The 125,595-nt window shown below is 37.6% G+C and overlaps 2 protein-coding genes across 6 annotated transcripts; both read left to right on the plus strand.

Moving 5' to 3' along the window:
* Positions 1-511: 511 nt before the first annotated feature.
* On the plus strand, positions 512-80,054 carry SOS2 (SOS Ras/Rho guanine nucleotide exchange factor 2). 2 transcript variants are annotated; one of them, XM_041758810.1, is made up of 23 exons: positions 512-725; positions 19,444-19,569; positions 22,641-22,772; positions 23,679-23,843; positions 27,476-27,679; positions 30,398-30,541; positions 33,603-33,713; positions 37,418-37,516; positions 46,400-46,527; positions 46,995-47,650; positions 48,043-48,124; positions 49,269-49,391; positions 55,003-55,106; positions 57,456-57,678; positions 58,884-59,003; positions 59,154-59,316; positions 62,694-62,811; positions 63,825-63,997; positions 66,661-66,777; positions 68,229-68,490; positions 69,025-69,066; positions 77,335-77,444; positions 78,329-80,054. In XM_041758810.1, the coding sequence occupies exons 1-23, from the start codon at positions 639-641 to the stop codon at positions 78,836-78,838; spliced, it is 3,999 nt and encodes a 1,332-aa protein (XP_041614744.1). In that variant the 5' UTR covers positions 512-638; the 3' UTR covers positions 78,839-80,054. The 2 variants fall into 2 exon arrangements, with proteins under 2 accessions (XP_041614744.1, XP_041614746.1); XM_041758812.1 differs by lacking the exon at positions 77,335-77,444 and having other exon boundaries at positions 78,329-78,480.
* Positions 80,055-80,198: 144 nt separating this feature from the next.
* VCPKMT (valosin containing protein lysine methyltransferase) lies at positions 80,199-86,967 on the plus strand. Of its 4 annotated transcripts, XM_041758813.1 has the most exons (6): positions 80,199-80,966; positions 81,064-81,174; positions 81,337-81,409; positions 82,229-82,348; positions 83,551-83,655; positions 85,856-86,967. In XM_041758813.1, the coding sequence occupies exons 1-6, from the start codon at positions 80,590-80,592 to the stop codon at positions 85,868-85,870; spliced, it is 801 nt and encodes a 266-aa protein (XP_041614747.1). In that variant the 5' UTR covers positions 80,199-80,589; the 3' UTR covers positions 85,871-86,967. The 4 variants fall into 4 exon arrangements, with proteins under 4 accessions (XP_041614747.1, XP_041614749.1, XP_041614750.1 ...); XM_041758815.1 differs by lacking the exon at positions 83,551-83,655; XM_041758816.1 differs by lacking the exon at positions 82,229-82,348.
* Positions 86,968-125,595: the final 38,628 nt, after the last annotated feature.

Below are 125,595 nucleotides of genomic sequence, written 5' to 3' on the forward strand. Positions count from 1 at the left end.
GCGGCGGCTGCCCCCGGGCGCTGTGCGCGGCTGCCGCAGGGCCGACGGCGGCCGCCAGCGCTGTGCGCGGGAGTGGGGCTCGCCCGCCCGAAGCGCACGCCCGCTCGGTCCCCAGGGCCCTCTGGAGGTGACTCGGGCGGGCCGGGCGGCGCTGCCTGTTGGGAGGGCGGGGATGAGGCGGTGAGGAGACGAGCTGCCGCCGCCGCCGCCGCCGCCGCCGGCCGCAGCCGTAGCGGGAGTCGGGGCGGGGGCGAGGTCAGCAGTGCCCCGCGCCGGGTGGCGAACCCAGACAAAGGAGGAGGAGCCGCCCGAGGAGCGGGCCAGCGCCGCCGGGAAAGGAGGCCACCGTCTCGGTCGCAGCTGGGGGTCGCCCGGGCCCTCGGGCCGCCGCGCTTCCTCCGCGGACGCCGCGCGAGGCGAGGCCGCCGGGGCCGAGGAAACCGCCCCCGGAGCGCCCGCCCGCCGGCGCCGCCCCCGAGCCGCCTCGGCCGGAGCTGCGGCCCGGGCGGGAGGCGGCGGCGGCCGGCGAGGCGAGGCGAGGCGAGGCGAGGCGGCCCGCTCCCTGCCTGTCAGGCCGCCCGCCCGGCCCAGCTCGGTCCGCGGGCCGCCCCCGATGCGGAGGCGCTGCAGCCGGGGCCATGCAGCAGGCGCCGCAGCTGTACGAGTTCTTCAGCGAAGAGAACAGTCCGAAATGGCGGGGACTGCTGGTCTCGGCCCTGCGGAAGGTCAGTGCTGGCGTCCGGGCGGCCGCGGGGGCTGCGTCGGCTGAGCCGGGCGGCGGCGGGGGGTGGGGGGTGGGGGGTGGGGGTGCCGGGCCCGGGCCCCCGCGGGCTTCTAACGGGGAGCTGCGCGTTCTCCCAGTGCTCGGGTCCCGCGGGCCGAGCCATTGCTCAGGGGCTGGCTCTGGGGGGCTCCGAATTGCCTGTTGCATCCAAAAGGACGTTTTCCCAAGTTTTTGCCTGGCCCCGGAAGGAAGGTTTTGTTATGATCGTAAAAATGGATTTCATGTTGCAGTCGTTTCGTCAGGCAACTTCCGCCGTTGGCCAATTTGTTGTCCTCAGGCTGGATTAGGGCAAGAGAAAGTCTCGCTGGTGTTTACACAGTTTCTGAAACAAAAGTTCATATCCAGGCCCGGTAATTACTTTTAATCAGGCACTTTGGGGGTGTTCCTTTAGGCACTTGGCTTGTCAAGAGCGTCCACTGACGAGGCAGTACTTTTTCGTACGCTCCATGTGTTTCACGTGTGAAATGTCAGGGAGCCCTAATACACACACTCGTTTTACAATTCTTGAGGGAAATTTAAAGTGCTTCCTCACTTCCTGCGAAAGGTGTCCTACTTGTTTACAAGAGATTTAAAAAATTTGGTGTTTCTTCAGTGGGTGCACTTTAGAACTTGAAATATCTTAAGGAGGCAAAAACGCACCCCATTTTAAAAAATCAACCTTTCGAGTTTGGGTGTATCCCCTGGGTGCATCTCTCCTGGAGATGAGTCTTCATTTGTGAATTTAGATAATAACCATACTATTATTTTTATAATAAACCTTATTATGAGGTCAAGACAAATTTAGAGACTGAAGGATTAGACATCAATCCTGCTTAACATGGGCTTCCATTGCCATTGATGCAAAGGGGTTAGTATGTCTGCATTCTGTGCAGAATATCCAAGAATAAATTTTAAAGTAATAAAAAATAAACATTAATTTAAAAGACTGAACTTGAAAATAAATCTTCGTATAATTTCTATAAGTGAAAGGAAGAAGTATATTTTAAAGGTAAGAACATTTTCCTCATTCAGAGTTTCAGATTTTCCATTGTTTTCATAATTCTCGCAAGGAGATACTGCCTCCCTTGGGCCAAACACCAAGTCATACCTTTTCTTTCTTTCTTTTTTTAAAAGATTTTATTTACTTATTAATGAGAGACAGAGAGAGGCAGAGACACAAGGCAGAGGGAGAAGCAGGCTCCATGCAGGGAGCCTGAGGTGGGACTCGATCCTGGGTCTCCAGGATCAGGCCCTGGGCCAAAGGTGGCGCTAAACCGCTGGGCCACCCGGGCCTCCCAAAGTCGTGCCTTTTCATACCTTGGTGGAGGTAACTAGGGGCAGTTTTCATTTCACTGGCATACTAGGTGTTGAAGTTAATTGACTTTACTTCCATGGGCAGCCTGATTCTACAAGGAGAGGGAAAGAAATGGAAGCGTGCTGAGTAGTGATAATGAACACCAGCCTGAGCTGAAAAGTAAAAGGGGATATGCTTAGATAGTAATGGACTCTGATGTGAGTAATTGCACTCAGCAGAAGGTGGTAGGCATGTATTGTTGGCAGTGTGATGCAGGTATCTACCTATTGGTACTTTCTGGTAGCAAATAGTATTTGAATGTGTGTTGCATAATTTATTCATTGGGTAGCTTTGACCCTAATAATCCCCCCATGAACAGAGACAGATTTACTTCTTCAGATTAGGCTGACAACAAAGCCAGAACAAACATCCTAGTCCATTGCTTTGAGACTGTTAATTTGCATTTTATGCTGTGCTCCTTTATCTGGAGCTCAGGTGTCTTACAGATCTGTATTGTCTTGTACCACAGTTCTCGTAGATCCTTTGCTTATGGAATACATCTAAGAAAATTTGGTCCTTTGTGATGAAATGAATTCAGAAAACAACTTCTATTCATTAATTTACTGTTATAGAATTGAGATATATTGCTATGGAAGACATTTTTCATATTTTTGGAAAATTTTTGGTGTTAGTAATTTGGATTATGTCCACTTTTGTAGCATTTGGGTATTTGTGGTATTGCAACACGTAGGTTTATGGTGCCTGCTAAGAGTTATTGCTCATAAGGAGCTCAAGGTTCACTCTTCCTTTGTAGGATGTGTTACATTCTGGAATGTACCTGCCAGCCATACCTTAGTACAATGAAAAATCCCGCCATTTGTAGAAAGGCTCTGTCTTTACATTCAAAGCATGTAGAACTTGGCTTGCTTCCTTCTTCCAGCTAACAATTTCAAAGACTACTGAGATTAGTAGTAGTAGAGTAGACTGCATTGGACTCTATTGGACTACTAGGGTTTTTTCTCCTCCAGTTGGCTCTTTCCTCCATTGAACATGTGGGACACTTCATTTAGCTTTTTTTTTTTCTTTTTTCTTGAACTTTACTTTTATCCTTGTATTTTTTAATTGAAGTATAATTGACATTAACATTTGTTGAACACATCTTAAGCAGTAGGCACCATGCTGGAACTAAGATTACAAAGATACATAAAAGCAGGGGACCTGCTCTAAAGGTGTTTACCATCTACACTGAAGATTTTAAACTTTTTGGTTTTGGTTTTATAAATGAGATAGATAGCAATTAGGAGCTCAGAGTTACATAATGAATATATGTGTGTGTGAAAAGAGCAATATAGTTTAATTGGTTCTATCCGATTCTACTTGGGCATCTTGGTGAAACCTCTAAAACTTAAAGTATAATTTTCTGAAAGCTAAAATCATGACTCACACAAATAGAAATGAACGTGTGTCCATGATTTTGATTCAACTTATTACTTAATAAGGGCACTATATGAAAATTGTAGGAGGTAAGTATTTATAGGCAATTTAATAAAGTAATATTAAGATAGGATTGCTGGGTTAGATACAAAATTAGTTAATATCCTGTAGGAATATAAACAGTAAGTTTTGGATTGTCTTTTCCACCGATTTGAAATTATTTGTATCTGTACCAGACAAAAATCTCAATGTTAATCTTACAGATTTGCAAAATAGTCCAGTCCGTAGAGTGTATTCAGAGGTTTGAGCACAGCATTGTACTGAAAAACACCTGTAATCTCCTTTGCTTATTTTCAAGTTTTGGCTAATTTTTATGAAAATCAGGTTATATGGTGAAATCACTGTTGTTGACCCCGAAAATACGGGGAATTTTTTTAAACCAACATTAAATATTTATTTCACTACATAGAAACACAAACATAATAGATTTATGGAAAAATAATTTTGGAAATAGAAATGTGTTCCTTAACTTTTTGTTTTGTTTTTATTTAACTTTTTTTTTTAACTTTTAAAACAACTTTAGGTAGAGCATTTAAATACATAAACTACAAAGGGTAAAGCAGAGGGAAATGACATTACTAATAGATAATACATGGATTGTTAACATTACTGCTAAATTATGTATCTTCCTTAAAAGAGCCAGAAACATAAATGCCTTTACCACTACTCCCCAAGAACATTGAAATTATTGTATTACTTGGGAGGAAAAAAAGCGTGGGGATATACTTGTAAATGCAGCTTATTATCTGTGTCTTTGAAATGCCTTTGGTACTTTGTGTATGTATATTGATTATATGCTGAAAAAAATCAGTGTAAGCGTTCTACATATGGGAAGCATGCCTTAAAGTTTTTTTTAGTTCCTGATACTTCCTTGTAGATGCCTTTTCTGTCAGGTGTTCTTCACCAGGCTAATTGTGGAAAAGAAAATGTCTTTTGTTTTTCTATCTGTAGTTACAAATGTCATGAGACTTAGAAAGGATTGATTGAATTACTTTGTTCCTGACTCTAATTCAGGTTAAATATGAACTCCCAGTCCCAAACATTACAGTTTGCCTTTACATATCTGTCTAAAATGTAAGAGGTATGAGACAATGTCTGAGTTAATTAAATAGCAGTCTATGGGAAGGAAGAAGAGGATAGGAGGTTTTGGTTTAGAAACGTTTTTGTGTGGGGATCCCTGGGTGGCTCAGTGGTTTAGTGCCTGCCTTCAGCCCAGGGCTTGATCCTGGAGTCCCGGGATCAAGTCCCACATCAAGGCTCCCTGCGTGGAGCCTGCTTCTCCCTCTGCCTGTGTCTCTACCTCTCTCTCTCTCTCTCTCTCTCTCTCATGAATAAATAAAATCTTTAAAAAAATGTTTTTGTGAACTCTGAAAGATTTTAGTGTTTCTGCCTTTGTACTACGGTGTCTTGGAACCATTTTAAAAGACTACTCTGGATCTTTGTGGACCCAGAGGAAAAGGATAGGTTGCTTTGAGAAAATAAAATTGGTGTCACTGACATCAGAGGTTCAAGGAAGACTTCTCTAGGGAAGTAACACTTGTGCCGAGTTCTGGAGGATATGTTTAAGTATTTATTGAATGCCTCCTGGGTGTCCTGCACTACTCTTGATACTGAGATTGTAGTGAGACCCCTGCTCTCATAAAGCTTCCATTCTAAATGTCTCTGTGGGATAGGCCTGGGAAGGACAGACAATAAAGGACTATTATCTGAAAGATCAATAGGAATTAACAAGACAAAGGGGAGGTAAGAAAGGATTTGAGGCTGAGAGAAATTTTGATTGGTTTTAAAAAACTAAGACAAAGTGAAAAGAAGAGGCTAGTTGGTAGACCAGGTTAAGGTTTCTACCTGAGAATAAGAACCTTGTAGTATTATTTATGTAACAAAATAACTAGATTAACTTGATCAAAATTGCTTTTTTAAAAGATCACTCCAACCAAAAGCTAGAAATGACTAGGATATCCTATGATTTTTGTGTATGTGACGTCAGGCCTGTCCTGGATTTCCTAAAGCCACTGAATATAACAGTAGAACTCCAGCGAGTCATTTGGAATTGTTCCAAACTAATAATGACCCAAACTGACCCAAGGGGTTCAGCCAGAACTGGATGAGCATTAGGAACGCATTTTAACTTGCTGCATTTAGCTCCCTGTCAGCCATGATTTAGTAGTCGCCCTCTATTTTCAGTTTAATTTTGGTATGGTATATTTGGAGCAATAATATTCCATTAAAGTGTTTTATGCTGACTACCCAAAGCATTACCTGTGTTACCACTTGACATAAATCAAGTATATGTCTTTTATATTAACCATGGCCTCTCTTTCAAGGGAACAGTAGTTTGATTATATCCTCTGTTAGCCTGCATATTTGAATCAGGAAGGAATTTTAATGGAACTAATGGATTTAGCATTATCTCATGTAGTCACGTTAAAAATTAACAACCTAAAACTCTTTTCTTCTTTCACATAAGAACATATGATAGTAGAAAGCCTTTGAAATATGTAATGTGTTATACACTTCACATTTTAATGTGTGGAGATGAAGCAAAACAATGAAAATAGCATCTAGATCTAGATATGAATACTAGTATTCTCTTTTTTTCCCTAGTATTCTCTTCTAAGTAAAGTTTTCATTCTTCCTGTTTTCTTCACTAAATCAGTTTGTAAACTAAAACATTACCTCTTCTATAGCACTTTATAATTCTTTTTAAAATAACCCATTAGAAGCATTTGGCAGTTGAACTATTCTTTCTTGAAACCCTTTCCTTGTTTGGCTTCCAGGATACCAGCCTCTGCAGGCTTTCTCTCTCTGGCTATTCCTTTTAGGTCCTCCTCCTCATCTACCCAAACTACATCATCCTGACTTCCCCAGAGGGGCGGTTTTTGGACTTTAATTTCTACTTACGGTCACTCATAGATCCCATCCAGCCTCGTGGCTTCACATGTCATCTGTATCTGATGATTTCCATATTTTTATTTTTGGCTCAGTCCTCTTTCCTGTGTTTGGATAACCAACTTCTTTCTGGATGACTTCCACATAGGTGTGTGATAGGAATCTCAACCAATTCTGAGCTCCTTCTCTTCCCCACAAAACCTGCTCCTTATGTAGTGTTTCCTGTATCAGTAAATGGCTAACTACTTTGTCCTTCTCATTACTCCAAATAAAAATCTGGAGCTATTCTTGAATCTTGTCTTCCTAATCTGTCTAAATCTGTTTAGCTTTACTTCAGAAACTGTAGGTGTATACTCAACCATTGTTTCTTACTCTTCCACTTTTACCACCTGGGACCAAACCATCATTAATCTCTTCGAGTGTTAAAATAACCTGTACATGGTCTTGGCTCTTCTGCCCTTGCCCCCATTCAGTCTTTTCTCAACACAGCAGAAATAAGTGAGATCTTTTCATTTCTTTGTTCACAACTCTCATTGCTTCTCAGAATAAAAGTCTAAGTCCTCTCAATAGGTTACTGCACTCCACTGCTGCCCCTTACTTTTCCGTCTCTGACTTCATTTACTTCTGTCCCTTTTTTGTTGTGTTCCTTCCCCACAGTGGCTTCCTTGTATCTGCAGACACATTTTAATGTGTAGATGTATTCTAATCTCAGGGTTTTTGTACTTGCTGTTTCTTCTGCCTAGAACAACCACCCCAGAGATTATGTCCCTGTACCTCCTTCATTTTCAGACAAACATCATTTATTATTATTTTTTAAATATTTTAATTATAAGAGACACAGAGAGAGACAGAGACATAGGCAGAGGGAGAAGCAGGCTCCATGTAGGGAGCCTGATGTGGGACTCAATCCCAGGACTCCTGGATCATGCCCTGGGCCAAAGGCAGGCGCTAAACTGCTGAGCCACCCAGGGATCCCCAAGACAAACATCATTTAAAGAGGACTCTTCTTGGAGCCTATTTAAAACTACTGCATCCCTTGCTTCCTGGACATTCCTATATAGATGTTTACCATAAAACCCAATCCAAGCTTATTATCACTTTCTAAAACCTCCAGTATAAATGATATACTCAGTTTTGAACCCAGAAATCTGGTCATCATCCTGTCTTCCATCTCACATGAGGCTCAAATCTAATCAACATTGAGTCTTGATTTTTTTCTCCTAAATTAGAGAGTTTTTTTTTCTTTAGTTTATTGTTATGTATCTCCCAAAGAATTTTTTAATTGCACGTTTTTATGTTGACATCTAAAAATTTTCATCTTCAAATTCAGATAGTGGCAGTATAATTTTATATGTGTTCCTAATACTGATATTTTAAAATAAAAGTTCTTTATTTATTTATTTATTTATTTATTTAATCATGAGAGACACAGAGAGAGGCAGAGAGATAGGCAGAGGGAGAAGCAGGCTCCCTGCGGGGAGCTGGATGTGGGACTGGATCCCAGGACCCCGAGATCACGCCCTGAGCTAAAGGCAGTCAGACAGACGCTCAACCGCTAAGCTACCCAGGTGCCCCTCCATCAGCCTTTTAAATATATCCAGTGAAATCTAAGTACCATAACATGTTGATATCCACCATTGATCCTTTATACATGACAAAGTGCTTTTGAAAAATTTTTTTAAATTTTAATTCCAGTTAACATACAGTGTTATATTAGTGTCAGGTATTCAATATAGTGATTCAACAATTCCATACATCATCTGGTGCTCATGACAAGTGCCCTCCTTAATCCTCATCTATTTTACTCAAACCTCCATCTTCCTCCCCTCTGGTAACCGTCACTTTGTTCTCTGTTATTCTTAATTATGTGTTTCTTGGTGTTTCTCTCTCTCCAAATTTTTCCCCTCTGCTCATTTGTTTTATGTTAAATTCCACATGTGAGTGAAATCATATATTTGTCTTTCTCTGACTTGTTTCACTTTGCATTATACTTGCTAGCTTCCTTCACGTCGTTGCAAATGGGACAAAGTGCTTTTTTTTTTAACAGTTGGAAATTTTACATTATACTTTATTCTCTGTGACCTTTTCATTCTATTTCCTCTGCATAATTCTAAAACAGTATGTTTATACTTAAGAGTCTTTGATCCTTCCATTATACTTACACTTTCCTCAACAACAAAAATGTCTGCTTTTTGAATTTTTAAAAATCTCTTCAGTGACTATGAAGCATTGAAATTTTTCTACTGCAGTGCCTAGGTGGCTCCATTGGTTAAGCATCTGCCTTCTGCTTGGGCTGTGATCCTGGGGTCTTGAGACCAAACCCCTGCTGAGCAGGGAGCCCACTTGTCCCTCTCCCTCTACTCTTCCCTCCCCTACCCCCACTCCTGCTCTCTCTCTTCTCACTCTCAAATACATGAATACAATCTTAAAAATATATATATTTCTTTTAGGCTGAATTGCTATTAGGACATAGTTGGTCAAAAAACCTTGCTTCTTCAAGGCCAGGAGGAATGCATCTGCTGCTGTTTCTTAGCTCATTCTTTTAGATCATCTTTTAAAGGACTCATTTGGGTCAGGCCTAACTAGGGTGGCAATCTTGATTAATTCAAAGTCATGGATTTTGGAAAATTAGTACTTAGAAAGCTTTATTGAATATGGATTGTTCAATGACATCTATGTGGTTGTTTGCGTTGGTTTTAAATTAGTTCATGTTTCATGGGTGACTATTATTGCTAGAATGAGATAGGGTCTTGCAGGAGTGAATCACAGTTCAGCATCAGTTCTATTCTTGTTTCCCATTTCTTTAGATATAAGCCCTGAGAACAATCGTTAACATAAATAGAAGAAAAATTTAAAGCACTCAAGGTTATTTTTAATTTTTTTATTTTTAAAAATTTTATTTATTTATTCATGAGAGACACAGGGAAAGAGGCAGAGACACAGGCAGAGACAGAAGCAGGCTCGATGCAGGGAGCCTGATGTGGGACTTGATCCTGGGACTCCAGGATCACACCCTGGGCAGAAGGCAGGCACTCAGTCGCTGAGCCACTGGGCATCCCTCAAGCTCATTTTTAAAACTTCTTTAAAATTATATGCCTCTCTCTATATATATATTTAAAGATTTTTTTTCATGAGAGGCACAGAGCGAGGCAAAGACATAGGCAGAGGGAGAAGCAGGCTGCCTGAGGGGAGCCTGATGTGGGTGGGATTCAATCCCGGACCCCGGGATCATGCGCTGAGCCAAAGGCAGACAGATGCTCAATCACTGAGCCACCCAGGTGTCCCCCCAAAATCATATTGTTGTCTATCAAAAAGTTAGTCTTAATGATATGTAAGCCAGTAGCTCATTTAAGTTCTTCTGCAATTTTGTTTAAGGTAAAAAATTGGAAACCACCTGACTTGCAGAATGATTTGTTGCCTGTCTTTAAAGCTATTAATTTTTTCATTTTCTAGCTTTTCCAGGACATGCCCAAAGATTAGTAATTATAACTGTTACTTTTTTTTTGCCTAAAGATGCGTTGTTTAGTCCAACATATCAAAGAAAGTTTGGGAAAATGAAAATAGTGTTAGCTTTAGTATACTTCACTATGATGATATTTATTAATAACATGTATTTTACCTTATCATGTTCTTTAGACATATTTTCATTGAATCCTTGGAGCCATATCTCTAGTTCATTGTATTTGTTTTCTGTTGCTGCTTAACAAATTATTACAAACTTTAGCGGCTTATTACAACACGAATTTGGCTCAGTTTCTGTAAGTTAAAAGTCTAGGTACAGTTTAGCTAGGTTCTCTGTTGGGGTCTCCATCAAAGTTTTGGCTGGTGCTGCCATCTTCTCTGAGGCATGGGGTCCTCTTCCAAGCTCATGGAGTTATTGGCAGAATTCATTTCCTTGCGGTTGTATGTCTGAGGCCTTCAGCTCCTAGAGGCTGCTGTAACATGTCAGTTTGCTTCTTCAAGGCCAGGAGGAATGCATCTGCTGCTGTTTCTTAGCTCATTCTTTTAGATCATCTTTTAAAGGACTCATTTGGGTCAGGCCTAACTAGGGTGACAATCTTGATTAATTCAAAGTCAACCGATTAGGGACCTTAGTCACTTTCACCTTCTATGGTAACTTGATCATAGGAATGATATCCCATCATATTCACAGATCCTGTCCACACTCCAGAGGAGTACACAGAGCATGTATATCAAGGGGTGGGAATCCTAGGGGCAACTTAGGATTCTGCCTACTCTGCTTATCCATTTAATGTAAAGTATCCACCACATAACCAAATTGGTAAGTTTTGTTGTCAAGCCAGCCACCCTCATCATCATTTATCTTCTTTGAGACAAGGTCTGACTTAATTTTTCAGTTCAAATGAATGTGTTAATACATGTTACATGCCAAACATCCCACTTCTGAATTCTAATTGTAAGATAGAAAAATAGTTAAGGTGTGAAAACTTGCTTTTAATTTTTTCTCTTGAGTGAAAGAAGGTAATGTTACTTTTTACTATTTCTTAAAGATGCTTTCTTTTGTTTCCATAAGTTTTTCTCCTTAGTAAGGCTGTGGTGGGTTTTTTCTTGTTGTTGTTGTTGTTTTGTTGTTGTTTGATAGGCTACGGGATTGAAGAAGCAAGGTACTTAAATGAAAAATATTTGTAGTTGTCTCTTTGTTCAGTGTCCTAGAATTTATTACGTATTTTTTTTTTAATTTTTTTTTATTACGTATTTTTTATTGCACCCCAGGGCAGCATACCCTAGTGAGATCAGAGTAAGTAATAGATCTGCCCTTCTTCAGTAAGGTAGGAGGAGGGCAGTTGGGAAGAAGAGATAAGAAAGAGCCTGTTTTCTCCTTGAGTGCAGGTACCTTGTCGGGCAGATTATCTTTTTCTTTAAACCATTTCTTTATTTGAGAAAGAGAACAGGGGTGGTGGGAAGGGCAGAGGGAGAGAGAGAAAGAATCTTAAGCAGACTCCCCACTAGGTGGGGAGCTAGACATGGGGCTCAGGCCCATGACCCTGAGATCATGACCTGAGCTGATAATCAAGAGTCAGACACTTAATTGAGCTACCCAGGTGCCCCTGTGGTAGATCTTCTTTAAGAGAAAGTAGATATGGTAGTTTTGGTGGTATAATGAAGGAAGTGGGTATTTGGCCCAGGGAGTCTTAAACTTTGAATAAAGTATATTTAGAATAGTGATCTTTTCCTAGTTCATAGGGGGAAAAAGCCAATATTAATGTTTTTCAATTTCAATTTTATTTTTTTACTCATAAGTTTTTCTTGTCTGTGGTGTGGTTCCTGGTGCTGTTTACTTGCTAGTGAGTAATGGAAGATTGTAAAACTAATGAGATATAGAGTTTTTTTTTTTTTTTTTTTTTTTTTTTTTTATGATAGTCACAGAGAGAGAGAGAGAGGCAGAGACACAGGCGGAGGGAGAAGCAGGCTCCATGCACTGGGAGCCCGATGTGGGATTTGATCCTGGGTCTCCAGGATCGCGCCCTGGGCCAAAGGCAGGCGCCAAACCGCTGCGCCACCCAGGGATCCCCTTTTAAATTTGTTTTTTTTTTATTTTAAATTTATTTATTTATTTATTTATTTTATTATTTTTTTAAAGAAAACTTTCCACCAGTCGGTAACTAGTTTATTTATTTATTTTTTTTAAAAGACTTTATTTATTCGTGAGAGACACACAGAGAGAGAGAGGCGCAGAGACACAGGCAGAGGGAGAAGCAGGCTCCATGCAAGGAGCCCGATGCGGGACTCGATCCCTGGTCCCCAGGATCACACCCTGGGCTACAGGCGGCGCCAAACCGCTACACCACCGGGGCTGCCCGAGATATAGAGGTTTTATAGGAAAAACAGTTTATGATACTTTTTGTTTTTTCTTGCAAACAAGTGCCTATAGTTTTCAGGGTTTTTTTTTTTTTTTTTTTAGTTTTTAGTTTTTAGTTTTTTTAGTTTTTTTTTTAGTTTTCAGTTTTATACAGTCATTTTACTAATATTACTCGTACTCTCTATGATGATATATGTATTGTAATATTTTCATATTCTGCGAAGAGCTCTGTGACTTCCAAATGCTTTGCCACAGAAACTAGTCAGGAACCATTGCTCTAGCCTGCACTTTCTTGGCTTTATAGGTTAATGGCCTGTCTCTATGAGAATACTTACAGGTCATGTGCCATTTCATTTCATTCAAGGAAAACTTTAATGACAAAAATTTTAGCTTTCATTAATAATCTTGTCTACAGGTTGTGATTACTTTTTTTAAAGATTTTATTTATTTATTTGACAGAGATAAAGAGCACAAGCAGAGGGAACAGCAGAGGGAGAGGGAGAAGCAGACTCCCTGCTGAGCAAGGAGTTTGCTGATGTGGGGCTTTGATCCCAGGACTCTGGGATCATGACCTGAGCCCAAGGCAGACACTTAACCAATTGAGCCGTCCAAGCACCCCTGTTGTGATTATTTTATGATAAACTGTCACCTAATATTAAGCTACATAGAGTAAGATTCTTGGCCTATACTTATTAAGCTACATAGAGTAAGATTCTTGGCCTATACTTATCTCCTTTTTAAATAAACTTACATTGAAAACCCCTCAAGAAAGCCCCTAATTAAGAGTGCCGAATCTATGTGAAAAAGTGGATAATAAAAAACAGTGGGAATAGAGGAGCATAGAGTGTGAATCTCCTCATGTTTAATGTTACATGGGAAAACTGAGTCTCTCGGTACATGTCGTGAAATAAAAGCAAATTTTATGGAGGTCTCGATTTTTCCCAGTCCCCAAATTTAAATGAGGCCAAGAAATCTGTTTGCTACCATGAATATATTTATTTAACAAGTATTTGCTGAGTGCTTTCTTTATGCAAAGCATGGTACTAGGTTACCTGTATATTAGAAATAAAAGGGTGGGGAAATAGGAGGAAGCCAAAAGCATAAGAAATATTTCTGAAGAGTTGATAGTTATACAGCTGTGGTTTCAATTTTTTGTTATTCACCCTACTCAAAAAATTGCTACCTACAATATTATATTTTTATATTATTTTTGTAAACTTTATTGGGAGTATAACTGATGTAATAAACTGAAAATATTTATACAATTTGGTAAGTTTTTATGTATATAAATGTATCAGTGAAGCCATCACAATAAAAATATTGAAATTATCCTTCAGCCCTGTAATTTCCTCTTGACTCTCTTTAATTCTCCCTCTCATTCCTTCCCATTTCTTATACCCAAGCAATTACTGATCTGCTTTTTCTAGAGTTTCGTAGTAATGGAATCATACAATATATACTCTTTAATATATATAATATATACTATTTTTTTGTCTCACTTCTTTCACTCAGCATTATTTTTGAGATTTATTTTGTTTCACATAATAGTTCATGCCTTTTAATTGCTCAGCAGTATTCCATTGTACGGATATATACCACTTTTTATCTCTTCACCTATTTATGTACATTTGGTTTTCAGATCTTGACTATTACAAATAAAAATGCTGTGAATATTTGTGTACAAGTCTTTGTATGGATATATATTTCCTTTTTTCTTGGGTAATCAAAGAGTGGCTGGATCAGGATGTCAATTACTACACAAAAACCTGCTGGAATTTTTATTGGGATTGTGTTGAATCTATAGATCATTTGAAAGGAATTGACATCTTGATGGTATTATATAATTATTATGAGTCTTCAGCTCATAAAGTTTATCTTTTTATTTACTTAGGTCTTTTATTTATTTTTTTAAAAGACTTTATTTATTCATGAGAGACGCAGAGAGAGAGAGAGAGGGAGGGAGGGGGAGAGAGAGAAAGAGAGAAGCAGAGACACAGGCAGAGGGAGAAGCAGGCTCCATGCAGGAGCCTGACTTGGGACTTGATCCTGGGTCTCCAGGATCAGGCCCTGGGCTGAAGGCAGCGATAAGCCACTGAGCCACCCGGGCTGCCCTTACTCAAGTCTTTTGAAGTTTCTGTCAGCAATATTTTGTAGTTGTTTGTGTATATTTTTAGAATGAAATTTGTTGCTTTTTCTTTTTAAATGGAATTTTAATTCTTTTATGACAACAAAAACTTCCAGTATTCTTAATTGATGTTTAAGATATTTGAATCCTTGCAAAAATCTTGGCAATGGAATGAATAATTTGGCATAAATAAATGTCATACTATGTAGCCAAAGAGATTTATTTCTACATTGTACCAAAAGCTCAAATGTTAATTGATTAAACAAATGCACTAGCAAGAGTTTTATTTGATTGTGAATATGGAGAACTGAAAAATATAAATTAGGAAATAACATTTCTGAAACATGTCAAATCTAGTGTTTATCTGGATAGAAAATATAAAGTTTAATGTTTTTATATGTGTTTATGCATGGATCTACATATAGTATGACTATTCTTCTTACAGTGTGTATAAGGAAATACCTTCTGGCAATTTGAAAATATGTTGTAACTAAAATACAGGTCTGACTTGTTAATCTACTGTTAAAGACTGAAAATTATTTTAATTGCTCTTTTTCTGACTAGTCTTTCAGAAATAGGTGAGTTTGTTCTGATGTGGTAATTTTATGTTTACTGTCTCTTAGGGCGTAAGATAGTAAATACTGTGCAAGTGTAAAGTATGGTTGGTTACCTTTCATTGTCAACTTGATGTCCTATTAGTGTTTATGTGTGGGATTTTAACATTATATATTTGTTTTTATGACTTTTCATATTTGCAATTACTTCAAGAGGTTTGGTTTAAGAAATTTTGATGCTAAAAAAAAAAAAAAAGAAATTTTGATGCTCAATGTTAAAGTTACTTTGTAGGCTATTTACTTAAAATCATAATCACAGGAAAAAAAAAACCATCCCAGTTAGACATTATCTTAATTCTCATGCACAGTAGTTTCACTGAGTGGCGCACTTGGCTTTTATGGAAGGTTGTTATAAGAAACAGCCTTGTGAATGCCGCTGCTAAACTTCCAACATAAATGCTTTTTTTTTTAATTAAAAAAGTCTTAATTCTATTAATCTAATAGAAATCTGTGGTAAGATGTAATTAAGTTTCCTTGTCATGTTAAAGAAGTGCAGGATGTAAGAGAAAATATTTGTTTCCCTACAACCTGTTTTGAGTTTATAAAGAAATATAAAACCTGGCTTTCTGGATATTGGTCCTTTATAAATCTCTAACTGCTTTCCTTTAAACTCTTCTTTTCCAAAGTTCTTTAAAAAGTAGTATTTGATATTTCTAGTTTTATATATCCTTCTTTTCCCTACTTCCCCAGTTCAAATTATGTTTCTTTGTAAGTTTGTATTTTATCAAAATTATTCCCACAAATAAAAATATAAGTAACTTTATAAGGCTTATAAAAAAAATAGCAGTACCTTCTCCCATTCACAAAATTTTCTGCTTTCCAGAGACAATTCCTTTTAACTTCCAAAGTGATTCATTTCAGTATTCTGTATCTCTAAGGGAAAAAATTGCTATTTTTACTTTTTTTTTTTTTTTTTTCTGTTTTGACCATTATCTGTTAACTTCCTACCATGGAAGATAAGGATTTAGTATTCTTTTTTTTTTTTTTTTTAAGATTTTATCTATTTTAAAGCAAGAGTGTGCACAAGTAGGGGGAGGGACAGAGGGAGAGGGAAAGAACCTCAAGCCGACTCCATGCTGAGCTGAAGCACAGCTAGATCTCACAACCCCGACAACATAACCTGAGCTGAAATCAACAGTCAATGCTTAACTGATTGAGCAACCCAAGAGCCCCTAATATTCTTTAATATAAATATACATTTCCTCCCTCCAGCCAAACACAACTTATCATATATGCATACTTCCTGCCTCACACCCCAAGCCATGGTTATATCATAGTTTTGTTTGGATCAATATTCAAAGTTTACGTTGTTATGACTGTTAATGCTGTTGGAGATAAACCACTTTTTTTTTCTACCTAGCCTTTTACTGGAGTTAATAATTGTCTTGTTTTCTTGTTTGTGTAGTTTTCTATGTACCTTCTAATTCAAGCTTAAGCTCTCTCTACCAGTTGTCTAAATATCCTAAGATTTTTAGATCCATCACATGCTCTATCAATTTCATCTCTTTTTTTAAATTTATTTATTTATTTATTTTAGTAATCTGTACATTCAATGTGGGGCTTGAAGTTGTGACCCTGATAAGATCAAGAGTTGCATGCCTAGGGTGCCTGGGTAGCATGGTCGGTTTAACAGCATCTGATTGTTGGTTTCAGCTCCGGTGGTAATCTGAGGCTTGTGAGATCAAGCCTCACATGGGACTCCATGCTCAGCACAGTCAGCTCTAGAATTCCTTCTCCTTATGCCCCTCCTGCTCATGCACTCCCTCTCTCTCTAAAATACATAAATCTTTTTTTTTTTTTAAGATTTTATTTATTTATTCATGAGAAACACAGAGAGGGGAGAGAGAGAGGCAGAGACACAGGCAGAGGGAGAAGCAGGCTCATGCAGGGAGCCCGACGTGGGACTTGATCCCAGGTCTCCAGGATCACGCCCTGAGCTGAAGGCGGCACTAAACCGCTGAGCCACCTGGGCTGCCCTAAAATACATAAATCTTAAAAAAAAAAAAAAAAAAAAAAAAGTTGCATGCTCTTCAACTGAGCCAGCCAGGCACCCTTCAATTTCATCTTGAGACAGTTTCTCTAGTCTGAACTGGTGACCTTATGCCTATTGTACAGCTCTCATAATTCCCCTTCACTTTATTCTGGGTACACCTTCGGCCTTTTTTCTGTATTGCTTCCTTCATTTCTTATATGCTATATTTTTCTCTTGATTTACGCAATTTTACTGTGGTATGAACTATAAAAGCTTAATGAGAAAGGGTGCATGGGAGTTAAAAGTTTTGACCTGTTATGTTTAAACATGACTTCATTTTACTATGACATTTGATTGATAGTTCGTTAGGATCTGATTCTAGGTTGGAAATCTCTGCCTTTTAGCTTCTAGTGTTACAGTTGAAGTTTGGAACTAATCTAATGTCACTTTATTTTTGACCTACTTCTTCACTTCACCCTAAGCTTGTAGGATATTCTTTTGTCTCTAGGGTTCTGACATTTTAATTTCATTTATTAGCTAGGGACTAGGAGGGCCCTTTTGACTTATTTTATTGTAATTTTATCCTTTGATTTTCTGTTTGCTGGATGATTCTCCAGCTTTTAAAAACCTTATTTAGGGCAGCCTGGGTGGCTCAGCGGTTTAGCGCTGCCTTCAGCCCAGAGCATGATCCTGGAGACCCAGGATCAAGTCCCACATCGGGTTCCCTGCATGGAGCCTGCTTCTCCCTCTGCCTCTGTCTCTGCCTCTCTCTATCTCTCTCTGTGTGTATTTCATGAATAAATAAATAAAATATTAAAAAAATAAAAAATAAAAACCTTATTTATGGTGAAGTGATAAGCAATAAAAAATGCATAAAATATAAACATACAACCTAAGAAACACTTATTCAGCATTTTTCTCAACAGAAATCTCCAGAAGGAAACCACTTTTATGGTAATCACTGCTTTGCTTTTTCTTTTGTAGTTTTACCATTTAAACAGGCATCCCTAAAACGTTGCTGCTTAATTTTGTCAGATCTTGAAATGGATTTATTTCATTGTATATATTCCTTAATATATTATAGAAATATATTTCTGCCAACATTATTTCCAACATATAGCCACATTTTATGTAGCTATAGTTACTCATTTTCTTCCTGTATTCCATTGTATGAATACACTACAATTTTTTCCATTTTAGATAGATATTTGAGTTTCTAGTTTGGAGAGATCACTAATAATGTTACTTATGAGCCGCCTTATACATGTCTTCTAATAAACCTCCATGCATATTTCTCTAGAATAGTGCTGTCCAATAGAAATATAATGTAAGTCACATATATAATTTTAAAGTTTCTTAAAGCCACATTAAAAAAGTAAGAAACTCATGAATTTGATTTTAATAATTTAGCCTAATCTAACCATTTTAGTGTATAATCAATATAAACAATGAGCTATTTGACATTCTTTTTTATACTAAATCTTTGATATCTGGCATGTATTTTACATGTAAAGCCCATTTTATTTCAGTGGAGCTACATTTTAGCTGCTCTATTGCCACACGTGACTAGTGTCTGCTATGTTGGACTGCATAGCTCTAAACATACATGTATGTCTCCAGCAGTGGAATTGCTAGGTCATAGGGTATGCATGTCTTTTTTAAATTTTTGATTTTTTTTTAAAGTAAAAGGCGAAAGATTTATTTGATCTGAAGAGAACCCAGAGTACAAATTTTTGATTTTTTTGAAGCGAAGTATAATTGACATATAGTATTTTCTTAGTTTCAGGTGTATGTACTTTATGAAGTGATCTCCACAATAGGTTAATTCCCATCTGTTAACATACAAAGTTTTTACAATATTATCAATTTTATTTATTACATTTATTTATATTTATTATTTATTTATAAATTTTATAATTTTATAATTTTAAAAATTTTATAAATTTATATTTATTAAAGATTTTATTTATTCATTCATGAGAGAGACAGAGAGAGGCAGAGATATAGGCAGAAGGAGAAGTGGGCTCCCTGCAGGGAGCAGCAGTAGTGTGGTTTTTCAGAGATCTCTCCATTGCTGAGGGTCATGACCTAGTGTTCAGACACTTGTAGTAGACCTTTAAGTAACTTAAGGATATGGTATTCATGATTCCTCTGAAATGGTACAGAATATTTTATTTGTATATAGGGGTTTTTTTGGTGGTAAGCAGGAGAAAGGGGCCAGTAGCTTTCAATAGATTTTCATAGAATACAAAAAAGTTTAAGAAACACTGCTCTGTGGGTTAAGAAAAGTTTACAAAAAAAAAAAAAAAGTTTACAAAGACCAATTAGAGCTGGGTTTTCCCCAGTTTTTGTGTTTTATGTCTGTATTTGAATTACCAGCCTAGTAAAATATTAGTAATTATAAATAAGACTGACCGTTGTCATAAATGTTTTTGCCTATACTTTAACTGAGAACTTTTTTTATTTTAAAGGTTCAGGAGCAAGTACATCCCAATCTCTCAGCTAATGAAGAGTCTCTCTATTATATTGAAGAGCTGATTTTTCAGCTGCTTAATAAATTATGCATGGCTCAACCAAGGACTGTTCAAGATGTGGAGGTAAAAACTATTTTGATATTTCAAAAAGTCACTGAATCATTGTACAAATTAACATTTTAATCTAAATCTATATCATTCTAAATTATTATGGAAACTAAAACCATTGAAGTCATGTGTGGGATATGTGCTAAGTTAATTTTCAACAAAGATACAAGGCAAATCAATGGGGAAAGTAAAGTTTTTCAGAAAAAAAAAGTGCTAGAATAATTGGATAAATTTATAGGAGAAAAACCTTTGAAATTTATTACACATAAAAATTAATTCAAGACAGATCATAGTCTCAAGCATAAAAGCTAAAACTATAAAGTTTTAGGAGAGAATGCAGGAGAATATCTACTTAACCTGGGGTTAACCAAATATTTTTTTTTTTTACAGAGGACTCAAAACACAGTAAGTATTAAAGAGTAAAATTAATGAGAAAGTGAAAAAGGTGTAAGTCACAAACCAGGAGAACGTGTATCTATACATAATGTTAACTCCTACAAATCAGTAATGAAATGACAGCTTCCTCCCCCAAACAGGCGAAAAGTCTTGAACAGACACTTCATAAAAAGAAGATACAGCATTGACCAATAAGCACATGAAAAGTGCTCAAGCTTTTTTTTTTTTTTTTTTTCATTTTATTTTAAGTAGTCTCTGAACCCATCATGGGGCTCAAACTCACAACCTCGAGATCAAGAGTTGCACGCTCCACTAACTGACCCAGCCAGGTGCCCTTTAAGCTTTTAAGTCACAGGGAAATAGAAATTAAAACGTATATTGAGATACCATTTCACACCCATTTTAAGGGACGAAAATTAAGACTAATAACACCAAATGTGTTGTAGCTTAACTACAACTCTTACACATTGCTAGTGGGAGTGTAAAATACTATAACCATTTTGGAAAATTGTTTGGTAGTTTCTTGTAAAGTTAAATATACAGTATATCTGCCTATGACCCAACATATCTAGCCTATGACCCAACAGTTTTACTCCTAAGTATTTAACCTTAGCGAAATGGAAATATATGTTCACAAAGAGACTTATTAGCACATCCAAGTAGTTTTATTCATAATAGCCAAAAATTAGAAACAACTCAAATTTCTATCAACAAGAATGTGAATAAACAGATTGTGGTTAATTTATAAAATGGAATACTACTCAATAATAAAATGAGAGAATGAACTATTGCTATGTGCAATAACATAGCTATAATTCACAGACATTATATAGAACAAAAGAAGCCAGACTTCAGAGAGTACATTTGGTGTGATACATTTATATGAAGTTCAGAAACGGCTAAAATTAATGGTGATAGAAATCAGTGTGGTGGCTGCCTGTGAGGGGTGGAAAGTGAGATGATGGAAATGTTCTGTATCTTTATTAAGGTGATGGTTACACAAGTGTAAAGCATTTTTTAACATTAAATTGTATACTTAAGATCTGTGCATTTTACTGCATATAAATACTACTTCAATAAAGGACTACAAATCTTAAGGATATCTACTGTTTGATTAATACACACACAGACACAGCTCTAAATAGTTGTGTGAATTGGTGCTAAAATATTTGTTTTGGCTCAGTTATGTGGGAGTATTTTTAGATTTTTAGAAATACCTCTTAGTACAGCTTTCAAAAATTACTTTTGTACTATACTGTTTATATCACCTTTCTTTTGAAAATTGTTTCTATAATAAGGCAGCAACTTCCAGTATGAAGGAAAATCTTAATTTGGAGTAATTGAGCTATTAAGATTTTCAGGGACTCCTGGGATTAAAGTATTTGTTTCCCTACTCTCAGCTGTAAGACATTAAGTATTAAAAAAGCATACTTCTTGAGGCACCTGGATGGCTCAGTGGCTGAGCATCTACTTTTGGCTCAGGTAATGGTCCTGAGGTCCTGGGATGGAGTCCCCCATCAGGCATCCCACAAGGACTCTTCTTCTCCCTCTGCTTATGTCTCTGCCTCTCTGTATATCTCTCATGAATAAATAAATAAAATCTTCAAAAAAAGGCATACTTCTCAGTAGCTAAATATGCTAAGAGTAATTTTAAAAAACAGGAAGTCCCACTAAAAATTGGAGTTTAATTCACTTTAGTTCTCATTATTCGTGCCAACCACTGATTGAATTTAGATTAGATGAGCCATAATAGTAATCTAAAAGGCCTAGATTGTTGGTTCTTTTTTTAAGATTTTATTTATTTATTCATGAGAGACAGAGAGAGGCATAGACATAGGAAGAAAGAGAAGCGGGCTCCTCGCAGGGAGCCTGATGTGGGACTTGATCCCAGGACTCTGGGATCACGACCCAAGCCAAAGGCAGACACTCCACCACTGAGCCACCCAGGCGTCCCAGGCTTAGATTGTTTTTGCCAAGAGATGTGTTTCCTTAAGCCATTCTGAGCTTTGTCACCTACTTGATCCTTTAAGAAGTACGTAACATCTCTTCTTTTAAAAAAATTATTTTCTGGGATCCCTGGGTGGCGCAGCGGTTTGGCGCCTGCCTTTGGCCCAGGGCGCGATCCTGGAGACCCGGGATCGAATCCCACGTCGGGCTCCCGGTGCATGGAGCCTGCTTCTCCCTCTGCCTGTGTCTCTGCCTCTCTCTCTCAATCTGTGACTATCATAAATAAATAAAAAAATTTAAAAAAGTTTAAAAAAAATATTATTTTCTATATTTGAAACTAAGGTTAGCAAAAGGAGAGTGACTGCATAATAATTATTAATAATGAGTTAACAATTTCTGCTATGTAAATAATTTTAACTCTAGGAACCTTACTGTAAAATTACTGGGGAGTATTTCATGCTGGTTTTAATCTCTCCTAATGTTACTACTGTTTCCTAGTTCTAATTCCATCTAAATTATGCTTATGCTTAAAACTTTCTGTTTAAAGTTCATCTTTTTCTTTACGCATGGGAATTATGTGGAAAAATATTGAGAGTCCTATTAAAAAAATTAGTAATTACAGGAATTGGAACATGTTACATCACTATTACCTGCTAGCATTAAAGATGATAAAGTTTAGTTTTGTATGAATTTTTTAGTTATAAACACTTCTATTAACAGTAGTACTGCTGTGATCTGAACAGGAACGTGTTCAAAAGACCTTTCCTCATCCAATTGATAAATGGGCTATTGCTGATGCACAATCTGCCATAGAAAAACGAAAACGAAGAAATCCTCTCTTACTGCCTGTGGACAAAATCCATCCTTCATTGAAGGTAGTAAAAAAAAAAATAAAACATTGGGGAAGTTCTTTATAATGAATAACACTTCATAAGGTATTGGTGTATTTATATAGTATTTACATAGTATTTATATAGCACATGTGCATGTGCACATGTGTGTACATATACATATATATTTATGTACAAATGAAAATAAATGTACTCTGAAAAAATCAGATTTCCTTTCAAATAATATTAAAAGTTATTGATAAGCAATAATACATCTTTGTGGTATATTCTGTTGAGTACTACCCCTGACTGATTCTCACCCTCTCATTAAGATACTATATATTGTCAAAAGCTATGGTGAGTTCAGAACAGTTTTTAAAGTAATATGTATTTATCACACATGTCTTTATATACATTGGGGAAAAAAAGGCTAGGGAATATTATTTTGTCTATAGAAAATATTTGGTGTACATAGATTTGAATGCCCCCTTGGTAGCAATTTCATGACATCCCCTGATTTTCCCCTCATATGCACACATCCTCCCCTTGACAAAAACCACTGTCATTTGGGGATATTGGTTATAAATCATTATTTGTAGATATTGCCAAATGGGTTTTGGGTAATATATTAAGAGGTTTTCAGTGAAGTCCTGGCCAAGATGTCTATGTTAAAATCAATAATTTTACTCTTGATACTAAAGGCTGATTTGTTAGAGGTCTCATTAAAAAGCCCCTGATAAAATAAATAAATAAATAAATAAATAAATAAATAAATAGCAAGCCCCTGATAGTGGGACCAATGGCTCTTTCTATATCCTGTGATACCTGTAAATTTAGGACTTTGGCTTATAAAAAGTTCTATGTAAGCAAGAATGTTGGATAAACTTTTTTTTAAGTGTTTAACCAATACTTGACAGTGCCATTCTTTAGAATTTCTTATTTTTTCCACAGGAAGTTTTAGGGTACAAAGTGGACTATCACGTATCCCTGTATATTGTGGCTGTACTAGAGTATATCTCAGCTGATATTTTGAAGTTGGCTGGTAATTATGTTTTTAATATCCGACATTATGAAATATCTCAGCAGGACATTAAAGTATCAATGTGTGCAGATAAGGTAAGTGTTAAAAGGTTTTTAAACTTAACTTGAATAATAGTGATTATATGTCACTTCTACCTCTTTTTTATACATATTTATATTAGTAATTTTATAATTCCTGGTATTGGAAGACAGAAAAATACTGACTTATTAGACAAGCCATGATATTTTCAGGATTTTTAGCATATGACATGGTAGGAATCCCCCCCCCCATTAAGAATCTTTTACCTACAAGAGAAACATCTAAAGCCTCAGACCAATTTAAGAAAAATAATTTGAATTTTATCTTTTTAGACAGAAAATATAAAGAAAATATATACAGAGCATTCAAATACTTTTAAGTATAAGTAATTTTGAAAAATTTACATTGGTTTCAGAGGTAGACAGCAAAAGACTGCAATGCCAGTGTTTCTTCCTTCTGATACTTTTTTTGTTGATTACTTTGCTTTGCTTCCTGGCTGTAAGCCACTGGGGAAGAAACTGAGTCTCTCCTTTTTTTCCTCTCTCTTCCTTTTCTTTCCTTTCTACTACTTTTTTTTTTTTTTTTTTACCTTTTCAAGTCAACATTTTTGGGTATCTGTCAATGTGCCAGTCACTGTCCTAAGCATTAATGATACAACATTAAACAAGATAGTATTAGAATAATAAATTCCTTTGTTAGAAGGAATCTATCTTAGAAATAAAAATATTGTAAAAAAAAATAATTGCATCACAGTGTGATTAAAAACTATTATAAGTCAAAGGTGCAATGGAGAAAGTAGTTACCTCTGGCATGGGACAAGCCAGGAACACTTCATAGAGAGGTTGCCTAAGCTAGACAACTAAGGGTGAATGACCCCAGAACCACATGCCAGTGATTCTTCACTTCAACTGTAAATCAGAATTACCAGAAAGAGTACTGATGCTTGCTTGCATCTTCCTCCTAGAAGTTCTGATATACTTGACCTGGGTTAAGACTCTAAGCCTCAGTATATCTTGAAAGCATCCCAGGTGATTCTGATACGCAGTTATGGTTGAGATCTGCTCTACTCTGCCGTGGTCTCAAATATGATTTTTCACTTGAATTTCGTAGTAGAAATTCCTTGATACTTCCATTTTGACTTCTAAAATTATGATTGCATGCTTTTAAAAATTTTTCTATCTCAGACTTTTAGAAAAGTTGCAAATACAATAAAAGGTACTCCCCTGTGCCCTGAATCACTTGAGAGTAATTTGCCAACATAGTTTACAAACAGAAACATTCTTCTGCATACTCACAATATGACAATCAAAATCCAAAAAGTTAACTTTGATACATTATACTATCTAACTTTCAGACCCCATTCAAGTTTTGCCAGTCATCCCAGTTGATGTCCTTTATAGCAAAATGATCTAGTGTAGAATTAGTCATGTATCATTAAGTCTGGAATTGTTCTTCATTCTTCTTTAACTTTTATGGTCTTGATACTTTTGAGGATTACATTAGTTATTATTTAAAATGTCCCTTACTGGGACACTTGGGTGGCTCGGTCGATTAAATTGACTCAAGACTCATGATTTTGGCTCAGGTCTTGATCTCAGGGTCATGAGTTCAAGCCCTGCATTGAGCTTAAAAAAAAATGTCCATTACTTTAGTTTTTTCTGATATTTTCTTTTTCATTATGCATCTTTGGCCAGGAATATCATAGAAGTAATGCTGTACTCTTTTCATTGTATTTCTCATATGGCACACAATTTTGATATGTCCCATTACTGGTGATGTTCTTTTTAATCACTTTGTTTAAGGGGTTGTCTTCTAGGCTTCTCTGCCTTAAAGTACTATGTAATTAATAAATATTTTGTGGAATATTTTGGGATTGTGAGTATCTTGTTTCTCATTGCACTTGAAATTTATTTGTTTATTTTAATATAGATTCATGGATTCTTATTTAATATGCTATCCATTATTTCACTATTTATTTTGGTATTCAAATTGTCCCAGATTTGGCCAATGGAAGCTTCTTTAAGTTGGCTTCTCTGTCTGTATCATTCTTTGGACACTTTCTTTTGACAGAAAATGTTCTAGGTTAAACTTTTGTTTACATGCTGCTCAAGCCTGGGATTAGTCATTTTCTAAAAACTCTGGGTTTCTTTTAGTGGAGAATAGTATTTAGAAACCAAGAGCTGGATGCTAGATAAGCTCACTGCTATTAGAGTGTACATGTTCTGGTCTCTAGAGGCCAGAATTGGGGTGTGTGTGTGTGTGTGTGTTTATACGTTATATGTACATATACACATCTATATTTCTTATCTATCTTTTTGTTATGGAAGCCCAAGAAAACTAATACAGGTGTGTACTTTCACAAGTTATTTTCCAACATAGGTGATAAGTTAGCACCAACCTACATTTAGGTGGAGGTGGATCTATAAGGCAGATGGTAATCCAGTTTGCTTAGAAGATAGTATTTTATTTACCTATTTCTGACTTAGTAGAACAATTTTGTGAAACCTGTTGCTTTACCGTTCTCTCAGGCTTATGCTTCTAACTCAAGGACTACCCTGTGTCTACCAAAAAAAAAAAAATTATAGATCTTTATATGAATTCACAGATCTCTCCAATCCAAAACTAATACCATAGAGTTCATTTTAGCCTCCCCTTTTCATATTTGTAATTACCTTGTTTGACAGAAATCTGGCTCCAATTTTTGTTACTATATTTTCTTATTTGAACAGTTCTTCTGTATGTAACTAATCTTTTTTTTTTTAATGGGTATCATATGCTAGGTTAAAGATACCTCTCTCTTTTTTTTTTTTTTAATATTTTATTTATTTACTCATGAGAGACACAGAGAGAGAGGCAGAGATATTAGCAGAGGGAGAAGCAGGCTCCCTGCGGGGGGGGCCGATGTGGGAATCGATCCCAGGACCCTGGGATCACAACCTGAGCCAAAAGCAGACACTTACCTGCTGAGCCACCCAGGCGTCCCTGTAGCCAATCTCCTAATAGTCCTCTCTTCCTGCAATGTTCTAAGCGCCTTCTTTAACTGCTTAACAGCACTTGCTGGTATAGTAAATATGCAGTAGAAAAACATCACACTATGCTCTATCATGTGCTTTTACAATAGTGTCCTTATATTTTTCTCCCAAGTGCATACACCTTTCCTTACACTAGGACAAGGGACTAATACCATTTTGAATGCCTACTATTTGCCAGACATAGTAGTATGCATTTTATGTACATTACCTCATTGAATTTTTTCATCAGTTACATTTTACATAGAAGGAATCTGCTTTCAAAAGAATAAATAACTTGTCTGTAATCACAGGTGAGTAATGGTTGAACCGGGATTTTGGCTCAGATTGTTGTCCTTCAAAGGTATGCTCTTTTTTGCTATTATATATGTGTGTTTATGTGTGTGTGTATGTATATACACACATATATATGTATACACACACATATATTTCACTATTAGGTTTATTTTATTTCCATATTTATTTATGTTTGCATATCTAGTTTTATTTGAACATTTTTTTCCTCCAACCTTTCATATTTCTCTTATTTCAATTATATAAATTAGCTTATAATGCACACAACTCTCATTGTTTAATAATGTTTTAATTCTAAGTACCTTGAGACCATTTTATAAAAGTTCAGAAAATAAATTTCTACATTATCGATTTATATTTCTCAGGTTTTGATGGACATGTTTGATCAGGATGACATAGGTTTGGTTTGTCTTTGTGAAGATGAACCTAGTTCTTCAGGTGAATTAAACTACTATGACCTTGTTAGAACTGAAATTGCAGAAGAAAGGCAATATCTACGCGAACTAAATATGATCATAAAAGTGTTTCGAGAAGCCTTTCTTTCGGACAGAAATCTGTTTAAACCTTCTGTAAGTACCTTTTTGGTTTGAAATTCTGTACCCCAAAAGTTAAATAGGAGTTTAAAATCATAAATAGTAACTTTTTATGCTTTAAGAGTATGTAAAACAAAATATTCTATTATGTAATATTTATAATTTTTAAAATATGTGAATTGTTATACTATGTTAAGGGTAGTGACGTTTGAACATAGTGAAAAAGAAAAAGATGTATGGTCTAGAAAATAAAGACTTAATGCACTCATTAAGTACTTTTGGTAAGTACTTTAAGGCACTAGTTTAAAGTTTTAACATGGAACTTTTTGAGAAAAAAATTCATGCAGAGTGCCATGTAAACAAAGGCGGAGCTGCTCTATTGGAAAATGGATTTAGGAGTGGTGGGAATAGGATGGGAGCCTTGTCCTTCTTTTTCTTAACCTCTGCAGCTTCTAAAGTCAACTTAAGGAGTCCAGCTATACAAATATTGTCTTTTAAAAAGTTTTTCTTTCCTTCTTTATCCCATGATTTATTTTTCCTTAGATGTCTCTGTGTCTGCCCTTCACTTTAAATACTCAGCCATTTTTCTACCTCCTGACTTCCTCCCTCAAATAACTATTACATGAGTGAATGTGCAGACACAGCTGGCTGAGTGTTTAAGATTAGGAAGTGATTTAGCCTCTTTGATTCTTTTCCAAAAGCATGAATTTCGGTGATAATGTAAGGTTTTTTAGTAGGCTTCTATCCTTTTTTTTTTTTTTTTTTTTGTATATATGGCTAGCTTAATGTTTTATAGCAACTCCCACTAGACACACTGCTTTAAGTAATCAGCATTTTGTCATTTTCAAAGTACTGCCTATTTTATGTCACCCTTATAACACTCCTCTGAGATAGGTAAGGCAGATATTATCATCTCTACCTTAACTGGTGAGGAAATTGACACAAAATGGTTATGACTTGGTAAGTTAGTTATAGAGGTTGAACTTCAACTTGAGTTCTTTTATACCACAGTCTAATAGAATTCTAAGAATAAAAACCTAACAGATGCTGGTAGCTGATTTTGTCTTCTTTGCCTTTTCTTTGTCCCATTAGTTTTCATTCCTCAGGAATTAATTTTTATGGGATCTCTTTTCATTGAATTAGTGCTGATTTGATAGAAAATTTCTATTATGATACTAATGGTCAAGAGAAAGAGAGAATTCCTTTTTTTTTTCTTTCTTTGTATCTATTGTACCTTTTTTTTTTTTTTAAGATTTTGTTTATTTATTCATAGAGACACACAGAGAGAGGCAGAGACACAGGCAGAGGGAGAAGCAGGCTCCCTACAGGAAGCCCGACGTGGGACTTGATCCTGGGTCCCCAGGATCACACCCCAGGCTGCAGGTGGCGCCAAACTGCTGCACCACCGGGGCTGCCCCTCTGTTGTACCTTTTTAAACTTTTTTTAGCATTTAGATATGGATTCGCTATATTTAGTGTATTTTTAGTCTCAAAAGACTATGAATTTTGAGATAGAGACCATCTAAGATCAGAGCATAGTACTCAGCAAATATTTGATAAAGGAATGAGTCATTTAAAACTAATCTTCATTTATTCTTTTAGACTCTACCCCTTTGTCTTCAAAAAGCTCACATTTGTGGAGGGCCTAATATATGCCAGGAGCAGTTCGTAGAAGTCACCTCATTTAATCCTGCTAAGAACCTTATGAAGGTAGATATTGGTGTACCAGCTGTGTGACCTTGAGCAAATTACTTAACTGCTCTGAGCTAGTTTCCTCATTTGTAAAAATGAGGATGATGACAGTATATAATAAGGCTATTATGAAATTACGTTATAATAGTGTCTAAGACCTAATAAGTGACTTAATCCAGAGTCATTTATCTAACAGGTGAGGGGCCAAGGTACATGCTTATATCTACCAGGTTCCACAGCCTGTGATGTTTCTATTATGAAGATGGAAAAATGAATGAAAGTTGGCCATAACCAGCATCATCAGTCATATGGTCTATCTGTGTCCAGAGGATTTAACATTTCTTAATCCAGATTTAATTCACACATGGAAGCTTGAATGAAGTCTTAATTCCTCCTCAAATTCAGGAGAAAGGCCACAAATTGTGAAACTGGATTGTATCTGGAGGAGTCAGATTTTGAACCCAGCTTTTGTTATTAACCAACTCTATAAGACCTTGATCAAGATTTGTAGCTTCTTAGCTAATTTTAAAATACTCAAATGCCAGGATTCTTTATGTAAGGAGTTGCTTAGATTTATCCACAATATGAGATTTTAGAATTGCTGAACAAAACTATCTACAATCTTATTTCTGAGTAAATTTACTGTTTGTAATCCAAGAGGTTTTTTAAATTTCACTTTTCTGTATTCATGATGGACTTTTGCTTTGTTGTAGAATATATTATATGTCTTGGAATGTAATAGTATGTAATTGGATGAAAATATACCTTTAACACTTACATTACTTATATTTAGCATTTTTAAAAGATTTTATTTAATTTAGTCATAAGAGACAGAGAGAGAGAGAGAGAGAGAGAGATACATAGGCAGAGGGAGAAGCAGGCTCCATGCACGAAGCCAGATATGGGACTCAATCTCGGGACTCTGCGATCACGCCCTGAGCCAAAGGCAGACGCTCAACCACTGAGCCACCCAGGCGTCCCTATATTTAGCCTTTTTAAAAATATATTTAGCATTTTTTAAACTTCAACTTCACGTCTTAACCTTTCTTTTCTTTTTTTTCAGGATATTGACAGAATTTTCAGTAACATTTCAGATATACACGAATTGACTGTGAAACTTCTAGGTTTGATTGAAGACACAGTGGAAATGACTGATGAAAGCAGTCCTCATCCCTTAGCTGGCAGCTGTTTTGAAGATTTGGCAGAGGTAAGTTTACAAAACTACTTTGTAATTCTCATTAAAGTCCTAAATGGTGTATTAAGAAATTTAGTAAGATACTCTTTGTGAAAATTAGAGGACATTGCTGACTGCTATAAAACAATACTTAAGGTTTAGCCAGTAGCAAACTAAAATTACATTGTCTATATTTTTAATGACACTTACTTTATGGTGTATTTATAATAATATTTATAGTGAAAGTTGATTGAGTAGTAGCATTTAGGATTTTTTTTAATGCACGCACATTAAAATGAAAGAAAATAAATTTTACTGACCATTAACTGTTTAACTTTTGTAGATTTTTGTCTTAATTTCCAAAAATTGGAAAGGTTATATTTTAATTTTTTTCCGCAAAGTGAAAATCATTTTGTCATTTTTTTAAAAAGATTTTATTTATTTATTCATGATAGACACAGAGAGCGAGAGAGGCAAAGACACAGGCAGAGGAAGAAGCAGGCTCCATGCAGGGAACCTGATGCGGGACTCAATCCCGGGACTCTGGGATCACACCCTGGGCCAAAGGCGGGCACCAAACCATTGAGCCACCTAGCCATCCCTATTTTGTCTTTTAAGTGATTGTAAAAGTAATATAACTCGTTGTAAAAATATTCAGAAAGATAGAGGCAAATATAAATATAATGAAAATCACTCAATTTTGCAACAACCAGAGATAACTTATCCTTACAACATATATTATTTAATCCTTAAATATATTTTTCTACTTATAGATATAAACCTGTTTGTTTACCAAAACAGACTATTTTCTCCTGTTCTCAACATATCATGAGAATTCTTCATGTTAATAAATAGACCTCCACACAATTTTTTTAATATATTGAAGTTCAGTTGACCTACAGTGTTATATTAGTTTCAGGTGTGTAACATGGAAATCCAATAATTCAGTGTTCACTGCCATATGTGTAGTTACCATCTGTCACCATACGACATTGTTACAGTATTATTGATTATATTCCCTGTGTTGTGCTTTTCATGTAATTTACTCACTACAAGTTTGTACCTCTAATCCCTTCACCTGTTTCATCCACTTCTGCCCCTCCTTCAACAGTTTTTGAAGTCTAAATTAGTCCATGTTATATAAAGACATCATAACATATTTTAACTCCTTACTGTTAATAAACATGTAGGTTGTTTCCATTTTTCGTTATTGTAAATAATATTGCAACAAATATATTTCTACTGTCTTCATAGTCTAATAATTATTTTAGAATATATTCCTAGAAGTGGCATTGTAGTCTTAAAGATGAGGAAATTTTTAGAACTTTGAAACATTTTGCCAGATTTACTTCTAGATAAACGCTGATATATGCTGCTCTTTTTCCCCACCCTTTCACTAACTCTAGGTGTTATTCTATTCATTTTTGCCAGTCTAATGAGAAAAAAAAAGCTTTTATTTTTAAACTAATCATATTGAACATCTTTGTATTATAATCATTGGCCATTTTTTATTGCTTTTGGAAAACAGAGTTTTAAAAGTACTTTCTTCAGTTTTCATGTAAAAGATTTCCCAGTTTTATAATCTTTGCTTATATTTTTTTAAAATATAGATCACTTTTATTACATCCATTTTAGAGACAATGAAAATGATAGTATAGAAGTATTCAGTTACTGATACCTAAGCAAAATATTCAGCCTTGATTCTTATTAGCAAGTTTTTGTATCTTAGTGTATTAATCTGTAACCTAGTTGTTTCCTGTTCTTTTAAAGATATCATGGTTCAAACACAATGTGTTTTCTAATTTTTATTTTGTTTTTTACTGTGATAAAATATATATTACACATTTTGTAAGATTTGCCATTTTAACCATTTTTAAGTTTATAATTCAATGGCATTAATTAAATTCACAATGTTATATGACCATTACTGCTATCTTTTTCCAAAACTTTTTTATCACCCCAAATAGAAACTCTGCACTCATTAAGCATTAACTCCCTATTCTTCCCTCTCCCTAACACCTGGTAACTTCTAATCTACTTTCTTTATATATGAATTTGCTGGTTCTAGGTACTCGATATAAGTGGAATCATAACAGTATTCTCTTGTGTTTGCTTATTTTACTTAACATGTTTTCAGGGTTCATACATCATAGTATGTATCAGAACTCCATCCATTTCCATGGCTGAATAATATTCCATTGTATATCTATATATCTATATCACATTTTGCTTATCCATTTATTTGGTGGATGGACACATGGCTATTGTGAATAATGCTGCAGTGAACACTAGCATACGAATATCTGCTTGAGTCTCTCTGTTTTCAATTCTTTGGGGTATATATACAGTGGTAGAATTGCTGGGTCATGGGGCAATTTTTTGTTTAGCTGCCAAACTGTTTTCCATAGGGCTACATACACCATTTTATATTCCCACTGGCAGTAGATGAGGATTTCAGTTTCTCTACTTCTTTACCAATACTTGTTATTTTCTGAAAAACAATGTATTTTTAAAATATGAAAATGAAACAAGTCCCTTAGTTGTAACTAAACATTGGGGGTATTGATTATTGTCAAATAATAGGAATTTATTTAAATATAAACATTTATGAAATATGGGAAATTTCTGTATTATCATTTTATGTTTATTAATCTTTGCTTTTTCTAATTTTGAAAAGTGTAGAGTGGATAAAACAGTGGTACCAGATTTTGCTTCCTTTGAAAGTACCTTAAGTGTAAACTCGTTTCAACCTAAGCTTACCTAGGTTGAAATTTCAAATCCCAGCCTTGTTTTACTAATAAATACTCTTCATTTACTGGGAGTAAATGTGCATAGCATTTTAGTAATTTGATAACTTATGACCACAAATTCAGTGACCTATTTTAAGACTTTAAGACCTTGTCATCTATCACTGAAGGTCATTACTTACACTTTAAAAGATTTCCTACTTATTGTTTGCCTTCTGAAAGTAGAGAACAAAAAGTTGTGAAATTAGTTGAGGAGTTGAATAAAAATTTGCCATTAAGTAATCTGCCATGTTAGTAGAAAAGATGTTCTTTTAAACCTAACATATTCTCCTTTTTTAAAAAAATAGGAGCAAGCATTTGATCCTTATGAAACATTATCACAGGACATTCTTTCTCCAAAATTTAATGAACATTTCAGTAAGCTGATGGCCAGACCTGCAGTGGCTCTACACTTTCAGGTAAACTCAAATTGAATGTTCTTTTTTTTAATAAAGCAGCTAAAATATCTCACCATCTTATCTAGAATTGTAAATTCTAGAATTCTTTCATAAAGCACATGATGAAATAATTCTCCAGTCCTTCAAAATCTGTTCATTGTAAGCTTGTAATAGATTATCTTCTGTTTTTTTGTTTTGAGTTCTTTCAGTCATTCCTTAATGTAGAAATCTTTTATAGAATATTATTGCACATACTAATTGGCTACAAGAATCTGGCACATTCTAGATCTGGGATATAGAGATCAATATGCAGAGCTATTTCAGGAGCTAGAACAGAAATCATAAAGAGTGGAGAATATCCTCATTTACTATCCATATTGACTTCTCTACCAGGCCTGGAATTTAAAAGAGATAAATATATTAATGGGGACTATGCAAGTTAGTTGGTTCAGTAATACAGTTAAATGAAATGAAAGAAAGTGGGGAGACAAAATTACATTAACACCCAAAAGTTATGTTGGCATTTATCCTTAACTACTTACTGCTGTGGAAACTTCCTGCATCTCTACTGGCTTTTCTCCCATAGCAAAAGAACATGGTCTTGATTGTCCTAACACAAGCAAATAAATAAACAAAACCTTTCTTCACTCTAGCTGTTTCCCCCTTTCATTTTTTCCATTTTTCGCCAGTTATCTTCATATTGCTTTTTACCATTCTTTATCAAACTGCAACCTTCTGTTTTCTGATCAGGATATAACATTAGAAACTGCCCCTGCAAATAAACTTAACTGCCGAGTCCAGTGGATATTTCAATTTCATATTAATGCCTGTGGTATTTGTTCATGCCCTGCTTGTCCTTTTAGCTCTCATGGTACTTTCTCCTAATTTTCATCTTCTTTAGTTTCTTCTTTGTCTCCTTAATTACAGGTCTTCTCCAATTTCTATTATCAGCCCCTGCTTTTCTGCCCCTCTGTACTCTCCTTGGATAACTTTATCCGTACATTCTGCTTTAGCTATTGCATATATGCTGGTGACTTCCTATTTGTATTTTCATGCCTTAACTCTCTTATGAGCACTGTGTGTGTATATATACTTTCATATAACTAGCTGCCCCTTGAACTAATTCACTTGAATATCCCACAAGCATTTCAAGTGTAACATGTTCAAAGCTGAACTTACCGTCTTCTTTCTGCCTTCTTTACTGTGAATTCCCATTATTGTCTTCTACTGTACTCAATAACTTGTCAACTTGGAATAAAAATTATACCTAATTTTCAAAATTTACGTCAATGAAGGAATAATTTTCTTAAGCTAAATCTTATATATTCATATAAACCATAAAGTAAATCCTGATTAAATAGGACAATGTATCTATAAGATCTTCGCATAATCATGCCAAACTCATTTGTACTGTATTAACTTTAAAAATATCCATTCAATGTGAGGTGAAGAAGATAATGCTTCATTAAAAAAATATATAAAACAAACTTCTTTAGAAGATATATAGCACACTTTGAGAATGAGCTTTGGAGTGAGAACTTCTGGCTTCGGGCCAATCAGTAATTATGTTTTTCAGAGCAAGTCACTTAACCTTAGAGACTTAGTTTGCTCATTTGTGAAATGATGATGATTATAGTTTTTGTGAATATCAAATGAGAATATGCTAAGCACATTTAGCATATATTAAAATACTCATTCACTTGTTTTATTTATAGTTCTTACACTGTAAATACACATCGCATTAGCATTTTAGAATACACTTTAATAGCCATTTCAGTGCCAATTAACAATATAAATGATCTTTGTAGACTTAATTTTAAAGTTTCATCTTGGGGGATCCCTGGGTGGCGCAGTGGTTTGGCGCTTGCCTTTGGCCCAGGGCGCGATCCTGGAGACCCGGGATCTAATCCTACATTGGGCTCCCGGTGCATGGAGCCTGCTTCTCCCTCTGCCTATGTCTCTGCCTCTCTCTCTCTGTGACTATCATAAATAAATAAAAATTTAAAAAAATAAATAAATAAAGTTTCATCTTGGTTCCAGTTAAAGTATTATATGTAAAATATATAAAGATATATCTAGAGGGATTCGCATCACTATCTTTAATCAAATGATGAAAGAAATTAATCTTCAGGAAAATAATTTGACTGGACATATGGAAACAAGTCCATTGAACAACTTTTTTTTTAGATTTTATTTATTTATTTGAGAGAGAAAGAGAGCATGAGTGGGGATGGGGAGGGGCACCAGGAAATGGAGAAGCAGACAGCCTGCTGAGCAGAGGGGCTGATGTGGGGTTCAATCCCAGGACTCCAGGATCATGACCCGAGCTGAAGGTAGACACTTAACCAGCTGAGTCACCCAGGTGCCCTCATTGAACAAATTATAATTTAACTTCAGTTAACAATTTATGAGGATTATGGGAGTATTTGCCATTCTTAAAAGAATCCTCACTTTTAAGAAATATCATATGACAGTCTTTCCTTATATATTACTGTTGTGTCTATTTATCTGATGAGAAATACTAGTTTAAATAAGTCAGTGTTAATGACATTTAAAATCAATATGAATGACCTTTAAATCTCTTACACATTCTAGAAAATCATTTATAGATGATTAATTTTGAACACTGGGATATACCTACCCCTAGATATACACACAAAGGTTTTCCAGCTCTTTAAGGAAATCAGTTTCTAGCCTGCTTTCTACCTTGTGTTTGTTTTTGCGTTCTCTTTTCCAACTTCTCTTACACATTATGCCTTGCCATATTGAATTTCCCATTATGCATTAATCCAAGGTATAAAAACCTATAGGGTCCCAACCAGGGGGAACAAAAAACTTGCTCTTGAAGGAGAGTTCATTGAGTGCAAAGTAAAAGAGTTTTTAAAAGCAGGATGTGGGGTAACTATGTTAAAAATAAAAACTTAGTAGCTAAAATGTCATATCATATCTAACTCTATGTCTTGAGAAACAAAGGATTAAGTGAGATCATTGTTAGAAGAGTGAATATTTTTTTTAAAAGTACCTCATCATTCATTGGACATTGGAATGAAGGAGAGAGTAGGTTTGTGAAGTTCTCATACCTGGGGGTACAATGTTAGAAGCAGTTATAGATTCTTCCAGATGCTTCCTATACTTTAGGCTGTGACATTAATGTGTATACTTGAGTTTAAGAATGAAGTTAGACTTTCTGTGGAAGTTGTCTGATCTAGCTCTCTATTTTGACAGTGAAAATTGGCTTTGTCAATGTAATTACGACAGGCATTTTTCATAAAATAAATAAGCTAGATCTGAAGTTTAATCATTGTTTGGTGAAACATATTTAAATTACATCTACAATATACAGCATCCCCCAAAATATATCCTTCATAACTATTTAAACTTAAAACATTTCAAATGATGATGTAAAAATATACAAGAGGTTACATAGCTTTCAAAATTCTTTTAGGATATGGGGAAGCCAAAACATTTGAGGAAAAGTTGTATAAGACTACTGTGAAAGTTATTTTGGCTGTATAAAAGAAGTAATGAAATGTATATACCTATCAAATAACTTAAAGGAGGAAAAAGCCCTTCATTTTATGGCACTTTAATTTTCATGTAGAACATGCTTTCCATTTTAGTTTTGGTTAAGTCTGTATCGTGTATTTTTATGTTATTTCTGTTAGGCGTTGTTATTATATATTCTTGATACCAGTGATATACAGTTACATCTTTTTGCTTTGCAGTCCATTGCTGATGGTTTTAAAGAGGCAGTTCGTTACGTCCTTCCACGCCTTATGCTAGTGCCTGTTTATCATTGTTGGCACTATTTTGAATTATTAAAGGTAAGGTGAAGGCTTCCTGAGCCAAAAGTACTTGGATTTATGAGACTTAAGAACTAGTTTTTGATCTGGTCATATTATTTTTAATGCTTTTTATTCATAAATATAAAGTAATTCAAATGTCTACCTTCTTTTTTTTTTTTTTTTTTAATTTTTTTTTTTTATTTACTTATGATAGTCATACAGAGAGAGAGAGAGAGAGGCAGAGACACAGGCAGAGGGAGAAGCAGGCTCCATGCACCGGGAGCCTGATGTGGGATTCGATCCCGGGTCTCCAGGATCGCGCCCTGGGCCAAAGGCAGGCGCCAAACCGCTGCGCCACCCAGGGATCCCGTCCACCTTCTTTTCCATGGAAAAAAGCCTGTTATTTTCTTCATATTATCTCAGAGTAGTAGATAGAGGAAAGTATGTCTTTATCTGTCATTTCATAATGTAGAATTTCAAAGTATTAATATAGAGTTTACTTTTTTCTTTAATTTTTGGAGGCAACAGTGTTTTAAGTCTTTAGGTAAGTAGTTAATAACTGTTATGCATAGCAGTCAGTGGTCTAGATTTCCATCTTGTTTTAACTTATTAAGAAAAGCACTTTTAAGTCTGACTTTTTTTTTTTTTAAACAATGCAGTATAGTATTCTTCCTCTCTTAGCGAGGACCCAAGCAACATGTAACAAAATATTATGGTAAAACTTGAACCCTTTATACTTACTTATTTAGTAAAGATTTTCTTTGAGAGAAAGAGCACAAGTGCAAGCGAGAGGAAGAGCAGAGGAAGAGGGACAAGCAGATTCTATGCTGAGTGTGGAGTCTGACTTAGCGCTTGGTCTCACAACTCTGTAATCATGATCTGAGCAGAAATCAAGAATTGGATGCTTAACTGACTGAGGCATCTGGATGCCCCATAATTTCAAAATATCTTGCTCAGTAAAACGTTCTACAACTTTTAAAATTGGTTTTTAGAAGCTAGGCATCTTTCCACCTGAGTATTTTGTACCTCTCCTTTAGGATACCAAGTTGTTGGTTTTAGACAACTCGTTCAGACTTTTTTCATCTAACTCTTTAGTAATAATATTAAAGTTAGGATAACTCTGTATATTGTAGGCACGTAGATAAGGAATTCATTTGGTGATTTCTAATGAATAGCTATCAATAATTTTTTTGAAGCCTTATTACCCATAATGTGTGACGCTGAAGCTCACTAGCTTTTGAGCACAAATAGGTGAACAACTTGATTCTGAATATCTATGGAGACTAAAGGATCCATAAAGAACTCATAAAAATGATTGTAGGCTTCATATGAATAATACATTGGCTGTCCCAGATGTATGTTAGGATTTCTAAAATTTTTAGGATGATGTCTAATTGTAAGTCCTATTATTAGTCTTATAATTGCCTTCAAATCTATGCCAACATTTAAAAATCCTGGTTTGACTTTATAATTGAAGCTTATTTTTATCCGTCTGGATGATTGGTTTTAAAATCTTCAGTGTTGATCTTAAAACTACTATGTCTGCATCTAAGATCAGGACATTAACTATGATAGCCTAACTCATCCTGAGGCCTTAGCTACTTCGCCACCAATTAAATACTGGACTCTGTGTCCTCTTAATCATAATTGGGACTAGTAGTTGGTCAGCTAATTAAAGAATCACGAGGCACCTGGGTGGCTCAGTTGATTAAGCCTCTGCCTTTGGCTCTGGTTGTGATCCCAACATCCTGGGATTGAGCTCCCTGTCAAGCTCCCTGCACTGAGCAGGAAGCCTGCTTCTCCCTCTCCCTCTCCCTCTCCCTCTCCCTCTGCCTCTCCCTCTCCCTCTCCTCTCCCTCTCCCTCTCCCTCTCCCTCTCCCTCTCCCTCTCCCTCTGCCTCTCCCTCTGCCTCTGCCTCTGCCTCTGCCTCTCTCTCTCTCTCTCTCTCTGTGTGTGTGTGTGTGACTATCATTAAAAAAAAAAAAAATTAGTTCTGACTGTGATACTATTGGTTTTTTAAAATATTAATTTATTTGTAGTTGTAAAATATATATAACATGAAACTTAACATCTTAACTGTTTTAAGTATACTGTTCAGTAGTGTTAAATATATTGTTATGCATGCAATGTGACTAGACAATTTGGGTTGCTTCTACTTTTTGACTGTTGTAAATAATGCTGCTATGAATATGGGTATACAAATATCTCCTTGAGAACTTGCTTTCAATTCTTTTGGATATGTACCCAGGAATTGCTGAATCAAATGGTAATTCTATTTTTAATTTTTTGAGGAAACACTGTACTTTTTTCCATAGCACTATACCATTTGACATCTCCACCGACAATGCAGAAGCATTCCAGTTTCTCTACATCCTCAACAACTCTTGTTATTTTATGTATTTTTGGTTTTTGAGAGTAGCCATCCTGCTGGATGTAAAGTTATATTTCATTGTGGTTTTGTTTTGTATTTCTCTAATGATTAGTGATGGTGAGCATCTCTTCATGTGCTTGTTAATCATTTTGTAAGTTCCTGGGGAAAATATCTATTTAAGTCCTTTGCTATGTTGGGGGGTTTTTTGTGAGGTTTTATCATTTTATATATTCTGGATATTAATATATTGTCATATATATCAGTTGCAAATATTTTCTTCCATTTCTGTAGATTGCCTTTTTGTGATATTCTTTGGCTCAAGTACTTACCCAAAAGAAATTTCATTTCATGTTAAGCTTACTTTGGATAAGAACTGTAAGAAATAAGGCTCGACCAGTGTAACTTAAGGCTGCCACATTACTTAGGGAATAGAAAGTACAATCCTGGAGCAGGTTTAAGCCTATTTTAATCTGAAGTATTTGTTCAGTCATATACCAAGGAGGATTTACTTGTGGACACAGCATTTAAATATTATTCAAGTTTTATTTCCCAGAACCAGAATTTATGATAAACAAGGTAGAAAAATTACTACATAATGAAAAATTATAGCATATTACATGCAGTTTGCTTGAAATTATTTTATAGTACATTGTTGAATTATTGTTATTCATAGCAGTACTTTAAAGTTCATCTTATGGGTAATATATTTTTTGTTTTTTTCAAATTTATCCCTTTTTAAAAGATTTATTTGTTTAGTTTAGAGAGAGAATGAGAGTGAACAAGGGGGATGGGGCAGAGGGAAAGAGAAACTCAAACAGACTCCATGCTAAGTGCTCAGAGCCCAGCTAAGGGACTTGATCCCACTACTGTGAGATCACGACTAAGAGTTGGGTACTCAATCGACTGTACTACCCAAGCATTCCTCAAATTTAATCCTTCTGAGGCTGATCATAAAGTACTTTCATTTTGTGTTTCTTCCTCAGATAAATTATAGATTTTTTCTTAATGTATATTTAATCCTTATATAAGAGGAACAAAAAAAAAGACAATTCATTTCATGATTCATAAGTGACTTTATAATATACTTATTACATTTAAATTCCACCATATTCTATATTTATCCTTCTGTTGATAAGAATATATCTGGTCTCTCAGTTGAGAATTGACATATTCAAGGCCTAGTAACTTTTTTTTTAAGATTTATTTATTTATTTGAGACAGTGTGGGGTGGGAAGTGCTGAGGGAAAGAATCTCAAGCAGAATGCCCACTGAATGTGGAGTCCGACACAGGCTCAGCCCCAGGACTCTGAGACCATGACTTGTGCTGAAACTGAGAGTCTGTTGCTTAACTGTCAAAGCTACCCAGGCACTTCTCAAGTAATATTCTTTAACTCTGGTCATTCCTTGGAAATTTAGTCATGAATAGAATAAAAATTGTCTTCTCAAAAGAACCTAATCCTTCTTAATTTAAAGCCTAACAGGAAAACCTATTAATAATAATTCTAAAGAGGTTCATTGGAAAGGATAAGCCAGTATTTCAATATGAGACAGTTGAGTTTCTTTATGTAATACTTTTACCTTTTACTTTGAGAACCATAGAGAAAAGTTATTAAAATAGTAGTGTGCTGCCTACACCTGGATTCACTAATTGAGATTATGTAACATTTGCTTTGTCACTGTTTTGTTCCTATGAGTGTATTATAATGTTAAGAGCTTAAAAAAAAAAAAGAAAAAGTTAAGAGCTTGATTTTTTTTTTTAAAGATTTTATTTATTTTTTCGTGAGAGAGGCACAGACATACGTGGAGAAGCAGGCTCTCTCTGGGGAGCCAAATGCAGGACCCAGTTCCAGGACCCTGGGATCACTACCCAAGCCAAAGGCAGACGCTCAACCAATGAGGCACCTTATGCCCTGAGAGCTTGATTCTTAAGGTTAAGCTCAGGTCATGATCTCATGGGCCGTGGGCTTGAGGCTGGCATTAGACTTCATGCTCAGCAGGGAGTCTGCTTGGGATTCTGTCTCTCCCCCTCCCCCTGCTCTCTCTCAAATAAATAAATCTTTTTTTAAAAGGTTGTCATAGTCCCTCTTGAAATTAATGTTCTGGCTATTGAAAAAGACTATAAGAAGTATTTTGTTACATAATAAATACTCTTTCAGGGCTGACAATCATTGAAGGATGTCCTGAGGAATAATAATGCATTTTTTTTTTTTTTAGTGGCACGTAAAGAAAAGTGATAGGTTTTAATGAGTTGAATTTGCCACCAAATTACTAAAATGCTATTTTTATGAAAATGTAGAGAGAACTTTATTTAAGCACATGTGTTATTTCACATCCAGACTCTACTCCCATAATAATGAATTAGAAACAAATTTATAATTTATTATAATTTACCTTTAGGCACACAGACATCCACAGTAGATACAGCATTTTATAGCAATTCAAGAGAAGCATGATAAGTATTTCAAGAAGTCTTGCAGAGTTAAGAAAAAACTTACACGAAGTATAAAATCTTGGGCAGGATATACTTATAGACAGATAAGGAGAATGATTATCAGGTAAGCAAGGAATATATTCTTCAGTCAAGTTCATAAGGTACTACACCTATTGCAAGATCACTTCCACTTTATTGCTTATATAGGTGTATGTTGAAAGGGCATTTATTCTCTGACCTCTTTCCTAAAGCACACCAACTTCATTTTATTTCTTAAACTGCTTAATTATCCAGTTTATTTTAACATTGAAGGGGTCCCCTTCTACTCATGGTCACCAGATTTAGGCATAGACCAGTATTTTGCTTAATTATCTGGTGTCATGGTAGAGAGGCAGTGTAGTGTGTGGCAAAACACATGGACTGTGGAGTTAGAATTTCTGGGTTTGAATACAAATTCTGCTGTTCATCTTGGGTAAATTACCTAACCTCTCTATGCCTTGGTTTTTTCATCTAATAATAGTACCTATTTTATAGAGTTGTAACTAAGATTTAATAGGGTAATGCATATAAGAACATGCACAGAGTAAAAACTCTATAAATGTTTATTGTTACTTGTTTAAACACTTAACAAAGTTGTGAATATTTATACAACCATCATTCATTCTAATTACCTTTAGGTACCTACCATGTGCAGGTTTTACATTTTACTATACTAAAAATGAATAAAACCTATACCAGACTATAAAGAGTTCATGGCTTAGAGGAGAAGATGCATATTAAGTAATTACAACAAATACGTGTAGTGAGTGTCTAAGAAGTAGTACAATGGAATCATTGAGGCAAGAGTAACTCTGTCAAAGGAAGTAAGAAAAAAATTAATATGGGTATTGGCTATATAGGGATTTATCCTATTCTGGTGTGTATGTGTGTATGTTATTTACGTTTGGGAGCAATGAAAGACAAATGCTGAGGAACTATTGTAGATTAAAAGAAAATAAATCACAACATATGTAAATCAGATCATTATATTGTGCACTGTAAATTTATGTACTGCTCTATGTCAGTTAATTATATCTTAATAAAACTGGAAAAAAGAGAGCCAATAAAAACATGTCTGTATCCTGTATTGGAGAGAAAAGTACTCTAAAGGACATTATTGGGACATTTGACAAAATTGGATATATACAAAATTAGATGACAATAGAACTTCATAAATGTTAAATCTCTTCAAGTTGATCCCTATACCATTAAAGAGTATCTTTGTTCTAAGATCACACTACTGACGTACTAAAGGAGTGAAGGGAAGTTATACTATCTCTTTGAGAGTAATTTGTATATCACTTGAGTTTTCCTCATATTCCAAAAACAATCTCAAAACTATTTAGCAGTTGTTATCCTTCCTCAGCAAAGACTGAAAGAGAATACTGAAAGTCTTTACTTTCAAATAGCTCAGGAGAAAAAATGGTACACATACACTCACAGAATAATGAAGCATATGTAGCAAAATGTTAAAAATTAGTGACTAGTGGTATGCAGGAATTATTTGTATTTTCATAGCTTTTGTATAAATTTGATATTAGTTCAAAAGAAAAAGGGAAGGGAGAGAAAAGGGAAGAGTTTTTATAGAGAGGATGCATTTGAGTTATCATAGAGGCTAATTCATTGGGTAGATAAGAAAGAGAACCAGAGGCAGATATGTAGAAAGCCATAGGGATATGAAAGAGCATGACTTACTTGCAAGTAGTTCAGTATGGTAATTTCTATGTTAATATAAGATGCTTTGAATACATTATTTTAAGTGTCTGTAGACAATTAGCTTGAATATTTATTTATCTGGTGTTTAGTAAAATTCAGGAAACATTTAGCAAATTAGTGGACTAAGATTATGGCAGAACCACTGCTTTATATACTTCTATTACTAGGAAATCTTGTTTTAAATATCCTGAAATATCCTTTAAATATCCTCCCCCCCCCCTCCTTGACAGCCTTTACATGGATATTTGGGAATAACATGGCCATTTATATGTAAGAGTTTGAGCAGCCTTAATACCAAGTAGACCATAGAAATTTTGTATCCTCATATAACTAAATAAAAAAGCACCTATCAGAGAGCAGCCTGGTTGGCTCAGTCGGTTAAGTATCCGACTCTCGATATTAGTGCAGGTCATGATCTCAGGGTTGTGAGATTAAGCTTCGTGTAAGGCTCCATGCTGGACATGGAGCCTGTTTAAAAGATTGTCTCCCTCTCCCTCCCACCCTGGCTCCCTGCATGCTCTCTCGCTCGCTCTCGAAAAGAAAAGAAAAAAAGAAGTCCTCATTTTGGTAGATGAGAGGATCTTACTAGAGATAATTTGAAATTTGGATCAACAAAAGTAGTAAGAAAAAACCTATAATTAAGCATTTTATATCAGTATCCATGTTTGTAAGGAATATTGTAGAATAGAGCTGAGAAGAATCTTTTTATAAGAAATCTTTAGCAAAAGAAATGATTTTGCTAGTAATTTGAAGGCAGAATGACCACTGATCCTTTTCCAAATTTCTTTTGGTATTTTGCCTCTTTTCCTTTCATCCTTTTATTTCTTAATCTATAGATTAAGGTTTTATTTCTAATGAGAATCACCTTAATTGTTTATATTGCTGATCTTTTGATAGCAAGACTTCTGCATGTATATCAAAAAATACCAGGTGCTCTGTAGTCTAGAAAATAATTTCTAGGACATATAAATGAAAGATAATGGACCTATAAGACCTTATGTTCAGTTGGAAAAACATGCTACTCTTGATCTCAGGGTTGTGGGATTGAGCTCCATGTTGTGTGTAGAGATTACTAAAAAATAATTTTTTTAAAAAGGTAATGGAGCGGGGGATCCCTGGGTGGCTCAGTAGTTTAGCGCCTGCCTTCAGCCCAGGGCATGATCCTGGAGTCCTGGGATTGAGTCCCGCATCAGGCTTCCTGCATGGAGTCTCCTTCTCCCTCTGCATATGTCTCTGCCTCTCTCTCTCTCTCTCTCTCTCTCTCTCTCTCTCTCCCTCTCCCTCTCTCCCTCCCTCCCTCCTTCTCCCCCCTCCCCCGCCCCCCCTCATGAATAAATAAAATCTTTAAAAAAAAAGGGTAATGGAGCTAGAACTCAAACAGTATTTATTCAATTACTTGCTGAGGAAAGGGAATCATTGCTGAATGATTTTCAGACTGTTCTTGGAATATAAGAAAATTTTATCACAAAATTTCTAGTAAGGTAGTTTAAAATCATGAAATTTAAATTTTTAACAATTTTCAGAAGGTAGAAAATTTTCAGAAATAAGTGGTTGTAAGTTTTCCATATTCTTGCATAAATGTATTTATATTGTATCTATGTAATCTGTATGTAATATCTCTGTGATGCTCCACTGTTAACTTCTAACAAATTGAAACATTGGAGCATCATCCAATCTAAATTACTTATTATAAGGTAAATTTTCTTTCACGTTGAGAGTAAGATACAAGAGAAACCTTTGGATAAATCCAGTAAAACCAGAGTTGTTAGAATTAATAATGTAATTTATAAGCCTTATTTCTAAGAGCTGATGAGAGAACATTAACTTTCATGGTTTCTTGTTATTTACTACAATGGTTGAATTTTATGTTGTAAAAAATATCAGCTGAATTTCACAGATGCTATTTGCAGAAAAGTTTATAATGGATTGGGGTGCTAAAGTTAGCATACTTGGTTATATTGTATAACAGATATGGAGGCTTTTAGGCATTTCTTAAACTTAAGAACTTAATCATTAGAGAATATGAAATAATTTCTGTGTTTATCTTATAGTTACTAACAACTTGTAAGCTTCATGTTTTGCTATTTTAAACTATTTCTATATATCTGGAAAATGTCCAAATGGTTTTCACAGTTGCTTTTTTTCTTTATTGTTCTGGCAGTGGTGCTCTATATTTGTATTATATTTACGTATGTAAAAAGAGAGTTGGTTTTGAAAGATCAGATATACATAATTAAATAAAATTATTGGTGGTTTTATTAAGTATATTTAAATTTTGAGTTTATAATAGTTGCTGTTTCCTCTAACTACAAAAAAGGAAAAGAATTGAACAATACAGGTTTAATTTTTGTTTGTTTTTCTTAGCAATTGAAAGCATGTAGTGAAGAGCAGGAAGACAGAGAATGTTTGAACCAAGCTATTACCGCTCTTATGAATCTCCAGGGTAGCATGGACCGAATTTATAAGCAGTATTCACCTAGACGCCGACCTGGGTAATTCCAAACTGTTGAAAATATGAATTTTTCTGCATACTTCATTTATTTTTGTAGTTATACTTGCATTCTTCAGAGTTATACTTTTGTTTTACATTTTTCTTTTGGTCTCTTAGTTGCAGAAAATTGCCAGTGTCTTATTGTTAAGATATATTTAATAAAATTTTAAAAGATATAACTAATAGTTTTGTACATGTTATATAAGAAATTTAGGATTCTTTGTAATTTTAGTTAGTATGGCATTTGGAATGAAACGCAGAGTTTCTCTAGTACTTCTCTTTCACAATAATGAAATTGACACACGTATCAGTTGTGGCAAAGTTAGTAGAAGATAGTAAATGCTATGTGCAAAATCTAGTGTTTGGTTATTTAATATTTTCTCACTTGATTTGAGGTGGTTTACACTTAAAGAAATTTGGGTTGCTCAGTCATTGAAAAAGCTAAATTTATCTTTTTTTTTTTTTTAGGGATCCTGTTTGCCCTTTTTATAACCGTCAATTAAGAAGCAAGCATCTAGCTATTAAAAAAATGAATGAAATTCAGAAAAACATAGATGGGTGGGAAGGCAAAGATATTGGACAGTGTTGTAATGAATTCATTATGGAAGGTCCATTGACACGAATTGGTGCTAAACATGAACGACATATTTTTCTCTTTGATGGCTTAATGATTAGCTGTAAGCCCAATCATAGCCAGTCACGCCTTCCAGGTTACAGTAATGCAGAATACAGATTAAAAGAAAAATTTATCATGAGGAAGACACAGATATGTGATAAAGAAGATACTTGTGAGTGCAAACACGCTTTTGAGTTGATATCCAAAGATGAAAACAGCATAATATTTGCTGCTAAATCGGCTGAAGAGAAAAATAATTGGATGGCCGCACTTATTTCTCTTCACTATCGTAGTACACTAGATCGAATGCTAGATTCAGTGTTATTGAAAGAAGAAAATGAGCAACCATTGAGATTACCAAGTCCTGAAGTATATCGTTTTGTGGTAAAAGACTCTGAGGAAAACATTGTTTTTGAAGACAACTTGCAAAGTAGAAGTGGAATTCCCATTATTAAAGGAGGAACTGTGGTGAAATTAATTGAAAGATTAACATATCATATGTATGCAGGTATGTGAAACTCATTCCAAGTGCTTACTTACCTAGGGCTGAGAATCTAAAAACCTTTTCAGGGTTATTCAAAAATGCTTGAGGCACAGAAAAAATGGATTGCCTCTGAAATACAAAAAGAATTCTATAGAATCAAAAGGAATAAATGAGTAATTAAATGTCACTATAATATTGTTGACTTCATTAATTAGTAAATATTCATTAAAAATTGTATGAATCTTGAATCAGAAAACAATCCGCTTTAATCAAGTAATACAATGATTGACGAGAAGGCTTTGGTGGGAGGAACCAGAATAAAGAGAAAAAGGAAGGAAGGCCTCCAAAATATGCTACTTTGAATTAAAGAAACTGAATAAATTGAACATACAACCTGTTTTATACTCTCTTTTCAGATCCCAATTTTGTTCGTACTTTTCTTACTACATACCGTTCATTTTGTAAACCACAGGAATTGCTAAGCTTACTGATTGAACGGTAAGAAAAATATTTATTTTACTTACATTAACGTTTCATAAAAAGTTAACTATTTTGTTCCTTGCAAAGTGGTGGGTACTAGTATGTGCTCAACTAGTTTTTGAACATAATTTACTTGGCATTAAATTAATAGTATTACTGTTCTCTTCAATAAAACTATTTCCTTAAAAGAGACTTTTTTACTTGTCACTTAACAGACTTTTTATTAAGGAAACTTTCAAAACATATAGAAGAGTATAGTAAACCATCAGCCAGCTTCAGTAATTATCAATCCATGTTTCAGCTGTTTCCCCACTGTCTTCAACACCCTAACCCTGGGACTATTTTGAAGTAAATCCTAGACAACATATTTCATCTGTAAATATTTTCATTTGTATTTCCAAAAGATAAGTATTCTTATTAAAAACATAATCACAATCTCATTATTATACCTAAAAAAATTAACAGTTCCTTTTATTATGATTAGTTTTTAAAAATTAAGTTTTGAATTTTTCTTTTTTAGATAGCATCTGGGCTCCAAAGTAATTTTTGGTTCACATTTAAAAACTTAATACCAGGATTTTATCTTGACGTGTATCATTATGTTGTATTATGAACTAAAGTTCACCAGACTGAATTACTGTCATGTGCTATGAAGATCTACTTAGTTATATTTCCATGTCCAAAATAAGGGAAGCATACTTCTTAGACTTATATTTTAGCTATTTTTCCTATAATTGGGCAAGGTTTCTTTTTTTTTTAAGCTTTGATTATTAACTTATCCATTTTATGTCCTTTATTGTTTAAAATTCATTTATATTCATTTAAAGAAGTTTATTTTCATTTTAAGAAAATAAATATTAGGGATTTATAGAAAACAGATTTTTTTTCTATAGGTCTTTTCCATTGACCTTTTCTATATTGCTCAGTGCTAGTTATTAAACAATTTTTCATAAAAGTAAGAATATTGAATCTTCCTACTGTATAGATAGAAGGCAATTTCCTATATAAATAACACTTTAAAGGGAAGTTTATCAGTAATTGTACTTTCACATAAGTGGTAGGAAAGAAGGTTGCATAATATTTTTTTTGTTATATTTGAAATCCTTTTCATTTGTGTATGAACAACAAAAAGTTTCTCTCACTTTCCTTCTTTTCTTCTTAGATTTGAAATCCCAGAGCCGGAACCTACTGAAGCAGATAAATTGGCTGTAGAGAAAGGCGAACAGCCAATCAGTGCAGACCTTAAAAGGTTTCGCAAGGAATATGTCCAACCAGTACAACTTAGGTTTGGCCTGAATGTTATATTTTTTATGACCATTCAGTTTTTGAAATATAGTTAACTCATATAAGTTATTACCTCTTAATTCAGATATAGGTATTGTTATACTTCATAATAGTTAACTTCCAAAGTTCTTTTTTTTTTTTTAAGATTTTATTTATTCATGAGAGACACAGAGAGAGAGAGGCAGAGACATATGCAGAGGGAACAACAGGCTTCCTACAGGGAGCCTGATGTGAGACTCAATCCCAGGACCCTGGGATCATGACCTGAGCCAAATGCAAACGTTCAACCACTGAGCCACCCAGGTGCCCCTAACTTCCAAAGTTCTATGTGAAGCTACCCTTAAATTCCTGAAGAAATTTAATTATTAAAATATACTGTGTTAGGGGCGCCTGGCTGGTTCAGTCGGTTAAATGTCTCCTTCGGCTCAGGTCATGATCTCAGAGTCCTGGGATCAAGCCCTGCATCGAGCTCCCTGCTCAATGAGGTGTCTGCTTTGTGCGCACACTCTCTCTCTCTCTCTCTCTCAAATAAATAAATAAAATCTTTAAAAAAGTAAAATAAAATAAAATATACCGTGTTATTTGCATCAGATACCTCTGGCATGTGATATGTTTATTGACCAGGATACCTATTAAGTAAAAATTGTAAATTTCATATGTGCCTACTGTCAACCTGTCCCCCCTCCCCTTTGTGATCATCTAGTAATCCTGGACTTTTTTAGTTTATAATATTTATGGCATTTTTAGCTCTTTCCCCACTGTTCTCCCACAAAAATGATTAATTCATCTAAAAAAATCAGTAATTCCTAAAATTGTATTTGATAATAACAGCTGCTAGTTGTTAGGAATGCCTAAGTGCTTTTAGTGTTTTTATCTCATCCTGACAGCACAATTACTACTTTATATATGAGGAAATTGAAACTTAGCAAGATAATGTAATTTGAGATGGGTCGTCACAGAGTGAGCAGCAGAACAGGATTCAAACCCATAATCTTTCTGACTTCCTAAGTCAGTGTTTTTTTTTCTTACCACGGGGCATTGAAAATTGGAGGCTCCTTTGATTAGCCTTCTTTATAGTCCCTAATTGTACATGATTTAATATTTTTTCTTTCATATTTCATCTAAATATGAAGGTACCTTGATTAATAAATTGCAGCTTTGGAACTGAATATATTATTTATTTTCCAGGATAATTGCCACAAATAAATGCAGTTTTTAGTGGAATGATAGAGTTCTGTCATATTAATGATATGTTTCGCAGTCAAAACTTTTAACATGTCTTTCTTTGTATAAGAAGATATTTAAAAAAATTTTTTTTAATAAAAAAACGTATTTACCCATCAGCAATAATGGAATAATTTTTTTAAAGATTTTATTTATTTATTCATGAGAGACACAGAGAGAGAGAGGCAGAGAGACTCCACGTAGGGAGCCCAATGTGGGACTTGATCCCAGGACTCCAGGATCACAATCTGGGCCAAAGGCAGGCGCTAAACCACTAAGCCACCCAGGGAATCCCAGAAGTAATTTTTTTTGTACTAGCTACAATGCATTTATACTCCCCTACACCCAGATTAAACTTTTTTTTTTAAGATTTATTTATTTATTAGAGAGCACATGCACAAGGGGGAAGGTGCAGAGATAAACAGACTCCATGCTGACTGGGGAGCCCAATCCAGGGCTCATTCCAGTAACCCTGAGATCATGACCTGAGCTGAAATCAAGAGTGCAATACTTAACCAGCTGAGATACCCAGGTGCCCCACAAATTCATTACCTCTTGACATAAGGCACAAATTTATAAGTTGCTATATGGAGCAGAATATAATCTTATTTAAACTCTCAGTCATCTGTGTTCTTTATTTATTTCTAAGCACTTGTTGTGTTCTCAGTACAGAAATAACATGAAATATCATCTTTACCACCATGATTTTATGATTATTTTGTGGAAAAGGGATACATGAAACAGTTGTGTATTATTCTACCTTAAATGTTTAAGTGGCTTAAAAAAAATACATCCCTGTAAAATTTCAGGAATAGCTAAGATTAAGCTATAATAATTAGAGAAAGCATCTTGGAAGAGGTGAAATACGAGTGTCCGTAAAGGGTATATAGGACTTAGGTGGGCAGAAAGTGACTATACGTATTCAAGATCATGAGAAATAGTATGAGCAAAGGCAAGAAAGCAGAAATAAGAATAGTGTGCAGAGGAATTTGGTAAGGAAATTGACTCAACAGAAATGAAGACATTGTGTTGCAAGTAATAGATGAGATTAACTATATGGAATGAGGTGGAATTGAAGATGGACTTGTAGTTGTTAAAACAGTCTTGTAAGCATTGAAAGATTTTTAGCAATGATAGTAATTTTTATAATGATTTTAACATTTTCTAACATTGTATTATGAAATCTTTAACCTAAAGCAAATTCGGGAGGATTTTACAGTAGACCACCTATATCGACTATTAACATTTAGCTATATTTATTTTATCACATATATATTCTTTTATTATTTTTCTGTTGGTCCATTAATTGTCTAATTTTAGGGATGTATTTCAAAGTGTACTTCTCCTTAAATACTTCAATTTGGATATCATTAACAGCACAGTATTTATTCTTTTGTCTTAAAATGTGTACATAGTGAGTAAAACACTGTGTGCTTTGAATTTTAACAAATGCACACATCTCTATAATTTAAACTCCTTTCAGGATATAAAATGTTACTATCACCTCAGAAAGTTTCCTCATGCCCATTCTAATCAGTTTTTGTCCTCATTCCCCAAAGCAGTACTCATCTTCCTCCATAGATTAGTTTTACCTGTTTTAGAACTTAATGCAAATGGATTCTTTCATATACCCTTTTGTGTCTGACTTTTTTCACTCATCATGCTTTTTTATTTCTTTTAAGATTTTATTTTTTTATTTATTCATGAGAGACACAGAGAGGCAGAGGAAGAAGTAGGCCTGATGTGGGACTCAATTCCAGGACCCTAGGGATCCCAAGCTGAGTCAAAGGCAGACGCTCAACCACTAAGCCACGTAGGCGTCCCACTCATCATGCTTCTGAGCATGTTTTTGCTTATATCAGTTGTTTGTTCTATTTTATTCCTAAGGTAGCAATATGAATATACCACCTTTTTTTCCCCACTGAAGGGCATCTGGGTTCTTTTCAGTTTTTTATTACTATGAATAAAGCTGCTATGAGCTTTATTTTACAAGTCTTTTGTGAATGTATATTTTCATATGCCTTTTTCATATGACTGAGTTTTTTGAGTATTTGTATTTTTGGTTTTAAAAGAAACTGCCAAATCTTTTTCCAAAGTAGTTGTACTATATTACACTTTCACCACCAATGAATCAGAGTTCCAGTTGTTGAGTTCCAGTTGTTTCATATCCTCACCAACATGTTGTGATATCAGTCTTTATACTTTAGCTAAACTGGTGGGGTTATAGTGGTATCTCTATGTTGTTGTAATTTGTATTTTTTTTTATGACTAATGATGTTAGGAAGTTTTTATAGTCTCTTACTGGCTACTCATACTTATTTTGTGAAGAATTTGTTAAAATCTTCAGCCTATTTTTTTGTTGAGTTATTTTTCTTTTTATTATTGAGTTGTTAGGAGTATGTTGAATAGAACTGGATGCCAGCCTTTTGTCAGATAAAAAGTTTTGTAAATATTTTCTCCCAGTCTGTGGCTTGTCTATTTACATTTTCTTAACAATGTCTTTTGATAAATGGAAGTATTTAATTTTGATGGAATCTGATTATGAGGGTTTTTTTTTTCTTTTACGTAACAGTAATTTTTAAATTCCATTAGATGCTGTAGAAACTAGGAAGGAGAGAAAATGGCCCCAAAGTTATTTGAACTGGCCTAAGTGTAAACTAGAAGTTAACAATTTTGTGATATCTTGAAATATTTTCTAAGCCATCAAATGTGCCAGGGACACAGTGATTTAAGGCTGTTTTATTATAGATAGCATGACAGAGATTGGGAATTTAAAGTATTTTAAATTCTTGCAGTATTTAGCCTGGGAGAAAAGCTAATGTCAACTGGGAGTGATGGTGGGGAAGCTAACCTAGAAATAGTCATTTATTAAAATAATGAAAAAAAAAATAATGTAATTAATTTACTTTAATGGGATGGATAGTAGAATGTTATATTTGTATAGATTGATTAAATCTCTACTTGCAAGGTTATAAGTTATCACCTTGAGGGTACTGCAGAATAAAATAGCTCTGTGAGAACTATTTTTGTCTTTTGAAATAAAATAGGAGCATGTGAATATAACTGGAGATAACAGAAATTTGATGATAGCACTTGAATTTAGGAACAAATACACTAATCTTTGTTTTCCATTTTATGTGAAAAATATATCAATTTATACATATATTTTAAAGATTTTATTTATTCATGAGAGACACAGAAAGAGAGAGAGAGAGGCAGAGACACAGGCAGAGGGAGAAGCAGGCCCTATGCAGGGAGCCTGACATGGGACTCAATCCTGGGTCTCTAGTATCACCCTGAGTTGAAGGCGGTGCTAAACCGCTGAGCCACCTGGGCTGCCCTCAATATAGATCTTTATTTTTGCTTTTGCTTTACTTTTTTTCTTTTTTTTTTTTCCTTTTTTCCTTTTTTTGTTGTTTAAATTCAATTAATTAACATATAATGTATTATTGGTTTCTGAGGTAGAGGTCAGGGACTCATCAGTCTTATATAACACCCAGTGCTCATGACATCACATGCCCTCCTTATTGTCCATCACCCAGTTACCCCATCCCCTTACCCCTCTCCCCTCCAGTGACCCTAAGTTTGTTTCCTATAATTAAGAGTTTCTTATAGTTTGGATCCCTCTATGATTTTGTCTTTATTTTTTTCCTCTCTTCCCCCATAATCCTCTGTTTTGTTTCTTAAATTCATGAGTGAAATCATATGATAATTGTCTTTCTCTGATTGACTTATTTCACTTAGCATAATATCCTCTAGTTCCATCTGTGTCATTCCAAATGGCAAGATACCAATTTTTTTTTGATGGCTAAGTAATATGCCATTGCGTATGTGTTTGTGTGTATGTGTGTGTCTTCTTTATCCGTTCATCTGTCAATGGACATCTGAGCTCCTTCCATAGTTTGGCTATTGTGGACATTGCTGCTATAAGCGTTGGGGTGCAGGTGCTGTTTTGGATCATTACATTTATATTTTTTGGGTAAATGCCCAGGAGTGCAATTGCTGGGCCACAGAGTAGCTCTTTTTCAACTTTAAAAAAAATCTTTTTCAATTTAAGAATTTAAAAATAGCTTTTGTAGTACACAAAGTATGAATTTTTATATATGTACAAAAAAGTTACTTTTCCTATACATTAGGGGGTAATTAAATAAAGAGACCACAATTTTTATGCTTATAAATATTTTTAAAATATAATTTTTAAATGATAAATTAGTCAAGATCTGTTTCACATCATTGAAACACTTAGGTTTTAATTAAATACAGACTAGAGTCTCTGAGTGTTATATTCGCCCTTGTATATAAAGTTGTCACCATAGTATTAGAGAAGCAAAAGAAGTATAACTGAATGCTTAGGTTTCACTGAAATGTGTTTCTTTCCATTTTCTCAGGATCTTAAATGTATTTCGGCACTGGGTTGAACACCACTTTTATGACTTTGAAAGGGATTTGGAGTTGCTTGAAAGACTAGAATCCTTCATTTCAAGTGTAAGAGGTATATTATTTAAAGGTTTGATTGAACCTTATGTTGCAAATTAGTATTTTTAAATTTTTGTGACTTTTAATAAGCTAAACTTTTTTATTTTTAAACAACTATAATAACATTCAGTATAGTTTACAGACTCTAAGGAGCTTATATGTGTTATAACCACCTGAAGTCTTAGAACATTGCCTTTTCAAGTTTTTTAGGAGAGTCATAGTCTTCTTTAATAAACTTAATACACTAAAAAAAGTTATTTTAAGATTTTATTTATTTATTCATGACAGAGAGAGAGAGGCAGAAACATAGACGAGGGAGAAGCAGGCTCCATGCAGGGAGCCCGATGTGGGCCTCAATATCGGGACTCAGTCCCAGCACTGTAGGATCACGCCCTGAGCCAAAGGCAGATGCTCAACCACTGAGCCCCCAGGTGTCCCAATAAGTAAAATCTTTAAAAATAATAATATTTACTTCTCTTATAAAAGTTTTCAGTATATTTTTAGCTACTAAAAAGTAGGAGTTTCCTACCTAGAATTTTAGAGCACAGTAATGAAATGAAACTCTAGACCATGAACCATTAAACAAATGTATATTGAATCAAGAAAATTTATCTGACAGGATAAAACACTAATTAAGAATATTTTAAGCCCAGTGTGGAGCCTACTATTAAAAAAAAAAAAAAAAAGAATACTTTAAGCCTAGCTTATCTCATCCTACTTTTTCTTACTTAGGGGGAATTTTGCTTAAAATAGAGAATGTGATCTCTTTGCTTCAACTTTGAGATGTTTAAGATATATTTTTATCATGTTTGCCTTAAAATTGTTTATGGTACTATTTTTTTTTACTATTTTTTTTGCATTATGTTCTTAATGAAGGTGCTAGACTATATATGATTTAAGAAACTTCTAAAATACACATGTATTAGGATAACACAAGTAAATGGTTATGTTAATGTCTAAAGGCCTTTTTTTTTCTTTTTCTTTTTTTCCTAAAGGCCTTTCTTGAATAGGTTATACCTCCACAATAACTAAATAGTTGGTGAAGAAAAGTTTCTTTTTTTTTTTTTTTTTTTTTAAGACTTATTTATTTATAGGGCACCTGGGTGGCTCAGTGGTTGAGCATCTGCCTTTGGCTCAAGTAGTGATCCTGAGGTCCTGGAATCAAGTCCTGCATCCGGCTCCCTGCAGGGAGCCTGCTTCTCCCCCTGCCTATGTCTCTGCCTCTCTCTCTCTCTCTCTTTGTGTCACTCATGAATAAATAAATAAATAAATAAATAATCTTAAAATGGGGAAAAAAAAACCCTTTTTATTTATTTTAGAGAGAGAGAGAGAGAGAGTGAGCAAGTGGAGGGGGGGCAGAGGGAGAAAGAGAATCCTGAAGTGGACTCCTCACTGAGTGCAGAGCCCTGTGGGGCTCCATCTCAGGACCCTAAGATCATGACTTGTGTGGAAATCAAGAGTTGGCTGCTTAACCAACTGAGCTGCTTAGGCACCCTGAGGGATGATTCTTTTTATAAATGTATTTTAACTAATAAATGAAGGAATGATGGAATTAGAATATCAATATTTTTCAACTTCCTAGTACTATTACAAAGAAGCAACTGGACATTATATGCCTGCTGTTGAATACCTATATTCTCATAGGTATTCATGTCAAAAAATTGATCCTGAATCAGAATATGTCTGTGTGTGTCTGATTTAGAGAAAAAATAGGAGACCAAGAAGCAATGCAAATGATACCACAGGGACAGAATTGGAAAAATTCAGACTTGAGAAATAACAGAAGGCAAATGATTCCATTTTAACAAGTAAATTGCGAGCAAAAATGAGAGAGAAAAGGAGAACCTATAGATTAAAAAAGACTTGAGACATTGATTGCAATTTGTAGATCTTCTTTATACCCTATTTCAAACAGACCAACTGTTAGACAACATTTATGAAGGAGTCAGGGAAATCTAAGCACTAATTATATGTTTGATGATATTAAGAAGTTATTGTCATTTATATGTATGATAATGTTATTGCCATTTTAAAAAGTCTTTAAGAAAGTCTTTAATTTTTAGATACATGCTTAAATATGAATGAAATAATAGGACATTTGTTTCAAGTTTAACTATTTATTTTAAGTATTCTATGTACCCAACATGAGGCTTAAATTCACAACTCCAAGATCAAGAGTTGAATGCTCTTCCAACTGAGCCAAATTTATATTTCTTTCAAAATAATTTAGAGAGTAGAAGGAGGACATGAGAGATGTTAGGTGAGACAAAAATTGGTCATGAGTTGATAATTGTTAAATATTAATACAAAGTTTTGCCATTATGTCTGTCAACTAAAAGGTATTTTTGTTTGTGTTCTTATCTAGGAAAAGCTATGAAGAAATGGGTAGAGTCAATTGCTAAGATCATCAAGAGGAAGAAACAAGCTCAGGCAAATGGAATAAGCCATAATATTACCTTTGAAAGTCCACCTCCACCAATTGAATGGCATATCAGCAGACCAGGACAGTTTGAAACATTTGATCTCATGACACTGCATCCAATAGAAATTGCACGTCAGCTGACACTTTTGGAATCTGATCTCTACAGGTAGACTGTTAATGTTCATTTGCTGCTCTATTTTCAAGAATCTTGAATATACCATTGTTAAGTGATATATGTATTATGGAAGAAGAGTAACATGTAAAACATTGACATTGGTTTATAAACTAAATTTCTGGTGAAACCATAGAATCACCTAAGAAAACTTATTTTAAAAACTGTTAGCAAAACTGTATTTGAATCTACTGATTAAAAACATTTTTTTAATAGCCAAAGTCTATAGTATGCCACTGGTCGATTTTTTAAATTAAGCATCCTAGCTCACTATATACAGTAATTTAATCTATTCTCAATTTTTTATTGAGTAATGCAGGTATTTTTTTTAAATGTAGAAAATTATATAATGAGGGCCCATGAACAGCAAAAGCCTTACAAATACAATTGAAATCCTGACTAATTCTTCCCAATTTTATTCTACTTTCTTCCAATAACCACTACACTGTGTTTGGTGTTTATTATTCCTATGTATGTCTTTATCATTTATACACGTACATACATTGGTAAATAATATATAACACCGTTTTGGAGATTTTAAAACAGTTGATACTTATGTATCAGTCAGCAATGTGTTTTGCCATAAAATTGTTTCTGGCATTTGTTCAAGTTGATGAATATAGGTATGGTTTGCTTATTTTAATTACTGTGTGGTATTCTATTATATAAATGCTCCATATTCTATCCAGTCTCGTGATGATGAGCTTCTAGGTTGTGATTTTTTCACTGTTGGAAATAATGACTGCTTAACTGAATATACTTATAAATGTTTTCTTGTAACCTGGTGTCTCCAGAGTATGTGTCTAGATAGAAGGGTGGGGTGATCTAATATGTATATCTTCAATATTATGAGATATTGCTACATTGCCTTACAGAATGGCTGTATCAGTCTTTACTTGTACATCAGTGTTGGATGTCCATCTTTACCCATTTGGTACTATTAGACTTTCGTTAGTCTGACAGGAATAAAATGGGATTTTATTGTGGTTTAATGTTCTCTTCCCTGAATAAGAGAGAAACTATTATTTCATGTTTATGTGACTATATGAGTCCAGTCCTCTGTGATTTAAACCTGTTCATGTGTTTGTCCATTTATCTTTTAGGCTATCTTTGTCTTACTCAGTGTTAAGAGATCTTTAAATAATTTTCATGCTAATCCTTTGTAGATTAAGTTGCATGATTTTTTTTTTATTCCCCAGGAAAGTCCAACCTTCTGAACTTGTAGGGAGTGTATGGACCAAAGAAGATAAAGAAATAAATTCTCCAAATTTATTAAAAATGATTCGCCATACCACAAATCTCACCCTTTGGTTTGAAAAGTAAGTGTTTACTTATTGTGTCTTACTACTTCTTAATAATCATAATTCTCAGTCATCTATAAGCTTAAATTCTGGCTAAAAATATGTTTCTTTTTTATGTGAGGTGAGGAAATTGCTTTTTAAGCCATGAAATTTTTTTTCTTTGGTTAGGTGCATTGTGGAAGCAGAAAATTTTGAAGAACGGGTGGCAATACTAAGCAGAATTATAGAAATTCTGCAAGTTTTTCAAGATTTGAATAATTTCAATGGTGTATTGGAGATAGTCAGTGCAGTAAATTCAGTATCAGTGTACAGACTAGACCATACTTTTGAGGTAAGTTTTAGGCTTAAATATTTGATCTTTTTGGGGGGAGATACAATTGATGGTAAAAGAAATTGCTTCTACCATTAATCTTTTGACTAAATCCTTTACAAATCATCTTATTCCCTTAAATACCTTAGTATACAATCGTGTGCCTAGAATTCATCAAAGAATATGGGGCTTGTGACTCTGTTTAGTATGTTTACCTAAATGTTATAAAGTTCCAAATGGATTTTTCCAATGGCACACTGATTATTTCAGATAAATGACAAACATTTTAGATATAAATATAGAACTTAATCACCTTTTAGTGTAAAGTCAAAGAGTAAATGGAGAGAAATCTTTCTAAAATTAAAAAAGAAATTTTTTAAATTACAAAACAGTATATGTTTAGCATTTGTTACAGAAAATTTAGAAGATACAGAACGTATATGTTAAGGTCAAAATACACATACTCCTGGGCCCAGAAATAAAAGTGCCAGACTGTAAAGTTAATGTACAAAGAAGTAGTTTCTACAGTTTTAATTGTAGTAGTAGAAAACTAGAAACAACCTGTATGTCCTTGAATAGAATGACTGAATATGTTGTTCTACAGCTATAGTGTAGAATATTGTTCAGCTAAAAAAAAAAATGAATAGCATCTGTGTGTATTGTTTAAAATAATATTTGTGATATTTTAGGGAGAAAGCCATAAAAAACCTTTAGAATAATGAATATAATATGATTTTGTTTTTATATAACATAAAAACAGAACAAACCCTAAGCATGCTAGTGGAATTGCATGAGCATTGAGAAGAGTTTGGGAAGATACTCTTTTCTTAACATTAGTTCTTTTGATGGATTATGATCAGAAGGGAGTGGAGGGCAAACTGTTTTTATGTATGTATTTTTCTATTTGGGTGTTTGCATTTTATTGATTTGTATGAACTTTTTATATATGAAGAATATTAATAGTTGAATATTGCCAAACACTAATCTATTTAACAGATTAATAATTTTAATTCTGATTTTGAAAATTCTAAAGTAGTGTATTTATTTTGAGAGGTTATTTATTCATGAGAGACACAGAGAGAGAGAGAGGCAGAGACATAGGCAGAGGGAGAAGTAGGCTCCTCACAGGGAGCTCAATGTGAGACTCGATCCTGGACACCAGGATCACGCCCTGAGCCAAAGACAGATGCTCAACCACTGAGCCACCCAGGCATCTCTATTTTGAGAAGTTAAGTTTTAGTTTCATAAAATATTGGGTACAGAACAATATTTATAAAATATATATAAGGCAGAAAGGATAAAAATACAAAGAACACCTGTGTATACCTGGTATCCAGTTTAAGAACTCCTCCCAATTCCATCTCCATCCTCACTCCTTCAGTTACCTTTCTGAATTTTGTGATTTTTTTCTATAGTTTTACTTATTTATATCTCTAAACAATGTACTCTTTCATTTTGCATGTTTCTTAATTATATATGAATATAATTCTTCAAAGACTTTTTTCACTCAACATTATCTTACTAAAATTCATCCAGGTTGTTTCTTACTGCTATAGTTCATTCTTTTTTATAGCTGTATCATATTATAGGAATAAATTTACTAAAATTTTATTTATTTGTTTGTTTGTTTGTTAATGGCCATTTGGATTATTTCCAGTATGGGGCTATTATCAGTAATAGTACCACGAACATTTCTAGGTGTATCCTAGTGCGCAAAATCCTCTAAGTTATTTACCTAGAAGTAGAATTACTACGTAATAGGTTATGGCTAGATAATGCCAGATTGTTTCCCCAAATAATTTTACCAGTTTATACTCCCACCAGAAAAGTATGACTTCTAGTTATTTTACATTCTCACCAGGACTTGATCTTGTCAGTTCTTTTCGTTTTCCTATCTTGTGGTTTTGATACATAAACCCCTGATTTCCACTGAGTTTGAACCTCTTTTTAAATGTTTATTGGCTCTTTGTATTTCTTCTTATGGAAATTTTTTGACTTTTTGATTGTTGAGTTTTTCTTTTGAATCTGTATGAGTTCTCCTACATACTGGATTTCAATCCTTTTTCAGTTATGTGTGTTGTAAATACCTCTTCCCAGATTGAAACTTCCCTTTTCACCTTTTTTTCTGTCTTTTGATGAACCAAGAGTTCTTAAAGTAGTCAAATTTATTTATCTTATATATTGTGCTTTTTGGTGCCTTGTTTAACCAGTTTTCCTCTATTATCTTAATGTTTTGTCTTTCACATTCAGTCTTCAACTGAAATAAGTTTTGAGCATGGGGTGAGGTTGGAGTCTAATTTCATATTTTGTTCCATATGGTTAGCCAGTTGCTTCCATATATTTATTGAAAGTTTGATAGAAATTGCTTTGGTTCTATAAATTGTATTGGTTCAGCTGGTGAACAACTGACAATTTTACAATGAGTCTTCCAAACCATGAACATGTATATCTTTCCATTTGTTTATTCATTTAATAAAGTGTTATGGTTTTCTTGATGATCTTCTACCTCTTTTGGTTAGATTTATATTAGAATATTTTTTAAGATCTTGTTTTATCCTTATTGATGATGATACCTAGAAATACAGTTGATTTTTTGCCTGTTGGTCGGTTTATATCCAGCAACAGTGCTAAATTCTTTCATTAGCACTCCATATGTAGATTTTTTTTTCACAGACTATTATATCCTCTGTGAATACTGACAATTTTTCTTTCATTTTCTTTATTTTTCTCATTCATGCCGTGTTAGGACTGATGTAGAATACTGAATAGAAGTTAGGATGTAATCACTTTTGCTTTTTCCTTAAGTTAAAGGAAATACAGTGGACAGTTTTCCATTAAGTGTAATGCTTGCTGTGGATTTGTGCATGCCTGTGTGTGTGTGTGTGTGTGTGTGTACTTACCAGGTTAAAAATAATTAATTTGTAACAAAAAAAATGTAACAATGAAATATAAAAGAAATATCTTTGCTTACTTGGTTTACTAAACTTTTGTTCAATTTTCTCTCCCTCCCCCAGCCATCTCTTCCTCACGAAAACCTTACCCTTATCCCCAAAAGGCCTCTCAGTAGAAAAATATTTGAATGCTTCAGGATTATATCCTCTCCTATAAACTGTAATTTGAAATGCTGGCTAATCAGATTTATAACTAATAAGGTCCTAAGGAAGAATTTTTTATTGCTTAATCTTCTAATTTATATTAGAAAAAACTAAGTTTTTAGTTTTTTATTTATAGATATGAGAAATTATTTCAGGCAGGTGCTAGAAGAAATACTTCTCATCTTTAATTTTAAAAATTGTTTTTTGGATACGTGCAAAATTTTATAAAATTCCAAGCTTTGTGTTCATAAAATATGATTGAATTATAAAAAACAAATTACACTCAATTTATATATTTTAAAGGCATTGCAGGAAAGAAAAAGGAGAATTTTGGATGAAGCTGTGGAATTAAGTCAAGATCACTTTAAAAAATACCTAGTAAAACTTAAGTCAATCAATCCACCTTGTGTGCCTTTTTTTGGTAAGTTACTGAATATGGATTTATATTTATATTTTGAGATAGTTTGTTTTAGCCAAAAGAGACCAGCCTTTAAAAGCAAATTGTCGTGATTTTTATATCTGAACATATCTACTTTTATTAGCTGTTTATATTGATAAATAAAACTTTAAGGTCTCTATTTCCTTATCTTTAAAATAGAGGTTATGATAATTAAAGTGTTGTTGTAAGGAGCTCTGTGAGGTCTTTCTAGAAGAGTACTAATCCCATTCATGAGGGCTCTACTCTCAGGATTCAAGCACCTCCCAAAGGTCCCATCTCTTAATACCACATTGGGCATTAGGATTTCAACATAGGAATTTTGAATGTTCAAACATGCATGCCTGTGTATACACACACACACACACACACAGGCACGCACACAAAGAGCAGCACTGGCTGTGTTAATAAAAAATGTCTCCAGACAATCACAAATAGTCCTTAGGGGACAAAATTGCCCCCAGTTGAGAGCCATTGATTTAAATGAATCCATAATTATGTATGAGAAAGGAGCTAAAAACTTTCTTACTGTCCCAGAGTGAGGAATAATTCTTTTTCTATCTAAATTATGGGCTTTGGAAAAACAGAATTAGTTTATAGATCTATAATCTTATCACCAGAATTGGTTTAAAATTAATTTATTGATCATTATTTAAGTTCATTGGAATTAAATATTTATAATCAAATATTAAAATGGTTAGAACAGATTTAACACTGATTTTGTGAATGAATCCTCCCTGTTATATTAAGCTGTTAGTCTAAGGAATAAATTAAGCCTTTCCTAAACCCTAATTTTCTTTTTATTTTAAATTCTTTACATGTTAAAAAATTCCTAATGTAAAATTAATTAATAAGCCTATCAGAGTCTTACCAACATTATAGGGGTAGAATTGCTGGATTATAGGATGTCTTTCAACTTCAGTAGATCAATTGTTTTTTCAAATGATTGATTAAGTAACAAATTTTATAACTTTTCTTCAAATACTCTTTTTTACTAGGAATATATTTAACAAATATTCTGAAAACTGAAGAAGGGAATAATGATTTTTTAAAAAAGAAAGGGAAAGATTTAATCAATTTCAGTAAGAGGAGGAAAGTAGCTGAAATTACTGGAGAAATTCAGCAGTATCAGAATCAACCTTACTGTTTACGGATAGAACCAGAAATGAGGGTAAATATTTTCTTTGCTTATCTTAAAATCCTCTGCAATCTGTAAGAAATATCATAACCACACATTATGCGACTTATTTTACTATAAAAATAATATAGTAAGTTAATAATTAATCATTAGATAGAAGTGGTAAATATTAGGTATTCTGTGCTAATAATCTGCAGTTATGAATATTTCTAGGTGCTGGGGTACTTGGCTGGCTCATTCAGTAGAGCAGATAACTCTTGATCTCAGGGTTGTAAGTTTGAGCCCCATGTTGGGTGTAGAGTTTACTTAAAAATAAAATCTTAAAAAATACATATTATTAGGTACTTTTTCTTGAGAGTATTGCTTCTTCATGCATCTGGTTCAAGTAATACTTTCAATAATAAAACTGAATGATGATTCAAAAAATGAATGATGAAATGGAATGAAACTCTCTGTCCATGTAGTAAAAAGAAAATCCACTGCTAGTACTGTCATTGGTTGATACCCATTTTAGATATTTTACATGTGCCAATCTAATATTAAATAATTAATTTCTTCATAAGAAAACTGGGTTTAAATAGAGGAAGAGGTCAGTTTGATAGAGCAAAAAATGATTTCTTTTTAAACACTTTACCTGATATTCTATTTTGAGCAATAGTTTATAACATTGATTCTGTGGTACTGTAAAGTGTCGGATACCTTCAAAATCATAGTAAATTATGATACTATGTATGTCAAGTGAATTGTGTTATACTTATTTGAAATTCAGAACATATAACTTATCAGATCACCTGTCACATTAAAAATTGTGCTCAACTTTCAGACTTAGTCTGCAGGTCAGGCATAGTAAGTGAAAATGGCCACTCTGACTCTCACTCTCCTAAATTGTAAGATGGTAACTATTCTTTGTTCCCAGTTTAAAACAAAATACTCTAAAGCCCTAAGAAAGAATGACCTAAAGTGTACCATGATGAAAATGTAGACAGTTACCTACTCTAAAGAAAATGGTGACAAGCTGCTGGTCGTCCTATATTTCATTGTCTTCCCTCATCATGGGGCCAACCCTCTGTGATGCAGAGTTTATAATATATTTTCCCAGAAAAATCATGTTAAATTATAGATGGGTATATTTGAAATAGTACTTTTATTTATTTATTTATTTTTGAAATAGTACTTTTAACATTCATATCTCAGTAACTCCATTAGGTTTTTATGATCTGGTCTAGACTTCCGCCATCATTTAAAGCATTCTTAATGGAGGTATGGGGACATTCACTTATCAGGCCATAGTTAATCAAGCTAATGAATTGTATTAAAAAGTAAAGGATGAGAAAATCAAGAACACTGCTATTAGAACTTTGTAAGTCTTTAAATTACTCTTGGCTCATATGATTTAATATGAACAGCTAACTTGAATATAAGAACAAGCTGTTTCAATATTGTTAAAGGGCTAATACAATTTTCTTGACATTGGCAGAATGCCTGAAAAGTGGGAGAATTTTTTATCAGAAAATCTATAGCTCATTTTGCCCACCATTAAAGTGAAAACCCAGTACTTATTTTTATATATACTTCTGAATCTCTTCAAAATTAAATAAAGTTAAATCCAATAATTTGCTTCTAAAGAATTTTTCTGAGGAAATCATCAAAATGTTCAGAAAAATTTATGCACTAGAAGTTAATAAATATAATTATTATTGTAATACAAAGAATTAGAAAGCACCGCTGTGGAGATTGGTGAAATAAATTCTGGAAAATCCATATGATTAAAGACTGTAGAGCTAAAGTTTATATTTGTAAAATAAGTAAACCACATGGGAAAATATTGAACATAAACTAAAAAAAGGTTAAAAAATAACTGGTGTGGGCCCAATTTTGCAAAATAAAAAAAAAGAAAACAAATATTGTATATATACATATATTCACACACAGTAGAAACATTGGAATGATATTCTGTAAGAGTAAAATGGTAACAGATCTCTGGTTGGTGAGATTACTATTTATATTACTTTTTATCCTTTGCTAAATCATCTAAATTTTCAATCTAAAAACTTAAATACAAGGTTAGAAAATTTTTTTTTCTTGAAACAGAAGGGTTATTTTACTAGAGGCTATCACAGATAGATTTATAATTGTTCTCGAAATTACTTCTGAATAGAACTTAATCCAGCTTATCTCTGTTTTTTTTCTGATTATCAAAAGTGTCAAAAAAAAGTGTCATTGTGGACACTTGGCTGTCTCAGTTGATGGAACATGTGACTCTTGATCTCAGGGTTGTAAGTTTGAGCCCCACGTTGGGTGTAAAAATTACTTAAAAATAAAATCTTTTTTTAAAAAAAGTCTCATTGTGAATTATAACCATAATTCTGTTAAACTATCAACACTTTTGATAAGTTTACTGGTGATAATCATCTTGCTATAATGACTAGGGATAATATTGAGGGATATTGAACCATTAAGGTGGTAACAAATGAAAATCTGTCCATCTTTTTAATAGAAAATGAAGACTAGAATATACAACTCCCATAGAAATTGTACATTTTTATTTGAAAGTAGAGAGATTAGAATCAATTCTTATGAACTCTCAGATATTACAGTCCTTTAACTTGTTAATATTTTTTTTTGTTTTAAACTGCTGAAATACATATTCCAGTAAGATCTAAAACATATACTTAGGAAAATTTGTTTAATTCCAGAGATTCTTTGAAAACCTTAACCCCATGGGAAATGCTTCTGAAAAGGAGTTTACAGATTATTTGTTCAACAAGTCACTAGAAATTGAGCCCCGAAACTGCAAACAGCCACCTCGATTTGTAAGTTCAGTACAATTTTGGAAAAATTGTGTGTTAAAACAATATTATCTTCATTGTTTAATAACGTTTTACCATTAAAATTCTGATTTATTCAAATAACTTTTTCAGTCCTTTGTTTTGCAGTACTATACTATTTCTAAAGTGGTAGATACTATAGGAAGCAATGTTAGCTTTTTGATAAAATCTGGATTATCCTTTATCTTAGTAGGATTTATTTATCTGTCAGCTTTTAAGCCTTCCTGGTATAAGGGGGAATGTTCTCAGAAAGTGAGAGCTGTAAATCACCAGGGAATGGAATAGGATATGAAAAGACCAGGAAAAGGAGTAAGCAAGTGTATGTATCATGGTTCTTCTGGCCTGACTATGACTCCTATCATTACAGCGCCATAGTCTGTGGTTGCCACTAGAATGAACTTCACACTAAAATTTGCTGCTACAGGTCCTAGTTATTCTTGGGTTTCCAGTGGCAACAGAAGTAGTAGAAGACCAATTCTAAGTAATTGAACAGAAAGCAAGATGTGGGAGGAATGAAAAACACTTATAAAGATGCCTGGGTGGCTCAGGTGGTTAAGCGTCTGCCTCAGCTCATGAGGGTCATGATCCCAGGGTCCTGGGATTGAGCTCTGCATCAGGCTCCCTGCTGAGGAGGGAGTCTGCTTCTCCCTTTGCCCTTCCCCTCTGCTCATGATCTCTCACACTCTGTCTCTCAAATAAATAATAAAAAAAATAAAACCTTTAAAAATACTTACAACATACCTACATTGGGCCAAGCAGTAAGCTGGATAGTTTCATGTTATCTCCACAAGAGTTGTATGATATAGATCTTATTCTCATTTTACAAACATAGAAACTGATGCTCAAAGTTATTAAATAAATTTTTTAAGGCTGCGAAGCTAGGTATCAGCACACTTGAGATTTTAACTCAAGTTATCTAAATCTGAGTCCATGTTTTTTCATTAGGTTACTACTGTGAGAGTTTAAAAAGGGGGGTGGAGGGTGAGAGACCATTTTCTCCAAAAACTTGAAAGTGCTGTTAATGGAGGTTGGTCATTTACTGTTAGAAAGAAAAAAATGGTCTTTTTTTTTTTTTTTTTCCTGATGCACCTAACATATATTGCATGTATTATGTCTACAGTAAATACATGTAAAATTGATATCAATGATTTGAAGAAATTTAGGTTCAAGTGTTTGGGGAGGAACAAGTTTTCACACAGAATTTCAAGAATTTTATTTCTGCAGAATGAAAAGAGGTTTACTTGTATTCAAGTCCCTCTTAAAGTTAAGCCAATCAAATCCCCAAGTATTCTACTAGAATATTATAGGCTGTTTTGCAGATTGGGATTTTTTATTGTACTCTTTTAACAATATGCTAAGAATTAATAAGGTAGAGTTAAGCCACAAAAATAAAGTATGTGCACATTAGTAATGGTAGTTATGTTTGCTTTTCCTAGCCTAGGAAATCAACTTTCTCTTTAAAATCTCCTGGAATACGGCCGAATACAGGCCGACATGGCTCTACCTCAGGCACTTTACGAGGTCATCCAATGCCGTTAGAAAGAGAACCATATAAAATAAGCTTTAGTCGGATTGCTGAAACTGATCTTGAATCAACTGTGTCAGCACCAACCTCTCCAAATACACCATCTACTCCACCCGTATCTGCTTCTTCAGACCTTAGTGTGTTTTTAGACGTGGATCTCAACAGTTCCTGTGGTATGTATTTGATGTAAATCATTTACGATGTAAACCATAAAAAGAGGAATGTTATGTTTCAGATAATTCTTCTCATCATTTTGATTAGGGAACCATAGAATCCTTTGCACACTATGCTAGTGTGGAAAGTGGCATTTAAATGTGAAAATAATAATTAACACAGGGGACTAAAGCATCATTCATGCATTGTTTATGCATATTATTTTCTAATTCATTAAACAAAGATATATTTAGTACCTTTTGGGCCCCACTACAGCTCCATAGGGAGCGATAGAGAATAAGAGAACACACAGATAAGTTTTATGAAGGAAACTTAAAAAAAACTGTGATAGGGAACTACTTATGCTAAGAAAGGAAAAACATTCCAGTTACAAAGGCAACATTCCAGGTTCATTTCTTTTAAGACTAACATGTCAATAGAGGATAAAATTCTGTACTCTTTATGTTATTATATTTATTTTATGCAAAAATATTTTTAAAATAAAACCATACATATTACCTTTCTTTTCAAATTAATTTTTCTCATTCCAATAGGTAGCAATAGCATCTTTGCTCCAGTCCTCTTGCCACATTCAAGTAAGTAAGGATTTGAATTGATTCTAATGAAACCAAACAAGTTGTTTAAATTTGGACATGAGTATTTGGGTTTTAGCAACATTAAAATATTTTTTAAATGAATGAAATTCTTATAAATAAGTTATTTGCTTACAATTGGGTACTATTTAAACTTTACAATAGTTTTCATCATTTTACAACCTACCTATGGTCTAGGAGTTGTGTGACCTTAACAAATTATTTAGCACCTCCAACTCAGTTAAGGATCAAATGACATAACGATGTAGAGCCCCTAGCATATTACTTGGCACAGAATGAACAGTGACTTCATACCAGTTGCCTCTCTTTCCCATCCCAACTCATTTTCCCAGGTGGATAATATACTTAAGTGTTTATGAGATTCCCAGACAAGCCCTTAATCACTTGTTTTTTTCATATGATCCTATTTAATTAAGGCAGTTACTTTAAGTAAAACACTATTCTGCCATTCTCAGTTATTTCATAATTTATGACATAAATGCTATCACCTTTCTTTCCATGGTCATTTGTTTAAAACAACCCAAGGAGGACTAATAATTCTCCCGATAATTCTCCCGATCTGGAGGACTTCTGCTTCTATCATACTAAAATGTATATAATTTAGTAGCAAGAGGGTCCCTTTCTTATGAGAAAAGTAAGGTTAGTCTTTTAAATGTTTATAATTCTACACTTTAATTTTTAAATTTTTATCAAAATGATATATGTATACAGTTTAAAAGGCAAATAGTGCTAAACATTGAAAATGAAATTAATAGGTAGTTCACTACCCTGTGGCACCCCACTTCTTTTCTTGTTCTCCAACGACACTTTCACATTATTAAATGGTGTTTTCATATTTTTCTTTTTTGAATCATTAGTTTTAGATATTTTGTCATGATTTCCTATTACAATAGATAGAATTTTGCCCTTTATTCTGGATAATATACTTGTCACATTTGGGGAAAAATACTATTCACTATTAAATCAGGAAGTGAATACTACAATTATGCTTCCTTTCTTGTATAGCTCTGTTTCACAAAGTTAATGATAAATTCATTAATGCTTGGGGTTTTTTTTGTTTGTTGATTGGTTTTTTAAACATCTATCGCTCAGTCTTCTCATACCCTTTCTCAGCACAGTTTTCCATAAGGCAGACCACCAAGAACAGTTGTCAGGATTTTTGTTTTGCCGTTTAACTTGGAAACCTCCTCCCTGGTGCCCTTTTGTTCTGCTCCAGTTTGGACTGGTTACTTTCTTGGCCTCTCACCCAGCTGCCATCCTAGAACTTTCTTTTGTTGTCATCCTAGAAATTCCTTCACATTACTCCTGCTCTCATTCCATTGGTCAAAACTTAACTACAGAGGATACTAAGAGATGTTGTCTGAGCTAGGCAGCCTTTTGTCTTGCTAACATACATGGGATCCTATTACTAAAAGGAAGAAAAGGAAAGGTACACTGGGAGATAGAAGTTTCTGCCACAATATATCCAAGAAACTTTTAGAATCTTCTCTCTATTCTTGATGATCTGTACATTGACAGTGATCTGCTTTAATATGGGTCATTTTTTTTCTTTCATTCTGCTGTCTACTTATTAAGCCCTTTAAATTTAGAGATTCATGTCTTTGATTTCTAGAAAGTGATCCTTAAATTGTTTTGTGTATAATTTCCCCCCAAACATGTTCTCTGATTCCATTTTTGGAGCTCCTTTTTTATATTGTACATCCTAGATTGAACCTCCAATTTTCATGTCTTTTATCTCCTCTTGTCCATCTCTTTGTTTTCTTGTTCTGTTTTCTGCAAGATTTGCTCACTTCATCTTCCAACTGTTCTGTTTTTTTTTTTTAATCTACCATGATTTTGAATTTCCAGGAAATTCTTTCTAGTTACCTCTGTTCATGCCATTTTTTATATTATCCTGTTATTCTGGTTTCATGGATTCACTGTTTTATCTTCCATAGGATATTATGATGTTTTGAAAAAGATTTATTTCTGGTATTATTTCCTTTCTGAGTTTCATCTATTAGTTTAGTCTCTTGTCTTTCATATCGGAGGCTTTCCTTTCTTGTGTGGTATCCTTACCTTTCCACATTTTAGAGGGAGGCAGTATAAACTGATGGGAAATGGTATATATATATCTGTGGGCAGAGCTTGTTGACTTGTAGGTTTCACTGTAGAGTAATAGAGTGATGAGAAGTTTTTTACTTGGGAAATCTCCAAATATCAAAATCTGTGAGGCCTCTTTTCTAGGACTGTTTAATTTTTCCAAGGAAAGATCTGTTGAATCTTCTGCCTAGGTGGTCTGAACATTTAGTGTGAAAATCTGTGTTTTCAGCACAGTCTAGTGTCCCCAGTCTGAGGTTTAGATTTATCAGAAAATAACCCCTCCCCCAGTCTCTGACAGAGTTTTAATTGCTCATTATATAGATTTAATCAAGTCTTCTGTTTTCATGCTCATGTCTTCCGTTATACCAAATGCTATAACTCCTAATCCCCCCTTCATTCTATGGGGACACATTAAGTGCTGTTTGTCAATATCACTATATAGACATTTGGGTTTCATCCTTCTTCATTTGTCTCCTTCATATACACTGTAGTCTACCTTTATGTATTGAAACTTCAGGATTCAGATCTTTCCTGGCTTCACTGAAGTTTGTATGTTTCTTATTTTCCTTGTTCTGTTTTTTTTGTTGTTGTTTTTTTACTATGGCAATAGTAAAAAATGGAAATGATTTTACTATGTTTCATCTAGTGCTGCTCTAACAAAGTACCACAGACTGAGCGGCTTAAAATAGCACAGTTCTAGAGACCATAAGTCCTAAAATCAAGGTATTGGCAGGGCCTTGCTCCCTCTTGAAGCATGTAAGAGAGAATCTTTCTTTGCCTCTTCTAGCTTCTGGCCATTGCTGACAGTCCTCAATATCCTTTAGGTACGTATTTCAGTCTCTACCTCTGTTGTCAGATGGCCGTCTTTTCCCTGTGTTTCTTTGTCCCTTCTCCTCTCCCTCTAAAGACATCAATCATACTGGACTATGGTCCACTTTTATCCTAACTTGATTACATATCTATAAAGACCCTATTTCTAAATAAGGGTCACATTCACAGTCCCTGGGGGTTAGCCCTTCAGAATATCTTTTGGGGGGACACAGCGATAACACCAAGCAATTTTAGACCCAGGAGTTCTAGACATTATTTAAGATGGTAGTAAAATATGTTTTCCATATGATAAAGAAAAGTTCATTTTGAAATGTAATGGAAAATGTTGAAAGTAACTGCATAAAATTCTGACTTTCCTAAATCCTGAAAGAAAGAACATAGTATGTATGAAAACTGCTCACATACAATGGGAAAAACACCAAGACTCCATTAACAATGGACATTGATAGACAGTTCACATCAAAGTATGAGCAAGCCTATGTTAAAAGTTATTCTCATACATTACTTATCCCTTGTAAATTAGTATATTAGTATGACCCTTTTGGAAAGAAATCTGTAAACGTGTCAAACCATAAAAATATTCATACCCTTTGGATTTATTCAGTAAGAAATTGAATACTTACATTGTATCAGCTACCTTCCTAGGTACTATAGATTCGGTGGCAAACAAAAAAGACCAAGTTTCTGCTTTCATTTATACAAAATACCAATTTGGGGAAGAAGTCATATACATGAAGATCACATTGTTCATCCCACACTCTTGGTTTTCTTAAGTGTACTTTCAGCTCCCTAATCTCTCTTGCCTATTTCTCTTTATATCCCAATCTATAAAGATTGGAAGGCTGCAAGATTCAGTCCCTGAACCCCTTCTCATTCACTCAGTTGGCCCATTCAGTCTTATATCATCTATATAATAATTCCCCAATTTTTTTCTCTACATAGAACCTCTCTCTTCACCTTTGACCTGTATGCTCAGTGACCTATTCAACATCTCCATTTAGATACCTAATAAGAATCTCAAACTTAACCTCTCCAAAACTGAACTTGTTTTCATTCCCTCCAAAGTTGTTCTTCCTACTGCCTCCTGATCCCAGTTCTAAACTGTATCTAATTCCTTAGGCTAAAAATATTAGAGTTATATTTTATTTCTCTCTTTTTCTCATACTCCATATGTGATTCATCAACAAATCTTGTTGACCCTCAAAATACATTCAGAATCTATTTTTCACCATCTCCACTGCTATCACCTTGAGATCCAAACCACCATAATCTCTTAAGTGGTTTATTATAGTAGCATCCTAACTTCCCACTTTCCCCACAGTCTGTTTTCCATATAGCGGTTTAGCGCCTGCCTTCGGCCCAGGGCGTGATCCTGGAGACCCGGGATTGAGTCCCACGTCGGGCTCCCTGCATGGAGCCTGCTTCTCTCTCTGCCTGTGTCTCTGCCTCTCTCTCTCTCTCTCTGTGTGTGTGTGTGTCTCTCTCATGAATAAATAAATAAATAATCTTTTAAAAAAATAAATAAATAAAGGGCCCAGAAGGTTCTGTGTATTTTAGCCTCTTTTGATGTCAGACTTTATCATCTACTGTTCTCTCCCATTACTTATTCTGCTCCAGCTACTCTGCCTCCTACACACAGTAGACACATTCCCACATCAAAACTTCTGCTTCTGTCATTCCTTCTGCTTGGATTGTTTTTCACCTATTTGGCCTCATTGTAGGCTCCCTTGCCTAGTATCACCTAAGGGAGGTCTGTCCTAGTCACCTTATTTAAAATCTCCTATCTATTCCTATCCACCTTCCCTACCTAATATTTCTTCTAATTTATAGCCATAATACTTTTACTTAATTATCAAATCCATTCTCTCTCCCCAACCTAGAATATAAGCTCCATAAGGACATGAATTTTTGGCTGTTGTTTTTAACTACTATATTGCTATAGTGTTTAGAATAGCACCTGACACTGTGGCAAGTATGCAGTAAGTATTTGTTGAATAAATGGATGGACGGATGTCAAAAAATTAGAAGTAACTTACATAGCTAACTAATATTACAGAAATAACTTCATAAATTATTCTACATTTATTAGTTTGGAACACTGAAGCTATTTAAAGTGCACACAAAAATTCATCTTGTAGATAAGTGCTCTTGATAGAAAATAAAATTGTGTGAACACTTTATCAAGGGTTATTGAGTGCCTGCTACAGAGAGGTATAACATAGCGGTCAAGTGGTCTGACTGTAGAGTTAGACCCATAATCAAAAACTCTTACAGCTTTTCCATCATCATTTAGATATTTTCTGCTTCCATGAGTGTGTATTTCTGTAAGGGAAGAGAAGACCCATCTAAGTCTGACTTAAACAATAAGAAAGCATTCTAACTCATATAATTGGAAGTCTAGAGGAAGGCTGCTTTAAGACTTGTTGAGTCAGGGGCACCTGGGTGGCTCAGTGGTTGAGCATTGGCCTTTGGCTCAGGTCATGATCCTGGGATCAAATTCCGCATTAGGCTCTCTGCAGGAAGCCTGCTTCTCCTTCTGCCTATGTCTCTGCCTTTCTCTGTGTGTCTCTCCTGAATAAATAAATAAAATATCTAAAAAATTAAAAAGTAAATAGACTTGTTGAGTCAGTGGCTCAACGATGTTATCAGAGACCAGGTCTCTTTTCGACTCGTTATTTTGTCCAAATTATCAACTGTACGTAAGGCTGTTTTCTGTCAAGGTCTTATAAGTGGTGGCAGGAACAATAATGGTCATGTGCTTCTTTGTTCAGTCAGGTAAGAAGTAAAGAGAGAAGCATAGAGACAGTCTGGTGGAATGCTTTTCCAGAAGGACAGTGGACTTTTTTTTAGTAGCTGCTAGCAAATCTTTCACATTTCACTAGTCTGAACTAGGTCACATGCCTACAGCTAAATCAGTCACTCTGGCTAAAGGAATGGATTACTTTGATTGCCTTGGTCTAATTAGGCCCCATCTCTGGAGCTATGAGATAAGGTCAGCTTTCTCGAAGCACAGGGCTGTATACATGAAAAGGAAGGTATATAAAAATCTGATCATGTTAAGGTGAAGAGTGAAGCCAATGCCCATTTCTTTTTTTTTCTTTTTTGCTTTATAAAAAGCATTTATTATTAGGGCAGCTGGCTGACTTGGTGGTTAGAGCATGCATCTCTTGATCTTAGGGTCATGAGTTCAAGTCCCATGTTGGGCATAGAGCTTACTTTAAAAAAATAAATAAATATATTTTTTTGAGATTTTATTTATTTATTCATGAGTGACACAGAGAGAGGCAGAGACAAAGGCAGAGGGAGAAGCAGGCTTCCTGTGGGGAGCCCCACACAGGGCTTGATCCAGGGACCCCAGGATCACACCCTGAGCCAAAGTCAGATGCTTAACCACTGAGCCACCCAGGTGTCCCCAATACATAAATTTAAAAAAATACTTATATTGAAGTATAGTTGACATACAATATTATATTAGTTTTAGATGTACAACATTGTGATTTGACAGTTCTCTACATTATTCAATGTTTACCATAAGCATAGTCACCATGTCACCATATATTATTACAATATTATTGACTATATTCCCTATGCTGTACTTTTTATTTCTCTATTTACTTATTTTATAACTGGAAGTTTGTGCCTCTTAATTTCCTATTACCTATTTGCCCATCCCTTTATCCTCCTCTGCTCTGCCACCAGTTTGTTATCTGTATTTATGAGTCTGTTTCTTTTGTTTTACTTTGTTTTTCAGCATTCACATGTAAGTGAAATCAGATGGTATTTGTATTTTTCTGTCTGATTTATAGCACTCAGCCTAATACCCATCCATATTGTTGCAAGTGGCAAAGTGTCATTTTTTTGTGTGTGTGGCTGAATAATCCAGTGTGTGTGTGTGTGTGTGTGTGTGTGTGTGTGTGTGTGTGTGCACGCACACACACACCATAATATCTTCTTTATCCATTCATCTATTGGTGGACATTTGGGTTGCTTACATCTCTTGGCTATTGTAAATCATGTAGTGAACATAGGAGTACATACATCTTTTCAATTAGTGTTTTAGTTTTCTTTGGGTAAGGAGTAGTGGAATTACTAGATCACATGGTATTTCTCTTTTTGATTTTTTTGAGGAGTCTCCATATTGTTTTCCACAGTGGGTGCACCAGTTTACATTTCCACCAGCAGTGCATGAGGGTTCTCTATTCTCTACCATCCTCACCAGTGCTTGCTATTTCTCTGATTGAAGTTGGGTGCACTGGGCCAAATTGGCCAACTAAACCACATGGGATAGATTCACTATCACCAGGAGTGGTTTGCTTCCAAAGACAGGGCAAAAGATGCTGGTCAGACAAAAGGACTATATCTACAACAGATAGTTCTCTGCTTAACCTCCCACACCATCTGCCAACACCCCATAGGAATCCTTTTTCTACTTTTGATACCCTGAGCTAACAGGACCCATATGGTGACTGCAGAGTGACATGAACAGGACAGCAGTTTTTTACATGGAGGAATGAGATTGGCTGCTTTACTTGGATATCACATAAGGCGTTCATACTCAGTGTGTTTAGAATTAAACTCATCAACTTTCCCAACTAGTTCCTTTGAACCCAGTCTTATTATAATGATAAACAAGACATGGTTACTGTTGTTACAAGTTACATGGTTACAAGTGTTGGTCAACAAATAAAGTTGGTCCATTAACTACAGGTATTTTTTTTTATCATATGAAACAAAAATAAATGAAAATAATTCTTATTCTATGTCTGTTTGGCAGAGAATTTACCCCTGAATATTATATTATTTTGTAAATTCTCTGTAACGTGGTTATATAACATGTCCTTTATCATTGCGAAACTTGCAAAGAGAAAGGGTTATTTGATACAGCCCTACCTTTTGGTCTCCTATTTAAAAGTTTTATTACCTGTGTAGAAATGTATCTGATACTAGCTGCCTCAAAAACCCAAGGTCTCTGATTATGTATGATCTTTCTCTGGAAGTTATTACAGTTTATACAAATATGTTTTGTCTGTTTTAGACTTTAAAAGGTTTTTCAGAGAGCAGAATCTCATTATTAATCTTATTTAAGTTGCATGTTTTCATATAGCTATGTATGTGCCATATGCCAAGCACTACCACTGTACTAGTGCTTAGGGATACAAAAATAAATACACATTGCCCTCAAAAAGCTTACAGTTTAATGAAGAGTATAGGTAAACCAACAGTTAACTGTAATACAGTCTGACATTTGCTATAGCAGAAGTGATCACAGATTGAAATTAAGTCTTGTCTCATGATTGCACTATGAATTGTGGTTAAACTAATCTTTTTTACCCCCAGAGTCTTTCTTCAGTTCATGTGGTAGTTTACATAAACTAAGTGAAGAGCCACTGATTCCTCCTCCACTTCCTCCTCGAAAAAAGTTTGATCATGATGCTTCAAATTCCAAGGTAGTCAATAAGACTTAGGTTTGCCTTAACTTATTCAACTTAAAGCTGTGAATCTTCAAAATAGTTCTTGTTCTTATAAAAAGTCTGTCAATTATAATTGGCTACCCTTTAGGGTTTTTAAACACTTCAGTTGTTTTATTTGAAAAAATACTTGAAATAATCACTTAATTCTTGTTAATTTTTTTTTTTTTTCAACAAAGGTTGGGCAGACTTTCACAGATCCTCAGAAGTATGTTTTCTTTCTGGTAGAAATGGAAAAAACTTTAATAGTCAAAGCATTCTTCAAACTTTAAACCAGCACTTCTCAAACAGAATCACCTGGGAGGCTTGTTAAAACCCTATTGCCAAGTTTCAGATTCAGTAGGTCTAGGGTGGGACCCAGGAATTCGCATTTTGTAACAAGTTCCCTACTGGTACTGATGCTGCTAGTTACTGGATCACACTTTGAGAATCATCCCAGTAAGCCTACCTGGGGAAAGTAAAAGTAGAAGACCAGAAAGCAGAAGCTGGACATTGAGTCCCCTTGACATCATGTACTTTAATGTCTACAAAGTTATGTATTCCTTTCACTCACTTGCCTGTTATAATTAAAATGCATAAATTTTTGAAAGGTGTATAAATCAAGATATCCTGAAGCTTTTTGTTCTAAAATTTCAAGTAAAACATCTCATATATAAAAATATTAAACTGGGCCCCAAATTAAACTGGAAGCGTTTTACTCAGAAATCTGGCATCAGATTAACCTATTTGGAGCTTCTGGATTTAACTGAACACATAAGAATTTTTCATTCTTAAAAAAAAAAAAAAGAATTTTTCATTGTTTTAAAACTTAACAGATTTTTCAGGAGAATGGAAGTATAATTTAATTTTTTTTTTTTTTTGAGGGAAATACGAAATCTGATGATGACCCCCCTGCTATTCCACCAAGACAGCCTCCTCCTCCAAAGGTAAAACCTAGAGTTCCTGCTCCTACTGGTGCATTTGATGGGCCTCTGCATAGTCCACCTCCACCGCCACCAAGAGATCCTCTTCCTGATACCCCTCCGCCAGTTCCCCTTCGTCCTCCAGAACACTTTATAAACTGTCCATTTAATCTTCAGCCACCTCCACTAGGACATCTGCACAGAGATCCAGACTGGTTCAGAGACGTTAGTACCTGCCCAAATTCGCCAAATACTCCTCCCAGCACACCCTCTCCAAGAGTACCACGTCGATGCTACCTGCTCAGTTCTAGTCACAACAACCTTGCTCATCCTCAAGCTCCCCCTGTGCCACCAAGGCAGAACTCAAGCCCGCACCTACCAAAACTGCCACCAAAGACTTATAAACGGGAGCTTTCGCACCCCCCGTCATACAGACTGCCTTTACTAGAAAATGCAGAAACTCCTCAATGACCTTAGCCATATGTAGTCATTGACACTGGAATGGTATTTGTAAAGGTTTTTTTTTTTTTTTAATTTATTCAAAAAAGGCATAGTATTTTAGTACTTTTTACGAATAATGCTCTTACAAAAATGCTACTGATCAAATAAGCTTTTAAAAATTGGATAAATAAAAATACAGAAGTCCTTTATCATTATCCTCAGGTGATCAGTAGCATTGCCTTGTCTTGGATCCTCAGTGCTGCCAAAAGGCCAGTATAAAGAATTTATATTTGCACTGTAGACTCTGCTAAAATATGGTTTAAAGTAACATTGATTGCACTGAAAGGGGATAGTGCATTTGTGGAATTTTTCAAATTTGAGTAATAGATGCCTTTTTAAGGCAGTGAATTTACACAAATATAGGGGGTGTACAGTATTACTGATTTTTAAAACTCTTTGACCATCTTCTAGTTTTTACATTTAGGGGAATTGTGAAAAACACCCACTGTTCTTAAACTTTAATGCCATGTCTTAAATGCCAGAATTTGCTGCTGAAGACAAAAATGAAAAATAGAATGAAAATAATAGATGCACTGTTTATTATTTTGTCAAAATGTATACAGAGACTACCTAACCCAATCATGGAGGGAAAAAGGGCATGTATCTCATTCAGATGTGCCTTTTGTTTTTGGAGACTATGGTGTCTTTAGCTAATGAGTTGCCTATTGTTTTGGAAAACAAAGTTAATTAATATGCCAAGTATGTACAGTTTTGTTTATATTGTATATTTAAAGAATGCTAATAACTTACTATATAAATTTAAGTGACTCGAGGCCTATAATACAATCTGCTACTTTACTAATTCAGAAATTCAGAGGAAAATTTCTTATGGCATAGGAACCAACTGCCTTGCCCTCAAAACCTAGTAACCTTCTCTATAAATCTCATGTTAACTACAATTTTTTTGAAATATTTTTTTTAGATTGGTAACATTTAAACCAGCAAACATACTTAAAGCTTTATTAAACTTTTTATTCAGAGAAGTGAGTAAAAATTTTATTTGCCATTTGGACTCCTGAGTTCAAAGTGATGAAAAAGCGTGTTTTGCTGATAGTGCTGTAGCAGCAGTTGTAAAATAGCCAAAAGCCACGTTGTTGTTTATTTACTGGTCTGTGGCCTTTTAACTGTGCTTTGTATCAGAGTTCTTAACAAGATTAATAAATCACCCCAGTCTTAATTTTTAAAATACGTGTTTTCATTATAAGTAACAAGGGGAGAGCTTGTTGAGTTCTGTGGAAATACATACACATGTCCACATTATTGTCATTATTTTGGGCAATTTAAATTACATAATCCCAAAGAATTTAAATGATGTAAATTTTAGAAGGATAACTTTGTCCTGTTAAAACGCGATCAGCAAACTGCCAGCAACCATTTTTATGCATTCAGATGAAAATCAGGAGCATGCTAGGAAACTCTTGATAAGAGAGGATTGTTGCCTTCTCGGTAGGATCTTGGAAACTGCCTGGATTTAAGGCCCAATAACTACCGTATGAATTAGTCTCCAGGTAAACACACTATTGAGTTTGCCTTTGGCTTTTAAAGAGCAGATTACAATATCAGCTTTGTCTGGAAAAGTGATTTAAGCTGCCTGCTTGTTAGGCCACACTTGTAATTTAGAGGCGTGAGGCGGACCTACACTCTGGGGAAGCGGGCGGCTAGGCCCTCGACCACGCCCAGGTAATGCTGCCTACCCAGCTTTGTGCCTTTGCGCACGCGTCATGGCGCCAACTTCGCCACTAGGAGGCGCCGGGCCCTGTGCGGGCCCGCCGTGGGGAGGTGCGTGTGGATGTGACGTCACTGCGCACGCTGCATCTTGTTGCCGGGCAGCGATGGCGGCTACCGTGGAGTCCTCCGTGGAGGACCCGCTGCGGAACTTTATTCGAGTTTTGGAAAAGCGAGATGGCACGGTGTTACGACTGCAGCAATATGGCTCCGGCGGCGTGGGCTGCGTTGTTTGGGACGCCGCCATCGTCCTTTCTAAGTACCTGGAAACGCCCGGGTTTTCCGGCGATGGGCCCCACGCTCTGAGCCGGCGGTCGGTGCTGGAGCTGGGCTCCGGCACCGGGGCCGTGGGGCTCATGGCTGCTACTCTCGGGTAAGAGCTGGCGGGAGGGGGTGCCGCTTTGTTTGGGAAACCAGGATTCCTGCTTTACCACGCTTGTGCCTACACTTCAGTCGACGTTATTTTATAGGGCCGATGTGGTGGTCACAGATCTGGAGGAATTGCAAGACTTGCTGAAGATGAATATTAGTATGAACAAGCATCTTGTCACTGGTTCTGTTCAAGCCAAGGTACTGAAATGGTTTGTATGGCCTTTCAGCTTGTTTTAAGATAACGATTTGTGGTTTGCTTTAAATTGCGTTTCGCTAAAAGCATAGTTAATACAAAGGGGACTTTCCAGAACTTTTTTTATGAAACAATAAATTATTAAAGCACCAGTTAAAATATTTGTTGGAATTTTAAGGGGGGAAGCAATAGAAGATTTTCCTTCTCCGCCAGACTACATACTGATGGCCGACTGCATATACTACGAAGAGGTAAGTAGTCATTGAGTGAAGTGTCTATCTTTACAAGTTGTATTATAATTCGTGGATTCCATAGTGCACATTTCTTCCCACTTTAACATCACTGAGTGCAGGATAGTTTTCCTATAGTTGATGACACAGTAAGGAACATAAAGTTTACCAGGAACAACTACATACACTCAGGTTAAACATACAGACCTGTGAAACATGTTGACAGAAGTGTTGCCTGCATTTTACTAAAGGCTTCTGTAAAAATCTTCTTTTAAAGGTTTTGTCATTTGGATCTGTTATGAAAAGCTGAGGTTTTTTTAAGCTCTTCCTGGTGAAGGTGTTAACCATGACATTGAGAATTAAATTTCGTTGTAAAGAATTCATTGCTCTATGGCAAGATTGATTCAGAATGATACTTTTTAAAATATCCGTTTGTATATATTGTGGGCATCACTCATTTTTAAAATAATAGAACATTGAACTAACATGTTCAAGTTAGGGCTAGATTCACTTTTGTATGGTAAAGTACGGTAAAATCCTAAGTTAAAATAGATTAAATAAAATTAACTTTTTAAGAGTGAAGATAATTCTATTTGTTTTCCCCTGGGGATACCAAAATGTAGTCACCTGGAAACAAATCGATACAATGGTTAATTAGTTAAGAGTACTTTACCAATCATTAGTTACAGAGCTTTAAGCACATGTACTTTGCTGATTGATTAAAAAATAGATAAAATGGAGGGGAGTTATAGCTACCCTCCATTTCCCCTACCCCCTTTTTATAGTAAAAATATAAATTTCTAAAAATCATAAGTAAAAGTGATATTCCTTTTTGAACAGTCTTTGGAGCCGTTGTTGAAAACTCTAAAAGATCTTAGTGGATTTGAGACTTGTATTATATGTTGTTATGAACAACGAACAATGGGAAAAAATCCAGAAATTGAGAAAAAATATTTTGAGGTAAGTACTAGATCTGTTTTGTAGTGCTAACCCTTCAGCGAGGCTTTATATGACTATGTGCTCAAGTATATTCTGGTAATTTTGAGTGGAGAACACATTCTGCTTGCTTAAATCCAAGGAGAGAATCCTTTATTGCCCAGCATTCTATTAAGCTCCCCCATCCTGCCCCCCGACCAACTTTTTTCATCTTTTCTGATCCTTTCTTTTTTCTTTTCTAATTAGTTGATATAGTATCTACAGAACAATTTAAAATGATAATGGTGACACCCTTGTCCTTTCTGGGAAAGTGTTCAGTGGGTTATTTTTTCTTTTTTAAAGATTTTATTTATTCATGAGAGACACAGAGAGAGAGAGGCAGAGACATAGGCAGAGGGAGAAGCAGGCTCCCTATCGGGAGCCTGATTCGAGACTCAGACTCAATGCCAGGACCCCAGGGTCATGACCTGAGCCAAAGGCAAATACTCAACCACTGAGCCACCCAGGCATCCTTCAGTGTTTCTTTATTAAACGTGATGCTGGCTTTTGGGAACTTACTAATGACGTGTGTATTACTTTTGGAAAGTACATCATAGAAACATATGTGATTATGTTTTTACTTTCTGGTTTTGGGATGGGGTGTTTTTGAGCTTTTTGTTTTTGTTTTTTTTTTTTAAATAAAGACTCACAGGAAGTTGCAAATTAGTATATAGAGCCCCATGTTTTTTTCATCCATCTTCCCCCAGTGGTCATCTAAAACCCTTTTGATGGCAAAAATCCATCATAATACGAGTGATTCCTCTTGAGGGTATATCTATACAGCTCTGCAATTTATCCACTGAAAAGACTACTTTGCTTGAATAAGAATGCAAATACCTGACTCTGCCTCAGATATGTGCTAAAATGGTTTTTAATTTTCATGTTTTTCTTAAAAGAATGTTAATGAACCTTTGAGACTATAATTGAAAATTCTCTATTGTTAAACAGTTTACATTGAGTCAGAACACATGTAAAATGCATATATATCAAGTGCTTGACTCAATTCTTCATATGTATACACCCAAGTAACCACCCTCCATAAATAGAACATTTTTCAGGACGGCAGAAGGCTCCCATGTGCCCTTTTCCAGTCAGTACTCCTCCAAAGTTGACTGTTGTTCTGACTTCTGTCACCACAGGAAACTTCCTATTCTTGAATTTGAAGTATATCTCTTTTAAATTTATAGCTCCTACAGCTAGACTTTGACTTTGAAAAAATTCCTTTGGAGAAACACGATGAAGAATATCGAAGCGAGGATATTCATATTTTATACATCAGAAAAAAAAAATCGGTAAATACATTCCCAGCTCTTTATCCTCAGATTTCATTAGCTGGGCATTGTCTCTGGGCTAATGTGTTGAGTATTGTGTTGATTTTTATGTAGGGAAACATTTGATGACTCACCAGTCAGGTACTCTGAGCGTTGGATCACTTAATCTATCTGGTCTTGTATTCTTCCTCTAAAATAAAACAGGCTTCTTTAATAAAGATCCCCTTCCCATCTGCAAATAATGGAGCATTATGATGGGCATTACCTTGGGCAAATAACTTAGCTATTTTACATTTCTGATAATCTCTCCGAGATTTAAAAATGCCACTTCTGACTTTTGTGAACTTTGTCCAACCATTCAATTTTTTAAAATAAAGTATAATAAGGTAGATCTGTCCAGTAAATAAAAATGCACTCAGTTACACAGAGCTTATGTATGTCCCGCTTTTTTGTTGCTTGCTTTATTACCTGTTAAAATAATTATATTCTATATAAGTTGCCTCTGTATGCCTTGAGTTTGCACCTGTAGAAAGGAAGAATTATATCTCATCCATTATGTAACACCTTTTTTAAATGTGACTAGTATAAGACAAGGACATGATCTAATTTATGAATCAAGGATGCTAAATTTAGTAAGTCACATTTGTTACTATTATCTTTGTTTTGATTGAATTTATTCGTGATGACGTTTTTTGATTATGTGAGTTCTAGCCAAAAGCAAATTACTTATAATTTGAGGGATCAAGGCTAGATGTTAAAACTATGAGGAAAGTGAGGTGGTGAGATTAGCAATTCAGATCTACTAACTTTCATTTAGCATGGTGCTAGACATACAAAGATAAATTTTAAAAATGTTTTATGCCTTAAGGAATCTGGTTTTAGCTCAAACTGCTGGGTAGTTTTAAAAGTAGAATTTTTTCATGAGGCATAAAGATTTTGTGTCTCCTAAAATGTAAAGGCTTTTTTCTTTTTCAAAGAATCACTTCTTTTTTAAAAATTGATAAACACTTTTAAAATGTACAATTCAGTGGTTTTAATATATTCACAGAGTTGCACAACCGTCACCACTTTTTAATTCTAAACATTTTTTTGTCACCCCAAAAAGAAACCCCATACCCATTAGCAGTCACTTCCTGGTCCTGCCTCCCCATAGCCTGTGGCAGCCACCCATCCGTTCTTTGTGAAGTTGCCTGTTCTGAACATTTCTTAGAAGTGGAATCACACATTATGTGGCTTCCTGTATCTGGCTTCTTACAGTCAGCACTGTGTTTTTAAGGTTTATCCATGTTGTAGCACACATCATAAGCACTTAACTCCTTTTTATAGTTTTTTAAGTAAAATACAGTTTTAATATTTTTTTTGATATACTACACCTTATCCATCCATTCATCAGTCAATGGACATTTCAGTGGTTTTTCACTTTTTGGCGATAATGAATAATACTGCTATGAATTTTTGTGTGACTTGTATTTTCAGATCTCTTGGTTATATACCTAGAGTAGAAATACTAGGTCATATGGAAACTTGGTTTAACTTCAGGGAATTTGCCAAACTCTTAATTCATAGCTGCTGTACCATTTTTACATTCCCACCAGCAACAGCTGAAGGTTCTAATTTCTTCACAGCTTCACAACGCTTGTCATTATCTGTCTTTTTGATTATAGCCATCTCAGTAGGTGTGAAGTAGTATTTCATTATGGTTTTTATTTTCATTTCTCAAGTGATTAATGTTCAATATCTTTTCATGTATTTATTGGCGATTTGTGTATCTTTATAGAAATACTTTGCCTGGTTTTTTTGTTGTTTTTTTAAATTTTTTTTTACTTTGCCTGTTTTTAAATCGGGTTGTCTTCTTACTCAACTCTGTTGAGTTGTAACAATTCTTTATATATTCTGGATACTAGACCCTTACCAGATACGTAACTTCCAAATACTTTGTCCCATTCTGTGGTTTGTCTTTTTTTCTTTTTTTCTCTTGATAGTATGTCCTTTGAAGCACAAAGCTTTTTAATTTTGATGATGTCTAGTGTATCTGATTTGTCTTTGGTTGCTTTGCTTTAGGTATCAGCAAAAAAACCATCTCTAAAAGTTATGTACAGTTACTCATTTGTATTGCATTTAGCCATTATTAGGCATATTACTTAGTAGCAAGTACCCAGTAAATTCTTAATTTTTTCCTAAGAAATCAATCTTTAAAGGTTCCATTTTTTTTTTCTTCTAGAAATCTCCATCGTGAAATCTTTAGCCATCTTACCCAAGCCTCTAACAACCTGGGTAAGCTAAAGATGTGAATGGAGCATGTGAATACAGCATGGGAAGATTGTGTTCACAGATTTTTCCAGCATGTCCATAGAGATTCAATATATAACTGACAACCACCATGGGCTGCCTGCAATTTGAAAAATGATTACTGACTGCCTGCCTGCCAGTGGGCTTGAAATCCAACTTAGTTTACTTTTAGCTCAGCATCAAGTTCCACTTAAAAGAACATTGTTTATCAGTCACTCCTCAAATGAAAATAAGTGTTGAGGTTTGCCAAAAGCCTGCCAAAAATAAACAGTGAAGTGGCATGGTTGACTTGGCGTTATTTTCAGAAAACTAGAGATAAATTGGTCCAATTTCTAAAGAGTAATAATGTAATGTAATTCTGTTTAAGTTGCAACTAGTAAAATTTAGTTGTCTATAAGATCGATAAATCTAAAGGTTGGTTTTTATTTTAATTATGCAGTGGTTTTTGTCATATGTATCTTCCACTCTATTGCTATTATTAAGATAGCTTTTGTATTTAAATGTTCTTTTACTTTAAAAAAAGAAAACCTGAATATACTGTTTTGTATACTTACATTAGCCAAAGTTTTATTCTTTTCCTCCACCATACTCGTCTATGTGAGTTAGATAGTAAATTATATTGTGATGAGTTGTAGGAATGAAAGTAAGAAATCAGGAGGGAGGAAGAGATATCTTTATAAACTTTTTCATTGGAGAATGGAACAATAATAAAAAGTCCAGTTTTAGGCTTGTGCACTTATATGGCTCTTGCACTTTTCTTCATGTATATCTTCCAGGAAAATGGCTGAAATCACTGGCATTGTTCACATGAAACAAAGATTTTAAAATAACTACAAATGTATTGCTGAATACGTTTACCAAGTGATAATTGACTCTGTATTTTCTGTTTTTTGTCATGATAATCAGTTGCTCGCAGACTGGTCTATCAAGGACTTCAGTCATACCAATTATGAAGAGTAATACTAACTGAATAGAATTCTGGTACTTGTGGCATTGGTGCTAGGTGGCACATTTTATGTATTAAAATAAACATTGTTTCTGAGATCCTGTGATTTTGTGAATGTTTCAGAAATAGCTTTGAAGAAAATGAACATCTAAAGCAGGCTTTCCAGAAAAAGCAAAAGCAGCCCTATTTAGAGAAATTGAAGATCAAAGTCAGAAGAACCATTCTTTCCTTCAGGCTTTCTTCAGTCTTTAAAGTTTGTTTTGCTGTTCTTCTTGAAAGTACGTTGTTCATGCTGCCCTTAGCATTTCATTAAGCTGTTTTCCAAACAGTATAAACTAAATATACTATTCTTTGTTAGTTACAGATAGCATCAGTTAATTACTAGTGAAGTCTTGGCACAAATGACTACTTTCTAGCCTGTTCCATAACGCTGTGGAACTTAAAAAAATAAGTCTGACATTGACCAGCTAAGTAGTCCACCCAAATGCTGAGATCCCTGTTCACCCTCCTCCTCTTTTTACTGTACTTCTAATATTCAGTACTTCTGGGTCTTCCGCCTGAAGTGCCCCATGACATTCCCATATGAAAGCCCAGCTCCTTTTTCTTACATAGGTGCGCCTTACACTCCAAAATCCTCTGGAGGAGTGGGGTTGAGATCAGTCTCTAGAGCTTTGCCAGAATTACCCTATACTTGTGTGTGCTTCCATCCCTTCCCTGTCTATTCCCACTCTCTTACTTGATTTATCACCTCCTTAATACGTCACTTGCATACATTCATCACCATCTGTTCTGGAGAAATGACCTAAGCTACTGACTAGATTTAAGTAATTTGTAGCATTAAATCATGGGATTTTTTTTTTTTCCTATTCTGGAATAAGGCCAAAAGCAGAGATTAAAAAGTACCAAGTCTCAAATTAGAAAAAGCTACCAAGACTCCACATTGTGAGATCAGGGAAGCACTTATAGTTAGGATCAGTGAGCACTGTGGGGCTTCCTGAAGGCTGCCAGTTGAAGCAACATGCCCTATCATTAACCACCATTTCACAGACAGCCAAAGAGGCCTGGGAGAGGTCTCTTTGGAGGAGTACAGTGCTGAGGAATGGGAGGTAGGTAGTCCTTTGGGCTCTCTTATGAGGAAGAGAACAGGGGGCATCTGCACTCAGAAGGGAGGTGTGAAAGAACAATTCAAGATTTAGGATTCTTCTAAGAAGGGGAACCCAATATTTCCTCCACCTAGTTGGATTTTTTTTTTTCGAAAATTTTATTTATTCGTGAGAGACAGAGAGGTATAGGCAGAGGGAGAAGCAGGCTCCCTGCGGGGAGCCTGATGCAGCACTCAATCCCAGGGTGTCCTGGGATCATGACCTGAGCTGAAGGCAGATACTCAACCACTGAGCCACCCAGGTATCCCTCCACCTAGTTGGATGTACCCAGCAGAATAGCATATCTGTGTTTTTATTTCAGAGCATGGGAATGAAATTGGGAGAGGTGGGGACTGTCACCCAGAGAGAGAAAGATGGGTCCTGCCAGCCAGAGTATTGACACAGGAGTTGAAGGTCAGAGGACTCGGGCAGCAATATGGGGAAATTCAAAGGCAGGTGCAGTAAATGAGGGAGGTGTGATGCCACACACCGGATCAACCAAAAAACAGCCAGCTCCAATCTCAAGGGATTGCCAGGGCTTGGGGCAGGTTGGGGGACAGCTCAGGAATGAACTTCTAGGCCTCTAGGTGAGGTGGGGGTTGCCACTGTGCACCACAAAACCAATAGACCAGTTACCAGAATGCTGTTATAGCTGATTAGGGAGCCCCCATTGTAAGGCAGTGTTTCTCAAACTAGGCTGCACATGGAATCACCTGGAAAATTAAAAGCAAACAAAAGCCATGTTCAGGTCCCAATTCAATTAAGAGGCACAGAATTTTTGTTAAAGGGATCCAGGTGGTTTGACTGTTTAGCCTAAATTGAGAACTGCTTTGTTAAGGAAACCTCTTCTAGCACCTACTTCCCAAGCAGAAGAGAGCAAAGGGAGGAGAAATAAACCATCCATGATTAGAGTGGGCCTATACTGCGTAAGGAAGGAAAGAGCTTTGAATCCAATGTGGAATCCCATGAAACAGGTTTTAAAATAAGACTGAGGTTGAGAAATTGTTTACCTGAAAATTTAGAGAACCTGGCCAAAAAGTTAAAGGTGATGCAACTCAAGAGGAAAGCGGAGTCCAGTAGTTGGAAAAATGAAATTATTACAGGTTAGTCTCCAATGACTTGAGTCTCCCCTGTATACCAGTTACAACTAAAGATCTTTGAGATTGCATTACTTGGAATCTCAGTTCATAACCAAGGGTCTGTGAATCTTATGTTTCATGAACTTGAGAGTGAAGTTAGGTTATTTTTGCTCATTTAAAGTATTAATCCAGGGGATCCCTGGGTGGCTCAGCAGTTTAGCGCAGCCTTTGGCCCAGGGTGTGATCTTGGAGTCCCGGGATCAAGTCCCACATCAAGCTCCCTGCATGGAGCCTACTTCTCCCTCTGCCTGTGTCTCTGCCTCTCTGTGTCTCTCATGAATAAATAAATAAAATCTTAAAAAAAAAAGAAGTATTAATCCAGATTGTTAGTGGGATTTTTACAAGCCTACCTTTTTCTTGAAAGTTTCCTTGTTAAATGATGCCAAATGCAATATTAATTCAGACTGTAAATACTGTATTAATTTAAAGAAGTGTGGGTTATAGAAATAGGACTGTTGTTCTAAAGTTTCCCTGTAGATGGCATTGCTTGACTTTGTCTTTAGACATTTGATAAAAAGGAAGTTGTTAAAATAGAGTATTTTGAAATGGAATCACACTTGCATTAGATTTTAAAGAATCAAACTACTTATGAGCTGCTTTTGAGTATAACGTCATCTTAGTGTGTTTGTGCTGCTAGAACAAAGTATAAACTTGGTGGCTTATAAACCACAGAATTCTATTTCTCAGAGTTCTGGAGGCTGGGAAGTTCCAGCAAAATCTAGGCTCCAACTTTCTCATAGGTAGCTGTCTTCTCACTGTAGAGGAGCAAAGGATTGCCGTGGGGTCTCTTTCATAGGGCACTGATCCTAATTATGAGAGTTTCACTCCCATGACCTACTTATCTCTCAAATGCCCACCTCCAAATACTGTCACACTGGGGGAATAGATTTAGCATGAGATTTTTGGCAGGGAGTGGATACACAAGCATTCAGATCATAACAATAGTATAGGTAAAGCTGAAGTTTTTTCTTATAAAATTGTATTTAATTTATCTTTATGTCCATTGCATTCTGATATGCCTTTTGAATTTCTGATTATTCATAAAGCTACAGAAATTGCAATTCGTAAACCATTTCTCTGCTATTGATGTCTTCTGAGAGAGACATTTAAGAGGCTAAATTAGTTGGTCAGGTTCTGAAAATGAAAGTACCTTTTATGTAATGTATGGTTTTATGTTTGAGACGCTCGAAATTTCTAATTTAAGTAGTTTTTCAAACCAGTGTACCTTCCTTACAGAGTAATAAGTAGCTTTTACGTGAAAAAACTGAAGCTCTGTCTTTGCCTTTTCCACAGTCCTGTAGGCTTGGGCTATCTATTTGACTTTTTGTCTTTTTCCTCAAGGAACATCAGGATTTGAAAGAGCTTTTGATTCATTGATAATAAGCATCTTAAAAGAATAGTCAGTTTTCAGACTATAGAGACTTTCAAGCTAATACAGAAAAAAACTGTGGCAACAAAATTTTACTGAAAATTAGTCAAGTAATGGAGAAGCAAAGTTTTCACTTTACATAATTTTGAGTAAGAAAGCAGTGAATTCTCAAACCATGTATACTTGTTGGGTTAAAACTGTTACATATGTGGGGTCATTTAAGATACTGTCTTAGGTTCTTAAGTATTGGTTGGCGTTTTGTAAAGATCTAGTGAGTCATCAATTGTGAGATAGATTTTATGTAATTTCCCTGTTAATAACAAGATAATTTTCAAATAATATACTTTAAAATGTATTAGAGCAAATTATCTCCATGATAATGTTTTTCTCATGTGCATTCTGAAAAACGTGTCAGAGCATAAAGACCAAATTATCTGGGCTTGAATTCCAGTTCTGCCATTTACTAGCTGTGTGACCTTGAGAAAGTTATTTAAACTGTTTGTGTCTGTTTTCTCATATGTAAGGTGAGGGTCATAATAATATCTACATAGTAATTTGCCACAGGAATTAAATCCTTTTTTTTTTTTTTTTTTTTTTTATGATAGTCACAGAGAGAGAGAGAGAGGCAGAGACATAGGCAGAGGGAGAAGCAGGCTCCATGCACCGGGAGCCCGACGTGGGATTCGATCCCGGGTCTCCAGGATCGCGCCCTGGGCCAAAGGCAGGCGCCAAACCGCTGCACCACCCAGGGATCCCTAAATCCATTTAATACATGTAATACGCTTAGGTACCTGGCACATATTAAGTGTTCAGTAAATGTGATTATAGTAGAGGTGTAATTACTTTACACATAGGGACTAGGAAAATGTGTGTAATATAAATCAATTTTTATCTATATTGCAGTGCAAAATCTGGGCATCTTTTTGAGAGTATAGGACCCATGTAAATATCACTCCCCCATCATGATGGGAATGGCACCTGGAGTAGAAGAAGGATGAGAACGCTGTTCTACACCCCTGTTATTTGAACAAGTAAGCAATTTTAGAAAGTGGAAGAAAATGGGGTGACAAAAATGTTTGCCCCTCTTTTTTATGGTTTTAAGTAAGTGCCATGGCCATTTAAAAGCCAATTGAAACAGGAGATTCATTTCTAAATACAGGAGCCTGGGTTTGCTGGCTGGTGCTCCAGGATTAACATTCCACCTCCCTGGACCTTGAGCCAGATCTTGCTTCTGTGGTTCTTATCTCTGTAAAACTGAGACCACTTAGGTGGCAGGTATTGAAGTATAGCAGCAGGTCATTTTTCTGAAGTGAGACTTGATGTATCTATATAATTCTTTTCAAAGTTTGGATATATCAACCCTGAAAGAGCAAGGTGACTGTAAAATACTTACGTTAGCAGTTAACCTCCCAGATAAACAGTCTTTTACCATGTAATGAGTATATGTGATGGGTTGCAGGAGCTTAGCTTAGCTAATGCCTTGGGCTACCAGGCTGTGTCTGCCAACAGATAAGAGCGAGAGAACCTTGAATTGGACCTGTTTCTTCATCAGCCAATGTAAAGAGGCACATGGGCTTACCTGCATTTATTAAATTTTCAAGGCCTTTTTTATTTTCAATGGATGGAAAAGATTGTCATGAACACTAAATAGCTGGTTTTAATTTTTAGAAAAATTTATTACTTGCCTATAATACACTAGCTTATTTTGGGGAAGAATAAGTTTGCACTTTTTAATATTCACAAGGTTGAAAACTGCTGTTTCTCCCTTGCAAAGCAAAAATAAGGTTTTGGAAAAGAGCTATTCAAGATGTAGATTTTTATAGGCTTAAATGTTTGAATAGTTAGCAGATTTCCTTCATGTTATTAGGTCTAATGAAGTAGTAGCAGTCCCTTAGGCTCCTGGTGGATCAGTGCTTAAACACTCTTGGGTGATTTCTTTTTTTAAAGTTAGCTTTTATTGCAATCTATTAATTTACTAAAATCCAGGCATTAGCAGTGTGAGTTCCAGATCCACATGTTGGCTCATCATTACTTTGGTAAATCATTGCTGGAGTTAAGAGTATACAATACAAACATCCATGTATCTACATGCAATACCTGACTTTGTTTTAGGAATGTGTCCTGAAAACCCACTTGTGGGGCACCTGGGTGGTTTAGTTGGTTAAGCATCTGACTCTTGATTTCAGCTCAAGTCGTGATCTCAGGATCATGAGATCAAGCCCCTGTATGGGACCCTGCATTCAGTGGGGAGTCTGCTTGAAATTCTCTTTCCTCTCCCTTTGCTCCTCCCACCCCACTTGCACTCTCTCTAAAATAAATACATTTTCAAAAAAAAAAACCTGCTTGTACTGCATGCACAATACAATTGTGTATTGGGGTGCTCTAAATATAAATAAATAGCATATTTTATTCAAAACTTAGATGAGAAGCTTTACTGTTGCATTCAGAATGAATCTAAAGAATCTCATGGCATATAATTTACATCAAACATACGCCTGGTTTCCCAAAACTTAAAAACAGGAAATATAAGTCTTATACTCTCACAGATAATAAATGTTTAACCAGCGAGTGTCTTCAGATTTCTGTGAATGTAGGTACAAAAATGTGCCTTTATTTTTTTGTTTGACTGCTTGATTGATTGATTGATTGATTGATTAGAGGGGGGGCAAGAGGGGAGGGACAGAGAGAGAGAGAGAATCTTAAGCAGGCTTCATGCCCGGTGCAGAGTCTGATGCAGGGCTTGACCTCATGACTTCTAGATTGTGACCTGAGCTGGAATCAAGAGTAGGATGCTTAACTGACTGGGCACCACCAAGGCGCCACCAAAAATGTGCTTTTAAAATAGGTATCTTCTAAAAAAAAAAAAATAAATAAAAAAAATAAAATAAAATAAAAAAATAAAATAAAATAGGTATCTTCTTTCTAAATCTTGTCACAAAGATTTTTTTTTTTTTAAATCCCGTTGTTCCAAAACTCTTTGCATCTCAAGCATATATATGACACCCACACTCAGTCTGTTGCTCTCTGTCTGAAGTGTCTGTTGTTAACTGGAGATCCTAGGAAGTGGAGAGCACAGTAGTGGCTTAGTGGCCAGTAGGAACAGAGTTCCCCATTAGCCCTGGGAGACAGCCCCAGTTCTACTCTATGTCTGGTCACCTTTCCATTATGCACCCAAACTTGAACATTATGTTTTTCTCTTGAGAAGATCATTCACTTGATTACTACCTAATCTAGCTGTTTGTCCTTGAGCAACTTGATCTCTCTGAATGTTAATGTCCCTTTCTGTGAAATGAGCATGCTGCACACTGGCTAGCACTGTGTGCTAAACCAGATAATAAATGGAACAAGAGCAGAGAGGAAGGCATTTCCAGCATGAGCCTCAACTGTTAGCTCTGAGAATTGAGACTGGTCAACTCTTACAGACTGGAGAAGTGTGAAAGAAGTCATCCTAAGTAAACAATACATAATGTGGTCCAGGGGAAAACAAACAAAAGCCTCAACTGTCAAAAAAGGAGGGATTCCGTTTTTGCAGCATGCCTGTCAATTATTTTTATGTCCCACTCTGACTTTTTCACTTCCTCTTTAGGGTCCACCTTCATCACAGGAAGGGAGGAAGAGATCATGGGGAGAAGACTCCAGAGGTTGCTCTTACCCAAAAAACTGTGTTAAGGCATTAATAAGATATTAGGTATTACTGGTTTGGTACTTCCCAGTAGAATGTAATACCAAAACAAAACAGAAATAGCCCCCTTGAAACCACGAAGATCTTGCTGAAGAGGGCAAGAGCATAATTTAGCAGAGAGGTTACTGGAGTCTTCTCAAAATACTGTAAAGGGGACAGCAAATGAAATATGCCTTGTTGCTGTTAGTTTTTCCACAATTTTTAAAAAGATTTTGTTAATTTATTCATGAGAGAGGCAGAGATGTAGGCAGAGGGAGAAGCAGGCTGGGGAGCCTGATGCTAGACTTGATCCCAGGACCCTAGGATGATGACCTGAGCCAAAGGCAGATGCTCAACCACTGACCCACTCAGGGGCCCCTAGTTTTTCCACATTTAACCTGAAGCTGAGGTCTCATATTTAAAGTGTCTAGAATAACAACTGATGTAAAAGATCCTCATGACATTTAAGTTATTTTCCCTTCTCCCATCATCAAATCCACCCTCCATGACTTCGTGGAAATATTTGACACATTTATTCACTCAGTCAGCAAACAGGTATCCCTACGTGTCCAGTATACACATTAGTACTCTCTTAGGTACTAGGGGCAGATAAATCAATAAAATGCAATCTTATAGCTTTAAGCTGCTCACTTATCCATAATGTGATAGACATGCAAAATGAATTGCAACTCTGGGAGAAGTATAATAATAATGATATGAATTAGCTACAGTGGCTGTACAAAGGAGGGTGTGGTTAACTCTGCAACTGCATCAAATGTGGTAATCTGGTGTCGTTGGAGCATAAGGGCAGGGGAAGAACATGGAGAGTCTTATATGCCATATTCAGGAGTATAAGTTGGGCAATGAGACATATTAAACAGAAATCACTTGAGCCAAATCATTTTAGAAGGATCATCTGACAGTCCTGGGACAAAATATAAGGCCAAGAGATCAAGAAGGAAGTATTAACAAATGGCCCAGCCAAGAGATGTTGGGATGGGGATAAAGGGTCTGAAATTAGGAAGCATTTGTGAGAATGGACAACAAGGGATGGATTTGAGAGCCATTGTGGGCCTACACTGAATAAGAAATGATGTAGGTGCCCAAGGAGCATCCTGGTAGAGTCAGGGCCTCCACAGCCCACATAGTGTGCACATCAGATAGGATTCTTTTTTTAAAAAATACTTCCTATGGAAAAGTGTGGTATTAATTTTATCAGAACTAGAGACTTTACTGCCATCTACCAGAAACTCATCATGTATACAAATTGTACAAGTTTGGAATCAAATTATAATTAAATTTTTTTCCTTTAACTTCAAAACAATAATATTTACCATGTGAATGGTGTCCCCTTTCAATGGCACTTTTTTGCAGTACACAGCCTGAACAACCACACACTGCAGCCCTCATGAGATATAATGTAATAGCTAAATATATAGGTTTAGGGTAGAAAAGAGGGTGAATAGTGAAGGGTAAGGTCTTATAGATAACTCCAAATGTATAGATTGAAAAAAAAAATCCAAGATAAGATCCTGGGAAATATCAGAATCCAAGGAATAATTGGAAACAAGGGAACTAACAAAAGAGAAATCTTGGAAATGTCTTCTCCTTTGGCTTTAGGGACAAACAGTTCTCTGTTCAAATATGTTGATGGTCATATAACTCCTATGTGTGTACTTCAGACACCAAGATTTCCAGCCTACCTTTCATGGGCCAGGTTTAGATTTTGTACCTCTGTCCCCAAATCCACACAGTAATGCTGCCTGCCGGTCAACAGTTTTGTTGTGGGCAGCGTAGTGGTGCTTGGATAATGATTTTAATATGTGGTTCATATTCTGTAAAAATGAGAGAAGACCCAAAAAAGGAATGATAGGAAGCTCATTTAATGTAGCCTAGACCAGGGTGGAAATACTGGTTCTCAGAAAGCTGGAAATCTTAGCCTCCCTGCCTCCTTGTTGGACTTAGTTTGTGAGTTCACTGGTGAAAAGAACAAGAAAGGGGATCCCTGGGTGGCTCAGCGGTTTGGCGCCTTCCTTTGGCCCAGGGTGTGATCCTGGAGTCCCGGGATCGAGTCCCACGTTGGGCTCCCGGCATGGAGCCTGCTTCTCCCTCCTCCTGTGTCTCTGCCTCTCTCTCTCTCTCTCTCTCTCTCTCTCTCTCTCTCTCTCTGTCATAAATAAATAAATAAATAAATAAATCTATCTTTAAAAAGAAGAGAAAAGAACAAGAAGAATATGAAATAAAGAGTACAAAACCAACACTGGAAGTCTTAATGTTGAACACGAGGGTCTGATTCATTTTCTCTTTGGGAACAGAACTTCCTTCCTATCTGACTTCAAGAGGTTCAGACTTTCTCCTTCAGCCCAGAGTCTGGCTGTTCCTTGTCAGTCATCATCCTGTTCCTTTCTCTGTTGCCTGCCTCATGATTCCCCAGACTTCTGTCCTTTGACAGCTCAGCTCTACGTACTCTCCTTCGTAGCTGGTACAATTCTCATGATTCCAAATACAAGTTTACTGTAAATTCTTTCTTTCTCGACCTCTGGCTCTGACCCCTCTGAAGCTCTGGCCTTGCCTCTTAGCTGCCTGCCTGCTGTCTTCCTCGGCTTGCTCAAGCAGCAATGTGTCCATTTTGAGCACAATTTCTGCCATTTAGACTCTTCTGCCTTGCTTGCTAGTTTTACTAATGGTACCATTCTCTCACCATCTTTAATTCTTTCTGCCCCTTCGTAAAACCAGCATGTATAGAATCCCCCATCAGAGGGACTCACAGTCCTTCTTCCCTTTCTGTTTTTACTGCTACCACCTCAGGTTCAGGCCTCATTACCTCTAATTTATGCTCGTGTCATAGTCCCCCACTTCCAGTGTGTCTCTACACACATCTGTGCAAACAGTGGTGGCAGAGGACTTTCCTTACTTGGAGTTCCAAATGTTCATCATCCCGTCAGAAACATCCCCAGAGCCTGCTGGGTGTTCAGTACCCTTTCCAGTACATCTCCTTCTACTTGCCTCTTTTTCTCTTGCCAAAGCAGATGTTTCTGGATATACAGTGTGTTTTACTGCTCCTGTCTTTACTCATGATCTTTTCATGTAGTGGGCAATCATAGCAATAGCTTCAGTCCCCCATCAGACCTTCTCCCAACTGTCTGATAAAGACCAAATTTCCAAAAACCCACTGCACTGACCCCTCTGCCCTCCTGTAGCCAAACACAGCCCAAATTGCTTCATATCCTCAGCTGCAATTTAGGGGTTAGTGTCATGTGACTCAAGCTAACCCCACAGAGCCCTCTGGATAAGAGGCACTTCTTTTTTAGGATAGCTAATGCTAATGATGAAATAAGCCTTAAGTTTCCAAGAATAAAAGTCAACCCAGAGGAAAGCAGAGTCTAGAAGCAAAGAGAAACTGGGATTCACTTTGAGCCTTTGCAACCAGCCATGCCTAAAGCCAGCTGTACTTCCTGAACTCCCCAGTTACATAACCATGTTAACTTTGGTTTGGGATTGGGTTCCTCTTCCCCAGAGTGGAGCAGGTCCTAACTGGTGGAGTGTTCAAGCTCTCCTGCTCTTCAAATTGTACTCCTATCTTAAGATCCTTTACAACCAGTACTTTTCTCAGGAAGTGATCTGCTTTTTCAGTCTTCATTTTGTCCATAATACGAACCCAATCACCTTAGCAGTTGACTTACAAGCTTTCTAGTATAGTGTTGGTTGCTGATCCTACTATGGGAAGCTTAACCTACCAAACTACAAAAGGGAACATCATAAAACTAGTCAGAAAGTAAAAGTGAGGAAACAAAAACTTGTGGGAAGTTTGATTTAATGTTATAGAAGAGCAAATCCACTGCCTTTGCACCTAGAAAATGTTCAAGCCTCCACTTTTCTGTCCCCATCCTGGAATTATTATTTCAAGGGAATAACTCAGGCGTGAGGAAGATGAATTGCTTAGGATAGAGGATAGATGCTGGGGCTCCACTAACCCCCAAGGTTAGGGGGTGCCTAAAAAGTGGAGGAAAGGTTACAACATGCATTAGGAGAGGTCCTTCGGTGGTGAGGTCTGAGGTCCAGAGAGCAAAGTGAGGAATGGAAAGTGTCATCTAAGAAAGGTTAAACTTCCTTGCTGCTTTTTGCCTGGATTATGGGAAAAGCCCACATTTAGTGTGGAGTTTTAATCTCTCTTTTATTGTGATTCTCTTTAGTTACATAGCTTTCAGGAATGTGACACCTGGGTATAGCCTACCTGTGGTAGCAGAAAGTAAAGAGGCCAGTGTAAGAAACACACGTGCCTACATTATCCTCTGGGGATACGGGAAAGGAGTAGCATCCTCTGCATGGAGACAGGTCTGGACGGGCAGGGTGGAGCTGGAAGAACCAAGGAAAGCACCGACACTGGGTTGGCCACTCAGAGAGATGCAGGATAAAAATCTCCCCTTTCCCAGTAAATGCCAGTGGGGAGCCCTGGAACAGAGGTAGAGTTGACCCTTGGGGGTACAGATGTTAGAGATGCAGTACACATTCTCCCGGACTTTAGATGGACTAGTCCAGAGCAAAGCATTCAAAAGATTGCAAGGAGCCTAATCTTTTTTTATATTACTAGATTCAAGACTATCAATACAATTCATGGTTATATCATGTTACTCCAAATAAGTTGGTAAGGTAGTTTTAAAGATTGTGATTTCTTTTATGGGATCTCTAATGTTTTTCTGTTAGGACTATACAGCATCCTAAAACCAAATTGAGATTTTAAAAAAGAAATCTAAAATAAAAGCATCCATTTCAAAAGCTTCTAGAATGATCCCTGAGTCTCACAAGGGCTAGTATATGAAAGACCTTGGACAACCATTCACTTACTGTTCCCACCGTAGAGCCCAAGTTGATTTTAAATACAGCTTTGATGATGGACAGATGATTGGATGCAGTTAAAGGAAAATTAAATTAGCAACCAGTAGGAAACCAGATTAAATGTTGGGTTGCATCTGGATGGGCTCAAGACTGTCAAAATTGATAGAAGTGCTACTTTATGTGATCGTGCTTAATGTGATCAGGGCTAACATAAGACCCAAGCTAATATTGCCACTTAGCAATTCAGAGTTTTGCATTTAGATAAAGATCTCTGCCCAGACCTGTGTAATGTGAGCAGAGAGAATGATGGTGAGTGTGTATGAGGGTGAAGGCTGTAAGTAGGTTTATAATTAATTGATAAAGAGCTGGAAGAATTCTAGAGCTTTATTTTTCTTACCAGTGTCTCTAAAGCACAGGCACACCTTGCCAGATAGCCTTGAAAAATGTGACTGTTATTCTGGAGCAAAAAAAATGGCATTGTTTGCTGTCCTTCCATGAGGACCTGGCAAGGAGAGTAGACTTCTGTAAAGAAAGAACCAAGGACCTGCTCATCAAGCACGAAATGGCTCCAGCTTATGAATCTCCTCAGAAATATTTCTTTAACCACAGGAGAGTTCAAGCAATTCTCTGGGTGACCCATGAGGTCCCAGAGCGTTTTGCTACCAGGCATTGATTGTGATTCAGAGTAGCCACTCAGAGCCCCCTCAGATGGGCCTGTCCCTCTCCTGACTAAAGACTTGCCTCAGCACTTGTTAAAAACAGATTGATTGATGAGAGAATACAGAGAGGGAGAAGCAGACCCCCTGCTGAGTAGGGAGCTTGATGTAAGGCTCAATACTAGGACCCCAGGATCTTGACCTGAGCCAAAGGCAGATGCTTAACCAACTGAACCACCCAGCCCCTGTTGCCTCAGCACCTCTTGGTGGGAACATTCCAGGCTAGATGAAGGCCAGAAGGCGAAGGCTGACCTCCTACCCCTGCTGTTGATAAGCCATGAGTCCTTGGGCAAGTCCCTCGATCTGAGTTTGTTTCTTCATCTGTAAGATGGGGATGATGATGGTGGTGACGTTTGTTCTATCCACCCACAGAGTTCTTTAGGGGCTTAAACAGTAAAATGGATATGAGAGCCAAATGTCAGTTGGAAAGCTGAATGGGGACGCCTGGGTAGCTCAGCAGTTGAGCATCTGCCTTCAGCTCAGGTCGTGATCCCGCAGTCCTGGGATTGAGCCCCACATCGGGCTCCCTGCATGGAGCCTGCTTCTCCCTCTGCCTGTGTCTCTGCCTCTCTCTGTGTGTGTCTCTCATGAATAAATAAATAAAATCTGGGCAGCCTCGGTGGCTCAGCGGTTTAGCACCACCTTCAGCCCAGGGCCTGATCGTGGGGCCCCGGGATCAAGTCCCGCATCAGGCTCCCTGCATGGAGCCTGCTTCTCCCTCTGCCTGTGTCTCTGCCTCTTTCTCTCTCTCTCTCTCTCTCTCTCTCTCTCTCTCTCATGAATTAATAGATAAAATCATAAATAAATAAATAAATAAATAAATAAATAAATAAATAAATAAAATCTTTAAAAAAGAAAGAAAGGTGAATGGAAGTGTGAGTTACTGTGTTTGGCTCACCTTTGACAAAAGCTGTGATTCCTTCTTCAGCCCACTCAGTCAGGCCCTCTCCACATTAGAGAATAAACAATCATTTCGCCAGGACCACTAGCTTTTTATTTCACAGTTGCTGCCTGAGGATCTGCTTCATCTCTGAACGAGCAGGTGTGCCTATCTGAGGGTCTGCAGAAGGGCGTGGGGTTAGATTGTGGATCAGTTCCCCTTGGTCCCTCAGGCTTTCTTCCCTCAGACTCTAGGTGATTTCCGGCAGACCTTATCAATCTTTGCCCTCACTTTTTCTCTTCACAGGAGATATGGAGAGGCAGAGTCGCCATCTCTCCTCATTTGTGTTCAGTGGGCCAGGCCTTGTGGTAGGTGCCAGGGAATACCAGCAAGTTGTGAGCTGCTGGCTGGCATGAAAAGGAGCTAGTTCCTGAGAGGAGTTAAGTGCTATGGGACAGAGCCCAATACATGCCACTCATTTTATAAATACTTATTACTATAGGAGCATAGAGGATTGGCCTGGTTTTGCAAATATGTTTCCTTTGGCTTCTCCAACATATCAAATGAAAAAACTCCTCAAGTCAACACTGTGGCTTATTTCATTGTTCCTGGGAGCCTTAGGGTTAAAGGACTTCCAGGGCAGGCCATAAACAGTGCTTTGTCTTGTGGGAACTTCCAGCCCATTGGAGACCAGAGCATTAGACACTGGACTTGCAGGGGTTCCGAGGCCCCTCGGGTCCTTGTTCATCTCCTCGGGGCTGAAGGTCACAGGAGGGCTCAGCTGCAGGAACCCACTGGGGTTTGCTCTCAGCTGCCAGCTTTGCTCAGAGAAAAGGAAGTTCTGTGGCTGCCTGGATGGGTGGGTCCTGAAGTGGTGGAGGATGTGCAGAGGGCAGAGAATCCTGAGATTGCTTTGCATACTCCCATCTTCAAAGCATCACCCCACCTGTTACAGTGAGGGGTATACCACCAGGGAGAGCCAGGAACAGCTGGCTTCTGGTTCCAGCTTTAGGCCTCTAGACGCTGAAGAAGTGCCATGTATGCTGATATATGCCCTGAATTGACCACTGCTCAGAGCTCATTTATCCCCTGGCGCCTTCCTCCTTTTGGTATGAAAATCCAAAATACTCATTATATTCATTTTATGTAAACCCCTAGTTGTGGCACAGTGGCCGAGGATCCCCTTTGGTCCTTGAACTTTATTCTGACTTTGTTGATTTGCATTTATGTCAGTGCTGGGTGGAAACAGGAAGGTGTTCATCTAGCCCAGAGGCCTCTCCAGATGCCTTCATTTTAAATATTCTGTTCTGTTTGTTCACATTGTGGCTTTGATGACATTTTTTCATGTTTCTTGTTTCATGTATCATGCTAACTCCATGGCCCCCTCCTTGAAAACAAGCATCTTGCATTCTGTATGATTCTTGCACTTATTGCTGGAGGAATATTCCATTATCCAGCTTAGTAATTAATCCAACTTTCTTTTCTTGAGGCACCTATGATGTGTGACTAGGTCCTTGGAATACAGACATAAGCAGTTGTGGATGAAAAGCAAGGTAAGAGTAGAGAAAGAGTAGTAACTTATTTCATAGAGTTTGGTAGAAGTGAGAGCCTTAGGATTGAGAGAAAGCAGGTAGGAGAGGGTGAAGGGAGAGAGATTGTGGCTGAAGACAAAGTGGGGTTACTGGGGATGGGACACTACGTAATTTATGAAATGAGATTTAGAGGATCCCAGATAGAAGGAATGCAATCCAGAACAAAGGCAAATGGATTGATTCTGGAAAGAAGAGGGTCACCACTTCAGTAGACTAATGGAGAGAAGGAAAGCAATGGAGCTGCATTTGGACACGGATGTTGAAGGGAAGGGGGTTCACCACCAATGTCCTTGGGTTTTCACTGTTAAATGAATCAAAAAGGAGATTTAGGTCCTGAGATTAAGGAGCTTATGCTGCTAAGGATCCGTGGTGGGTGACTTAGAAGTGCCATCTGTGACACAGAAATGCCCATGTGGCCTGATTGGGGGAGATGCAGAAAAAGGGAAGCAGAAGCAAAGTTGGGAAGCAGAGTTATCCCGAGGATCATCTTTCTCTCCTCTCCACTCTCCCCCTTCCACGTACCAGGATCCTGAAGCCCCCAGAGAGTACCCCACTAACCTGGCCCCACCTCCCCTCTTCCCTCAGAATGCCCTTTGCCAGCTACCTATCAACGAAGTGTTGCTCTTGTTTCAGTAGGTGTGCATGGTTCTGGGTACTTTTCTCTCTCAGATAATTGTGATAGTTTTAAAGGGTGGGGAGGTCCCAGTAGATTTTGGTTCATATAGACTTTACATCAGCTCTGGATCAGTATACCAAATTGTTAATTCTCAGAGAGGCAGTTCAGCAAAGTGTCAATTTGCCATATGGCCAACTTGTCAAATTTACCAAAATAACCAGTTTCCCAAAGCTTGTTTCAAGGAGTACTCTTTGGATATATTCATGCATATATTTTTCTCAAATATAGTCAGTGAGTATAAATATATTCTTCATGCATAGTCAATGATTCTGAAGATGTCCAACAAAGAAGAATATATTTTTCTTGTGGATATAGTTAATATGAATTTGTTATAAGCTGGATTGTGCCCTTCCAAAATTCATATGTTGAAGTCCTAACCCCCCATTATCTCAGAATGTGACTGTTTGGAAATAGGGTTTTTAAAAATGTAATTAAGTTAAAATGAGGTCATCAAATAGATCTAACCCCGTATGACTGGTGTCTTTATAAGAAGAGAAGATTAGGACACAGACAGGTACAGAAGGAAGACGATGTGAAGACACAGGGAGAAGATGGTCATCTACAAGCCAAGGACAGAGGCCTCAGAAGAAACCAAGCCAACACCATTATCTTGGTCTTCTAGCCTCCAGAACTGTGAGAATATACATTTCTGTTGCTTGAGCTACCCAGTCTGTGGTAATATGTTATGAGTGGCCCTAACACACTAATACGATAATGTTATGACTATATTTTAAAATGTAATATATATTTCATTAATATTTTTTAAGGAATGGTTGATTTGTATTAAATGTTTGAGTTTTAGAGCAGTTTAGTCTCCTCAAATATATTCAAGAAGAAAATATTCATTTAACATTTTAAAAGCCTTAACATAAATCTGTTCAAATTCATTGATTCTTTTCAGGAAGAATATTTCTTAAAACAAGATTTTGTTTTAAATGTTTGAATGTAGCAGATTGGTCCTTGGTTTGCAGCAAATTGGGCTGCTTTCCCTATTCTACATGTAATTAGGCTGTCCTCGGTGCAGAGGGGCTGTCAGTGTGGGACGTGGGGTGTCTATATGGAAATTCTCGTTGCACTCCTTGAGCACACACCAGACACTATGCTAGATACCTTCCCAAATGTTGTTCCCTGAATTCTCACAATAAATAGACTGAGGAGATAGACAGGTATCCCATGGTACATAGAAGAATATCAAAACTTAAAGCGGTTAAATACTTCCCCATGGTTGCAGAGCTAATCACTGGGGAGAACATTCCCTAGTCCTGATAGATCTAGATAAATTATGTTGCAGCTCTGCTGTGTCCCAGCTGTGTGACCTAAGACAAGTAGATTAACTTCTCTATACCTCAGTTTCTTCATTTATAAAATGGGAACAGTACAACTATTCACCAGATGGGGTTGTTGGATGGATTAAATAAAATAATATATGTGCTTGGCAGAGTCTGGCCTGTACAAAGTCCTCCAATGTTAGCTGTTGCTATCAATTTAGAAAATATGATAAGTAAGTATAACATCAGACATTATATAGCAGTGTTTCCAAAGTGCTTTCCGCTCTTGAGATGAGGAAATCAAGGCTGAGAGGTGAGGGACTCAGTTGGGCCCTCCAGTCTTTTGTTCTGATTGGTGAAGCCTACCACCTTGAGGGCAATCTGCTCTACTCAAAGTCCACCAATTTAAATCTTAATCTCCTCTAAAAACACCCTCACAGAAACATTCAGAATGGGGTTTGATCAAATATCTGGGCACTGTGGCCCAGCCAAGTTGACAAATAAAAGACTCACCATCACAATATCTTTGCCCAGTTCCATCAAGAATTTTCTGAGAGCTTATGTGTGCCACTGGACTTCACCCCTAGGCCTCAGATGTCCTAGGAAAGGGAGGCAGGGCTATGGGAGAGGGCTGAGTCTTGATCCCTGCTCGGGCCATCTTTCCTCCTTCAGAAGAAAAATGCTGGAATGACACAATTTACTTTATTGTATCAGACTGGTGGGTTAGAGGTGAGCAATTTTTTTTCATCATTTCTTCTGATATGGTTGTAATGTTTTCATTATATATTAACTATAAACTTGCATTCAACTTAATGAACCAGAGGGAAAATGTGTTAATAATCTTCTTAATTATGGTACTTGTATTAAGATTTACTTAAGCATTGTTCATTTTTTAAAAATCCATTTTATTGAGGTAGAATTGCTGACTTCACAAATAGATTTTTATAACACTCTATATCGTTGTTGAAACTTGAAGCTAAATTCTGCATAGACTGAAATCTCACCATTTGGACATCAGGGGAAGGACACATCTTGGAGACTGGCCTAAAGTTCTTGGGCAAAAATCAGCCTTTTAAGTGTTAAAACTATAACACAGAAATCATAAGGCAATAGCTGTGTGGCAGTGTTAAGGTGATTACAATTATTAGGTAAGCTTGCTAAGATTGGTAAGTAGAAATTCTCCTCTAGTAAACAATGCAAACAATATTCCTAGAGGAATACTCAGTGGGCCAGACATCTAAAGCATGCCAAAGGAAGGACTCCAGAAAAACTAAACCCTTATACTTCATTGCCCCCATACCACAGGAAGGCCAGGTATCATTCTTCTTATTGACAGTAAGAGAAGTTCCAGGTTATAAGGCTATAGGGCAGCAGGGAACACGAGACCCACATGGTCTTTCTTTTACATTCCAAACTATTGTTGGGGGGCCTGGGACACACAATTCCGTCTAAGGGTACAGGGGTGAGTAGAGGAGAACGAAAGACAAAAAGTAAACGAGGGCCATTGTTGCTCATTGGCCCAATGGAAAATCGAATCTGTTGAAAAATCGTATTGTCTATTTTGACTTAGTGACTTCCCATCATACCCATGTACGGGACTGATAAAGGCAGAAGAAAAAAAGAAAAGATGAGCACTTTAACACAATTTACAGATTACTGCTTTTCTCACCAAAAAAAAAAAAAAAAAAAAAATCTCCCAATCCTTGAAGAGTGGAAGTGGAGGAGGGGTGAAGGAAGGAGCGGCACTGGTGACAGGTTTTCTCTCTGAGAGGAGGGAGTCACACCAGCAGAGCTGTGAAAATGAATCATGTCTTTTCTATCAAGGCTTCGCACAGATTTTCTGGGAAACCTGTCATTGAGGATCCAATAGAGAGGACTGTCCTTTTCGGTAGCTTAGGGTTTTCTGGAGGAAACAGAGTAAATCAATCTGGGGACAAAATTGCAAATTAAAATAAAATTTAAGGGCAGCCCTGTTGGCTCAGCGGTTTAGCGCCACCTTCAGCCCAGAGCCTGATCCTGGAGACCCAGGATCATGTCCCACATCGTGCTCCCTGCATGGAGGCTGCTTCTCCCTCTGCCTGTGTCTCTGCCTCTCTCTCTCTCTCTCTCTCCCTCCCTTTCTCTCTCTCCCTCCGTCTCTTTCTCATGAATAAATAAAAATAAAATCTTAAAAATAAATAAAATAAAATAAAAATTAAATTGTGTAATGTGGCCTTTGTGGGCCACGCTTCCCTTTTAGGGAGGTCAGCAAAGCCAGCCTAGTTGAAAGAGAAAATGTCAGACTTGATTGCTTTGCCACATTGTGAAGGGGTCAGTTTTTTGGCCCCACTTTTCATGCTAGGAGTGGCTCTTTACAGAATAGCACTAAAGAGCATCGTCTGTACAGCACCTCTCAGTTTACGAGGCAACCCCATGTGCATCATTATATTTAAGCCTCACTAATGCTGATTTATGCTGCCCATCTTAGTTTAAGGCCACAGCAAAGGGCACACATTCTTATTCAAAGCCTGTGCTCTCTCTACTTCAGCACAAGGTAGATGGACCCACAGTCTGTGGAGAGGGGCAGAGTGACAGATATATTTCTTGTTGGCTCCTTGTTAAGGAGGAGACCAACAGGGATGCCTGGCTGGCTCAGTTGGTTACGTATCTGCCTTTAGCTCTGGCCAGGGTCCTGGGATGGAGCCTCACGTCATACTTCTCCTTCTCCCTCTCACCCTCTGCTCATGCTTTCTCTCTCTCTCTCAAATAAATGGATAAAATCTTTAAAAGAAGAGAAAAGAGAATAGAAAAGAAAGAGACCATTTTGCATGGGACTGAAGGATTTTCCAGGACATGGGAGACTCCTGGGGGAAGTAGACAACTAGTCACCCTACTTATTATATTACCAGAAATCCTCATAGGAGATTCCTCAGGAGCCACATTGAGCGGTAAAATTTTTAGGATGACAGTTACATATGCATGGGATTTGCATATAATTTACTTCTCCTCAAACAATATTGGCAAGCATTTGAAAATTTAACATTTTGCTATTCTAAGATTGTCATTCTGACCATTTTTTCTCCCTCATTTCTTCTCCATTGTTGTCTCAAATCCCCAAGGGGTGGATGTGGAGGAAGGATAGAAACAGGATTGGTCCCATTTTAATTTAATTATTTATTTAGGTCCCATTTTTAAAAGGTGGCCTTGGTTGCAGTATGTTGAGGACTGATCTGTATCAGTGATTCTCAAACTTGGATATTGTGGAGGGGTAGCTAGCCCTCAGTGATTCCTGCCCCCTGATATTCATGCTCTTCTGAAAGTCTCTTGCTGTGTATAGTCTAGATTCAGATTTGTCTTGAGGAAGTCCCGCTCCCCACCTCCCAGATCCCTAACTCTGGGGGAAGTGAGAGACCTAGGTGATAAGGAATTGATGTTTCCAGCCAATAGCAAAGACCCGAAACCTATTGGAGGCCATGCAAGTGAGCCTGGGAGAAATTCTCCAACACCAGGGGAGTCTTGAGATGATCGTAGCCTGAACCAACACATGACCACAGCATCATAAGAGACCCTAAACCCAAATCACAAAGCTAAATCCATTCCTATTTTTGACTCATACAAACTCTGAGCTAATAAATGTCGCTTATTTTCAGCCTCTGTGTTTGAGGATAATTTGCCCAGAAGCAAAGATAACTAATAAACATGTGCATCAGAATCACCTAAATAACAACTTGATAAAATGTGCATTTCTGGGACCCACCCACAGAGATTTTATTCAGTAGATGTGCCCTGAAGTCTTTCCTTTTCATCAGCAAACCCAGGAGAATCAGAACTGAATGAATTTTTGCTTAAAAGCCCATCTCTAGAATAAATACTCCCTGGGAAGGCCTAGAGGGAGGGAAGACTGCAAGAGAGGTATAGCTGCCAGCTAAAACACAGGACACGCAGTTTTATTTGAATTTCAGATAAATAACAAAAGATGTTTTAGCATAAGTTTGCCCCGTGCAGTATTTGGGACATATTTATACTGAAACATTATTTGTTATCTGAAATTCAAATTTGGGTATTCTGTATTTCGGAGGCTTGATGCTTATCCAGAGGTAAGGCCCCACCGCAAGTGAAGGCACAATGGGAAGCAAGGTGGTGCCTTCCTTTGACAAATAGCAGGATTCTCATCTCTGAGGGGCTGATGAGAGGCCTGCAGGCTGCCCAGCTGGGTCCTGCCTCTCTCCCACTCCACAGGCAGGCCACAGTCTGAGGGTCGATGGACTGTGTCATCGAAGGGTTTAGGGAAGCTGCTCAGGAAACTCTCCCTCACAGCCCACCCCACCCCTGAGGAACTGGAGGCCTGAGAAGAGGGTAAGGGTTAGTGGCTTGCCCCTTGGTGGTCTAGGGGTGGGGGCGGGGAGGCTGAATGCGCCCAGCCCCAGCATGAGGCTGACCCCACCTGTGTGGACACTGCTGTCCAGTGGGTGCCACCCACAGTGCCAGGAACTTGCTCCTTTGGGTGCTGTTGTCATCAGCCTTTTCCAGAGCAGTGAATGAATGTGCCAGGCTTCTCCCACATCCCCTCCAGGAACTCAGCTGAATGCAGCTGCTCATAATAAATGTGTGCATTTCTTATTCTGAGTATGTCTAAGTCTCTGATGAGTTCTATTTATTGCGGCTCTCCACCCTGTAAAAGAGAAGGATGGTTCCAGAGACATTCCTTAATGACTGAGGCTTTAAGAACTCTGGCTTTTAATTCTTTTGTATATGCTTTCTTGTCACAGGGCACAGTCTTCATTTTGATATGTTTATTTTCAGCTATGAAATGTCTTCAAAGAGAGGATGAATGAGAATGTGAGTGTGTGTGTGTGAGAGAGAGAGAGAGAGAGAGAGAGAGAGAAAGAAAGAGACAAGGCATGTGAGAGAGAGATTGGCTGGCAGACTGAAGTGCTTAAGGCAGGAATGGAAGACAAAAGCTCTGAAAGTGTGCAGCTGCAGGAGAGTCAGACTGGAATAGGTGCATTGAACCAGACACAAAAAGTGAGGTCTCCTACCGGTGCTCGGGCCCCACCGGGCTCCAAGGTCTGATGCAGGCAGAGAGCCCATAGGAGGGGAACCCAGCTGCATCTTGCTCCTGAGTGCAACAGTGCAGGGAGGAGATTTGGGATCAAATGTGCAGAATCCCTGTCCACCGTGGGGGTTCTGGAGGGCTGGAGGAGAACCCCTTGGGCCCTGCTTCCTAACACCTGTATAGCTTGAAACAGAATAAATTGGGGAAGTAGAAATCCAAGGATGATGCTGCCACTTCATACCTGAAACGTCAGGGGAATCCCATTGCTCAGTTCTAATACCCTTACCACACAGTGGCTGCCTTGGAAGGCCTGGGAGTCCCTTGGATCTATATACAGAGAATAGGATAGGGCTGGAGGGGCCAGACTCCCAGCTCCTACTTTGGCCTTTACCTTGGATTCTCTGGGCATCTGAAAAATGAACCAGCTGCCCCAGAGGCCTATCGTGAGCATTAAGCGCAGTGATGTATATGAAGTACTTGGCGTTTAGCACTCAGAAAAGAGAAGCTGTTATTATTTCACTGTGTGTGAGAGTGTGTTTAGGTACGTGGTGACAATGTTGGGGTCAGCAGGGAGTGTTTTGGTGTAGTTTAAAAAAAAAAAAAGACAGCTGAGACAGGGTTCCTATCTACTTAGAGTCTTTTGGACTGGAAAGAACCACAGAACCACTAGCCTGATTAATGCAGTCCTTCTGTTTTAGAGATGATGAGACTCGGATGCAGACAGGTGAGGGCTTCCTCAGGATCTCACAGCTATCTCCTCTGGAATCCCATATCCTGCCTACACAGTGACAAAACTGCCAGCCTTGTAGCCTAGAAACCACCGAGGTGGTTGCTCACACACCAATAGCAGAGCTCCTCTGGGTCCTTTCACACACCAGCACCACCACCGTGGGCACTTAAACTTCTTGTAAGTGAATGAAAGTGCTACATTCTCAACTCCTGAGAGAAGAACTAATAATTAAGCACAAAGGCAAGTCTGAGTTTGACATGATTTTGAGATAAAACAAATAGTCTACACTAATTTATATTGCACTAGACAGTGTGGCTTAGGAAAAACTGCTCTGTTGAACTTAGGAGACGAAGATTGTGTCTGTTATTTTAATTCCTGGCCTCCGGGAGCTTGGAGAGGGGAGAGGCAGTAAGGGGTTTGAAGTTTTTAATGCTCACAGTGCAGAAATACAACTTTTTCTGAAACAGATTAGCTCCTAAGGATTGAGTACTTGGCATGTGTTTTATTTATATTTACAAGTTTAATTTTCATGATAGTCTTAGGAGATAGGTGTCAGAATTACCCATTTTACAAATGAGAAAACTAAACCAGAGAGTAACATTCACAATCAAATAACTAATAAATGGCATCACCAGGACTGAATCTTGGAATCTGGCTACAGGGTCTTGCTCTTACCCACTATGCTCTGGCACCTTGAGAGAGCCCAGGTTACAAATGTAAAAGACTAGAACTATTGTGACATTCCTTATTAAAATACACTTTTCATTGTATTACTATTCCAAGGTTAAGAGTATGGAACTGGATCTCATGGTCCCCAATGCCTTAGTCTAGCATCCCCTACCATACTGTTGGTCTGGAAATTCCCCAGAAACATAGATGAGTCTTTTATAATCTCCAGTATTCACCCCTGGATGCTGCTGGATGAAAATCAGTACCCAGCTCTGATCTTCCATCCACAAAGGGTATAAGGAGCCAGTATCAGGATTCAGTATTGGATTTTTTTTAAAGATGAACTTTTTAAACATCAACCTGCCTCCAAGAACCCACCAATATCAGCTGAAAGGGAGCAGGGTGTTTCAGTGAGAACAAGGAAAGGGTGCAGTAGCAGCAAATGTACCCCATTTTTCCCCCTAAGGTTATAAAGAGGCCATTTTTCCCTTTCTGTCTGATTCAGAGATGATATCATTGCTCTTAGGACAAATTAAATTATATGAGTTGTCAGAAATCTACAATAAATCTCCAAGTAATACATGGAGAAGAGGCCCATGCTGTATTTTAGTTTAAATCAATAAATAAATGCTCTGATACATTTATGTATGTATGTATGTATCTATCTATCTATCTATCTATTTATCTATTTATCTATTTATTTGAGAGAACAGGGGAGAGAGGCAGGAGAAGAGGGAGAAAGAGTCTTAAGCAGAGCCCAACGCAGGACTTGATCCAATGAACCGGACATCACGACCTGAGCCAAAACCAAGACTCAGATGCTTAACCACCTGTGCCGCCCAGGTGTGCCTCTGATACCCTTTTTATGTGCGAGGGAGCATACCACAATAACGTGCTGCACACACTGTGCCCACTCCTCTGCTCCTTTATTTTTTCATTTAACATATCCTGTAGCACATTCTATATGCAATATCATCACATAAAAATTTACCACCTCCTTTCTCAAGACTTCATAGAGTTTCGTTGTTTGGATATGTCCAAATTTATTTAACCATCATCCGTATTAAAGGACATAACTGTCTATCCTCATCCTCTTACAAATAATGCTGAAATTATTATTTCCACGCTTGTATGTGTTTTTGTTTTGCCTTGGTTTTGTTATTGTGGGAAAAAAAATTCCTGGAAGTAGAACTGTTAGGTCAGAGGATATTTGTATTTTAAATTCTAGTATTTCCAAATCGTCGCGCAAGAGGCTGCATGCACCAGCTTACTCTCAGTGAGAAGAAATTTTCAACGCTAAGTTTAACACCCTTGTTATCTGACTCAATTCTCATAAGAAATGCAGCTTTGCTGTGTGGTATAACAGGTAAGTCCGATGATGAATATATGGAATGGAATAGGTGCTTTTGTCAAGATATTTTGAGTTCGTGAGTGGGAGGGTGGGAGTCTGATCGACCTCTAGCGGTGACAATTTCTTGGCAAAGGAGAAAAATTGGATGTGGTTTTCAGGTCTGGCAGCTGGTGACTTGTATGGAATATTTGCCGTATCTCACTGGGACCTACCAACTCTGTAACTCTTCTGGACTTCACCTGGGTTGGTAAAGGAAATATCTGTGATTCAAGCTTGTACACTTACTGATTACATCAGATAAGCACATGAAAGCTCCATAAAATCCACCTTTCCCTCTGAAATGTACATCTTAGTGTGCATTCCTAGGTCAGGTTCATTCAAGTCTCCCAAGAATCCAGCAGTTCCTTTGATGTGTGGCTTCCACAAACTCCCACCTAGTCGGAGAATTCTGTGTGTTGGTCATGATGCCCTGGGACTTTCTGTCCTCACTTGAAGCTGTACAGCAGTAGAGAAACAAGGCTGGCTACAGACTTGTCAGAGGAGGAGATGAAAGCTATCGGCCAGGGTAAGCCTTGTAGATTGGCTGTGAACTTCCGCGTAAATTCCACCCTCATCCTTCATGACCAAGGATGGTAATAAGTCAACCACATTACTAACCTAGTCCGGATCTGGTGTGATCCTCTCAAGATACTTACAGGTGACAGCTAACCTAATCTACAGTCATACTTAGTAGAAAATAAATTTCCTGCTGTGCCACACCCATATGCTTGTAACAAAATGTGCTGAGTGTCTACCCATGTCCAGTCTGTGGCCAGGCAATATGGGAGATACAAAAGAAATATAGGGGGTGCCTGGGAGGCTCAGTCGGTTAAGTGACTCTTAATTTCAGCTCGGGTCATGATCTCAGGGTAGTGAGTTGGAATCCTGAGTCAGGCTAATCGCTGGGCATGGAAGCTGCTTCAGATTCTCTCTCTGCATCTCCCTCTGCCCCACCTCACCCCATCTCACTCTAAAAAAAGGGGGGGGGGAGAAAGAAAAAAGTATAAAGCAGGCAATCAGAGCAGAAAAGTATCAGTGCAGAGAAGAGAAGAGCTGGGCAGCTGGTCCAGCAAGTCAGGAAGGAGTGGGTAGAGGCTGGACTAGGGTAGCACTAGCACAGGCGGAGAAGCAGCACACTCGGAAGTCTGCAAAGGAGGAATAAGTCAGGACGAATATCGCAGTAGAGCCAGAGAGCACAGGCTGGATTCTGTCTCTGCCTTACAGTGGCGTGGCCTCGAGACCCTGAATCGTTCTGAGCCTTTTTTCACCTGTAAACTTCTGTCCGAAGTACTGTCCCCAACTGGCTGGATTACTGAGCTCAGTGAGTTAGCATAGGGTGCACAGTCTGGCTCATAGTGGGAGGTGCTCAAAAATGTTGGCTCCCTTCCTTATCTACTGATCTCTGTGCCCGGCCTCCCATCTCCTGGGCAGAGATTGCTTTAAAAGAAAGGGGAGGAGAGGGCTGGACGATGATGTCTGTTTTCCAGACATTAAAGCAGGTGCCATTAAGCAGATTGAAAAAGTTCAGAAAGGCAAGATAGGGTTGATTTTTGATAGTTTGAAATGATCGTGGGCTAGTCCTACTGGTGGCTGGAAACCCAAGGGCTGAGAGCTGGCACCAACAGGCAGTCCAGAGTTATTCAAGCCACATGGGTCTCTGGACTCCTAGAAGGGAGAGAAACAGCAGCCATGGTGGAGGTGAGCAAGCTCACTTGAGGCTTGGGGCTCAGGCATAAAGACCCTAATGATGAAGCCGACATCACATGACTGACCAAACCACACGAACTAGGCTCCCACACTAGTGTCCTGGCTACTTGGTTATGGGCTTTCATCTATTTCTGAGTTGACAAGAGTAAGGAGACTGATGTCAGAACCTATTGCTTCTGCTATCATTACACGACAGAGTGTCTGAGGTCCCCTAGATAAACCCCTGGGAGGAGGTGCATATTCAATCAAACAGGTTCCTGCTGAGCTAGGGCCAGAAACAAACAAAATCATTCTATCCACAATTGCTGAGTTTCTCCCAAAAGGCCAAGAGCCTGGCATGAACAAGGCTCTTTCTGTTTGTAGAACTGGAGTTGAAAAAAGTCAGGGGAAACTGAGGAGCAATTGAGCAGACCAGCCCCCCTGAACCACTGGTGATAAACTGTCTGGTGCAATTCTGAGTCTCATTAGACCACTGCCTTGGGTAAGAGATCTCCATGCCCCCTACTTTCTTGAAGACAGTGGGGTCAAATCATGATTCTGACAGTTGCTGGTCACAACAGAAGGGGCAGCGCATTCAGAGTGGAAGGACTACAGTTTGTCAGTTCTGGGAGCTTGGGTGAGTCCCCCAATCTCCCTATGCCTCAGTTTCCTCCTATGCAATCACACAAAAACATCCCAGCTTTGCAGTAAGCCTTAAGTGAGCACACATGAAAGCACTTTGTATAATGTAGAACTCTGTGAAGACAATAATTAGTGCTGTATGGCAGGCCCATCGTGTTTGTCTTGAGTTACCTCAGGAAACTCCTCTGCTCAGAATCAGCATCAGGGAGGGTAGCTGTAAGAAAGTGAAATTTGGGGATGCCTGGGTGGCTCAGCAGTTGAGCGTCTGCCTTTGGCTCAGGGCGTGATCCTGGGATGGAGTCCCATATTGGGCTCCCTGCATGGAGCCTGCTTCTCCCTCTGCTGTGTCTCTGCCTCCCTCTTTCTGTGTCTCTCATGAATAAATAAGTAAAATCTTAAAGTGAAATTTGCTTCATCCACTTCCATGTAGTGGATGAATTGTGGCCCTCAAAAAGGTAACGTCCAAGTCCTAACACCACCATGACCACCACCTGCCCTGCCTCACACCTGTGAATGTGGCCTTATTTAGAAATAGAATCTTTGCAGATGTGATTAAGCGAAGGATCTTGAGATAATCTACCCTAGATTTATGGTAGGCCCTATATCCAATGATGGTCCTATGAAAAAAGAGAAATTTGAGACAGAGGGGAAGCCCTGCAGAGATCTGGAGCAATGTGTCTGCACTCTAAGGAACTCTAAGTGTCGTTAGCAGCTGCTAGAAGCCAGGAGAGAAGCATAGAACACATTCTCTTTTTTTGTTTTTTTGTCTTCCAGACAAAAGAATAGATTCCTATTGTTTTAGGTCATTAAGTTTGTGGTAATTTGTTATAGTAGCCGTGAGAGATTAATACACCACGCAAATTGGGAAGCCTTGGTACGACAGATTGCCAATCTCCTGGTTCACCTCGGCTGCTCTCCTTGATCCATCTGTCCTTGAGGACTATTCTTCCTTGGCTGTCAACGCTCCCTTTGGCAGCTTTTGGTAGATTATATTTTGATATTGCCGCTCTCCTTCTCAGAAGCTACAGTGAGTTCCGGATGATTCCAAGTGACGTTTAGACACATTCTTACATGTCTCAAAGTTTTGCTCTTGGGGGAATGGCCTGGACAATCTTATTGCCTGGGGCCATCAAATTTATCGTACTTTGAAATAAGCCTAGCAGTTGTGTGGTAGTTGATAAACCACAGCGCCCGATGGTCTGTCGCTACCTTGTTGCTTAGAGCAGTGGTCCTCAACCTTAGGGTGTGTTAGAATCACGTGAAACACTAGTGAAAATAGAGATCGTTGGGCAGCCCGAGTGGCTCAGCGGTTTGGCGACGCCTTCGGCCCAGGGAGTGATCCTGGGGACCCGGGACTGAGTCCCACGTTGGGCTCCCAACGTGGAGCCTGCTTCTCCCTCTGCATGTGCCTGTGCCTCTCTCTCTCTCTCTCTCTCTCTCCCTCTCATGAACAAATAAATAGAATCTTTAAAAAAAAAAAAAAAAGAAAAGAAAATAGAGATTGTTGCCTCCTTCCCTTAGCTTCTTCCTCCCCACAAGTTTCTGATTTAGTAGGTCTGGGGTGGGGCCCAATATTTCTCATTTCTTTTTTTTTTTTTTTTTTTTTATTCATTCAAAACTTTTAAAGAGTTTTATTTACTTATTCATGAGACACCGAGAGAGAGAGAGAGAGAGAGAGAGAGAGAGAGAGAGAGGCAGAAACATAGGCAGAGGGAGAAGCAGGCTCCCTGCAGGGAGCCCAATGCGAGACTCAGTCCTAGGACTCCAGGATAATGACCTGAGCGGAAGGTAGATGCTCAACCACTGAGCCACCCAGGTGTCCCAGGTTTCTCATTTCTAACATACTCCCAGATGATGCCAGTGGTCTTGAACCCAACTGCATGTGCCAATGGCAAGTGGTTCTCGAACTTTGCCACACATTATGATTACCTGGGAAGCTCCCTTAAACCCCATGTCTAGGCTGCAACCCAATATCAACTAAATCAGAATCTCTGGGGATAGGACCTGAGCATGAGTATTTTTGAAAGCTCCTCAGTGATTTTAATATGCAATCAGATTGGCTTAGAGGCACTTCTCTTGTCCCTGAGCCAGATGGGGACGGCTTGGGAAGCTGAGAGATGCCCTGGCTAGGCCTGGCGCCCCACTCTAGGGGTGTGTAAAGGAAGGAGACAGAAACCGGAGTCCTAATGGGGTGTCCTCTCCCTGTGGCTACAGCCTAAAGACTCCATCTGGGGACCCAGCAAGAGAGTGATGCTATCGCTGATCCCAAAGGCTTGGGCGCAAAGCCCTATTTGGTAACACTACTTGCTTTATGAATTTGATCAAGTTGTTCAACTTCTCTTTGTCCTCCTTATTTACAAAATGGGGACAGTAAAATTACCTACCTGCAACTAAACGTGGAGAAGATTAAAGGAAAAGATGTATTTGAAGCACCTGGCCTAGGTGCTGGAGAGGGCAGACACTGAGTAAATGTTCATTTCCCTTCCCGGCCTCCTCGGCCATCTGTTCCCTCCTCATTCTCTAGTCTGAACCAGTGGGGAAAACAGGGGCCTGCATGCTTGTCCCTTTGTTTCTGGTTTCACTACCAGAGTTTGGAATCTTAGTCACACTATTTTTACTTTTGCCTTTTCCTTTTTACTATTAAAAAGAAATCTTTAGGGCTACCTCTTTTTTTGTTTGTTTATTCTTCTGAGATTTCTTCTAAATATGCATACCTATCGCCCCTTTCTAAATGGTAGCATACTTTATGTCTTTTTCTCCACTTTGCTTTTTTCATTTGTCTATATATCTTGAAGATTACTCCATAGCAGCCTATGGAAATATTCTTTTTATTCCTTTATAGAGTCACAGAACATTCTATTGTGTGTGTGGATGTACCATAGCTGATTTAACCAATTCTCCACTGATGGATGTTGGGGTTGTTGCCAGTCCCATACTATAGCAGTGCAGTGATAGACATGCTAATGCCTGGTTTTCATGTTTTGCCAGTGTATCTTGGGGAAGATTCCTAGGCGCTCTCCTGTTGCTGCCCTAGGCCTGGTTACAGACACTGGAATGCTAACTCCACCACCTGCTTCCTTTTCTTGTGATGGGGCAGGCCTTGACAGGAGAAACAACAGAAAGGCAGTCTCTACTTCATTTCTGTCTCCCCACTTTCATACCTGTGCATCTTATTGGAGTGACCTAACTCATCAACAGAACTCAAGCTGTAAAGAAATCTGGGAAGTGTAATTTTTGGGTTTCCTGTCTCTGCCACACTGAAAAGCTCCACAAGGCCATTGGAGTGCTTGTCACACTCTCCAGCTCAATTCCTTTGTTTTACAAATGAGGAGATTGAAGCTGGGAGGGCTAGGTATGTGCGAGGTCCATATGTGCCTACAATCACAATCACGATCCCATAACTGGTTTGTGGCTAACAGCCTTGGCATTTGCCCCCTCAGTTCCATGCCAGTAGGGGTGCTTGTGAGTGGAGTTTCATTAAGTCAAACATCTGAGAAGCCACTCCATACAACAAGAACTTTTCATTTTCTAAAACAAAACAAAAACTCTCACAGTCTCATTTGGGTGTATTATAAGTTAGTAACTGTTATGTCCCCCCTCAAATCCATATGTTGAAATCCTAATCCCTCAGCACCTCAGTGTGACCAATTTGGAGAGAGGGTCTTTAAAGGGTCATTAAGTTAAAATGAAGTCATTAGGGTGGGCTCTAATCCATTATGATAGGTGTCTCATAGGAAGAGGAAATTTGAAAAAAAAAAGGGGGGGGGGGAGGAAATTTGGATACAGACAGGCCAGAGAGGGGTGGGGGGTGATGTGATGACACAGAGAAGGTGGCCCCCTGTAAGCCAAGGACAGAGGCCTTGAAACCAAGCCTGCCAGCACCTTCATCTCAGACTTCCAGCTCCCAAAACTGTGAGGAAGTATATTTCTGTTGTCTGAGCCACCCACTCTCTGGCACTTTGTTACAGTGGCCCTAGCAAATTAATATAGAAACTAAGGTCTGGTAAGAAAAAACAAAAACAAAACCATGCATTGGTAGGAGACTTATTCGGTCTCTGTGATGAGTTGCTTCCCTCAGTGATTTTTGCCCTACACGTTTGTCCTACCACCTTACCTCTCGAAGCTTCTGCCAAGCCAGACTCTTTTTGGCATCTTTCTCTATGACGGGATCTCACTCAGAAAGATGCTTTCTGCATCTTGCACAGTTCGGAAGTCTCTGGAGTGGTGAATTGTCTGTGGCTTTCATTGGTGGCAGAGGCGCCAGCCCCTACAGAGAGACAGGCTGGGCACCTGAGAACTTGCACTTAATTCGGCATTCCCTGAGCACTGTCACTCTCAGCTTTTCTAGCCCACCCTCTTGGGGAGCTACAGCGATCTTGCTTGAAATGTGTTTTGCCCCTGTTTTCACAGGAGGTAAATGTGGCATGTAAATGCATTTTTAATGACTCAGATCTGCATTTGAAAGTACTTTCCAGCTTTGCTGGGTCATTAAACCTTTAAATTCTTTAATATTTTAATGATTTTTATAGTCCAACGCTGTGTAGGTTTGTTCAAGTTTGCACCCTCCTCCTGCTCCCTTGCCCACAAGATGCTCCAACAAGAGCTCACCAAAGGCTTATTGAACACACGGCCCTGTTCTGACTGGGTCCTTTCTTGGCAGCCTGTCCCCTGCACTGGCAGTCACCCTAGCAGAGGCTTATCATCTGCTCTTTCTAGCAGAGGCTCATCTTACTCAGGCTTAGGTTCTAAAGGCAGTTAGGATGGTCCAAATGACCTTTGGAAATCTGCTCAGAAGTTGCCATGTTGGAGATCATGAAACCATTTCCCGGTAAGTCCAGTGGGTCCAGCTATCCCTCCAGTGTTGGAACAGAATATGGTCTTTTCAGTGGAGCCCCCAGTGAAGGATTGGCCTGTGTCCGGGGCTGTGCTACACCAGGCCTGGCTAGTTCTTACACAATGAGAAGAAGGCAGAAACCAAGACCCACTGGGAACAGCAGATTCATATCCATTCACTGAGTGGAAATGTAGGCAGAATTACCTGTATTATTTAAATAGTGCTCTCTTCCCCCAGCCCCCAACCTCCTCTCTCTCTCTCTCTCTCTTTCTCCCTCTCTCCCTCTTTAGTTTTGCCGAACACACGTGTAGCATGGCTCAGTACAATATGGCAGACGGAACACTCCCTGGGGGCCGGGATGAGAGACTGCAAAGTCCGTTCAGCCACAAGCATTTTGGAGAATGCTAAGGCCAAGGCAGACTCTTCAAGCAAATAGAAGTCATTGCTCTCTCTCAGGTTCAGTTTACTCACCTGTAAGATGCATGTTTCAGGATTGGATGATCCCGAGGCTCCCTTCTGGAGCTTCTGACATGGGCAAGTTCAAACTCAAGCTCTCAGCTAAGGAAGACTAGCCACCTAGGACAGCCGTAATAACCCAGGGTGCTAGGAAAGCGTTGGCCCATTCCCCTGCACTGCCCGGAAATGTCATAAGACAGAATTTGGTAGAAGGAAGAACAAAGCTAAGCAATGAGTTCTGTAGGAGAATGCCTGCTAATTCACCCGGCTTGCCTCCAATGCCTCTTCAGTTCAGTAAATCTTTTTTTGTTTTAAGAATTTTTTTTTATTTGAGAGAAAGAGTGAGCAGGAGGGGGAGGGAGAATTTCGAGCAGAGTCCATGCTGAGCACAGAGCCTGATGCAGGGCTCGATCTCACACTGCAAGACCATCACCTAAGCCCAAGAGTCGGACACTTAACCGACTGAGCCACCCAGGAGCCCCCAGGTCAGCAAATCTTGATTTTGCACCTGGTACAGACACGACCAGGTGCTCTGTATTGGAAATGTAAAGGCAGGTAAACTGTCCCTGTCATTGTGGAACTCCCAATCTTGGTATAATTTTGAGTGTTTTATCACAAGCGAGAAAGCTGAGCATTTTTTGTTTGGGGGTAAAATCCACTAGGACAAACTAGGGTGTATATCAGAAAACCTTTCTGCCTTTAATTAATTTCCAAACGCATATCCTTTGGGGGGCTGTGGAAATCATTAGTGCTTGTCACCAAATATTTCTGTTCTCCTTCTACTGACCACATAGTAGGTTATATTTTTCTGAGCCACTGAAGTTGAGCATGGCTGTGTGACTTGCTTTGTCAATGAAAGATGAACGGCACAGTATGTTTTACTTCCAGGCAAAAGCCTTATAAGCCATCACAAGGCTCCCCTGTGGTTCTTCCCCCTGCCATCCCACATAACCAGCAATGTTCCAGGTAGTGGAAGCTCTCACAAGCCTGTGTCTCTCCATGAGGACAAAATGGCAATATAAACCTGGCTGACACAGGGTGGACACGTAGTATGAGCAAATTGTATTAAGCCATGGAGTGACAGATACGTGAAGTGCATGGAAATGAAATTCAGGAGATTTGGTTTTCCTGTCATATTTTTCTTAAAGTTTTTTATGCTTTTTAGGAATTCAGGAGAGCTGAACATCTGTATGAATTAGCAGATATAGAAGTTGCTGAGCACTCAGAATGGAACTGCTTTGTGGAATCCTTGTCTTTTTTCTCAACCTAGATCCACCTTCTTGGACTCACCACCACCATGCCCCCACCCTTCTGGCCATTGGAGCTCATCCTGTCCCTTGCCACACATCAGTTTTCAGGTAGGGAGCCGAGTGCCCCATGCTTTGTGCACCAACCTCCATCAGCCTTCTGTGCCTTGGCTTCTTATATCTCATGCCGCGGGGATGCACTGCTGACTACAACTTCAGGAGAGAGCTCCAGAAAGTTAGGCCTGTGGAGCATTGAGTGCTGTTCCCACCACATAGTTTTAGGTAGCTCATCTTGAGCCACACAGGGACCTCAGCAAACATAGTTCATTATTCCTCAGGTATGCTTGTTACAATTATATTGGTATACCAGAATGTCTCAGCAAAACCTTAACTTGTAGCCTAACCCATAGAGAAGGTATGTTTTTATGTACAGTTTCTGTACACATATAGCACATGGGTGTGTCACAGAACTTTCTGTTCCATTATGCTGGTCTAGCTGGCTGTTCGTGAGCCAGCACCACGCTGATACTACCATGGTTTGTAGTGTATTGGATTGAGCAAGTCTTCCTTCTTTATTCTTCCTGTTTAAAAAAACTAACTTATTTATTTATTGAGTTCTTCAAAAAAGAAATCCAGCTGGCATTTTGAGTGAGATTGCACTGAATTTTTAACTTAATCATTGATTTAATTAGGTCTTTATAGAGTCGTCCAAGATAGGTCATCCTATATTAGGTCATCCAGTCCAAAAGCATGGAATGTGCTCTATTTATTCAGATCATTTTCTGTTTCCTTTATTAGAATTTCTAAAATCTGTATGGAAGTTTTGTGTATTCTTGGCTAATACCTAGATGTTTTGTAGTTCTTGTTGCTATTGTGAATGGTATCTTTTTAGTAATATTTTCTAGTAGCTATTGTGAGCAAGGAGAGATGCCGCTGCTTTGTGCAGGTTGATTTTATATCTGGGAGACTTAACTGAACCTTACTAGTTCTGATTTGTTTGCATCTTTGTTTTTTTCTAAGGTGACACTCTGCTTTGCTACAGGAAGAAACACACATGCACCACCACCCCACCCCACCCCCGCCTTTAATTTCTGTGGCAGGTAGTGGTGATAATTTTCGAAGGGGATGACTCACTGGGGAGGAGTGGAAAATGTTTCCTTCTTCCCCCACTATAGGAGGGCTGGGTCCTCTGTGACTCTGACAGCTTCGGAGTCTTACCCTCCACTACTGTGGTGGGAGAAAAGATTACTAAAAGTTCTCTGATAACAGGAAAGAGGAGGGAATGTCACCCAAAAGAGAGAGGGAGGGATTTAGAAAGAAGGGAGAAGCCAAAGGAAAGGGACTCTTTTGAGGGGCATTTTGACAGGATCGGTGATCTGTCTGGGGCCTGGGAAATAGCAGAATCAGTAAATGGTAAAAGAATCTCTGGTTCCAGAAGAGTAGCTGGACCAGAGACCCACCATCCCACAGTTTCACCAAAAAGCCGTGGGAGGTGTTGGTCACCTAATGTAGGGGTGAGGAAGTACCTCCAATCACCACCCGCCTACCTCCAGCCATGCTGACCCACAGATAGAGGCCCTGCCCCATGATTGCTGCCCCCTTGCAGCCAAGCCACAGGGCCCGACAGCCCCAAGCCAGAGGGCCTGGGATTTTCCCAAGTCTCATCTCCCTACATCCCCACAGCTCCCACAAGTCAGAGCTGGATCTATAAGGCGCAGCCAAGTTGAGGACCCTACAATGGATCCTGAAGAGAAGTTGACTGAGGAAAGTCCAGGAGTCGAGAATGTTCTAACCGGGCAGCTTGTCTGCCTTGTTTAACGAGTAACCATACTGAATATTAAGGTTTCTTTGATTTGGAAACATCTCTGCACGCTTGAGAGACAGTGCAATGGGGCTGCCTCCTGCCCTGTGCAGTATCTGATGGGGCTGCTGGAGGCAGAGTGGAGAGGCCTTGGTTAACAGCTGTGATTGGTGACCTTGATTTTAGTCACCGGCTGAGTGACTTTAAAGCAGGAAGTGAGGAGGCCATTCCCTCCCTGTCCCTCCTTCAAGGGCTCGCCCAGGACTGACTAATGAGTGCATTAAATGCAGCTCTTCTCTGCCCACCTGTGCTCCCCCTTTTGCCCCTTTACTTTGACGAATTCCGACCCCTGGTACCCGAAGCCCTGAGTGTATGAATACTCCCCTCAGAGAATCTGCTTCTTTTAACAGATTGGGAGGAGCAGAGCCATCCGGGCAGGTCTGTTCATGCGGGAAGCAGACAGATGCCTTCAAATCCCACTCAGATGCCAGACCCCTTAGGGTCTCGGTGGGGAGACAGGCCTGGCTCTGCTTGGAAGCAAGTCATAAAGAAGGCAGGCTTGCTTTGTCGACATATCACCTCAAAACAGAGGAAGCGATTCTGGAGCAAAGAAGCCAGAGAGAGTGTCAATGGAAAGAGGGGTGGATAGAAGCCTGGTGGAGTGACAAATGCCTGAGCCTGTGAAGATGCTTCGATGCACTGAAGAGCCAGGCCTGGCTGGACCCAGGGCATCCCCGAAAGCCCGGGTGAGGCCGTCCTGGGGTGTGCTCCTCGTTTCCTGTTGCAGCCCATCTCCACACCCGAGCGGCTGCAGAACAACGGCGGCTTTGCAGTGACTCAGCTTTATAAATAGGACATTTGTAGCAAAGAGTATAGGAAATTCCCAGAGTCTGCTGCCTGGCCTTATTTTGGGTGTGCAGTTCACACAAGTGAAGTCCCAGCCTCCCTCCCTACAGCCTCCTCAGGGGCTTGATTGCAGGCGCATCTCGGGGAGGGCTGAGAAGCACAGGGGATGGAGGTGTCCACCTCGGACCTTGTTCAGAGGCGTGGGAGAGAGGAGCGAACACTGGCCTCACGCTCCCCGCGCCCAGCCCGCAGAGCTCCTCGTCTGCCTTGTCTCACTGACTCTCACTTACTCCCCGGAGGAAGGTGTGTCATTATTCCTATTTGGTAGATAAAGAAACTGGAATCCAAACCCACATCTGACTAATCCTGGATCTCAAGGCTGAACCGCAGACCCAGCCTCTCCTAAGCATAGAATAAGAAGGCAGAAGGATGATAGGGATGATAGTAAAGGAGAGCCCCTGTTTTCAGGAGACAGGGATGGGAGAAGGGTGCCAGTACCCTGACCCTCTGGTGATACTGCTTTTTCCTTCTTTCCCTCAGTGACATCTTCCTTGGTAGGGGGCTGTTTGTGGAAAACCAGACTTGAGTTTTGAGTGGTTCAATGGCCCCTGCTGTAGCTGGGTTTAAAGAATCTGAGAGGGTGTCTACACAGAGGCAGGAGGTTCTGCAACAGAGAGGGTGGGGGAGAAGTCAGGGCATTGCAGGTTTAGGACCTAAATGCTATTCAAATATTTGCCCAACAACTCCCAGTGCTTTGGAATAAGTGGCAGGAGTGGCCCTGCTGAGTCACTGGATGCTGAGGCATTAAACAGAAACGTGATAGCACGCCTCTAATGACTTCCAACCTCTCCTTCCTTGTAATGAGCCAATGTCTCCCTCACCAAGGGGCCTCCTTACAAGGAGAGGCCTCTGCTTCTAGGCTGCCAGACAAGGTGGCACCTTCCACCTTTCTGGTATGGAGCTGGCACGCCCATGACTTCATCAGGTGGCTGCGACTGCCAACACTGTTCCGAGCTCCAGAACTATATTTCCAATAATCTATGAAATTTTTCCTCTTAGATGCTCCCAAGTCTTCTGATTTCAAGTTCATAATAGAACACTCCAGACTTTTCTTCCTGTATTCTCCCTTTCAGTTAATGGCCTCACTTTTCACCTAGTCACTGTAGTTAGCAAATGCTGAATCATCTTTATTTCCTTGGCTCCACTCCTCCTCCTGCTTTCCCTGTGTAACTGATCCTCACGGCCTTCATGAGGGCCCCCAGTTTCCCCCACCACCTGGAGTACAAGCAGGTACTGGGTCCTGGCCACCCTGCCCTTTTCTGACCAGGGTGTGTGCTTGACCCAAGCCAAGCCCATCAAAGCCCTTTCCCAGGATTTTTCAAGTGGCAGCAGGGAGTTGGACCACCCCATCCCCTTTCCTTTCTGGTTACCAGCTGGGAGGCCTGTGGTCATGTGCTCTGCTGCCTGGAAAAAGTCCATCCACAGCAGGATGGGAGACCATGCTGATGAATGATGGCAAGAGAACTCCTGAACAGATGGAGTTCCTTATTCAGCCTCCCCAAGTCCAAGCTGTGGCCTCTCTCCAACTCACCCTCTGCAGGGTCACCAGGATTCTCTACTGTTGTTTCCAACCTGTTGTCTTAAAAAAAAAAAAATCAAACTACAGGGAAGTTTACAGAATTATTCAATGAGCACCCATACATTCATCCATATATAAATTCCAGTTTACCAACTGTTAGCAAGTTAGCTACATTGGTGCTTTCTCTGTATGCATGTACACATTCTTTTCCTGAACCACTTGAAAATAAATCATTGATATCATAATACTTATCCCTTTTTAAAAATATTTTATTTACTTGAGAGAGAGAAAGAGAACAAGTGGGAGGAGGGGCAGAGGCAGGAGAAGACGCAGACTCCCCACTGAGCAGGGAGCCTGACACAGGGCTTGATCCCAGGACCCTGAGATCATGACCTGAGCCTGAGCCGAAGGCAGGTGCTTAACTGGCTGAACCCTCAGATACCCCAGAACTGTATTTTCTCACAGCTCTGGAAGCTCGTATTCTAATATCAAGGGGCTGGCCAATTCAATTCCTGGAGAGATTCCTGGCAAA

The sequence above is a fragment of the Vulpes lagopus genome, chromosome 6, assembly GCF_018345385.1.
Source record: "Vulpes lagopus strain Blue_001 chromosome 6, ASM1834538v1, whole genome shotgun sequence".
In the NCBI taxonomy this organism is placed as follows: Eukaryota; Metazoa; Chordata; class Mammalia; order Carnivora; family Canidae; genus Vulpes; species Vulpes lagopus.

Excerpts from the sequence above, each read along its gene's own strand:
- SOS2 (XM_041758810.1), top strand. The coding sequence starts at position 639 with ATGCAGCAGGCGCCGCAGCTGTACGAGTTCTTCAGCGAAGAGAACAGT. Across the intron at positions 30,542-33,602 it reads GTTTTGAAGATTTGGCAGAG|GAGCAAGCATTTGATCCTTA; the intron begins GTAAGTTTACAA and ends TTAAAAAAATAG. Across the intron at positions 59,004-59,153 it reads CTCACCCTTTGGTTTGAAAA|GTGCATTGTGGAAGCAGAAA; the intron begins GTAAGTGTTTAC and ends TTCTTTGGTTAG.
- VCPKMT (XM_041758813.1), top strand. The coding sequence starts at position 80,590 with ATGGCGCCAACTTCGCCACTAGGAGGCGCCGGGCCCTGTGCGGGCCCG. Across the intron at positions 80,967-81,063 it reads CTCATGGCTGCTACTCTCGG|GGCCGATGTGGTGGTCACAG; the intron begins GTAAGAGCTGGC and ends GTTATTTTATAG. Across the intron at positions 81,175-81,336 it reads CAAGCCAAGGTACTGAAATG|GGGGGAAGCAATAGAAGATT; the intron begins GTTTGTATGGCC and ends TGGAATTTTAAG.